We start from the raw sequence: 106621 nt of genomic DNA on the forward strand, positions 1-106621 counted from the left end.
GAAATATACCGAAAGAAAGTACTCTGTACTCGTTTCCAGTAAGAGGACTGAGCCACTCATGCTCCGTCTGCCACTCAGTCCTGTATTTGGACTGTATCTGACTTTTTACTGGCGGACTTGAGCTGGAGGTATTTTTAAAAACCGTCTCCGGAGTCTCTGTACCCAGGCCAGCGGTGCGCTGAGTGACAGGGCCAGACACTCGCCTGTCCTTCTGATTTAATACTCTTGTAAACTCTTTTGCTTTTATTATTTCTCATGTAATTTCAAGCATGTGAAAATGTAGTGTATGCATTAGAGTAGGGTGTGAATGAAAATACGGGACAAATCGCGTCCCATATTGATTCAGTAAGGGAAAGTGCATTTTATTTTTCAATACTCATATTTAAAAGTAAGGCTGGAGGAAAAACGAAGAGGAGGGAGGAAACAAATACCCCATTCCTCCTACCTGGTTTAACTAATTAAGGCTAATCAGCCGGATTCAGTTATGATAATTTAATTCAAGCTATCTCCTATGGCAATTTACTCAGCTGGACTTTAAACTTGCTTTGAGGAATGGAAAAAACACTTCTGTCAAATTATCCTGAAAGTTATCTGGCTAACTCGGTTAGCAGCTGCGAGGAACGGGTCTGGGTCGCGTTGATTTAGTAAATGGATAGCTAGTAATTTTGAGGTCATTAATCAGGAGAGGCAAATGTAAAGCAGCATGATATTCTTACAATTGGACAGGTTTCATCAATTGTATGATTTTTTTTTTACAATCAGACGGGTTTTACAACCCCAATTCCGAAAAAGTTGGGACAGTATGGAAAATGCAAAAAACAAACAAATAACAAAAAGAGTCATTTGAATATTCAATTCACCCTGTGCTATATTGAAAACACATTATTAACACATTATTTGATGTTTTACTTTGTGAATTTAATTTATTTTTGAAAATATACACTCATTTCAAATCTGATGACTGCAACACACTCCAAAAAAGTTGGGACAGTCAACTGTTTACCACTGTGTAACATCACCTTTTCTTTTAATAACACTTATTAAGCATTTGGGTACTGAAGACACCAGTTGGTTAAGTTTAGCAAGCGGAATTTTCCCCTATTCATCCATTATGCTTTTCTTCAGCTGCGCAACTGTATGGGGCCTTCGTTGCCTTATTTTGCGCTTCATAATGTGCCACACATTCTCAATCGGAGACAGGTCAGGACTGCAGGCAGGCCATGCTAGCACCCGCACTCTGCTTATGCAACCATGCGCTTGTAATCCAGGCAGAATGTGGTTTGGCGTTGTCCTGCTGGAAAATGCAGGGACGTCCCTGGAAAAGACGTCGTCTGGATGGCGGCATATGTTGCTCCAAAATGTGTACATATCTTTCTGCATTAATGGTGCCCTCACAGATGTGCAAGTTACCCATGCCATGGGCACTGACACACCCCCATACCATGACAGATGCTGGCTTTTGGACCTGATGCTGATAACAGCTTGGATGGTCCTTTTCCTCTTTGGCCCAGAGAACACGACGGCTGTTTTGTCCAAAAACTATTTGAAATGTTGACTCATCGGACCACAAAACAGGATTCCACTGTACTACTGTCCATCTCAGATGAGACCGAGCCCAGAGAAGTCGGCGGCGCTTCTGGACAGTGTTGATGTATGGCTTCTGCTTTGCATATTAAAGCCTTAACTTGCATCTATGGATGCAGCGGTGTATGGTTTTGACTGACGTAGGTTTACCAAAGTATTCCCGAGCCCATGTCAGGATATCCATTACAGACTCATGACGGTTTTTAAGAAAGTGACGTTTGAGGGACTGGAGATCACGCCCATTCAGAAGTGGTTTTCGACCTTGCCCTTTACGTACCTGGTTTACACGTACGAGAATAACACTAAAACCCTTCCATCACGGAATCCATGGCTGTCATGTGACAAAGTGTTCAGATTAAACCGGTAGCTGTGCCTTGCGACTTTAAGACTTTGTATTAGTGTTTTAAAGTTAGGATTACAAAATGATCTAAAGTATATAACGGTGCATAACAGACCCACAAGAAACCATAATGATAATAGGAAAAAAAGCTTTGTGCATTATTATTATTAACATAAAATACAACATTGCTAATAATGAAATGTCCATCAGTAACTTACTTTACATTGAAATCTTGCAGTTCTATAATGCAGTCATTTAAGCATATATAAGATTAATACTGTTTATATTTGGAATGGGCATGCTTTTTCATTTTTCTTCATTTGTACATCATTTACTCGAGTATTTGGGTGTGACCCTTTTCTTTTCTGGGCGTTTTTTTCTTGACCATATAACTGATGTCAAACGTGCCCGTGCATGATCACTTCATGAGTTAAACCCCTGCATGTCAACTCCCACTGTGATGCTCATCGCAGCAGCTACTGCCTAACAAAACAGAGCTGCTTGTGTTTTTGAAATGTAATGTACAACTACCAGCCTAAACTACATGTACAGTGAGGGAAAAAAGTATTTGATCCCCTGCTGATTTTGTACGTTTGCCCACTGACAAAGAAATGATCAGTCTATAATTTTAATGGTAGGTGTATTTTAACAGTGATAGACAGAATAACAACAAACAAATCCAGAAAAACGCATTTCAAAAAAGTTATAAATTGATTTGCATGTTAATGAGGGAAATAAGTATTTGACCCCTTCGACTTAGTACTTGGTGGCAAAACCCTTGTTGGCAATCACAGAGGTCAGACGTTTCTTGTAGTTGGCCACCAGGTTTGCACACATCTCAAGAGGGATTTTGTCCCACTCCTTTTTGCAGATCCTCTCCAAGTCATTAAGGTTTCGAGGCTGACGTTTGGCAACTCGAACCTTCAGCTCCCTCCACAGATTTTCTATGGGATTAAGGTCTGGAGACTGGCTAGGCCACTCCAGGACCTTAATGTGCTTCTTCTTGAGCCACTCCTTTGTTGCCTTGGCTGTGTGTTTTGAGTCATTGTCATGCTGGAATACCCATCCACGACCCATTTTCAATGCCCTGGCTGAGGGAAGGAGGTTCTCACCCAAGATTTGACGGGGCCATGTATCGTCCATCGTCCCTTTGATGCGGTGCAGATGTCCTGTCCCCTTAGCAGAAAAACACCCCCAAAGCATAATGTTTCCACCTCCATGTTTGATGGTGGGGATGGTGTTCTTAGGGTCATTCCTCCTCCTCCAAACAAGCTGAGTTGAGTTGATGCCAAAGAGCTCGATTTTGGTCTCATCTAACCACAACATTTTCACCCAGTCCTCCTCTGAAGCCTGTACATGTGCTTTCTTGAGCAGGGGGACCTTGCGGGCGCTGCAGGATTTCAGTCCTTCACGGCGTAGTGTGTTACCAATTGTTTTCTTGGTGACTATGGTCCCAGCTGCCTTGAGATCATTAACAAGATCCTCCCGTGTAGTTCTGGGCTGATTCCTCACCGTTCTCATGATCATTGAAACTCCACGAGGTGAGATCTTGCTTGGAACCCCAAACCGAGGGAGACTGACAGTTATTTTGTGTTTCTTCCATTTGCGAATAATCGGACCAACTGTTGTCACCTTCTCACCAAGCTGCTTGGCGATGGTCTTGTAGCCCATTCCAGCCTTGTGTAGGTCTACAATCTTGTCCCTGACATCCTTGGACAGCTCTTTGGTCTTGGCCATGGTGGAGAGTTTGGAATCTGATTGATTGATTGCTTCTGTGGACAGGTGTCTTTTATACAGGTAACGAGCTGAGATTAGGAGCACTCCCTTTAAGAGAGTTACAGCTCATTACCTGTATAAAAGACACCTGGGAGCCAGAAATCTTGCTGATTGATAGGGGATCAAATACTTTTTTCCCTCATTAACATGCAAATCAATTTATAACTTTTTTGAAATGCGTTTTTTGCTGATCATTTCTTTGTCATTGGGCAAACGTACAAAATCAGCAGGGGATCAAATGGGGATCAAATACTTTTTTCCCTCACTGTAAGTAGTACATGACTAGTAATAGTAGTATTAGATGCACGTTTAGAACTTAAGAAACCATTAAATTTTTGGAATTTTAGTTTTTTTCAGTTCTATTTCACATTTACAGCATTTAAATAAAATGTTAAATATTTCATTTTGTTTAATAAAAACTGTAGCAAATTGATTTTACAGTAATACTGGTAAATACAAAATGCCCTAAATACACTACATCCACATCCGCATTCTCATCCAACGGGTTTAATGCTTTAAAAACCGCATTCGACGGATGCGGATTTCTGTCAGCTCCATCACATCTCTACTCCGGACAGTAGATGGGTGTACTAGGGTCCCACTGTTTTCTGCCAATTCTGAGCCAATGGCACTGCTGGACATCGTCTGATTGTGAAGGGAAGTAAGCATGATAAGCAAGCCAACCACTGCGTCTACGGTCCTCAATGTTGCCCGTTTCTTTGTGCTTCTTCAAAAGAACTTGGACAGCACATCTGGAAACTCCTGTCTGCCTTGAAATTTCTGTGAGAGAGAGACCTTGCTGATACAGTATAAATACCTTGTGTCTTGTTGCTCTGCTCAGTCTTGCCATGGTTTATGACTTTTGACAGTAAACTGTCTTCAGCAACCTCACCTAGTTAGCAGAGTTTGGCTGTTCCTCACCCAGTTTTATTCCTCCTACACAGCTGTTTCGGTTTCAGTTAATGATTGTGTTTCAACCTACATATTGACTTGATGATCATTAGCACCTGTTTGGTATAGTTGTTTAATCTATGACTATAGACTATAATTCTTTAATATCAGACTATATGCCTACAAAATCCATGACTTTGTGGAAGTGTACCTAGAAGAATCGATGCTGTTTTGAAGGCAAAAGGTGGTCAAACCAAATAATAATATTATTATTTTTGTCATTTAGCTGATGCTCTTATCCAGGGCAACTTACATTTGTACCCATTTATACAGCTAGGCATTGTACTGGAGCAATCTAAATGAAGTACCTTGCTCAAGAGTACAACAGCATTGCCCCACAAAGGATTTGAGCCCACAACCTTCCAGTCATGAGTCCAGAGCCCTAATCACTACTCCACAGTGCTGCCTTTGATATTGAGTTGATGTAGAGTTCACTCACTTTGCATTCAGTTAATTGATAAATATAATCTATTAACATGTCTATTTTTGAAAACATTCTTACTTTACAGCATTTTTTCACACCTTAGACAAAATTAAATGTGAAATAATGCAATGTGAAAATTACTGCTACTGCAATAAATTCTGAACTTTATTTTAAAATACTATGGACTTTTTGTTTGCTATCGTTGTGGGAGTTCGTCACTAACGGCAGGAATATTGGAGAGGATACAGAGTTCAACACGAACAACAAGAGCTTTATTATGCACAGTCAATCTCAGGCTGGAACGACACTCCTTAAGCATACCACCCTCTCACATTCTCCACTCTGACACTCTACACGACTTCCACACAACTCCTGCGCACGGGAACCGGGCACCCCTATCTATGCCTTCTTGCCGCGTGACTGGCTCCTCCAATCACAGCGCCTCCCGTGTTACCGCGTGGGGCTAACCCTTAACCTTGGAACCAACCCTACTGTAGCAAGCACGCTCATCACATGAACACAACATGTAGCACGCACACTATAAACCACCCCACCCCCCAACACACACACATACATGAACATGCACTCCCCCCCCAGTCCCAGATCGCTACAATACTTAGCTAACACAACAACTTTAAAAACTGTTAAATAAACATTAATAAACAGTAGGCAATGTAAACAATACCTTCCTATTAGGAGACGTACAGAAAAACCATAATGACAGCAGCAATAATCATACCTGTCAACTCTCACGCATCTTGTGTCAGACTCTTGTATTTTACAAGCAAGTGTTATTTTCATAAGCTTTTATGTTAATTACAATTTCAAATTAACTATAAAGGTGATTTTTTTCTCAAAAGGAACACTTGCTTTACAGCTGTAGCCTGATTGACGAGTGTTTTTCTTTTTACATTTTTATGAAAATAATTTTCATACAATAATAGTTTGATAATGAGCTGCTGCGCAAATCACTTAACATCAGCATCCTTGTTTTCTGGTTATAGTGAAATACAAAAGGTATTAGACAATCTAGCTACCTAGTTTATACAATCCACTTAACTAAATGATTTACTTTTCCAAACCATACTCAACTAGACCAGGGGTTCCCAAACTGGTCTTGGAGGACCCCCTGTTTTGTTCTAACCAATATCTTAATTGCTTAATTGATTCCTTAATTGAACTAACAATGCAATATAAGGCTAAATTATATAATTAAAAGCTTGGTTGGAACAAAAGGGATGTAGCGTTGTCTGTACATTTATGCAATGTAATGTTTCAGTGTGTACTGAACTGGATGAAAGAAAGAATATTAATGACAATGGTGTGTGACCTTGGTATTGTGACAAATAAAACCCAGCTTTATTGCCGCTAAATAAGTTTGTTTTGTTTTGTGAACCTCCTCATCTTATGGAGCCTGAACGGCACAACATGAACATACCAGTTGTAGATTTGTGGTAGTTTAATTGCATTGCACATTTCGTACTTAAGAGTGTTTTAATTTACTGATTTACTTTGTATTTCCATGGAACACTTTTCTGTGAAGAACACATTTTCAGCCAAGGTACCTTTTAGCTTAGCCAATCACAGACAAGAAATAACAAACCCCAACCTCCAGTCAATCTTCATTACCGCTGCATAGAGAGACAATTATCAGTACAGGCTTTTAAATAAAATCAATATAGTCCTATACTTTATTTTTTTATTTTTAACTATCGAATGTTAGATTCACTTGTTGATAGTGGCCATCATTAGTGAATAGTCTAATGTTGACTATTCGGTCTCATCCCAAGCTTCATGGTGGTGGTCTGTGTGTAGAAATGTGCATTAATTAATATGAACTCTCCAGCTCATGGGGGTAAGGAAACCACACAGGCCTGAGGTTGGTGTGGGGAATATAGCTAAACGCACATGTGGAAATGTGCTGCTGCTCTGTGTTGACTGGATGCTTTGTGATGTTTGCAGACTCTGATGGGAATGGCATGGACTCCATGGGCAGTGGCTGCATGGTAGGAGAAGGAGAGATCAACCGCTACACCAACAAAGCCTCAGATGCAGACACCGGATCCCACCATCTTAGAGAATGAGGTTCCCAAGGTGAGAACGCCTGAAGGGAGGCCATTGAGTCTGAGGGAGGCTAGAAGGGAAACCTGAGCCCTTAAATTGACCTGAAAGTTTGACCAGGTGAACAGAGAGAATTGGGGTGCAGATTTATTGGAACTTTATGTTATTGTATTTTTCTTTTGACATAAAACATTTCCTAAGTAATTGAACATAAATGATGAATGTATTAGTCTTAATTAAAACCGGAGGTTGCCAGATCCTTCTTAAAGTAGGCAATGAGTGTGATGTGGTCTGTGTGGAGTCTTTCATGAGGAAGGCACTGTTCATTACATTTTTTAAGCAGTGTCTAGTTGGGCAGTTAATCAGGAGAGATGCATGAGCTTCCTGAAGCGATGCTTGGATGCAAAGATCTAGACTAACCTTTATTTCACTGATAACCTCAGGTCACTGGGGATTTGGGGGAAGTCCTAGTAGATGACTTGTCCACCCCCTTCAGGAGTTTGAACACCTGAATCACCTTTGAGAAGACTAAAGAGATTCAGTCCAGTTTTAGTCTGCTCAATTAAGAGATTTCTTAGACTCAAGGGACTACTGCAGTTCAGCTATAGCCAACCCTCTTTATAGGTCTCCCTAAATCAGCAAATACTTTAGATGCATGGTCATATAATTTAATCCAATATTTAGGAAATTGGCCATAATAAGAAACAGTAGACAATGTGACTCTCTGGGGTTAGGGGTCAGTCTGGAAGTGGATGATTGTTTTATAAATGCGCAGAGAATGGTAACTGGATGGAGAGAGCTGAAATAAATGCTATATATTTGACCACATGCAGCCACATGAAGATCCCATGGCACTGTCCGAAAGTCTATGAATGAACTGGGGTTAAATTTCATGTCAAGCTTTCTCAATCCACTGTAGCTACATCTGCCCCTCTAGTTACAATATTAAGTCTTCAGTAATTAAATATAGGGAGCTTGTAAAGTTAGCTGGACTGTTAATGCAACGTAATTGTAGAAATTGTGCACTGTGGTCCCCATACAACCTAGACTATATGGACCTTTATCAAAAACAACAAATTTAAACCAAACGGCTGTGACTGCTTTGCTTGTGTTGAAGGCCATGGTACACAGTTGCACGATTCAGTTTTCAAGAATACAATATGATGTGGGATGTCATGTTCCCTGTGGCCCCCTTGGAATATGTACCAAATTCCACAGTTTCAATCAGTGCATTTCAGTGAATATGCCAACTAACCCTGTAAGGACCCTTCTGTATATGGTGTGCATATGATATGATATACTTAGATTTCCAAAAAGCTTTTGATAAGGTTCCATACCAAAGACTGGTCCTCAAATTGGAAGCTGTAGGCATTCAGGGTAATGTAAGTAGATGGATTATGAACTGGTTGATGTATAGGAAACAAAGGGTGTCGATTAGAGGAGTTGCTTCTTACTGGAGTGAGGTTGTTAGTGGAGTTCCACAGGGATCGGTACTAGGGCCTTTGCTTTTTCTAATCTATATTAATGATCTGGACTCTGGGATAGTTAGCAAACTTGTCAAATTTGCAGATGATACTAAAATAGGTGGCTCAGCAGATACAATCTTGGCAGCACACGCTATTCAGAGGGACTTGGATAATATTCAGTTGTGGGCCGACACCTGGCAAATGATATTCAATGTGGACAAGTGCAAGGTAATACATGCAGGTAACAAAAATGTCCACTATAATTACACTATGGGAGGTACAGATCTAGATGAAGTAATGCATGAGAAAGATCTAGGAGTCTATGAGGACTCCTCACTTTCTCCATCCAAACAATGTGGGGAAGCAATAAAAAAGGCAAACAGAATGCTAGGGTATATTGTCAAAAGTGTAGAGTTTAAAACAAGGGAAGTTATGTTAAGACTGTACAATGCACTAGTTAGACCTCATCTGGAATACTGTGTGCAGTTCTGGGCACCACACTTCAAGAAGGATATTGATGCTCTAGAGGCAGTTCAGAGGAGAGCAACCAGACTTATTCCAGGTCTGAAGGGAAAGTCCTACTCGGAGAGACTGAGGGAACTGAACCTTTTCACCCTGGAACAGAGGAGACTACATGGGGACTTGACCCAAGTCTTCAAAATCATGAAAGGCATCGACCACATCAAACCAGAGGAGCTTTTCCAGATCAGCAGGGACACGCACCCGGGGACACAAATGGAAATTGGGCTTCAAGGCATTCAAAACAGAAAACAGGAGACACTTCTTCACACAGAGAGTAGTCACAATCTGGAATAAACTCCCCAGTGATGTGGTAGAAGCTGAAAGTTTGGGAACATTTAAAAGTAGACTGGATAGGATCCTTGGATCACTTAGATATTAATGGACACCAAACAAGCACGATGGGTCGAATGGCCTCCTCTCGTTTGTAAACTTTGTTTTTATGTTCTTATGTTCTTATCACTTTGTGACCAAAGGCCTATCCTACCCCTTTTTGGAAACCATGCTTTAATTATCCTTTGACATATTTTTTAAATGCAGTAATATTAACCACGTCCACACCCTCCCTTCATATTCATATGTCTTATGTTCTTCTTCTTAAAAGAAAAGACGTACATATTCTTACCCGGTTTTATGAAGAAATATAAGCCATCGCATACAGGGTGCACACTCTGTGAGATGGGGAATATCTTGTGAAATGATAACAGGTTGCGTGATAGTATAAAACTCTTTCAGAGTATTGATCCTATTACTGTTCGCAAATTCGGGTAGTAATGTAATGTTTAAAGGAGTGCGTTCGCGCACAGTATGGTAATTTACATCGGAGGCTTGGAAAGAGAAGTGATGTGTATTGCTTGTAATAGTGTTCATGAGGGAGGTTACTGTGAAGGACATATTGTATCCCTGGCAGATAATGGTATGATCTAGTGGGAGGGACGTCGACATTAAAACCCTACTGTCCAGGAGCAGTGAGAGTGTTACAGCAAGTGGATGGGCTCTGGGAGGGTCTGATTAAAACCCCAAATCTAAGCCAAAAAAAAAAAAAAATCTTGGCAGACACCCTTATCCAGGGCGACTTACAACATAAGTGCAAAACAAAGTGCAAAAATACAGTTAAGTACAAGGCATCAATCATTACAAATTCAAGTTAACTAAAACATAGCAATTCTAAATACATTTTACAAATTCCATTTTACAATGTACACAAGTACAGTAAGTGAGGTCCTACATCCTGGATGGTGAAAGCTAAGTGCTGTCAAGGGCTACAGGAAAGGGAACAAGGAGGAAAATAATCAACGCAAGAAGCATAATAAAACTGTGAAGTGCTATCTTGCAGGGATAAAATGACGTTCATAAAGGATTAATATTATTACTTGATTTCTTAGCAGATACCCTTATCCAATTATTACACAATGTAAAAAAAAAAAAAAAAAAGTAATATTCACCCATTTGTACAGCTGGGCATTTACTAGAGCAATGTAGGTAAAGTACCTTGCTCAAGGGTACAACAGCAGTGTCCCCACTGGGGATTGTACCCACAGCCCTGTCCTCCAGAGTCCAGAGCCCTAACCACTACTCCACACTGGTGCCCATAACTTATTAGAATAATGTTACTATAATAATCTCACTGTATTTTAGACCAAGCTGCATTTTCTTCTAATAGTCTGATAAATTCTCCCACGATTCTCCCAAGACATCGAGTTGCGGAAAGTTAAACACCTGGGTCTACTTATTATTCAACACATTGAAAAATATATATAACTCCTAGGGGTAAAGCTTTTTCTGTCAGACTAAATTCTTCAATGGTATATCGATATATACAATGGCTCTCAAAAGTATTCACCCCCTTGGACTTTTCCACATTTCATTGTGTTACAACATGAAATCAGAATGGATTTAATCAGGAGTTTTTGCCACTGATCAACATGGAAAATGTCCATAATGGCAAAGTGAAAAATATAATCTGCAAACTTTTCTAAATTAATTACAAATTCAAAACAGAAAATAAATTAATGCATAGGTAATCACCCCCTTCATTCAATATTTGGTACAGGCACCTTTGGCAGAAAGTACAGCCATGAGTACTTACGGATAGGTCTCTACCAGCTTTGCACATCTGGACAGAGCAATTTTTGCCCATTCTTCAAAAATGGCTTCTCCAGGGTCTTTCCTGGTGTCAAAGGAATGTCAGATTTTGAAAAGTTCTTATTCATTTGAGTCTTAATATATATATATATATATATATATATATATATATATATATATATTAAGACTCAAATGAATAAGAACTTTTCAAAATTTAAATACAATATTAAATACATTTGCTTACTTGTCGGGATCCAATTATTCAATATGATTTTATCATTTTCCATAAATTGGCGGGCAATTTTAATTGATCTCTAAATATAGATATCCACCTTTCATTTTGGAGACATGTTGCTCCTCTTGAAAATAAGAGTGCAGATTGCAGTCACTTTAGTTAGTTATTTGGAAAATGTACATTCTCAATAATAATAATAATAATAATAATAATAATAATAATAATAATAATAATAATAATAATAATAATAATAATAATATTTAGTTGTAGCAGTGGTAGTATGGAGTAGTGATTAGGGCTCTGGACTCTGGAGTGGAGAGTTTGGGTGGTCAATCCCAGGTGGAGGACACTGCTGTTGTACACTAGAGCAAGGTAATTTACCTAGATTTCTCTAGTACAAACAGCTGTATAAATGGGTAATAGTATGTAAAAAATTATACAATAAGTAAATGTAATCATGTACATTGTAAGATGCTCTGGATAAGGGTGTCTGCTAATGGTTCTTATTTAAAGAATACAGTGCAGAACTGAAATTTGAAAGGATATTTAAACACACATTCTAATCTAATTCACTGTGGCTTCTGTGCTAGAGGTCCTAAGTTCACATCCCATGTTTTCAGTAGTTTCAGGAGGAAAAATTGGTAATATCATCTGATACAAAAGGTGTATGATTACATTTACTCATTGTATACATGACCATACCAAATGCCAATGTTTGTGAAATGGTCAAATAATATTCAATTATTTGGAGATTCTGAACTAACTAAAAATCAGACCGGAACAATCTTGTAATCTTTCTAATATTCTGCTCAGAATTTCAAAGAGTGGAGATACAGAGAGGTGCATCTGATAAAGGCCTCCACTCAGAGTGTAAGATGTGTCTAAATTGAGCTGCTCGTCAGTCATGGTTTTGCTACTTGTGGGTATTTTTGCACACCAATGACTCCCTGTGGCTTCTCAGGGTCCAGCAGTTTTAGATTGTTAGTTTCCACTTTCATCAAGTCCCCTGTACTGAGCTTTGCAGTGCAAATAAACAGTGGTTGACTTGTATTTTGTAGGATGTGGGTTGCATCCCTCCTCGCGTTGTATTGGCGATGCATTCGGTAATGGGTGATTCTTAATGGGGAGAAAAAGGTGAAAAAATAACTGGAGTACATTTTCTTACTGTGCAGAGACTTGTTTAATATTCTGCATTCCTCCACAGCTTTTCGATGGTCACACTATGCAAAGTTCATATGTTTTTAGATAACATAAAAGACAAGAAAGAACTCTTCTACAGCACTGCAGATAGACAGTGAAAAAGCATCTGAATCACTAACATGTAAAGAAAACCACAGGGACCTTCTCACTTCTGCTTTTCTAAAACAAGTGCTGTGGTGGTTTGAATTCCAAAGGCAAATACATTTGAAGATGCACTGCTCATCTGTGATGAGCAAATGTTAAGAACAACTCATGTGTTGGCCTTTTACACATTATTGACTGAATTAGGCACAACAATTGATGTGTTCATTGTAACATAGCCACAGAGTTGTAATATTTATTTACACAATAAGTATTATCCCACACAGACTGGACAATGCAATACAAAATGTGTCAGCATTTGTACTATTTGGTGGGTTATTGTAGCTTCTAAATAAAATCAATTTATGTAGAACACATTTGTATTTGATTTTAATATTTAAAATATTTTTCAACATATAGTACAATTTGTTTGCAGTGGTTGTTTTGTACTACCACTACTGATATTGGCTGCTAATAATATACCTAGTCATGTATCTTTAAGAGGCGGGGCTATGCAGGATATTATACTACTCCTAGTGAAAAAAATACCCAATAGGATCCGTTTGGTCCTACTCTGTTGTTAGATCATATTGATTCCTGTTGGATTGAACAGACAAAATCATACTCTATTTTGTTTTATGTAGAATATATATTTACATATATCTCTTTTCGAGACGGGATCTTGATTTAAAAAATTGGTCGTTAATGAAATAAGTAAACACGTATAGTCTTGTCGCTTTAAAAGGCTGAGCTTTAATACGCTTGCTTCCTTTGGACGGTCTTCCCCTTCAGGTTTACCCCAAGCAGAGACGGTCCTCTGCTGCTGTTCCTTATCGGGTTGAGACCATCGGTCCTGTATTTGATCTATCTCTCTCGTCCTTAGCGCATTATTTATCACCCAAGACAAGATGGCTGAGATGGGGAAAGGAGTCACTGCTGGAAAACTAGCCAGTAACGTGCAGAAGAAATTGACCAGGGCACAGGAAAAGGTAAGGGTGTCTCTGTCGGGTGGATTGTTACATTATGTCGATCTTTTCTAGCAAATGTCACGTCGTCAAATCGATCGGATTCATGCTGTTCCCGGTCGCCGCATCCGGGCACGGGGGGTTGCAGCAGAGACATACCCATGACAGCTGGGACGGAGATAAAAATAGCTAATCCGACAAGAAATGCTACGTGAGCCATAGTCTGCTTAAATGTCTAATGTCTACACTGCGATTATTTATTTTAACTGTTTTTAACACCTACCGACAGGTTTGTTTACCACCACAGCCCCAATTCTCGCGGGAGCCGAATATGTCGCCCCCCGAAGATAAATCCGTTATATTCTGGAGCATCAGAATCCATTGTCTTATCAGGATGTCGTTGTTTAGACTACTTTTCCGTAGACCAGCATTTTTTGTGTAGAAACTGTAGTGTAACAGGAAACTTGATTCAGGCTTTTAAGATTTTATTTTCCCATGGGATTTGTTTTCACGTTCCTCATCAAAGGAAACCCCCCATTTATGATGATGATGTTTTGGTGTATATATGTAGCGTGGGGGTAACTACGCATATGCATTAATGTTAAATCAAGCTCCTTTGCTCATTTGCTTTATTGGGTTGCACTGACGGTATCCTTGTCTCCAAGCATTTGTATTACCTGTGTCACTTGCTTGCAAATGTAGCCCTTCCCATTTCCTGCATTTTCTCTTAAATGTATATGTTTTCTATATTTATACACTGATATTGAAATAAGACAGACAAGATTTCAGTCGAAAACACAAGAAAACGTCCTGCAGAGGTCAAGCCCGGTTTGTCCTTATGCAATGGCGTCAGCTAGGAACCATCATATGTCAGTCTGCGTTTATTCCCCCGTCACACGTTTACTGGGGGAAACCCTCCAGCAAATGAATCAATGCAAATAATACTAGACATCTTTGAGTTCAGTCACTTACTGCAAAGCCTAAACGTATTTGTTATTGTGATTTTAATTTCAAATTTTCATGATTTTGTTTTTCTTCAACATACAATTGATGAATCCCCTACAGCACAATAATGTGAAGCTACTGAATATCGATTTAATCATTTAAATGTGTTGTATGACTGATAGTAATACGGTTATGACACTCAACATTGTCAAATGCCACTTTTGTTACAAATCCACTGAACATTATGACAGTAGTGCACAGTACACTTATGTCATATTAATATATTGGGTACCAACAAATATTAAGTAAAAAATAATGTTATAGAATTTTAAAGTTGTATATACCCTATCCCACCTGTTTAATGCAATAAAATAAGTTCAATATTATTATATTGTTGCAATTCTCAATTGTAGATCGGTTTTAAAAACACAGACAGGAATACAAAAAAAAAAAAAACAGGGATCTTTGGAAAACAAGGGTACTATTAATTCAGCTTCTAGATCTTATGTGGCGCCAAATGTGAAAAACACACTTTTCTCACAGATTTAAATTAAATCCAGTTTTAGTAAATTAACATTTTTCACATATATATATATATATATATATATATATATATATATATATATATATATATATATATATATACACTCACCTAAAAGATCATTAGGAACACCTGTTCAATTTCTCATTAATGCAATTATCTAACCAACCAATCACATGGCAGTTGCTTCAATGCATTTAGGGGTGTGGTCCTGGTCAAGACAATCTCCTGAACTCCAAACTGAATGTCTGAATGGGAAAGAAAGGTGATTTAAGCAATTTTGAGCGGGGCATGGTTGTTGGTGCCAGACGGGCCGGTCTGAGTATTTCACAATCTGCTCAGTTACTGGGATTTTCACGCACAACCATTTCTAGGGTTTACAAAGAATGGTGTGAAAAGGGAAAAACATCCAGTATGCGACAGTCCTGTGGGCGAAAATGCCTTGTTGATGCTAGAGGTCAGAGGAGAATGGGCCGACTGATTCAAGCTGATAGAAGAGCAACTTTGACTGAAATAACCACTCGTTACAACTGAGGTATGCAGCAAAGCATTTGTGAAGCCACAACACGTACAACCTTGAGCCAGATGGGCTACAACAGCAGAAGACCCCACCGGGTACCACTCATCTCCACTACAAATAGGAAAAAGAGGCTACAATTTGCAGAAACTCACCAAAATTGGACAGTTGAAGACTGGAAAAATGTTGCCTGGTCTGATGAGTCTCGATTTCTGTTGAGACATTCAGATGGTAGAGTCAGAATTTGGCGTAAACAGAATGAGACCATGGATCCATCATGCCTTGTTACCACTGTGCAGGCTGGTGGTGGTGGTGTAATGGTGTGGGGGATGTTTTCTTGGAACACTTTAGGCCCCTTAGTGCCAATTGGGCATCGTTTAAATGCTACGGCCTACCTGAGCATTGTTTCTGACCATGTCCATCCCTTTATGACCACCATGTACCCATCCTCTGATGGCTACTTCCAGCAGGATAATGCACCATGTCACAAAGGTCGAATCATTTCAAATTGGTTTCTTGAACATGACAATGAGTTCACTGTACTAAACTGGCCCCCACAGTCACCAGATCTCAACCCAATAGAGCATCTTTGGGATGTGGTGGAACGGGAGCTTCGTGCCCTGGGTGTGCATCCCACAAATCTCCATCAACTGCAAGATGCTATCCTATCAATATGGGCCAACATTTCTAAAGAATGCTTTCAGCACCTTGTTGAATCAATGCCACGAAAAGGCGAAAGGGGGTCAAACACAGTATTAGTATGGTGTTCCTAATAATCCTTTAGGTGAGTGTATATATAATCAATAATTAAATAGGCCAAATGCTAAATCTAAAATAAAGAGTTTGACTCAATATTTAAGTAAATCCTAAATGTGGGCTTTGCAAACTAAGCATTTATCTTTCAAATAAATATTTAACTTAAATCTTTGACTAACAAAATACATGTTTAGCTTTTAAATAATTGCTAATGTTAAATCTAAATGTTAAACCTAAATATTAAATCTGGGGTTTGCAAAATGAATCTAACATGCAAATGAGTCCTGCCCATCTGATGTACCTAAATCTTCTCATAGCATTGTGGGCATGGTATTGGAGTAAACTCTATTTGAGTCGTATTGTCATGCAATGACCTGGTCATCAAGTTGTCTGATTGTTTTTGTGATACGGTCAGTAGACTTAGTGGTCACTAATCCACTCATTGGAGAACAAAGCAAAAGCAGCCCAGTAAAAACTGAATAAAAAATCCCAGGAGGTCCAGATGGGGCAGGATTTAATATTTTGGGAGTGGCCAGTGTAACAGTGAGCCCAGGATATGAAGTTGTAAACTCATAGATTTTTTTTCCCCTTTGGTACACTGACCCACAATCCCACTAGCTCTTTGAAGAGAACAAAAAATACATAGTCCTGGTCTTCACTGGTCAGCTGAACCAATGCACTGGGTTTGTGGAACAGTTCATGATTGTAACCAGATGTAATGTGGGATACTCGCGGAAGTGACTAAAAAACACTGTCAATTACGAAAGATTGTGAGATTCAGCCAATGCCTGTAATAATGTAACAATATAGCATTTGCCCCAAAGTTAATTTAATTACAGAAAAATAAAAATATTGGACTCACTGTAACAACACTTCATTCACTGCCATTTACAGAGATTTACAGAGACATTTCCCAACCCCAATGCTATGAGAAGATTCTACACCAGATGGGCGTGACTCATTTGCATTTTGGATAAATATTTTGCAAACCACAGATTTAACATTTAGATTTAGATTGAACAATTATTTCAGAGATTGAGAGATTCCAATATTGTTTTCAAAGCTAAATTTTTTATTTGCAAAGCCCAGATTGAAAAGTTATATATTTAGTCATATTATTATTTACTTTACTTTCAGAATGGAGATTTAGCATTTATGTATTGAAAAATAGAATATTTATAAATGTGGAAAAAAAGGCTTTATTATTTACTAAATCTGAAAAAACACAATATTTATCTGTGAAAAAAGCCACGCGAATAAAGGTGTGCATTTTTACATTTGGCGCCCCATACTTATGCTATCCTTAAATACACTTCAGCCTGAAAACTGAGGCACAGACTGAGGGGAGAGAGAAAGAGGCAATGACAAGGACTTGACTGCTAATCAGGGGTGGCAGACAAGGGTACACAGGACAGCAAGCACCCACATTAAAGTACATGGAACAGCTATTTGGAAACAACTCTGGACACTCCTCTGTCCACACAGTCTAGCTGAAATGTGGGAAACCACTACCAGAATTCTTTGTGTTCCTGGGGACTGCTGGTTGCACCAGCAGATGGCCCTAAACTGCCCCCTATCAGGAGTGAGCCATCCCAGCAGCTCCAAACAGCACTTCCCCCAGGCTGAATCTCACTCTCTGTGTTTCCTGTAAGAAATGACTGGTTCAAATTCTAGGGTCAGTTAGTAACTGAAATTGTGCGTTATTTCTCCATGGACATTGTTGCCAGTCTGGTATGCTTCGCTGGTGGAATTGAGAGAGAGAGAGAGAGCAAGTGATGACTCTCGTGGTGCTGTCCAGTGCTGAAACAGTGCTGCTGTATTGCCAGGCAACATGCATCTTCCGGGGTGAAGGGGTGCTGTCTTTTAAGCCTCCACTTAAAAGACAGAAAGAACGAGGAAGATGAAGTAGAGGAATTGCCCGATTGGAGGTCAGAGGTGTTCAGGGTGACCCAGCAGTGCAGTGCTGATTCTGCGGCCCTGCTGGAGTGAGGTGGTGGATTGTGCCATCTGGTCATGCAGGCCACAAGCCCAGGGAATTCTTGGTGCATCAGCGACATTGGTGGCAAACTACTGTCTACTCCAACAGATCGTTAGCTAATTTCAACCTTTAATTGCAGTCCATTAGCCCGTAACTATGTAAGTGCCACATAGTTGGGTCCAATCTGGTGGATGTGGAGCCCCTCGTTCCAGGCAACAGTCTGGGTCGCAAATGCAAGATCATAGAATTTGTATCCACTGAGTCCCAGCAGCCAACAAGTTTAATAACATAGTCCAGGGGTATGCTGTGCCTTTGCCAATCCATCCCACCATGGCAATGGTTTCAGAGGAAGCAACTGTAGGAATGAGAGAGGTGGTAACGGGTGTAGCGGAATGTTTTCCCTTTTTTAGGCCGTTCTGTTGGCATTTCCCAGTAGTTGGTTCCTGGGCCTGTGGCTCCGGGCCACAGCAGGCTTTAGCTAAGTCTCCCACATCGGTGGCAAATTCACCTTTTCACCCATTCCAACGCACAGTCCAGCTCGTGGCTCCTGCCTTCACTCTCCGCCTAATCCATCCTGTTGTAAGGGAAAGCTTCCCTTGGGCAAACTCCAGTCTGTATGGCAATTGCTAGGGCATTAGTCTTAGGTCTTAGGGCTTAGTCTCTCATCCTATTACCATCGCTAGTTCACCAGCTCTGCCTTCTTGCCTTCCACTGTTTCATCCAATAAGAAGTCCTGCTGCAGTACAGTTGATAAGTAGTAGCGATCAACCTCCGGGACATCTAGCAGGGCCTGGTCCGCTTTCATTGTTGCGCTAAAGTGAGTTGGCCAGCCATCTCATCCATTGTCTTGCAGTTGATCCGCACAAGCAGCAGGAATTGGGCTTTGTAGGTCTCCCAGGTGGCCTTGCCTTCCTAGCAGCCTATTTGGACTCGGATGGCAGGTTGTTTGTCACGTGGTGGAAGGAGCCAGACGGGCACTTCTCCCTCTCGTGGAAGCGTCGGTCTTACTCAGGGGAGAGACCCAGCATTCCTGGGAAAGAATTTAGTAGGCCACCCTAGCGGGGCTGCAGCTTCCATTCTCAGCGGCTTCCTGGTAGATTCCCTGCTGGAGGGCTCAGGGTCTCTGTGGGCAATAGCGAAGTAGCCCAGCTCTCTCCAGGATCTAGATGGAGCTTCCAGCTTTGCCCACTCCCCATGGGAGGGTTTCAGGCACGTTGTTCAGAGGCATCATGGTGCTGCTCCCCACTGGGTAGGAGGTAAAGGAGCTCTGTATTCACCCTGGATTGGCACTGTTTTGCAGAATTTACGTATTTTAGCCAGCATTGATGCATGCTCCCTGCTTCTGACACCAGTGTAGCAATTCTCAATTGGATGGAGGATTTAAAAGCATAAACAACTGGAATCTTTGGAAAGCTGGGGTGCTGTTTATTCAGCTATCCTTAAAAGCTCTTCAGCCTGAAAACTGTCGTGCAGATAAGAGGGGGGAGGTAGAGAGGCTGTAGCAGGCTCATTCAGGGAGGACAAGGGTACATACAGAGAGGAATGGGTACACAGGACAGCAAGCCCACACATTAAAATACATGAAACTATTTACACTGACCACTGGCCACTCCTCTGTCTACACAGTCCAGCTGAAATGTGGGAAGCCGCTCCCAGAATTCTTTGTGTTCCTGGGGACTGCTGATTACTGCCTATAGCACTGGACTGCACCAGCAGAAAACAGTACAATATTTAAAAAACAAAGAACAAACAAGCAAACAAATGATCTAAAATAATATCAACAAAACATGTAGCTACATTTTTTTTTTAAAGCCTCCAACTTTTATATTTTATGTATGAGAAGATGTTACTTCTCCCATTCTTCCCAAGTCTTTTAATAGGTAGTGTTTTTTGTGTCAAGTTGTTTCTTGACGGACACTAATCTATATTCAATGACCTACTAGGTAGCTGGTTTCTTCCACTTCCATAACGATGCAATTATTTCCGTAAGGTTTTACTTGTACTGAGTATGAAGATGTGAATTCCATTAATCTTTTATTTTAAACAATATTAAATTAGTATCCATAATTTTATGGTTTCAGAGGTGAACATTTAACTCAGGAATTCAGGAACTCATGTAAGGAGTTTCAGTAAAACTCCCAGTTGTTTACAAATACCAGTAATTGTTTGTCCACTTATCTGTCTACTGATGTTTACTCGGAATGAGGTCAAGCAAAAACTGACTTTGCTTTTAATTAAATGCCTGCTTATAAAACTATAATTAAACTGAAATCTTAATCCCATCCTTGACATAACTTAGTGATTTGGGGAATAAATCAGCTTCAAAAAAGTGATTAGATGTGTGTTCCAAGCACCTGCAACTATTTGTGTAAAAACAACAAGAACCATAAAAACCTTTTATGTTCCATGCCATAAATGCACTTACATGTAAGCTGTATTTGGTTCACGTTTTTCTACCCTGAAGCGGTAGTAAAATATTTAGAGTTGGTTTAAATATCGATCAATTTATGAAGAAAAGGTGGAACATCTAAAATCAGTTGTGGAGTTCCTCATACTTAGCCTAAATCATTATCTCTAGAATTTGGTGCAGTTCCAGTTGAACCAGTTGAAACAAAAGGAAGTATCAGTTTTAGACTTTTTTTTTAATGGTAATAAATGCAGATAGTTTCAAGTTCTTCTTTTGGAAAGTCTGAACACAGGGTTTCTCTCAGTTCTTCTTTTATATACAGGGTTTAGAAGTTGTGGAAAGAACTCCTTGACTATCCTTGACTGTACATACAAGTACAAACTACAAACTATAATTCTGTAGTCTTTATGTCAGTTGTCTCTAACTATGGTCCTGTAGAGTCACAGTTCACATGTTGTCATTGATAAAGCAGCTATTCAATTAAGTAGACTCTGGTCTTTGAAGGCTGAAGTGTATTATTAGTAGTATTAAGTAATTTAATACAGACACTTTTTAGCAGTTTACATAAAAATATATTTCTGTTTTGTAAAGCATAATTTAAATGGTTTAGACAATTATGTAAACTCTTATGGCAAACGATTAAATTATCAATACAGTTATTCCATCAGTATCAGTCAGATTTTATATGTATGTAGAAGGAAGACAAAATGATTATTGATCATAATCCATTTAAGTTTTTATAACCTGATAATATATGGGTGACTTGTAAAAACTGCTGGACAGGTGCTCTTTGAAAGCCAAGTGCAGACCTGCCAACCTGTATGCATTTTGCGTAGCAACAGTCTTGGCTGAATGTATATTCGTTACACGTGAAATAAAGCATCTCAATGTGTATGCATTATGAAACACTTAATCACTTGCAGTAAATGTGGCAACTGATAAAAAATGTTGGGGGTGGGGGGATGTCGGTAACGGTAACTATTGTTTTATTTCTTAGCAGATGCCATTATACAGGGCGACTTACAAAATATATGAACATTATAAAAGTGCAATACAAGAGAATTTCTCGTGTGTGTATCAGTACGTGAGCAGTGCCGTAGGGACAGTCACAGTAATGCAGAGAGTGAATTTCATGCACAGTCCTCCCCCGAAGTTACGTCCTAATTGGTTCCGAGACCGGCGACGTGAGTCGATACCACGTAAGTTGAGACATACACCGAGCCATAACATTATGACCACCTGCCTAATATTGTGTAGGTCCCAAAACAGCCCTGACCTGTTGAGGCGTGGACTCCACTAGACCTCTGAAGGTGTGCTGTGGTATCTGGCACCAAGACGTTAGCAGCAGATCCTTTAAGTCCTGTAAGTGCGAGGTGGGGCCTCCATGGATCGGACTTGTTTGTCCAGCACATCCCACAGATGCTTGATTGGATTGAGATCTGGGGAATTTAGAGGCCAAGTCAACACCTTGAACTCGTGATTCATCAGACCAGGCCACCTTCTTCCATTGCTCCGTGGTCCAGTTTTGATGCTCACGTGCCCATTGTAGGCACTTTCGGCAGTAGACAGGGGTCAGCATGGGCACCCTGACTGGTCTGCGGCTACGCAGCCCCATACGCCACGAACTGCGATGCACTGTGTGTTCTGACACCTTTCTATCAGAACCAGCATTAACTGTTTCAGCAATTTGAGCTTTAGTAGCTCGTCTGTTGGATTGGACCACACGGGCCTGCCTTTGCTCCCCACGTGCATCAGTGAGCCTTGGCCGCCCTTGACCCTGTAGCCGGTTCACCGCTTTTCCTTCCTTGGTCCACTTTTGATAGGTACTGACCACTGCAGACCGGGAACACCCCACAAGAGCTGCAGCTTTGTAGATGCTCTGACCCAGTTGTAAATTTGCCCCTTGTCAAAGTCGCTAAGATCCTTACGCTTGCCCATTTTTCCTGCTTCTAACACATCAACTTTGTGGACAAAATGTTCACTTGCTGCCTAATATATCCCACCCACTGACAGGTGCCATGATAACAAGATTATCAGTGTAATTCACTTCACCTATCAGTGGTCATAATGTTATGGCTGATCGGTGTATGTTGAAGCAGAAGCGTCTACTCAAAACCATCGTGACAATTTGAGTAAACCGCAAACAATTATATGAACTGTAAAGAAGTTATTAGAGAGCTAAGAGATGATTTCGTTACAAGCACATAAGAAATCAACAAGAGATGACTATAGTTTAACACAATTTGTCTCCACAGACAGTAAACACTTGTCTCTCCCTCAGAACAACAACACTGCGCAAGGTCCTAGGAGACCGAATATACTGTATACTGTATACAACGTATACATGGAGCATTAGAATACTGAACATAGAACATACCGTAATTACTTGTGGAAAAGGACTATTACAAATACTGAATTTAACAGCATCAACCGCAGAATTAAGCTCTGGGGCTGATTTATTGAATAATGGCAAAAATACCTGTCCCCCAGGGGGCAAAGCCCCCTTGGAACCCCCACAAATGCTTCCCCCGTGGACCCCCCTGGCCTAGGTTGTAGTGCCTTTGGCGCTCCTGTTCAGACTTTCAGATTTTTTTTTATCTTCACCCATTGTGATATCTGAGTGTTGGAAACAAAACTAACATATGTGATGCCTTCTTGCACCCATGCAACTTTAGCTAGATCTAATGCACTGTTATTTTAGGTTTTATTCATTGACTGTGCTGCTGTTCACTTTATTTTTTCATTAAATCTTGTCTTGTTGTTATGAGAGCTAAAGTAAACAGCAATGAGCTACATATACTTATGTTTTCAGGTAGCTACAGAGGCTCTGTTTTTATGTATTAATAATTTATTTGCATTTTATATTAAGAATAAGCCTATCAGGGAGCATTATCCCGATACCAGGACACCAGGTTAATGTAATAACAAAGTTATAAAGCATTTGTTATTCGAAGCATATGCATACTGTATTGTTTTCTGGTTGACAGGTATTAAGTGACTTTAGCTTACTCGCTGATGTGGTCAAACAAAATGTCCAGGGTTGGCAGGTCTGCAAGTGCTCTCCAGGGCCAGTCTTGGAGACCCCTGATTATGCATAGATCAGGCTTTGCCAACCATGGTCTTTGAAAGCCACAGTGTCTTTTCTGGTTTTATCCTCAATGCTAGATAATGAAATCATGTTTTTATGCTGCAGTGCAATTTGCCTAGATCTAATTTATATGGGAAGCTTGTATCTGGCTACTTATCTGATGTGATAGTGAGGAATCACTATCACTACTTATGCGAGGAATGAGAAATGAGTCCTCTACTCCATGTATTAAGGAGAGGCAATCAATTGCCAGGAAAAAATGCAAAGTCACAGTTTGTCCCAAACCAAAATGTCACACTACAAACTGAATTAGAGACTTGGTAGTGATGCCTCCGAGATGCAATGAGAAGTACTATTTTTTTTGCCCTATTAGAAAGATAAAGGTTGAAAACATCTTTCAGGATTGATAATTTTATGACATTTTTTTCTAGGGTTCAAATAAATCCAAAGGATGAACTGTACATTCATACTAGCACAATGCAGTTCTACTTTCACATGGAACTCAATGTTTTCCAGCTTGAGTTTGGATCATTAGTCACTGTGGCAACACGTTTATTAGCAAGGGGGAAAAAACTGAAGCAGTTAATTGTCAATGTGAGAATGGGAATGAAACCCAACAGCAAAAGGTTTCACTTCTATACTAACAAGCCAGCCAGTTGGCCAGATTTTGTTTTTATTTTTAATCAGATTTCAGTAAAGGACTTAAGTGAAACATAACGTACTATTCTAATGATAGGTCTCCAACCAATAATATTTGAATAACTCTGTGGAGAAATGATGTAAATATACCAGTGTTCACAAATAGTCTAACACAAGATTTAACCTAATAATTAAATATTTTGCCTGCATGCATGGCTCATTTGCATCTTAAACATCACCTTTCCCAGTTTTAATACGACTTTAGGTGGAAAGGGTTAGATAATGACAAAGGAAATCCAAAGCTTGTCCTAAATGTCACGAGTAAATTGAAACCACACATGGAAACCCAGGAATTATCACATTTTTTTAATCAGTACATACTTTGCAGTTACTGAAATTGATATACAGTATTTAGTATAACCTTAGGCAAGAACAGCTACAGGAGACGACAAAAGCATTTAGGTATTTAAGTTCCTATATAGTTATGGAGCTGAAGGTTTTGCGTTATCCTAGTTCCTACTACACCTCCAACTGTTCGAAAATTTTTAGTATTCCAATTGTTATGTATAAACACATGTAGCACGACTCATTGTTAAAAATTAACAACAACAAAAAACTATTATTATTAATTATAAAACCTTTTCTTACTTGTCAGGATCCTCAAATTACTTCATTTGATTAGATTGTTTTCCATACATGTGTATTCTGGAGGGACATGTACAAATATTTTTTATATATATATACATGCACCTGTCAGAAAATACTGAAAAAATGCAAAACACTTTATCAAATATTAACATAGACAAAATATGTATAACTTTTTACTCTGTTTTTGTAATTGGCTAATTAAAACAATGTGTTAATTTCTTATAGTTTAAACAAAATACTACATTTGCTAATTTAATAGTAATTTGTATTATTTAAGTTAATTTGTTTTCGATTTCAGTCACTGTGGGGAAAAAAGGAGTGAATATACATTTTAAATGGTTATGGATCATGATTAAGTCACTGTAGAGGCGCCATGATGATGATTATCATGATAGTACTAATATTAATAATAACGCTATGTAACACAATTTTTGTTCCTGGGTAGTAAGTGTTATTTCCTAATTGCTTATGCCTCAGAAGCATAGAAAATGTCTATTATTTCCCACAAACTTTGCTTTTGTGACCAGGACAGTGATATTTTGAAATGTAACTATTTCCAATGAGGAAACGGGCGACTTTGTGTCTTTTCATTCACATAGTCAGAAAAAACAACATATGAATCCAAATTAACATGTATTGATACTAAAGTAATTGAAAAATGACTTAGATGTGATTTAGAAGTGAGTAGTTTTTCGAGATTTACGATTATACTGTATTTAACCCATGGTTGGGTTAATTGGCCTATCTCAAAATTGCCCTGTGTGTGTGTTCTCCAGTGATGATGGACTGGTGTCTCATCCTGGGTGTATTCCTGCCTAGCGCCCTATGCCTGCCGGGATCGGCTCTGGTTTCCCTGTGAACCTCGCCAGAATAAGTGGTTTGAAAGATGGATGCTGGAATGTCCAAGTCCAAGAAATGGTTAAGTGAACACAACATTATCACAAATCTAAAGTAAATTTGTGTGTATGTTAGATGTACCCCCTGTCACAGTAGTATTCTGTGTTGTTGTTGATACATACCACATTTCTGCAGAGATATTTGAATTCCATTTATAGTTTTTCTGTTTTGTGAAAGCTGAGCACTTGACTGTCTCAAAAGGCGCTATGTAAAAGTATGGTTGCTGTTGTAGTAACAGTAGACCCTTCCCTGCATTTCTCTGGCCTTGTGCATGCCACTCCTGTCTAAGAATAGCTTATAGCCAGTTGACTGAGGCATGTTAATCTTCATCAGCATGAGTGTGGACTAGAGCCCCAGGCTTCAGGGATATTTTTGGGCCTGCTGGTCATCAAAGAGCAGTGGATTTTTTTTTGTTATTCTGTCTCTCACTGTTAAAATACACCTACCATGAAAATTATAGACTGATCATTTCTTTGTCAGTGGACAAACGTACAAAATCAGAAGGGGATCAAATACTTTTTTCCCTCACTGTAATTTATTCAGATATGTTGTGCAAATCTATCTCGTTTCACCAAAACTGATATTTTATTATTGATTTCAAGGTTGTTCACAAATAGGGATTGATGGTTTTTCAACCAGCAGACTTTTTTCAGTTTTTTTTTTGTTTTTCAACAGAAGAATCATCCTATCATCCCCTTTATTTTGTATAAAAAAATAATAATACAATAATCATTATGTCGTTACCTCTTAACAGTAATCTTACATCAAAACTCGAATGCATTATACAAACATGCAAATACAATCAATGGATTCCTGAAGAAACATGGGGCCAGATTATAACAAAACTTTGATCCACCCGATAATAGCAAACTACAAACCTGTACATCATAGCGGTTACATTTATGATTAGAAGAAAGTGGCATCTTACTAAAAATGAAACCGCAACTGAGTACGGTTTTGTTGTTTTGGATTAACGGGTGGGTCAAAGATTTGATTTAATCCGGCCCATGATATAATACAGTATATGGGCTACACACATCAAAATGGGATAGCAGGAGTGCATAGAAGAATGTGACCAGTTTTATAAAAAAACAAAAACAAAAAAACCCCAATGTATTAATTTACTTCTATGGCCGACAGTCAAGAACTCATCAATAACCTACTGAACCAACATACATTGCATCAAATCCTAATTTTGGAAGATTTTAATAATGGTTCTGTTCTGATGTTTCACTCTTATCTTTTAATAAAGGACAATGTTACCATTCCATACTCTGCACCATCAGAATGATAAATGAAGAGATTTGGATAGATAGACTGGGCTTTAAAAAGTCTTCAAAATCATCGACCACATCAAACCAGAGGAGCTTTTCCAGATCAGCAGGGACACACGCACCCGGGGACACAAATGGAAATTGGGCTTCAAGGCATTCAAAACAGAAAACAGGAGACGCTTCTTTATACAAAGAGTAGTCACAATCTGGAACAAACTCCCCAGCGATGTGGTAGAAACTGAAAGTTTGGGAATATTTAAAAATAGACTGGATAGGATCCTTGGATCACTTAGATATTAATGGTCACCAAACGAGCACGATGGGTCGAATGGCCTCCTCTCGTTTGTAAACTTTGTTTTTATGTTCTTATGTTCTTATCACTTTGTGACCAAAGGCCTATCCTACCCCTTTTTGGAAACCATGCTTTAATTATCCTTTGACATATTTTTTAAATGCAGTAATATTAACCACGTCCACACCCTCCCTTCATATTTGATTTGATTAGACTGTTTTCATTAGATTATTTAAAATACCACAACTCAAGTTGAAGTAACATAAGAAAGTTTACAAATTAGAGGATGCCATTCAAAAAATTGTGCTCGTTTGGTGTCTATTATTATCAAATTTCTTAGCAGACACCCTTATCCAGTATTACAATTGTTACAACATCACATTATTTTTACATTTGTACCCATTTTTACATTTGGGCATTTACTGGTGCAATCTAGGTAAGGTAACTAAACTATTCCAAATGACAAAACTGAGCCAGGAAATTACAGACCAATCAGTCTCACCTGCATTACTGGAAAAATGTTGGAAAAAATTATTAGACAGAAAATAGAGGAGCATAATGAAAACTATTTTCTTGGAGATGGTCAACATGGGTTTAGACGAGGCAGATCATGTCTTACTAATTTATTGGAGTTTTTTGAACATGCAACTGCAGCTGTGGATCAGGTGAAAGCATATAATATGATATACTTAGATTTTCTAAAAGCTTTTGATAAGGTTCCACACCAAAGACTGATCCTCAAATTGGAAGCTGTAGGCATTCAGGGTAATGTAAGTAGATGGATTATGAACTGGTTGATGTATAGGAAACAGAGGGTGTCGATTAGAGGAGTTGCTTCTAACTGGAGTGAGGTTGTTAATGGAGTTCCACAGGGATCAGTACTAGGTCCTTTTCTTTTTCTAGTCTATATGATCTGGTCTCTGGGATAGTTAGCAACCTTGTCAAATTTGCAGATGATACTAAAATAGGTGGCTCAGCAGATACAATCTCGGCAGCACAGGCTATTCAAAGGGACTTAAATAACTTTCAGTTGTGGTTCCACACCTGGCAGATGAAATTCAATGTGGACAAGTGCAAGGTAATATATGTGGGTAACAATGTCCACTATACTTACACTATGGGAGGAATAGAACTAGATGAAGTAACGCATGAGAAAGACCTAGGAGTCTACGTGGACTCCTCACTTTCTCCATCCAAACAATGTGGGGAAGCAATAAAAAGGGGAAACGGAATGTTAGGGTATATTGTCAAAAATGTAGGATTTAAAACAAGGGAAGTAATGTACAATGCGCTAGTTAGACCTCATCTGGAATGCTGTGTACAGTTCTGGGCTCCACACTTCAAGAAAGATATTGCTGCTCTAGAGGCAGTTCAGAGGAGAACAACCAGACTTATTCCAGGTTTGAAGGGAATGTCCTACTCGGAGAGACTGAGGGAACTGAACCATTTCACCCTGGAACAGAGGAGACTAGATGGGGACTTGATTCAAGTCTTCAAAATCTTGAAGGGCATCGACCACATCAAACCAGAGGAGCTTTTCCAGATCAGCAGGGACACGCAACCGGGGACACAAATGGGCTTCAAGGCATTCAAAACAGGAGACGCTTCTTTACACAGAGAGTAGTCACAATCTGGAACAAACTCCCCAGCGATGTGGTTGAAGCTGAAAATGTGGGAATATTGAAAAATAGACTGGATATGATCCTTGGACCCCGTTCACATATGAGATTTAGGCTGGCCCAGGGTGAGAACTAGTCCTGCTTTTTGACCCGGTCTAAATCTTTTGAGGCATCCAAAAGGCGACCTAAATGTGAATATGAATGCGCTGGGCCCTGGGCTGGGTGGAAAGCGTCAGTGTGTGACGCAACTCAAGCCACGCCCCAGAGACTCGGATGTCTGATTCAAACACCACTTCTCGCCAACACAGACTTAAATAGAGGCACCAAAAAAGACAAACAGTATTTTCTCTATATTGTTTGAATGTTATATTGATCTATAAAGTATAGGCTACGTAATGAGTTATAATTTAAACTACTCGGTCAATGAAAATAAGTGTGTTTAGCTGGTAAACTTGTTATTGTTGTAAATTGTAAATACTTGCTATTGTTTTTTCTTCTACTATGATTGAAGTCTGAAATTTAATAGTATGCAGTTTTCAGGTGTAAAATGCATTGTGAAATTGTAAATGGGACCGTGTAACTTTATTCACTTAACTGAATTTTGCATTAAAATGATATAAATTTAACAAAGTTAGGTTTCCATTCAAATCAGTGCATTTTAAAACGAGACCAGCCGTTTACTATGCAGTCTGAAATGCAATTATATTGAGCTGAGCAGTACAATTACAAATGTCGGCTTTGGAGGTAACTGGGACGATGCAGAAATTAAAGCACTGTTTACAATGTGGATGGAAGATAAACCGAAGGAAGTGTATGAGCACTGCTGCCTATGAGGATATAACTATAGAAACGATCACAGAAGGCTTCTTTCGATGGGTATCAATCACTCGCCCAACCAAGTTCAAAGGAAAATAAAAATGCAAAGATCAGACTTCAAACGCAGTGGAGTCCACAGAAAAGGTTGCACGTGTTTCTGAAGAACTCAGTAGAAATACTGAGCAGCAGCTTGGATTGCATGGGACACATTGACCTGCAGCAAACAACATCGAAGAGACAGACACTTTTGAAGTACTACTACTATAATATATTATATGTGCTGTATGTGTGTGTGTATGTAATAGACATTTTCAGATAATAAATTTCAATAGTCTATTGATAAGGATTACATACGATTTCTTGTGATTTAATGTAGATGTCCTACTAAATGTGCTTCGCTTTTGGGTGAATAGTATAACAGCACTTTTAGGCTTGCTGAACCGAAGATAGACATTTGAAAAGGGAAATGTATTAATTTGATTCCCCATTGAACCAGCATTTTTTAAAATTATATTAGAAAGCTTCGGCTGCAACGGGTTAAGATTACTTTCATCGAAAATATAGAACCGATCAATAGCCTATATATATCAATATTAATATCAATATTAATAAGTTGGGATTATAAATACATTGCATACACCTGTAAGCAGACCTAATGTCATGCGTAACTGGTTTGTTTGAGCAGATTTGTTTAATTCCCGGCATGCATTTAGTTTAGGCCTCCTTTTCAGTTACATATGTGAATGCTTCTTGGCCCTCCTAAAACCTCAACTGTGAACGGGGTCGGAAAAAAAGCCGGACTAAATTTGAGGCGGCCCAGGGCCGGCCTAATAAGTGTGAACGGGGTCTTGGAACACTTAGTTATTAATGGACACCAAATGAGCATGATGGGTTGAATGGCCTGCTCTCATTTATAAAATGTCTTTTGTTTCTTCTGTATTTTACAATTTGTGGGTAGAGCACAGTTTTTAGACAGGTCTAGGTCTTTATTTTTTAATTTGTTTATTAAACCTTTATTTAACCAGGAAACTCTCACTGAGATTAAAAATCTCTTTTCCAAGAGCGTCCTGGCCAAGATAGGCAGCAGCAAGTCATTATACAAAAATGACAAAATACAATATGATCAATACAAGTACTCTAATAATAAGAAAAACAAAAAAATCACAGTCATAATTTACAATCATAGAAACGGCAAATTAAAAACATTGACAAGTCAAGGAATCAGCCTCAAAATCACTCATCAGTGATTTAAAAATACCAAGAGGGACATGTTCTTCCAATTTAAATCTATTTTGTAAGGTGTTCCAAGCTGATGGAGCAGAGTACATGAAATCCCTTTTTCGAAAATCCGTTCTGACATTTGGGACAGTTAGCAAAATAAAGTCCTGTCAACGGAGACAGTACCCACCACATTTTTTAAGAATAAAAATGCATGAATTAGAAGGTAGCAAACCCAGAATGGTATTATAAATAAAAATATACCAGTGACTGAGTCTGTGGCTGACTAGGTAAGGCCAGCCAACCCCAGCATATAAAGTGCAATGGTGTGCAAGTGCTTTGAAGTTTAAAGTAAATCTCAATGCTCCATGGTAAAGGGTGTCAATTGATCTCAAACACTGAGCAGAAGCATGCACAAAAATACATATTTATGTATCTGCAGATATTTTATACCTGTATTTAAACCAGCATTTACAATATTAGCAAAACAATGGTTTTACTGTAATTTCGTAGTGATATTATTTTTAACTTTAGAAAAAAACAAAAAAAAAACATGATATATAATTTGTATTTTTTTCCAACAGTATTGAAGGAGCATATGTTAGTCCACCTAGTAAGAAACCTCTGTGTGTGTGTAGGGGTGGGTATAGCAAGTATGCCCCTAGGCTATGTGACAGGATTCATTCATTCAATAACCCAACATATGAATCAATATTCTTAACCCTTCACACCAACTCCCACTAAGTAGTGGTGTCGGGCCTCTAGCCTGGTTCTTCTGGAATTGACGGAGCTACAATATGTGGCCGACATGCCTGTGGGATAAGTGCTCATTTCTGTGGAAAACTTATGATGACTCATGTTTCCAGTGCAGCTGTTCTGCCTTCTCCTGATGAAGGAAGTAATGTACAGGAGTGTGTGTGTGTGGTGTCCATGGGCTACAGCAGGAGCAAAAGGCTTAGTCCTGTACGTATTTAGCACAAAAGGAGGATCAATGTGGCTCTGGGGAATAGTTTGACTTTGTTCCATATTTATCCCATCCCATTGCAATTTAAGCTCAATAAGTATTACATGTTGAACATCACAATGTACTGGACTCTGCAGGGCTATAGGAATTTAAAGGGCTTCTTTTCGTGGAAGGAAAATGCTTCCCTGCTTGAAAATGTAAAGGGTAGGGTTTAAGTACTGTTACATAGTACAAATGTGGCCTGACTTTGAATCTTTTTGACATAACTATGTATGCCAAGGAGAAATTAATTTAATATGTCCATAAATTGCACTCCCAGGAGTGGTTCTTTAAGGTTCACTTTAAACCTGCATTTAACCATCTATCTACATGTATTTGGTTATCTTGAGGTTTGTTAAATACCTTTTATATGTACTTTGAACTTTCAATGTTTATTTTCCTTACATTTTAATTGTTTGTCACACATATAATTATACACTGTCACACTCTGACCCTTCCTTCCACTTCCTTTTTCTTTTATTCCCTCTCTATGATCCACCCACTGCACCGCCTCTACCCATTAACCCCTACAGTGCGGTGGCACGCTACAATATTATATTATATATTATAAGTGGAAAATGTGCAATAAAGTAAAAAATAAACAATTTTATTTTTTTTATTTTTTTTTATTTAAAAAAATTTTCAGCAATGGAAAACAGAATCTGATCCAGATTGGGCACCCATTCTGCCCAGATTTACCCCTGCCAGCCCCCCTGTGGTGCAGCTGGACAAAACAAAGACTCACAGTGCTCTTGATCACAGGCAAACAATAACACACCTTTACCTATTGCCCCTCTGGACACAGAAAACCCCCAATATTTGGATAAAAATAACTGTAGAAATGCATACTGCATGTGGTGCAAAATGTCATTTTCTATTGCTTCTGGTGGTGTTAGGGATGTGAGGAGCCATGCTAGCAGCATGTAGAATTATGCATTTTCTAAAGCTAGTCAGGAATAGCTAATTTGCTCGTACAAAAGCCAACAGGGCAGCTCTGCACTATAGGGTGTTTATATACATTTTATTTTCACACTTTTTTAAGATCAAAATAGGGGTGTCAGTAAAAAAAAAAATGACACGTCAGTAAAAATAGTAAAAAATAGCCAGTCATGTCAGTAAAACCTCAAATGTATGGTTGGCAACTCTGGATGTAAACATATTTCTTTCTGGGCAGTAGTGCCTAAAGTGTCGGACATTCATCTGAATTGTGTTCTGTTTGTGGTATGTGACTTTAGAATGTGCAAAAAGAGACGGTAACAGAATGTGTTCTCACATGTTATACAGTACTGTGCAAAAGTTTTAGGCAGGTGTGAAAAAATGCTCTGAAGTAAGCATTCAAAAATAGGCATGGTAATAGATTATAGATCAATTAACTAAATGCAAAGTGAGTGAACAGAAGAAAAATCTACATCAAATCCATATTTGGTGTGACCACCCTTTGCCATCAAATGGGCAGTGGAAAATCCTCTTTAATAGGAACGATGTACCATTTCCTGTGTGCTGTACAAAGCACCAAATTACTGCTGACATTTTCCAGATACCCAGATCATCCCATGACTCGCACACCATAAGAACATAAGAAAGTTTACCAACGAGAGGAGGCGATTTGACCCATCGTGCTCGTTTGGTGTCCATTAATAACCCAGTGATCCAAGGATCCTATCCAGTCTATTTTTGAATGTTCACAATTTGTTAGCTTCAACCACATTGCTGGGGAGTTTGTTCCAGATCATAAGAACTCTCTATGTGAAGAAGTGTCTCATGTTTTCTGTCTTCAATGCCTTGAAGCTCAATTTCCATTTGTGTCCCCGGGTCTGCGTGTCCGTGCAGATCTGGAAAAGCTACTGTGGTTTGATGTGGTCGATGCCGTTCATGATTTGAAGTCCCCATGTAGTCTTCTCTGTTCCAGGGTGAAAAGGTTCAGTTCCCTCTGGTTGCTCTCCTCTGAACTGCCTCTAGAGCAGTGATATCTTTCTTGAAGTGTGGAGCCCAGAACTGTACACAATATTCCAGATGAGGTCTAACTAGTGCATTGTACAGTCTTAACATTACTTCCCTTGTTTTAAATTCTGCACTTTTGACAATATACCCTAGCATTTTGTTTGCTTTTTTATTGCTTTCCCTCATTGTTTGGATGGGTAAAGTGGTGTGATCAGTGTTGTGCAGACAATGGGAAACCTAAGATATAGACCAGTTTGTGCTGATGCCGGGACTTTGTGTTTAAAGCTGTCTTATTAGTCGTATTATTAGAACGAGTTTCTTTACAAATACATCGGCAGTCCCTGATTTAAAACAGTTCAATATTTATTAAGTTGTTAGATGCCCAGCAGCTATAAACAGGGGTTCATATCAACTGGAACTGACTTTTTATCTTGTTATTGAAGGTTGACTACATGGGAAGTGATTCTGTTAGCACATGATTGCTCTCTGCAGAAATAGTAAAAGCCAGTTTATCATGAATACTTCAAACAGGTACAGAGAATGGTTTCCAAACAGTGTTGTTCTAGGCCTCCATTTAGGATTGCTACATTTCCATTGTTTATTAAACCCATCGCAGTGTGGTGGAGCAGTGCTACTGTTTCCTCACAGCTTTTTATCTACTGATGTAGTGATAATATATTAATTATCCTTGCATTCTCTTTGTATGTAAACATGATACTGTGTCTCATCGTTAAAATGTAACAACTCGGTTTGTGTTTTTGTGTGGAAATGTGTCAAATGAATTGTACAAAAACTGTAAATAGCTGCACATCTGATGTGGTCAAAAGAGAAAACCCAACAATGAAGTACAGCTAGCACAAAAACTTAATGACAAAAGCGATTCACCTCCCTGCCAGCTTCACATGGATTTATACAGCAGCACAACCAGCAGTCCAATTTATGAGTGTGTTAGTGTATGTATGTGGGGTTGTGGTAGGAGTGGGGGTGTGAGTGTGGGGAGGAGAGGATTTAGTCCATAATAATAATATATTAAATCACTTACTCATAAATCTAGGTAGCAATTTATTGATTTCAGTTAGAATTGTTTGTAAAATAGTCCATCTTCTGTGCAACATCCATTTTACAAACAGTAATAGGACTAGGCTGCAGTACCTCCATTTCAAATAAAACCTCAATCTTTCAATGCATTAAATTATCATAGCACCATAGTACTTAGTCATCATCAGGTGGCATTCATATTTATTTGAACTTTCTTAAAAAAAAATTGAACAAAAGTTCTTTAGAAGCAAGGCTGCGTTCTGTTAATTTGGGGGTGCAGGAGGTGGCAGCCCCCCTTTGTTCTAGTTTTCTAATATTGTGAATGAATTGTAGACAGCTGACTCACAGGTGTTATACCCATCAGGTTCTTCTGACATTTCAGTGGGGTGCTGCTGTCCTTGCTACAGAGCACAAGGTGACATTTGAAAAGTGGGCACACAAGAGAAGATGAGTTAGAGCAGGCTGGCTGGCATGAATGTGTGGTGTCAATGTGCCAGGCCTGCATAGAAAGTGGATGCCCTTCCAAATACATGGAATTGGTTTATTTTATCATATTTCCTATGAGATTAGATCCCATATTTCTAAATATGAATAATCTTGCTAAACAGAGATGAATCCGTATTATTGGCTTTGTTAACCCTTTTCTGATCTGTAATGTTAAAGCTTTGGTTCATGAACTCGGATATAAGCCTTGCATTAGATGTTGAAAATAATAAACTTGTTCCATTATGTTCATCACATTGGGTAGTTATTCAAAAGTTATTCAAAATGAGTTGCAAACTAGGAACTTCCCCCTTGGTTTCCCATTAAAGCAATATCATTTAGATTTATTTTAGTAATCACTAAAGCCATAGCATTGTAGAGAGGTCTGATGCAGCCCCTGACCTCAGAAGCACCCATGCAGATACATACCACCCTGTGGGGAAACCCCAAATTAGAAACTGCAAAATTAGAACAAAAACTGCCTGAACTATAGTGCTTAACATGGACTCTGTTCTGATGACCCACTGAGGAACCCTGCGAACTTTTCTGTTGGCTTGAAAAATCCAGTTAGATGAATCCTAGCAGATAGGCTAAGTTTTATTTGGGGGGGTTGTAGTTTCTTTCAAATCCAGATCAGGTGTTTTTATTTTTAAATCCAGATAAAAAGTTGCTTTGAAACCATCTGAACATTGCTGGCCTTCATTGATCCATGTTCTTTAGTCAATTAGTATTTAGCACTTCTCCTACTACAACACTGGAAACAAACCCAGGCACATCCAGGACATATTTTTGCCTATTCAATAAATGTTTAAATTAAGGTTGAGACTGCTGCCTCTGTAGACATGGAGCCACAAAAGCATAACATGGAATTTTATATAGTGAATAAAGCAGGAAATGCTTTAATTTTTCATTTTCCCAATAATGGTTATAATACAAAAAATAAAATAATACACTTAATGAGCTACAGTCAAATGTTGTTTTATTTTCAAATAGGGTGAAGTGGTTAGTGCTGCTGTTCTCCCTGTGGGCATGTGGGTTTTTTCTGGGTGGCCTACAAAACCATGATTACATGTTAGCTGTAGGCTGTATGCAGTTTTGTTGTTCAGCCTTCTGATGTGTTTATGTTTGTAGAACTGATTCAAGTAACATAGTGGGATGTTTGTCAATTTGAGCATAGGTGGCCTAATAGAGCTATGTTGTTAATTGGGGTTGTTAAAAGTTGTGCAAAATGCATGGCCCAAACCATGATAAATGACATGTTTGCTCTGACAACTCTGAATTACTTAGACCCCGTTCACACTTGAGATTGGGCCGGCCTAAGTCATATGTGAACGGGGTCATAGATTTAAGCCGGCACTGGGCCGGGTCAAAACTAGTCCCGCTTTTTGACTTGGCCTAAAATTGAATGTGAACGCGCCGGGCACTGGGCTGGGTGGAAAGCGTCATTGTGTGACGCAACTCAAGCCCCGCCTCCAGAGACTGCGTGTCTGAGTCAGAGAGACGCAGAATAAACACAGACACCGAAACAGCTGCGCCGCTGCAGGACACAGTATTGTCTCTATATTGTTTGAATGTCATATTGCTCTATAGCCTTAAATGTACAGATATACTTCGTTAGCTCACATCTTTATATATATTATAAAAGTCTAGGCTAAGTAATGAGTTATAATGATGTAAACAGTTCAGACTACTCGGTCGATTAAAATAAGTGTGTAGCTGGTAATCTTGCTATTGTTTGTTCTTGTACTAAGTATGATTGAAGTCTGGAATTTAACAGCATGCATTTTACACGTGGAAATTGCATTGTGAAATTTTGAACGGGACCAAGTAACTTTATTAATTATCCGCATTTTGCAATAAAACGATATCAATTTAACCAAAGCAGGTTTCCATTCAAATCAGTGCATTTGAATACGAGACCAGCTATTTACTATGCAATCCGAAATGCGATTATATTGAGCTGAGCAGTACAATCACAAATGCAAACGGAACGATGCAGAAATTAAAGAGCTGTTTATAATGTGGATGGAAGATAAAGTTAAAACAGAAACCACAGGAAGTGCAGCGCTGCTGTCTGAGCATAAAACTATAGACGCATCACAGAGGCTGCTTTCCATGCATAAGATTGTATACTAATGCATACGATTTCTTGTGATTTAATGCAGATGTCCTGATAAAGGTGCTTTGCTTTCGGGTGAATTGTATAACAGCACTTTTAAACTTGCAGAACCGAAGATAGACATTTGAAAAGGGAAATGTATGAATTAGATTCCCCATTGAAACCTGCACATTTTTAATTATTTCTGAAAGCTTCGGCTGCAAAAGGGTTAAGATTACTTTAAAATAAAATATAGAACCAAACAATAGCCAATCGATGTTAATAAGTTGTGATCATAAATACATCACATACACCTGTAAGCAGACCTAATGTCCTGCGTCACTGGTTTGTTTGAGCAGATTTGTTTATTCCCGGCATGCATTTCGTTTAGGCCGCCATTCCGCCCGCATATGATAACGCACTTAGTCCTCCTAAAACCGCAAGTGAGAATGGGGTGTCTGAAAAAAGCCGGCCTAAATTTGAGGGGGCCCAGGGCCGGCCTAATAAGTGTGAACGGGGTCCTACTATATTCCATCAGTATTTGTTGCACCCGCCCTGGTGTGTGACTATGATGTTGTAGGAGTGACGGAAACATGGCTTACAGAAAATGATGGGGATGGATACGAGTCTTGCAGGGTTTTTCCTGGCTCAGAATGGGCCTTTGGGGGGTGACTACACATGATCGTAAGCATGATTGTTCCACATACAGTAAAGGCAATGAGTTACCTTATGAGAGAAATCTATGCATTTTCTTGTTATTTCTGACCATTTGATAAACAAAAATGTCTATCATGCTTGAATAAATGAAACCCCATTAACAAAACTGGTTAAAAATAATAATTTTATTACAACATTGGAAGGGGGGGTGGGGAGTGGGTTTGAGGGAGAGGAGTGTGGGGTTGGGAGAGGGGAGGCAGTCAGTTGCAGAGGTCACATCCTGCTTCAGAGCATTTCACCCTCCTCTTTTTAAATGAAAGGATCTGACAAGGCCATTGTAGTATATTAGACTACCAACAACCAGAATAACTATATACAAGTAAAAAAGAATACTAAACAGGGAAACAGAATTTCAAACATCTGGCTTTTAAGTATTGTCACTTTATAAGTTTAGGCATTACATAGACGCATGCTATTCTTTACAAGAGCTCCTGTCAATGTTGATGCAGTAACTCATCCCAGCCAGCACACTGCCATGGCGTTTTATTCTAGCACTAGTGTCAGTGGCTGTCATAGTGCTGTAAACAGACTCGGCATCTATGATTTGTTTCTGAAGGGTAAGGTGTTTTATTTTTTGTGTCAGATTCCATTTTTCTTTTTTGTATTTGGTTTTCTTGCTGTATGTCTTTCTGCTCTGTCTTTGAATCGCTTCTATGCTGCCTTCCCTAAGTGTGCTCTGTGAGCTCTCACACAAACACAGCGCAGCGTAGCGCAGTGTTGCCTGCTCGGATATGGGCGTGTCTGGTATCATTGGAAAGCTACAGCCCTGCCCTGTATGAATGACAGATCCTCTGGCCAATGAGTGACAGGATGTGGGAAACCGGTCATGGGATGCGGCCCGCCTCTCCCCTCTGGGCCGTCACCAAATACAACATACGCGTTTCTTAAAGGGGAGGTTGCTCAAACTGCTTATATGGAAAAGGCGTAACTAGGGCTGCGTCCCAAATCGCACACTCCCCTCGTTCCCTTTACTTGCGGGGCGGAAGTACTACGGTGGCAATCTTAAGGGGTGTCCCAAACCCTGAGGGAACGAGTGAAGGAGCTTAATCGAGCCGTTAGTGCCCTTCAGTGCTCCCTTCGACTAAGTGTACAAAAAAAAAAACTTTTCCGGAGTGTTTTAGCGATGTAGTCTAAAAGAGAACTCTGTGTGTTAAAGGCGGAGACAAGTCAACTGGGAAAATATAGCAGCGGGGGTGCATATAAATGAAATGTTAACTAGACAGTTGTAGAAATTGTTAAATTATGTATCCAGGAAATAATACATAGATAGATAGATAAAATTAAAATGATTATATAATCATGATTTAAATATACGATTAGAAAGTTCAGCCAAAAAATGTTTCGGTAACAATCATTTAATTCATTACTGAAGTAGTATACTATAAAACTAGGAGGTGATATTAACCAACAGTGTATTTCAAAATTATTATTATTATTATTATTATTATTATTAAATACAGAGACAGATGACAAGAAAAGACTTCGTAGGTACTTTTTCGGTCAAAGGCAAAGACGCTGAATGCTGACGCTGAAGTGTGTCACATTGAGCGCGTTTAGCTTCACCCTACACCCTGCATCCTCCTCACTCACTTGCACACTCTGTGAAGTCAGGACAACATCACGCAAAGTGTACAGTTGCCGAAGGGTGTAGGGAGCAAGTGTGCGATTTGGGAAATGTTCTATCCTCATTCGAAAGCTAGAGACCTGTGGTTTTCGAGAGAGGCAACGTAAAGCACCTATGGGAGACAGGATTAGAGTAATATGACCGAACACTCGTACTGCCCCCGGGAAGTTTTGCAAAGGGCGGACCTTAAACACATTCTGAGAGGATTTGAAATGCTATTTTTTTTTAATTCTTACCATTTTGGTGCTGGTGATTTGCCTTTGGTGCTCACTAAAACCTCTTTGGGGGGCGCCAAAAATTCCTCTATGTAGGAAAAACCCTGCAAGTTGAAAGGATACGCACAGTGTAGGAGAGACAGGCATAATCGAAGAGGTGGTGGGGTAGCATTATATATCAAAAATGATATTGAGGCTAAAGAACTCAAATTAGATCCTAGTAACGAAACAGAATCTTTGTGGGTTAAACTTTTGAACAAAAGATCTGGAGGATTAGTGGTAGGAGTGTGTTACAGACCACCCAACTCAGATATTCAGCAAGATGTTGTATTGTACAGTGTAATCAGGACTGCATAAGGATGTGGCTGTTATAATAGGGGATTTCAATTTCCCAAACATAGACTGGGAAAGCCCAGTTGGGACTACAGAAGCAGAAATAGAAATGGTTGAGACGGTGAATGACTGCTTTTTGACTCAATTTGTCATGGAACCAACCAGAGAGAGTGCATGCATTGATCTGATCTTTTCAAATGACCAAGATAGAGTCAGAGGGACACTAGTTAGAGAACCAATGGTAAACTGATCACAATATGATTAGCTTTGAGGCATTCTTTTTTAAAAAAAAGGACCAAGTCTAAAACATTGGTCTACAATTTTAGAAAAGCAAACCTTGAAGGTATGAGGTGGCACATAGAAGAGTTAGACTGGAGCACACTAGATAGAGATTCAGTTGAAAATGGATGGTTATAATTTAAGAATATACTACTAGAGGCTCATGAGAAACTTTGTACCAAAACGTAGCAAATCTATTGACCCATTTTGACCAATGTTTTTTGGTCCTCGAAGTATGCAAAAAAAATGAAGAGAAAGAAAAAGAGAAACTACAAAGAGATCTTATAAAGGGATCAGAAAAAGGAAAGAGGGAAATAGAAATAAATATAGGTCTTGGAGCTAAAACTAATGTAAAGAGCTTTTTTCAATACTACAACAGCAAGAGGTCAATAAAGGAGGAAGTGAAACAGCTAAAGGGTAGAAATGGAAGTATCTTGGAAAAAGAACAAGATGTGGCAAATGTTCTAAATTAGTATTTTACAGAGGTTTTTACAAAAGAAAAACAGATAACATGCCACAGGTTAACAATCAGTCCAGTCAAACCCTAAGAGAGATTAGGGTAAATGAGGAGGACGTACTAAAGGAACTAGCAGAATTAAAATCAAACAAATCACCTGGGCCAGATTATATATTTCCAACAGTATTTAAAGAAATTAGGGAAATTATTTATTCTTGGAGATAGTCACCATGTGTTTAGACGAGGCAGATCATGTCTTATTAATTATTAGAATTTGTTGAACATGCAACTGCAGCTGTAGATCATGTGAAAGTATATGAAATGATATACTTAGATTTTCAAAAAGACTGATCCTCAAACTGGAAGCTGTAGGCATTCTGGGTAAGGTAAGTAGATGGATTATGAACTTGTTCATGTATTGGAAACGGAGGGTGTTGATAAGAGGAGTTGCATCTAACTGGAGTGAGGTTGTTAGTGGAGTTCCACAGGGATCAGTATTGGGGCCTGTGCTTTTTCTAATCTATATTAATGATCTGGATTCTGTGATAGTTAGCAAACTTGTCAAATTTGCAGATGATAAAATAAGTGGCTCAACAGATACAATCTCAGCAACACAGGTTATTCAAAGGAACTTGGATAATATTGAGTTGTGGGCCTACACCTGGCAGATGAAATTCAATGTGGACAAGTGCAAGGTATGATATGCAGGTAACAAAAATATCCACTATAATTACACTATGGGAGGAATATAACTAGATAAAGTAATGCATGAGAAAGATCTAGGAGTATATGTGGACTCCTCACTTTCTCCATCCAGACAGTGTGGGTAAGCAATAAGAAAGGCAAACAGAATGTTAGGGTATATTGTCAAAAGTGTGCACTAGTTATAGACCTCACCTGGAATGCTTGTGTACAGTTCTGGGCTCCACATTTCAAGAAAGATATAGCTGCTCTAGAGGCAGTTCAGAGGAGAGCAACAAACTCTGGAACAAACTCCCCAGCGATGTGGTTAAAGCTGAAAATTTAAAAATAGACTGGTTAGAATCCTTAGATCACTTAGTTATTATGAACACCAAACGAGCACGATGGGTCGAATGGCTTACTCTCATTTGTAAACTTTCTTATGTTCTTATGTTCTTAATTAAAATTGGGGTAAGAACCAGGAAGACTGCCACACCCCCTGTTTTAATATGCCACAGCTCTTAGGCTTCTATAGAAATGGTTTTGCATGCTGACCCTGGGCACTGATCTGTGAATTGCAATAGCCCACAAATGTCCATCACCATGAATGATCAACTTGTCTGCTGTGACTTGTATGTGCATCAGGTTACTGAACTCCAGTGCTTTTATGATCACCAATGTGAGTTGATGCCATACAAGTCATACCCTGTTCACAGTTGTCAAAGCAATGACATTCCTCAATACAGATGAGAAGTAAGTGAGTAGGTACTATTAGAATTGCAATGTGGAAGTATTGCATCAAAGTTTTTGTCTATGTTGCCATGTGTTGAGGATATGAGATGTGGGTCTAATTAAGCATTGGTCACGGTGGTTTATACTACCAGTACTTTATGTATCTGAAGCAGGAAATGCAATTGTGATGTGCATGCAATTTTGAAGTCTAATAAACCCCTGATATAAAGTGATGTCTGTCTGAAACTCATAATTTTTATCTTTGAGACCTTGTTTTTCTAAAACATCATGGCCTAAGTGTGAACAGTACTGCTACATCCATACAAATACCATGCTTTTTGTCGTTGTTTGGTTTGTTTGTTTAGTGCTAAGCATTGCCTGGGTATGACGGGCTTTGTCGGGCAGGGTTTCCTCAGCTTATTTTCAGCTGTGCCCTTGCAGTGAGCAGGCTTGGTGGTGCGTATTTTGGTGGACATGTATGTGTGTCTGTATGAAGGTGTTAGCTCCCTACATTTGGCCTATTATTATGCACAAGAGATATATTGGTGATTTCATATTACTTGGAGTATAAAAGGAAAGAAAATTGGAAATGTGAGATACAAATATGTGACATTTTATACAATAGGAAAATAGTTAATATTTTAAATGATTCATTGCATTTGCTGTCTGGCTGTTGGTTGTTTAATGGTCCATGAAACACCATTCAAACATCCTCTTGAATGCTTCAAGTGACTTGCCCAGGTTCATTTGGGCAGTGCAATGAACTCTTTGTGTAAATTAGTACCTCCTGAATGTTGTTTTCCAATCTGTGGAAATGTTAAAAATGGACAATCCCAATTCTCAAGTTTGTCAAAACCTGGCCAGAATTTCTATACATTCTTCTGTGCTTTTAATCTACAAAGATTCAGTTTTTTTCATGCTTGCCTGTATTTTACCTCTTACCTTTTTCTATAGTATCTGTGTTTTCAACTTGATGACCAGGACAGAATTCTCAGGAAATGCAACATTTGAGGCTACAGTACAGTAAAAACTAAAATCACTTTCTATGTTTTCTGTTTGTTCATGTTTTCATATTTGTATTACAGGTACTGCAGAAACTGGGAAAGGCTGACGAGACAAAGGATGAACTCTTTGAAGAGAGTGTGGTGAATTTCAACAAGCAGCTGGTATGATTCTTCCTCCTGCTTCAGTATACCATTTGTATTAACACTATAAGTCCCTAGGCCAACCACGTATGTGTTTATTTCCTGTAATGGAAGCTTGTGTGTAAGACTGATACACTATGAATACTATATATAGGCCTCTTCCAGGGTTTAAACCTGTACTCTCAGGAGCTCAGATAAATGCTGGCAGTTATCAACACCTCTACAGTACCTGAAGGAATTGCTTCAGTACCAGGTAAAGGTTATTTTGGACAGGCTATGCTATGTAATGCTACTGTCTAGTTGTCTTTTATATCAAGTTTACAAGTGTCCTTGCCCTGGACATTCAATTTAGCAGTCTGCGGAGGAAGTGTGGGGAGTCTATTACGAAATAATTGCCTGCAAATTCTGTCTGTCTAAGTAAGTAACCATTTCCACTTGCACAACTTATCTTCAGATTTCGGCTGATCACCTACATTGGTGAACTCCTCTCCAGGTCTTTTCAAGAGAATGGCACTGTAGGTTTAATAAACTAAATCCTGTGTAATGTTGCCACTTCTGAAATTCAGTGCCTGCAATCTTTCTCTTTCTTGTTAATATTCTGAAACTTCCCTGCTTGGCTCAGAGAATCAAGATGGGGGCAGTTAATTCCCCCTTCTTCTGGTTTCAGTTACCCCTGCAGCTGTTAGATTGTGTTAATAATAGAGCTGTCCATGAGACCACACGCTCTACAGTTTACAGCAACTCTAACTCTCAGGGCACCCCACATTGTAGCACACCTGTTGTCTAGACAATCCCACCAGCAGAGTATACACTAGGTGCAATAAGTAACTGAGTGACTCAGAGTGAGAACACTCAAAGCACACCAAGCCTAACCACCCAGCGTTAACCCTAGATTTCTATAGATGCAAGCAAGTGAAAATCTGTCACTTCTGGGAGAATAGTGTGCAGGTGTGTTCTCTGTGTCTCCTCGGTCAATGCAAGAGTAACTGGCATCTGTCCCCCTGGGCAACCCCCACAAATGACTGGTTCCAACAATTATGCTTGTCAGACTCAGCAGTACAGCTTGTTAAACAGGCTATTACTATTGATTTTAGCACCCTGAGTAATTGCCTAGCTTGCCTGATGGTAGCACCCTGAGTGCATCTCATGTCTTTTCAAAGTATTATACTAAATCAGTAGACAGAATATCTACTTATGTAGCCTGGATATGTGTTTAAATACAGTTTGGATTATATCTAATTTCTCCTGATAGATTAGCCCATCCCTAGATAAACAAATTAGAAAGAAAGGAGAACCATAATTATGCAATGTTGACTGGGTCCTCTGTGTACGCTGAGACATGTTTACACGCAGTGTTATTTGTGAACAATTAAAAATAAAGGAAACGAGGAAAACAGGAAACACAGTAGGCAGTATAATGAAACTTACACTGAAATGAAACTTACAGCAAAATGAAACAAAACAGAATTTGTAAAAAGATATGATGCCAATTTGATACAGCATAGCAGTTGTTATAAAGCTTTATTTGTAAATAAACTTGTTTAGTCATTTTAAATTCTATTCAAATAATTTAAAATCTTCAGATGATAAAAATACAGTACTGTGCAAAAGTTTTAGGCAGGTGTGAACAAATGTTGTAAGTAAGAATGCTTTCAAAAATAGATTATATTTATCAATTAACAAAATGCAAAGTGAGTGAACAGAATAAAAATCTACATCAAATCAATATTTGGTGTGACCACCCTTTGCCTTCAAAACAGCATGAGTTCTTCTAGGTACACTTTTTTTGAAGGAACTCGGCAGGTAGGTTGGCCCAAACATCTTGGAGAACTAATCACAGTTCTTCTGTGGATTTAGGCAGCCTCAGTTGCTTCTCTCTCCATGTAATCCCAGACAGACTCGATGATGTTGAGATCAGGGCTCTGTGGGGGCCATACCATCACTTCCAGTTCTCCTTGTTCTTCTTTACACCGAAGATAGTTCTTCATGACTTTCACTGTATATTTGGGGTCGTTGTCATGCTGCAGAATAAATTTGTGGCCAATCAGATGCCTCCCTGATGGATGGAAAAGTATCTACCTGTACTTCTCAGCATTGAGGAGACAATTAATTCTGACAAAATCCGGACTCCATTTGCAGAAATGCAGCCCCAAACTTGCAAGGAACCTCCACCATGCTTCACTGTTGCCTGCAGACACTCATTTGTTTACTACTTTCCAGCCCTTCAGAGTCAATATTTCAAATTTTGCCTAATCAGTTCAGAGCACCTGCTGCCATTTTTCTGCACCCCAGTTCCTGTGTTTTCATGCATAGTTGAGTCGTTTGGCCTTGTTGCTATGTCGGAGGTATGGCTTTTTGACCACAAGTCTGACCAGACTTCTCCAGACAGTAGATGGGTGTACGAGGGTCCCACTGTTTTTTTGCCAATTCTGAGCTGATGGCACTGCTGGACATCTTCTGATTGCAAAGGGAAGTAAGCATGATGGGTCTTTCATCTGCTGCAGTAAGTTTAATTGGCTGACCACTGTCTACGGTCCTCAACGTTGCCCTTTTCTTTGTGCTTCTTCAAAAGAGCTTGGACAGCACATCTGGAAACCCCTGTCTACCTTGAAATTTCTGCCTGGGAGAGACCTTGCTGATGCAGTATAACTACCTTGTGTCTTATTGCTGTGCTCAGTCTTGCCATGGGGTATGACTTTTGACAGTAAACTGTCTCCAGCAACCTCACCTTGTTAGTTGAGTTTGGCTGTTCCTCACCCAGTTTTATTCCTCCTACACAGCTGTTTCTGTTTCAGTTAATGATTGTGTTTAAACCTACATATTGAATTGATGATCATTAGCACCTGTTTGGTATAACTGTTTAATCATACACCTGACTATATGCCTACAAAATTCCTGACTTTGTGCAAGTGTACCTAGAAGAATTGATGCTGTTTTGAAGGCAAAGGGTGGTCACACCAAATATGGATTTGATGTAGATTTTTCTTCTGTTCACTCACTTAATTAATTGATACATATAATCTATTAACATTTCTATTTTTGAAAGCATTTATTTTACAGCATTTTTTCACACGTGCCTATAACTTTTGCACAGTACTGAATATGTATAGAAAATACCCATACCATCTATATCTGTATTCATACCATCTATATCTGTATATCTGTCAATTTCTTACTTAAGGGATGAGAAGGAAATTTAAAAAATGACTTTGTCAGTTCTGCCAGATGGCTTGAATAATTTATTGCAGATAGTTCCTTTGCTCCTGGCAAACCCCTGGCAAATAAAGTGCTATGACTCTCTGAATAGCTTGGGAGCAGAACAACTGAGCAAACCATGAAATTGATTATTTTACTGAACCACTCTGACAATTTTTGCTTTACACTTTTATATTTTTTGTTGTTGTTTGTGTCAAGTTTGTATTCAGACAAACCAATACCATTTCAAACCATAACCATACATAACCACCTTAAATTAATCATGACGGTACAGTATCTGTCATGACTTATTTACCAACATGTAAACACAACAAAGTCTGAAACAGTTTTACTTATCACATTATGATTTATACCCTTGAGTATTATATTATGGTGCCATGGGTGAACTGTGAAACTCTTATATTGAAAACCATAAAGTTATTGTAAAAATATAAATCCCACCATTTAAATTTAATTTGAACATAGGCCTTTATTGTAAAGCAATTTTCCTTAAATTAAATTGCTTTAATAAAATGCATCCGTATTTAAAAGCACTTTTTGCTTTTCCATCTGTATTCTGAGGACACCTTGTTGAGGGAAACCCACAGTTAACCACCCTCCTGAAGAGATCTTTTCAATGAAATTAAAACTTAAATGTGTAGAAAGTCCTCTGGTCATGTTATAGAACATTCTCTACAGCCTAGGTCAAGTGGCCCTCCAATCCCAGTTACTGTATACTATTGGAGGAGGTGCACAACTGACTGTGTGCCACTGGGCAAGGGTGGCTCTAGGCTCGCTGGGGACTCCTCTGGTCATCACACTGCAGCAGCTAGCTGTGGCTTCTTGTCCATCTGCAGGTTCAGATTAGCAATTCAATTAGGAGTGCTGAGTGTTGGGAGGGAGTCCCAGCTGCACCAGTTTTATATGATTGGACTGTGGGCCATTCTGTGCTTGCTGTGTTAAACTTTGACAGAATACCATTCGCTTGCAAGTGCAAAACGGGAAAGATTATTGCAGATTCTACATTTATCAATAATATAAAATAACATAAATGAAAAGTGAGGAGAAATGATACCAGCAGGTTATGTCAACAGTGATGTCAATGTGGCGAGGGGTATTTTGTATATTCTCTTTGAGCTGGACATAATTAATGTATTACATTTTGACATTAAATGCAAAATACATTCATTCTTTCTGTGTAGCTACCTTGTATATGTGTCTGAGGTTTGCATTTTGTTCTCTTGTGACAGACTGAAGGAACAAAGCTCCAGAAGGATCTGCGAGCCTATTTATCATCTGTAAAAGGTACAGTGATAGTTACACTGTAATTAAGGAACTGCTATGAAACTGTACACCAAGTATTTTGTAAAGGAAAGCTCCTAAGATGTTTATTTTCTTTCTTGATTTTACTAATTTTCTTTTGTGATGGTGTTCAAAAATTGATATTTACAGTTTATTTTAATTGGTCTTTTGATAATTATGATTTGGGTTTTCCATTTTAATCACTAGGCAATTAATGATTAGGGAAATAATGTTTTTCCTTTTTGCCATGTACTTTTAAAGAAAGCATAGCATTTCATAGAAAATGTTTCTCTTAAGCTAAACATTGTTTCTAAACTGTTGAAAGCTAGAGGCTTTTAAGAAAATATACTTTGATGATTATTATAAGTTATTATATTATAAGTTGAACCATTGTTTCTGTCTGCACTAGAGGTCACAAAGGCACTTCCTATTATGCTGTTGTTACTTATAGGAAGTGCAAAATAGTTTTTATAGTCTCCAAAATTACAGGTGCATGAATACATTTATGTATAATTTAAATTGCCCTCTAGAATGCACCTTTTGGGAAAACAATACAATTGTTCATTCATTTTAGGATCCTGACAAGAATGCAAAGCTATTGAAAATCATACTTTATTGAACTTTTTGATATTGCTCCATGTCTCTTCCTTAGCTATGCATGAAGCCTCCAAGAAGCTGTCAGAATGCCTCCAAGACGTATATGAGCCTGAGTGGTATGGGAAAGATGAAGTTGACTCCATTGCAGAGGTAAAGCTTGTGCATTTGCTGAAAACTGTAGGAGAAACCGAAGGCTTTGCCCTCTTCAAAAATGTGCACAAAATCTTAACCACTCTAGAATATTCTGAATACCCAGTTATTTGGAACGCCTCGCCCTCTCAGTCCCCTAACTAGTTAGGAGTTGAGAGATGGCAGCAATCAGAAGACGGCGTCAGTGCAGCTTCCGTGAAAGGAAAGATGTGTTACAGCGGTGTGATGATGAGTTATTTTGGTGATATGGATTGGACAGAAATGTAATATTCTTGCTCCTGAACAAGTCAGAAATGCAGTTTCTTCCACAACTGACAGAAATGCGCCATTGTCAGCAGAGATACAGGTGGTGACAATGTTGCGGTGTCTGGCCACAGGGAAAATGCAACAATGTATCAGTGATGTTTTGGGACCATCATAATAGCCTTCAATAAGTAGAATTTCCCATCAGACCATAATGGCATTAACAGCAGTCAAGATCGTTTGTTGATTTCCCCACTACTGGGTGACAAATACCCCCAAAACAAGCTGCATTCATAGTCAATGATTATGCCTATATAATAAATGCTAGCCTAATCAATTCATAATCAGTGCTAGCCTATATCCATCAAGGGTTTTGCATTACACTGATTTATATATCTGACTATTTAAAAAAATAATCTGTAAAATATAAGCTGAAAAATGAATGAAAAATGATCCACTCATACAAGGCATATTCATAATAAACTGTATGCACGGTGACAAATGCATGTTAACATTAATTTGTAATTTATTCAATACATAAAAAGTATCTGAAATAGCAGATCAGTGTAAAAACCTTTGTGAATGTACCCCACTGTTTCCAGCTGTAGATAATTGGCTATGTATAATGGAAGGATAAATAGTGTTCAATTTAAGATTTTAATGTATATTTTATGATTTTGATTATCAATGTGAAATGAATCTAGCATTTTAATTCCATGTAGCATCTTAACGTCCTTGCAATGAAGGAATGAGGGGGAAACTCTTACTATTTTGTGATAGAGAGCCAAAATGATGACAATTATGTCACTGTCCAAATATTTATGGACCTAACTATGTATGAGAATTGTAAATGGGTAATATTTTTGGCTATGTCAGCGTTTGGATTAGTTTGATTAGCATTTTTGTGTGCTGGGATTAGGTTTAACTTGGGTTGGGTAGGTAAAGGATTAGGTTAGTATTGGACAGGTTTTGATTTTGGAGATGTTTGTGTTATGGTAAAGTGAGGAAGGTTTTTATCCCTCTTCGTTGTAATGGTTGAGCTGGCATCAGGCTTAAGATACCCCACCTCATTATTAGCTCTAACAGTAGCCAGGACCTTGACCCTAGCCGACACCAAAATCTGGAGCTACACCTAATCTGTAAACTCAACCTATTTACCCAGGAGACAGGCAACCCCTTACACTAATGGAAGTCAAATGTTATTGGGAATTCTAATCCTTAATGTAAGATGAACCCTGCTCTGAACCCCAGACTTAATTCTAGATCACAAATTGGAAATCTCATCTAGTTATCACTAAATAAGGCTAATAAAATGGTCAGAGAGGACAAGCAGAAATGTATTTTACATTTCAAACACATATGTATAAAACTACAGAGAATGTAATTCTCAGCAGATACTTACATTCTTCTTCTGATTGACTGTCCAGAAGACTATTCTTTTAATTCCGGGAGAATCCAGCAATCAGTGCACTCTGGATTTTTTTCTTATCCCATTGAAGACAATATCTATTGACATAGTTTAGAATATAAATTATGAAAGCAGTAGCAAAGACTTTCAGGAATCCTCAGAAACCATTTGTGTTCTGTGCGTGGTTAACATACAAAATCTATTTCAATTACTCTGCAGTTGCTGAAATGTGCCATCTGTAAAATGCTTAAATGATTGTCAGTTGTCCACTGTGGCAAAAACACATTTTAACACCAACAGTTCCGCTTCCCAATGTGTGTGTAACATAACAGCACTCAGCTGTACATTTAAAAAATGTTTTACTGCCAGCTAGAATTACCAATAAAAATGTATTGTTAACCTTACTGATTAAATAGATTGATTTAATTTAATTTAAACCTTTTGTTTCCTACCTAAAAAATCTACTTATGAGAGTTGCAATTGCATAATCTGAAGCCTCTCACTCCAGCCTGACTTTGATTGTTTTTGTAGGACACTGATCTCTTATGGACAGATTTCCATCAGAAACTCGTGGACCATGCGCTCATCTCCATGGATACCTATCTCGGACAGTTCCCAGACATCAAGGTAGGTAGGACTGGCAATCCATAGAAATGCCGCTTTCCTGTGAATCTTTAAAAAGATTCATTTTAAGAACTGTGGTGTAGATTTGTCTGATCCACCCTTTGTAGTTTGTGCCGAGATCTCAGATTAAGTGGATCTTTGCGATTTTTAAAAAGGGGCAAAATTAGAACTTGGTTGCAAAGTAATTTACAAGAACCTAATACAGATGACTTAATAAACTCGTTTCAAAAGATTTATATAAAAGGTAGCATGTAGACATTTCCTTCACATAAATATAAATTAAGTTACATAAATCATGCTGTAACAATTATATGGCAGCCAACTTCTTGTTTTGCACCTTTGGAAAATCACGTTGTCACTGTTAAAAGTATTTTGGTTCTTTGAGATATATGTTAGTTGAATCGGCTTCTAATTTTAATGCTTGGTGCTTTGTTGAAGTAGATGATATAGTAATTTTTTAAAATAAAATGTATGTTAAAATTGTTGAATTTTCATCCTCATATATATACATAAGCTGATCCACAGTTCTTATGCGCAGTCCCCTTTATTAACCAAGTTGCTTGGTTTATAATTACTTTTGAGTTAGTAGGTGTGTATAGGCTTCGTAATGCATCAGATTTTTCTGTTTCTTCCTATTATTTTTGTGACTTTTAAAACTTTAAAGCAGGGGTGTCAAACTCAATTTTACCACGGGCCATATGATCATTTCACGTTTCATTCGAGGGCCACATAAATATTTGCTTGTGCCTATTTATAGAATCTAAATTTAAATTAATTTGTTAGAATTATACTTAATCTTTAACACTTACGATTATTCAAAACACACATCTGACCTAATTGCTGGTCTGAGGGGGTTCATTTGTTGAGTAGACCTGACACCTTTTTCATGAGACTAGCTTGTCAATGTCCAGCGCTTGTGCTTAAGCGATCTTCAGTATGGAGTGTAGATGCCTGTCATTCAGTCATGATCTTTAGGGGGATTTGTTGAACTTCATCAGTGAAACAGCTGTGAAACAGGTATGTGCATCCCAATATTGAGAGGACTTGTGTAGCGTGCAGGCAGGTCTGTGGTAACGGCACTGGTAATAAGGGCTAAAACTCTGCAGCGCCAACAGAACTGAACTTCGCTTTAAGTGTGTCATTGCATTGCAATTCGATCAATCCAATCTGGCTGTCCTCTGGAGCATTGTTCACATGAACACCAAAAGGCTTGGAGAAAAGCTGAAAACTGAATTGCTGTTTGTTAAAATCCGAGAAGCGGTGCTCAATTTCTTTACACAACAAGTTCAGTTTTGCTGTGAATCCAGCGCTGGGAATAGTGACATTTGTGAGAGAGTTAGAGATGGCTTGGCAAGTCGGGAAATGGAAAAGGTTTCCTTGCTGCATTTGCTTCTCACATAAATGTAATTTAAACTGAAATGCTTTCACACTGACAAGGAGCCAGTGCCAGTTCGGAGCTGGTGCCTAATCTGGAACCGTTTCACAAAGTGTTGCCAACTAGTTTAAATGGAAAGTAGCTAAAGCCTGCTTGAAAAGTCGCTAAATGTCACTAGATGACGTCATACACTAATTGGCATATTTGTGACGTCATCGCGTCTAATTTTCATTTGCATAGTGTCCGCCCTTTACATGTGTTTGCTTCTCTGTGCTTACCGTACATACTGTAATACCCTATTAATTCCCTATATTTATCAATCACTCAGAGAGAAAGTTAGAAGCGACAGAAACTTTATCTTTTCTCTCACACAGCGCTCAGCCATAACAAACCACTATGTGCATATTTACAAAAAAACGATGGGCATATTTTCAAAATATTTTAATATTAATATTTGTGATTGTATTGTGTGTGTATATAAATGTAGTAAAATGTAAAGTTTGTTATGTGTTTGAATAAAGTACAATGTACAGAGTTGTCTAAGTACGTGTCTGAATTCAGAGTTCAGAAACGGGAATGAACAACCGTCTAAAAATCCCTTGTGATTAAGTGCATGAATAAATAAAATAAATGTTGAAATTAAACTCTTTAAATTTAAAAAAAAAAGGGGAGCAAACAATACAGATTCGTGATTGGTCCTTGACAACACTGTTTGCACATGCGCAGCTGATTCACGTCTATGTGCTTGTGATTGTGCTGCTCTGCATCCTCGCCTGCTCCCCTCCCTCCCTGTCAGTCTCACTGAACAGAGTAGATGCAGAGAGAGGTGTGCCTCCGAGTCCGTGCAGGACAGCAAGACCATGTGCTCGCGGGGCAGTACTGGCGACTTCCTTCTACGGAAGGTAGCTAAGGTTTGTCCAAAAAGTTGCTAGATTTGTCGCTAGGTGCTTTTTTGAATAAAAGTTGCTAAAGAGGTCTGAAAAGTCTCTAAATCTAGTGACAAAGTTGCTAAGTTGGCAACACTGGTTCCGCGCTTTTCCACCGCAAAAAAACTGGTTCCCGGCCGGTATGGAACCGCCTTTTCGGGCACCAAAAACCTGCTGGTCTGGAACCAAGGAACCCGTGATGTCAGGGGCCGGGGACGGGGTAAAGTCATCTCCACAAAGTTATTTGCTGGAGTTCAGCCGCCATTTTAAAAATTCCAGCATGTGATTAAAAATTAGCGAAACCAGCAGAAAACAGCGGTTTGTCAAGGAGAGAGACACTTTAGTAACAATATGGTCTCACCAGGTCAGCTAACTAGTTAGTTGTCAAATGGCAGCAATGAGAGACGACTGAGTGCACCTTCCGTGACAGGAAAGACATGTTACAGCGTTAATGCGACGATATAGATTGGACAGAAATGTTGTTTGTGAATTAACTTATCATTAACTGGTCTTTACGGGCAGTTTCTTCCGCCACTGGCAGAAATGCGGTGTTATGCCGAATCCAGTGCCCCTACGAATCATGTGTCCCTGGTTGGTTTGTGCACGATTAATAATTTATTACACAAAACATACATATTTTACAGTAAGAGAAGATCAAATACACAGTAAAAGCTGTTATAGTGATGCGCTTTGCGAGCGATCACACCAGGAGACTGCTGAAAATGTATTATTATTATTATTATTATTATGGATTTCTTAGCAGACGCCCTTATCCAGGGCAACTTTCAAAACAAGAGCATTGTTACGGTGTCTGGCAGTAGGGACAATGCAACAATGATTTGGGACCATCATCACAGACTTCATCAATAAGCACAATTTCCCATCAAACCATTAACATCACCTGAGATCGTACGACAGTTTATTGATGTGCCCACGACTGCGCCGCAAATACCCCCAAAACAACCGCATTCATAATCAATAGGCTAGCCTATAGTCATTGTTTTTTAAACAAGAATAAAAGTAAAAATACACCACAAAATGAATGAAACTACCACTCATACAAAATATATTCATAATGAACTGTATGCGCGGTGACAAATGCATGTTAACTCTGTCTTGTATTTTATTCAATATGGTAAAAGTGTCTCAAATAGCGAATCGGTGTAAATCCCTTAATGCATAAATAAAAATAAAAGGCTGAGTTATCTTTGCATATTCGTATAGTATTTTCGTTTCTGCTGTCTACATGTGATCTTGCTTTTTTTTTTTTTTTTTTTTACAATGTATCTGTGCTGTGTGTAGAAGCTGAATGAGTTTAATTTTGGTGGTTAAATAGGGCTTCAAAGACGGTAGTAAAGCTTGCAAATTAAGGACGCAGTCTGCCATGGTGGTGATTATTGTTGCAGATTGTTTCAAGTACTCCATGCTTGGGAACATCCACATCCAGTGACATCAGCGTTCGGTTACCAAACCGATGGAAATGCAGGTCGTAAAAAGTTCTGCTGGTTCTCAGGCCGAGCACAAGCTCTGGCAACAGCACCGGCACCATAAGAACATAAGAAAGTTTACAAACGAGAAGAGGCCATTTGACCCATTGTGCTCGCTTGGTGTCCATTAATAACTGAGTGATCCAAGGATCCTATCCAGTCTATTTTTAAATGTTCCCAAATTTTCAGCTTCAACCACATCGCTGGGGAGTTTGTTCCAGATTGTGACAACTCTGTGTGAAGAAGTGTCTCCTGTTTTCTGTCTTGAATGCCTTGAAGCCCAATTTCCATTCGTGCGTGTGACCCTGCTGATCTGTAAAAGCTCCTCTAGTATGAGGTGGTCGATGCCCTTCATGATTTTGAAGACTTGGATCAAGTCCCCATGTAGTCTCCTCTGTTCCAGGGTGAAAAGTTTCAGTTCCCTCAGTCTCTCCGAGTAGGACATTCCCTTCAGACCTGGAATAAGTCTGGTTGCTCTCCTCTGAACTGCCTCTAGAGCATCAATATCTTTCTTGAAGTGTGGCGCTTAGAACTGTACACAGTATTCCAGATGACTAGCTAACTAACTAGCGCATTGTACAGTCTTAACATTACTTCCCTTCCCATTCTACATTTTTGACAATATACCCTAACATCCTGTTTGCCTTTTTTAATGCTTCCCCACATTGTTTGGTTGGAGAAAGTGAGGAGTCTACATAGACTCCTAGGTCTTTCTCATGCGCTACTTCATCTAGTTCTATCCCTCCCATAGTGTATTATAGTGGACATTTTTGTTACCTGCATGCAGAGGTGGAAAGAGTACTGACAAATCCTACTCAAGTAGAAGTACTGTTACTTTGATGAAATTTTACTCAAGTAAAAGTAAAAAGTAAGTCATTTAAGAAGTACTCAGAGTACAAATTACATAGTTACTTTTAGCAAAGCATTGTCACATGATCTCTGAGCAAACGCTAACACACACACATATATATATTGTAAGGCTGTAAGGGGAATGATCTTGGATGGGAGGTACTATAGGTGGAAATGGCATAATCTACTGGCAGGTACTGCATCCCTACATGGAGAAGATCCCAGCCCCACAGCAGGTGCAGGTGATTGGAGTCCACCACACCTGGTGCTCGTTAACCTAACTCAACTTCCTACATAAGGGGATGGGTTTCCTTTGTTTGACAGGGAGTACAACAGGGAGGAAAGGAGGGAAGTTGGAAATAAGGAACCTGAACCTGAACCTGAACCTGAACCTGAACCTGAACCTGAACCTGAACCTGAACCTGAACCTGAACGGGCCAAAGACCAAGAGCCTTCCTTCTTCCTATTTGTTTTGTTTCCTAACCCAGTAAGCCTTTCAGAGGTCCGGAGCTAGTTAAGGCCGACGCCCAGCAAGAGGTTAGCCAGACCTGAGCACGGAGTATAGGTTTCTTTTTTTTTTTTTTTTTTTTCCTTTTTTTTTTTTATTCTTTACAAGACCCCGTCTCGCAAACCAACTGCCGTTAATAAAATAACGTAACGCTCCGTTTTTCAACCCATCTGTGGCTTCCTGGATTGTCTGTCTCCCTGTGCACTAACCTTGACCCCGTTTCAACTCATCCCAACCCCCAGCCTTGTGTATGTGTGTATGTGTATGTATATGTATGTGTGTGTGTGTGTGTGTATATATATATATTGTTCTTTTAAAATAATCTCAGATAAAAAATGTAAGTGGAATGACATGGAATGACAGCTGCTTTCTATGGAATGACAGGCCTGGGATACTGAAAACATAGCACAAATACGATTGACTGCCTATTAATCTATATTGCATTAGTTTACATACAGTTGTCCATTTACACAGATAATTTCAGATAAAGTTGAACTTGCAGTGTACATCAATGTAGATGACGCAAATATACACACCAATCAGCCATAACATTATGACCACATGCCTAATATTGTGTAGGTCCCAAAACAGCCCTGACCCGTCGAGGCATGGACTCCACTAGACCTCTGAAGGTGTGCTGTGGTATCTGGCTGCTATCAAGATGTTAGCAGCAGATCCTTTAGATAATTTGACGCTGGTCCACCCCACCGAGATCAAAGTGCGATTGCACACACCCCTCCAGGATTGGAATGCGATTATTATTTTCTTGATTTATTTATGTTTTTTAAAATAAATGGTGAAGAGCTAGGGATTTGTATGTCTTTTAGGTTTAGTGCACCGTTGAATAAACATAAATTTCCCCACATGTCTCTGTGGTACTTAAACTACGCCTGAGAGCCCCATTGTTAGTGGAGTTCCACAGGGATCAGTACTAGGGCCTTTGCTCTTTCTAATCTATATTAATGATCTGGACTCTGGGATAGTTAGCAAACTTGTCAGATTTGCAGATGATGCTAAAATAGTTGGCTCAGCGGATGCAATCTCGGCAGCAGAGGCTATTCAAAGGGACTTAGATAATATTCAGTTTGTGGGCCGACACCTGGCAGATGAAATTCAATGGGCACAAATGCAAGGTATTACATGCAGGTAATAGAAATGTCCACTATAATTACACTATGGGAGGAATAGAACTAGATGAAGTAATGCATGAGAAAGATCTAGGAGTCTATGTGTGTGACGTCCTCTAGTACCAAAGGAATGGATCCAAGTGCAGGCTTTTAGAGTTGAAGCAGATAATCCAATAAGGGCAAAACGAGAGAGCATAAACAGGGACAGTCCAGGTCAAACGATCAAGGGAACAGGCTAGTAGGGAGATCCGAAAGGGGTAAACGAGAGAAGGAAGCAAGAGGTCAAAAATACACAGGAAGGCAATCAAGAAACAAGGCTTAGAAATGATCCAGGAGAGAATGCAAGACTTTGCGATGAATCTAGGAAACAGAGGGGTTTAAGTACTGTGAAGGAGAGAGGGATTGAACAAGGTGAATGAAGGATTGACCAATGATAGGAGAGGAGGACAGAACAGGTGCACCTGGTAGGGAAAAATGTGGAAAGACTGGTTTGACTGGATAAAGGAAAGGAGAAGCACTAAACTAGTATTCGGGAGAGGGAGACCTCTGGTGAACTAAGGTAGAAACAGGGGAGACCGTGACAATGTGGACTCCTCACTTTCTCCATCCAAACAATGTGGGGAAGCAATAAAAAAGGCAAACAGGATGTTAGGGTGTATTGTCAAAAGTGTAGAATTTAAAACAAGGGCAGTAATGTTAAGACTGTACAATGCACTAGTTAGACCTCATCTGGAATACTGTGTACAGTTCTGAGCTCCACACTTCAAGAAAGATTTTGCTGCTCTAGAGGCAGTTCAGAGAAGAGCAACCAGACTTATTCCAGGTTTGAAGGGAATGTCCTACTTAGAGACACTGAGGGAACTGAGCCTTTTCACCCTGGAACAGAGGAGACTACGTGGGGACTTGATTCAAGTCTTCAAAATCATGAAGGGCATCGACCACATCAAACCAGAGGAGCTTTTCCAGATCAGCAGGGACACACGCACCCGGGGACACAAATGGAAATTGGGCTTCAAGGCATTCAGAACGGAAAACAGGAGACACTTCTTCACACAGAGAGTTGTCACAATCTGGGACAAACTCCCTAGCAATGTGGTTGAAGCTAAAAATTTGGGAACATTTAAAAATAGACTGGATAGGATCCTTGGATCACTTATTATTAATGGACACCAACCAAGCACGATGGGTCGAATGGCCTCCTCTCGTTTGTAAACTTTCTTATGTTCTATTAATGCTGGGCCTATCCACACTGTCACAATATATATTTATATATGAATAGACCTATCCATACATATACAGTGCATCCGGAAAGTATTCACAGCACTTCACTTTTTCCACATTTTATCATGTTACAGCCTTATTCCAAAATGGATGAAATTCATTATTTTCCTCAAAATTCTACAAAAAATACCCCATAATGACAACGTGAAAGAAGTTTGAAATCTTTGCAATTTTTTTAAAAATAAAAAACAAAAAAAAGCACATGTACATCAGTATTCACAGCCTTTTCTCAGTACTTTGTTGAAGCACCTTTGGCACCAATTACAGCCTCAAATATTTTTGAGTATGATGCTACAGGCTTGGCACACCTATTTTTGGGCAGTTTCTCCCATTCTTCTTTGCAGGACCTCACAAGCTCCATAAGGTTGGATGGGGAGCGTCGGTGCACAGCCATTTTCAGATCTCTCCAGAGATGTTCAATCGGGTTCAAGTATGGGCTCTGGCTGGGCCACTCAAGGACATTCACAGAGTTGTCCTGTAGCCACTCCTTTGTTATCTTGGCTGTGTGCTTGGGGTCGTTGTCCTGTTGGAAGATTAACCTTCGCCCCAGTCTGAAGTCCAGATCGCTCTGGAGCAGGTTTTCATCAAGGATGTCTCTGTACATTGCTGCATTCATCTTTCCCTCGATCCTGACTAGTCTCCCAATTCCTGCCTCTGATAAACACACAGCATGATACTGCCACCACCATACTTCACTGTAGGGATGGTATTGGCCAGGTGATGAGCGGTGCCTGGTTTCCTCCAGACATGAGTTCAATCTTTGTTTCATCAGACCAGAGAATTTTGTTTCTCATGGTCTGAGGCACCTTCAGGTGCCTTTAGGCAAACTCCAGGTGGGCTGTCATGTGCCTTTTACTGAGGAGTGGCTTCCATCTGGCCACTCTACCATACAGGCCTGATTGGTGGAGTGCTGCAGAGATGGTTGTTCTTCTGGAAGGTTCTCCTCTCTCCACAGAGACACGCTGGAGCTCTGTCAGAGTGACCATCGGGTTCTTGGTCACCTCCCTGACTAAGGCCCTTGTCCCCCGATCGCTCAGTTTGGCCAGGCAGCCAGCTCTAGGAAGAGTCCTGGTGGTTCCAAACTTCTTCCATTTACGGATGATGTAGGCCACTGTGCTCATTGGGACCTTCAATGCTGCAGAAATTGTTCTGTACCCTTCCCCAGATCTGTGCCTCGATACAATCCTGTCTCGGAGGTCTACAGACAATTCCTTGGACTTCATGGCTTGGGTTTGTGCTCTGACATGCACTGTTAACTGGACCTTATATAGACAGGTGTGTGCCTTTCCAAATCATGTCCAATCAACTGAATTTACCACAGGTGGACTCCAATCAAGTTGTAGAAACATCTCAAGGATGATCAGTGGACAGGATGTACCTGAGCTCAATTTTGAGTGTCATGGCAAAGGCTGTGAATACTTATGTACATGTGCTTTTTTTGTTTTTTATTTTTAATACATTTGCAAAGATTTCATACAAAATTCTTTCACGTTGTCATTATGGGGTATTGTTTGTAGAATTTTGAGGAAAATAATTAATTTAATCAATTTTGGAATAAGGCTGTAACATAACAAAATGTGGAAAAAGTGAAGCACTGTGAATACTTTCCGGATGCACTGTATATATTGAGAAGCATTGTTTTTCCACTGCGATACCCGCTAAATGACATCACACTGGACGTCCAGAGTTGTATGCATGATGCTTAAAGATAGTCGGTTTTTCAGATGACAGCAGTGGAGGATCATGAGAGTGTGGTTGTTCTCGAAATTGTGTTTATACTAAATGGAAGTGAAAACCAACTGGCCTGGCTACCAAAATGTAATAGTGAAGCTGCAAATATATAAATTAATACATATTCATAGACAAAGTGCGAAAAATACAATATATGGAAGTTCATAATGATTTAATTGAATTTCTATTTGTTACTGTATCATATAGTCATTGAACCCTGATAATTTTGAGTATTCCAGCATGCACTGAAACAGTCAAATGATATAATAATTATGTATAAATATATCAACCAATATATAACATTGTGTAATGTTGTAAAATAAAATGCAGCTTGAATCTCATTAAAACACTATTTTCACAATAATAATATTTTCCGTCATTCATGGCCTCCCAAAGTCATGGCCTGGATCGGGGATGGGTCGGCAAAATTGCCAGTTGGTAATTGACTATATGTTTGACCAATCAGTTAATTATCCCCTGGGTCTGTACCACACCCTTTTTAAGGAGCCACAGCTCCCAACAGGAAACACAGAGTGTGGAGTAACAAGATACGGAGAGACACTGACTTGGGGAGGAGTGTTGAGTGTTTAGACCAGTTTTCACATTTTGTTGCTTTAAAGCTTGCAGTTATGACACCTACTCCACATATCTAAAGCATAAGAAATTTAAAATTAATGATTGCATAAGTAGTGAAACCTTTTTAGTTAGGTGTGTCAAACCACAATTAATTCTGGTGCATCAAATTACATTGACAAAACACAAAATTTGTTGAATGACCATCTGTGATTATCTGATAACAGTGGTTGTCATGACTTCAGAATAAAGACACATCTCTATGGGGTTCCTTGGTATAAATAATAAATAATTAATTGCAAGCAAAAACTCAACTTTGAGAACCAAGGAGCTTTAAAAGTATGTTCGGGATGAAGTCATTAAGAACACAGATCAGTAAAAGGATACAAAATTCTGAAGTCTCAGCATATCCTTGTGAGCAGACTCAGGGGGTGGGAGTCTAATTCAGTTATGATATTTCATTTTTCTATTTTTTAATATATTTCTTCACATTATTTCCCAGTGTGGAGTATGCTTTTGTAGAAGTGATTTTTTTTTTTCATTTAAATGCACAAAACTCTAAGGCACTTACACAGCACAATGCGAGTTCAGGGGAGTTCTGAGTGTGTGTGAGTGTATGTGTGTGTATGTGTGTATATAACAGGTCAGAACACATCCTGTGTCTTTTTTCACATTCTAAAGCCACATAACCACAAATGGAACAATACAATTCAGAAGAATATCTGAAAGAAATAGGTTTACACAGTCATAACTATTCAGATTAAAAGTATGTTTACAGGACTTTGTAAGATTTCATTATTTGTATGTATGTATGTATGTATGTATGTATTTATTTATTTATTTATGTATTTATTAGCAGACCTCTTTTATCCAGGGCCACTTACAAAGTATAAGCAATACAAAGTGCAGTAATTAAAATAAACAATACGAGTACTAGTAATGCAAAGCAAGAAGTATGACAAAATGTTGTACGAGTGCAATCTTACAGGAGAATAAACGACTAAATTACAAGTTCATCTCTTTAAAGAAAAACACATTTCCATTCTATTGCAAATCATCATTATTGTTAGTTGTTAATTATACTTTTGAAACAAAGCAACTTAGTGAATTAACCACAAACATATTCTGAGTCCTTTGTTTTTTTTTAAAGTAGGTCAGTCACTTTGGGAACTCTTTATTAAAAGCAGACTATGGCTCCTGTATTGTCACAGTGATGTTTAAGTGTAGAACTCAAAAGCATGACATTTAAAATGTGCACTCCACTTCCTTTTCAAAAACAAATCTTGAAATATTGTAATCTTCATTAATAATACTTACTATAAACTTGAAACCAAGCACTGTTTTAGGACTGGCAACTGGCGGCTTATGTTATAACACTTATATATTATTATAACAACATGTGGCCATGGATTTTCATTACTTTTCCCTCCTTTGTAGCTTACTTTTTTGACTGTAAAATATTTGCTTTGCTGTTACTTTCCTGTTTTCTTTATATCTCTGTATTTTGCTTGGAAGATGAGCTTTAGTTGTCTCTTTCCTATCTGTTTCCCTAACAGACCCGTATTGCTAAGCGAGGTCGGAAGTTAGTAGACTTCGACAGCGCCAGACACCATTTTGCAGCCCTGCAGCACGCAAAGAAGAAGGATGATGTGAAGATTGCCAAGGTAAGTGTCTGAGGCTGTGTTCCCTCTCCCTGATTGAGGCAGATTGGATTGGATAAGAATTAACATTTGGTTCCCTTGTGGTAGAATATGAAGTAGTGGTTTGGGCTGTAGCACGCAGTGAGTTGTGGGTTCAAATCCTAGGATAGACACTGCTGCATGCAGACTGCTCCAATGAAAACTATATAAATAATATGAGTTGCATTGGATAAATACATTATGAATATTAAGTGGTTGTGACCTCATTTTATTCACAGTGTGGGCCACAGACACAGGTATTTACCTATCACTTTGAACTAGGGCTGTCAGTCAATTAAAATATTTGATCGGTTAATCAATGGGCATTAGTTGATTAATCGGTAGATTAATCAGCCACTTATTAACATAAGTGTAACTGTCTTTAATTGCTTGTGCCACACAGTAATACTTTAATAAATACTAGGCATTGATATTACAGTATAACAACGCTGAATGTGAATGGTAAAAATAATAGAAATGAAATATATATATAAAAATCATTATAATCATAAACACTAAATTATTATAATCATCAAACTAAATTGTAATCGCTACAACAAACGGATGCTTTGCTCACAAATTAAACTACTCCCACTGCCCTTGTAAGAAAAGCATTGCTTGCACACGAAACAGACAACCTTTACTTGTCTTCAGTGTTTCCTTCCAAAACCAATTTGAATCCAAAGCTAGACTGTAGTTTTCCCATTAGCAGCTTGTAACCCTCCAGTCTGTGTGCGGATATAGTACTGTAGCTCTCGTGATATCTTGCGTGATTCACCTTTATAGAAGCGCAGGGCTGGTCAGTTTGAATGATTTCATTTGAATTACTCTGTGTTCCTAAATACACTGTGCATTCCCATTCTTGACTTTTCCTAAATGTATGTATTCAAAATGTCTACTGCGATTTAGCTACATAAACTCAAACCAAGTTCAATTCACAATCTCTACCTCACCTACAGTCTACAGTCCTTCATGTGCTTCAAAAACAAACACATTGTATAGCGTTACAAGTGTCTTCTTACAACTGTAGTCAGATTGAGTGCACACAGTGATTACACCACAAATAAACACTGTTTCATCTATGTGTTTTGACTGTGTACATGTTTAGATAAAAAAGCGCTTTGATGTTATTTATACCAATCATTTTAATGTTCATATTTGCATTTAAATACTACTCAGTGTGTGATATTTTTATTAGTAAATAAGTGATAAACAGAGACCATGTTTTTTTTTTTCCGCTTATGTGTTGTTCTTACCAATGTTTTAAATACACTGTGTTTTAACATATGGAGTTTCTTACACTCTATTCACTTATGGCTTTTTGGGTTGTGCCAGCAGTTTGATTTCTGAAATGCAGATTGTACACAAATAAATGTTCATCTCACTTATTAATTAAAGTTTCTGTAGACAACATGAAGTATTGCTGTGTCCATGGCTGCAGGAAAAACAGTGAAGATGGCATTTTTATTTTCTCCTTTCCAACAACACATGGAATTAATCCGCAGTGGAGATTATTTATTATTTCTGCAATTTAAAAATCCCACACTTCAAAGAAGGTGGAGGGGGAATCAGTAATCTGAAGTGATAAATTTGATCACACTGCATTCCAAGATTAACATCACTTGAATGAAGTCACTCACCAATGCTGTTTTGTATGAATAAGCTAATGTACAGTAATTGATTAGCTAAATTGTAATGGTAAACTTTCTTATTCCAGTACAATCTGCAAGTAATTTGTTTGGTCTTTTATAATAACAAGGATCATTAACAAATACATAAAATTGTATGACCATAATGATCATAATTATTGTTTGTAGATATGATTGCTTATTAAGCTTATGAATTTCAACATTATTGTAATAACTAACTTAAAAAAAAAAACTCTACTGAACAAGGTGTATGTGGACACACCCACGTAAAATATAATCCTGAAAACAAGAGAAACAGGAAAGCAATCCCTTATCTAAAAATGCAATACCCATTTTATTAAATGCTGCAGAAACATTTTTGGAGACCCTGATCAGCACCTAAAGAGCTCTCTATACTGTTGTGAAACCCAGATTTATACTTTTTTTACAAGGAAAAACAAAACAACATTATGGTTTTTAGCATTACTCTGATTGGGTATTATTAGAGAGAACCACTTGAGGCTCCAAAAATGTATTTACTGTATATATAGTGCCTTGCAAAAGTATTCAGACCCCTGACCAATTCTCTCATATTACTGAGTTACAATTGGTACCTGGCCTATATGGGAATGTGTCAAGAAAGAAGCCAGTACTCAAAAAGTACCATCTGAAAGCATGTCTGGAGTTTGCCAGAAAGCATGAGATTGACCCAGCTGCAATGTGGAAATGTTTTTGTGGTCAGATGAGACCTAGACAGAGCTTTCTGGCCAGAACTCAAAGCGATATGTCCATGATTCAAGAAACACCATCCCTAGAGTGAAGTATGGTGGTGGCAGCATCATGCTGTGGAGCATCATGCATGCTTCAATTAAATCAGTTAAGGAAGAATGGTTGGAGCAAAATACAGGGATATACTGCAAGAGAACCTGCTCCAGTCCACTAAAAAACGAAAGCTTGGGAGGAAATTCACCTTTCAGCAGGACAGTGATCCCAAGCATAAGGCCAAGCAACATTGGAGTGACCCAAGAACAAAAAGGTGAATGTCCTAAAGTGGCCCAGTCAAAGCTCTGATCTCAATCCCATTGAAAATCTGTGGCACTATTTGAAAATTGCTGTACACATACATTGTCCAACAAACCTGAACAACCTGGAACAAATCTGCCGTGAAGAATGGGCCAAAATCACGCTAACACTGTGTGCAAAGCTGGTACACACCTACCCCAAAAGACTTGCAGTGGAAGGTATCTCTACCAAATATCAATGTGTGGGGGTTGAATACTTATGCAAACAACATATTTCAGTTTTTATTTTTATTTTGCAAATATTTCCCAACATAAAACCTACATTTTAGGAATTGTGCATATTGTGCATTAACTAATTTCCCCTTGCAACTTTTTAAGAAAAGTCTCCTACTCACAGTTTGCGATTCAATTTCAGGCCTCAAAATCAAGTCTTGATCTCCTTCCACCAACTTCTACCATTATTTTCAGTAATTAGCATTACTTAATATTAATTGCTGTGACTAAATAAAATAAATAAATAAATAATATTTCACCCCGTTAGATCGTCCATACTTAAAGAATATACGTTCAATTTGCAATATATTGTAATGTAGGCCTACATTAAGAAAGTGTATATAACATATACAAGCATCACACTGTGATAATTGAGAGCACTATATGTTACATGTAATAACACGTGCAATCCAAATGTAATGAATACTTTCCAGTCAAATAATTCACAGATGTAAATGTAGACATGTAGATGGAATATATGTACATCTATACTAAAACATTTAAGGATGAAAAGAAAGGCTATATAAATTTCAAAAATACTGTTAAATATAGGTAATATATTTAAACCCTATATTGTGAGTAATAATATACATGTATAAAAAAATACATAGCATAAACAATAACCAACTGCAGTGTCCAGATAAAATGGACATCGCTTGTTTGACATGTGCTGCATGATGTTTTAAAGGGCCTTACAGAGAAATATCTGTGTCTAACAAAACCACACAATCAACTTGGATGCCCAAAAGCTTGCAATTTTTACCACCTCTGGCCATGGCTGATTTCAATTAACCCCTTCAATGGGATATGTTTGTTTTGTTTGTGAGGCACAATGCTGAAGGCTTGTTCTGCTCTGTCTGTACTGTACAATATTTACTACACTGTACTTTTCTTCCTCTTGTCACTGTCTCTCTCTGTTTCTCTGTCATGTCTCCTTGTCTCCATCAGGTTAAGTCTCAGTTCTAGCTCTGCTCAACAGTCATGGACCAAAAAGCACATTCTAAAGATCTGCCTTTTAATATGTTTAGAGTTCATATTTATACATTTGTCTGACACCTTTATCTGAGGTGAGACACAGCAGAATGCATATATATATATAATTTCACATAACAGGCATATAAATCTATAATTTCAAGAAGCTGTTGGTAAGAACAGGCTTGGTTAAAAAAATAAAACAAATCTGCATTCATTACACACCGTAAAGAACTCATTGATCAAATTATAGCTTTTTAAAATTCTAGTGTACCTCAAGGTATGCATTATAGCATTCCAGCCAACCATTTCCTTGCTAAAGGTCATAATTTCTGTCTATGAGTGAATTCAGAATCACAGTTAAATAAGCAGCTTGTACCATGTCCTCCACCACTACTTGAAAAGTGGCAGACATCTGACTCATTCTCCTTTTTAATTTGCAAGTGTAATTGTGCTTAAGCCCCCCCTACTGAAGGTATCATAAGACATGACCTGGTTACCTTGTTCATGGTATATGCCAGATATGCCAGACTTGCAGAGTCAAAAGAACAGTGCAGATTTTGGAGGTACGTGTGGGGTCACTGTCTATATCCTCCCCAGATCCCCAGTGGTCATAGGGCCGAGCTGAGTTGATTAACAGTTGGTAACTGCAAACTGGCAGGGTGTGAAAGAAGAAAATTATATACAAATGAGGCATAAGAAGGTAAGCTAAGGTTCAGCCCTGGAGCCAGGCTCAAAATGTAACTGTAGTTGAAGTAGGCCTAGACCAAATCAAACCTTACTTGTGATTCACAAATTCCTACTTCGTATGGAATCCTGTTTTTATTTATATAAATATATAAAATGTTGTTATATATGTGTGTGGCTATAGGAAGTGCTCACCCCCCTTGGACTTTTTCTCATTTTGTTGTGTTGCAGCCTTCCTCTTCAAAGTGTTGAGTAGGCTGTGTAAATCAAAGCGAATCCCATTTAAATGCATCAAAACTTCAGGCTGTAATACAAAAAAATGTGAAAACCTCCAAGGGGGGGTGAATATTTCCACTGTACAAAATAGATATAAATGACAACAGGATTGAGATTTAACTATAATATAAAGTTATATTTAATAGTAAGTAACCTCTGAAAATTAAATAAAATGCGATTGGATAAAAGTTTGTAATTGCAATTTGCAGGTAGGTCAAACTTTCGGTTTAGATCACAAAGCCTCACAAAGCACCGAGACACACACTTTGATATTAGGGATGTAATTGAGACTCAGCCAAGGGAATTAATCTGGATTTCGCAACCTCAGAGAGTTTTCCTGTCTGTCTAACTATCTTGTCTATCTGACTGTCTGTATGCTTGTGTGGTAATTCTGTCCACGCGTCTTGTTTTCTTTCTTGTTTTACATCACCAGCCAGTCTCACTGCTTGAAAAGGCTGCCCCCCATTGGGCCCAGGGGAAACTGCAAGCGCATCTTGTTGCTCAAACTAATCTACTGAGAAACCAGGTGACTGTTAACACACCTTTTCATTAAAGTTGCATGCTGCTAACACTGTGAAAATACTAATAGATCTTATTCATAGCATGGGGGCTCTCTTTCACACCACTTAAAAAATATAGTAGCTGGTAAGAATCCAAAGGACCTGTTCCTCTTATTTATTTGTTTGTTTATTAATTGCTTATTAAGAATTTTGTTTACAGTCTGACTTCAAATTATTGGACAAGAATAAATTGTTCAAATTGTACACCACAAATGCTATAAAATATTTAAATTGCATATATAAAATCAATTTTAGAATAACATTCCCAATTTAAAAGAAGAAAATGAACTGGTGTGGATTATGACATATCCTTATGAAAGTTGACCGTGGTAATCTGCTGCAGATGTTTCTACTTAAAAGAGGTTTAACTGTGGTTTTACAGTGGGTTCCTACAGGTTCAGCATAATGGTGTTTAACAGTATACAGGAAGTCTCTGCCTTATAAGAAAGATTTCTTACGATATATTATCGTATAAGGTCAGTCCACATTGACAGCAGGTTAAACTCTCAGGAAACCACTATAGAACTATGGTGCAATTACATAAGGGTAGGGGTGTCCTAATGTCAATAATAATAATAAAAATAATAAATACATCTTTATCTTCATCATTTCAAACTTCATCTAGACACCCAAAGCGCTTTACATGTTATGGGGTCCCACCTCATATTCTTGGAAATTCTAGCTCTGTGATATCCTCCCCCTTTTACTATTGGACCTTCTTTGTTGACCAACAAGAGACTAACCTTGTAAATGATTTTAATGCAGCTATAATAGTAAGATCCCTAGCCCAGAAGCTTGGGAGGGAGGGGAGGGCACAGCTGATTAATTGCTTCAAAAATCCCATCTGCAATATTCACCTCTTATATTCTTTGAGTCTTTTGTTTAAGTTAGGCACTTTGAATTTCCTGCAGGCCATCCATCTCAGTGTTACAGTAAACAATACAATTAAGTAATTACAGATGATCTCCCCGCTGAAACCCATCTCAGTTTTTAAAAGTGAGCTTTTAAAAGGCTGTGTAGGACAGATAATAATACAGCTCAGATTACACCATGGTGTTCAACAGCAGCTTAATTCATCAAGGTGAATTTATAGTTAATCAGCAGGCTTTTGTCCATTGGGAATGTTGGCTGACACCTTCGGCTGTGTTTGATGGCAACTCTGTCCCTCTATACAGCACCAGATGTTGAAGATATTAAGAGGCTCCTGTAGAATTTTTTCTTCCTTTTTTACTTCTTGAACTATTAAGATGTTAAATTAAAAATCTTTTTGCATCCAGGGCTTCCCCAACACTCTGTCCCCTCTGAAACCCTTGCCACAATGCATTTGCACTGTTCCTTATTTTTGTGGTATCTTGCCTATGTCTACAATTAGCAAATGTTAAGTATTTAACCTGTAAACAGAAGTATTTACAAGTTGCCACAGAGAGACACAGGAAAGTACAGGTGAGAGGCAGCCATGTTGTTGTTTGACTAGTTTCAGCATTGCTCATTTTGTTTTAAGTTTACCTTAATTGAAGTTAGCATTGTCTGTAGTTTGCCTAAATTGAAGTCAATTCAGTTCAGCTGCTGAGTTGGTGAAAGTAAACAGGTTGTAGAAGGGAGATTTAGTCAAGGACTAGCAGGAATTCTATTGCAGGAATAGTAGTTGACTAGGCAACAGGATTCCAAGAGAGAAGAGAGAAAAAAATAAATAAATAATTAGAAGCATGTGGCCACTACAGTGTCAGGTTTGCAGAATGATTGCCTTGCTGGATGAACTCATCCAAGAAGGTTTCATTTGTGAACGTTGTTGGCAGGTTGAAATCCTAGAGATCAAGGTTCGTGATCTTCAGGCTCAGCTTGTTGATCTGCGCTGTATTAGGGATATAGAAGAATTGGTCAATCAGCCCATGAGAGAGATGGTGTGCATGCCAAAACCTAGGAGAGTTGAGACCTCAGAGCAGGACAGTGTAGAGAACTGCTGGGTTATAGTAGGTCGTAACCGCAGAACAGGGCATGCACAACCCCTAGAGACACCCCAAGAGCTAGAATTGCCCAACAGGTTCCAACTGCTGTACACCGAGGTGGACAATGACAGCTCAGAGGGTGATGGGGGGGGCAGTTGAGCACCAGTGCAACATGGTGCCCACTGTCCCGCAGAAAAGAGAGGTAGTTATAGTAGGAGACTCACACAGTGTGTTCTAGTGATAAGGAGACCTGCATGATATCTTGCCTGCCTGGTGCTCAGGTTGCAGATCTCCCTAAACTAGTAGACGGGCTACTGGCCACTGGGGGGAATCCACTGTTCATGGTCCACATTGGAACAAATGACATAGGAAAAGGTAGGACAGAGGTTCTGCAAGACAAATTTAAATAGTTAGGAACAAAACTAAAGAGCAGAACCTCCATGGTAGTTTTCTCTGAAATACTTCCGGTACCATGTGCCAGGCCAGGGAGACAGGCTGAGATTAGAAAGTTTAACATGGTTGAAATCTTGGTGTAGGGAAGAGGGGTTTAGGTTTATGGAGTATTGGTCTTTCTTCTGGGATAGATGGGACCTATTCAAGACAGGCAAAATCGAAGAGGGGATGGGGTAGCATTATATGTGAAAAATGACATTGAGGCAGAGGAAAAATTAGATCCCAGTAACGGAACAGAATCTTTGTGGGTGAAACTTTTGAACAAGAGATCTGGAGGATTAGTGGTAGGAGTCTGTTACAGACCACCCAACTCAGATATTCAGCAAGATGTTGCATTGTACAGTGTAATTAGGACTGCATGTAGCAGGGATGTGGTTGTTATCATGGGGGACTTCAATTTCCCAAACATAGACTGGGAAAGCCCAGTTGTAGCTACAGAAGCAGAAATAGAAATGGTTGAGATGGTAAGTGACTGCTTTGTAACGCAATTTGTCAGGGAACCAACCAGGGAGAGAGCATGCATTGACTTGATCTTTTCAAATGACCAAGATAGAGTCAGAGGGACACTAGTTAGAGAACCAATGGCAAATTGTGATCACAATATGGTTAGCTTTGAGTCATTCTTTCATAAAACATGGTCCAAGTCTAAAACAATGGTCTACAATTTTAGAAAAGCAAACCTTGAAGGTATGAGGCAGCATTTAGAAGAGGTAGACTGGAGCACACTAGATACAGATTCAGTTGAAAATGGATGGTTATGTTTTAAGAATATACTACTTGAGGCTACCAAAACTTAGCAAATTTAGGACCAAAAAACTTTGGCCAAAATGGTTTAATAGAGGTATGCAAAAAAATATAAAGAGAAAGAAAAAGTTGTATAGCACATACAGAAGGGATGGAGATTAAACAAAATACAAGGAATATGTTGAGATGCAAAGAGATCATAAGAAAGGAATCAGGAAAGCAAAGAGGGAAATAGAAGGAAACAGCCCTTGGAGCTAAAACTAATGCAATGAGCTTTTTTCAATACCACAACAGCAAAAGGTCAATAAAGGAGGAAGTGAAACAGATAAAGGGCAAAAATGGAAGTATCTTGGAAAACAATCAAGATGTGGCAAATGTTCTAAATGAGTATTTTGAGGTTTTTACAAGAGAAAAAACAGATATCATGCAACAGGTTAGCAATCAGTCTAGTAAAATCCTAAGAGAGATCAGGATAAATGAAAGGGGCTAGCAGAATTAAAAACAAACAAATCACCTGGGCCAGATGGTATATTTCCAACAGTTGCTTAAAGAAATGAGGGAAATTATTTATAGGCTGCTAACGCAAATATTCCAAATGACACTTAGAACAGGGGATGTACCAACTGACTGGAAGACAGCAAATGTCATACCAATCCACAAGAAAGGGGACAAAACTGAGCCAGGAAATTATAGACCAATCAGTCTCACCTGCATCACCTGTAACATGTTGGAAAAAATGATCAAACAGAAAATAGAGGAGCATCTTAATGAAAACCATATTCTTGGAAATAGTCAACATGGGTTTAGACGAGGCAGATCATGTCTTACTAATTTATTTAACTGGAGTTTTTTGAACATGCAACTGCAGCTGTAGATCACATGAAAGCATATGGTATGATATACTTCGATTTTCAGAAAGTTTTGAAAAGGTCCCACACCAATGACTAATCCTCAAATTGGAGGCTGTAGGGTAATGTAAGTAGATGGATTATGAACTGGTTGATGTATAGGAAACCGAGGGTGTCGATTAGAGGAGTTGCTTCTAACTGGAGTGAGGTTGTTAGTGGAGTTCCACAGGGGTCAGTACTAGGGCCTTTGCTTTTTCTAATCTATATTAATGATCTGGACTCTGGGATAGTTAGCAAACTTGTCAAATTTGCAGATGATACTAAAATAGGTGGCTCAGCAGATACAATCTTGGCAGCACAGGCTATTCAAAGGGATTTAGATAACATTCAGTTGTGGGCCAACACCTGGCAGATGAAATTCAATGTTGACAAGTGCAAGGTAATTCATGCAGGTAACACAAATGTCCAGTATAACTACACTATGGGAAGAATAGAACTAGATGAAGTATCACATGAGAAAGACCTCACTTTCTCCATCCAAACAATGTGGGGAAGCAATAAAAAAGGCAAACGGGATGTTAGGGTATATTGTCAAAAGTGTAGAATGTAAAACAATGGAAGTAATGTTAAGACTGTACAATGCGCTAGTTAGGCCTCATCTGGAATACTGTGTACAGTTCTGGGCTCAACACTTCAAGAAAGATATCGCTGCTCTAGAGGCAGTTCAGAGGAGAGCAACCAGACTTATTCCAGGTCTGAAGGGAATGTCCTACTCGGAGAGACTGAGGGAACTGAACCTTTTCACCCTGGAACAGAGGAGACTACGTGGGGTTCCAGGTCTTCAAAATCATGAAGGGCATTGTCCACATCAAACTAGAGGAGCTTTTCCAGATCAGCAGGGACGCACGTACCCAGGGACACAAATGGAAATTGGGCTTCAAGGCATTCAAAACAGAAAACAGGAGACACTTCTTCACACAGAGAGTAGTCACAATCTGGAACAAGCTCCCCAGCAATGTGGCAGATGCTGAAAGTTTGGGAACATTTAAAAATAGACTGAATAGGATCCTTGGATCACTCAGTTATTAATGGACACCAAACGAGCACGATGGGTCGAATGGCCTCCTCTCGTTTGTAGACTTTCTCATGTTCTTATGTTCTTATGTTAAATTATGTTTAAAAAAAAATAAAGCGGGTACAACAAAGTAGATGTTTCTCCTGATAAGGATCCTTTGAATGTTTATTTATATCATTCATTATTACAGAGGTTAACAAATACATAAGAAAGCAGTGCAGAAGAAGTATCCCATTCCACTAGGGTTTGAAATAAAAAAATATGATAATAAAAGGAGGGCCACGAGAGGGGAAATGAGAAGAAGATGGAAAGAGAGAAAGCATGAAAAATATAAAGGAGGAATATGCACTGACCCTTGACTGGGACAGCAATTGTTCGAATTTGATATCAGTGATTCAGTGTGCTTGTAGCCTTCAGTGTTCTTGTAGTGTTGGTGATGTCATGCCACAGGAATTTGACAAAGGAGGGTTTAATATGAACTTCTTCAGTACAGGGGAATAAACCTTTGGACCATTACTTTAACAGATAACTTAAAACAATAATTGAAGTGAAATTAAATGGTTTCCAAGGCAAGGTAAGAGTAGTTTTCACAGATAACTACTGTTGGCCTCTTGAATAAGTAGTTCAAGGGGCTCAGAGAAGTACCATTTATTTTACCTCTTGCCAACTTTTTTTCCATCTGTACATTGCTTGTCTGCCACCTATTGGAAATATATGTATTATGTGACATCTTTTCAGCAGTACTGGGAGATTTATAAGTTTACTTACCAGTTCCTTTTTTCCAAATATATAAAACGATTACTATACTTTTTGTGTTTAAGAACATACATATGAACGTAAGAAAGTTTACAAATGAGAGGAGGCTATTCGACCCATTGTGCTCGTTTGGTATCCATTAATAACTAAGTGATCCAAAGATACTGTCCAGTCTATTTCTAAATATTTTAAATGTTTATTCATAAAATCTTTTGAAAAATCAGCAGCCAATTCCATTGGTATTATTCTTTGTGACTTGGCGATAGCACTTTTGTCAGTCCATCTATATTAATACAATATGGTCTACAACTATGAACATGTTGTGCTCACAATGCTCACAATTAATGTATCTTTGTGCTATGCCCAGGCAGAAGAGGATCTGGGGAAAGCCCAGAAGGTGTTTGAGGAGATCAATTTGGATCTCCAGGAAGAGTTACCGTCTTTGTGGAATAGGTGAGTCAGAGTAAGGGTGTGTATCTGTGTGTGGGGAATTATTTTGCAGGGAATTTCAATCCCAGTCCTTGTAAAACTCTATTGACTATGTGTGCTAATGTAAGCCATTTGAAACAATTTAAGGCTATTAAAAATTACCAAAAAACAAGTTACTTTATTGAAATAAACTTTATTAACTACACCCAGCACAATTTTTCCTAATCCTGTTTTTTTCTGTAACAGATTTTAAATTGAGAGGATTTTACTGTTATCCTAGGTTTTTTGTGTGCTTTGTTTGCTTAGAAATAAATGATTTGAAATATCTGTGCACATGAAATAGTTAGCTTAACGCATTGAAGTTACGGAAAAGCTCCTAGATTTAATTCACAATACTTAAGATTTTTAAAGCAACTTTGCACTGAAGTTTACTACAAATTACCTGCTTGCAAGCACTAGTTTTTTACTTTCCTTTTTGACCTGGCTGTGATCTGTGTTGTCTGATAATTTATGATCTTTCTGCTCTTGTGTTTTCTAGTCGTGTTGGCTTCTATGTTAACACATTCCAGAGCGTGGCCGGTTTGGAAGAGAAATTCCACAGAGAGATGGGCAAAGTGAGTGAGCGATACCTTTTAGTTGTATTCTTGGTCTTACGTGGCAAAATGGGATTTGTAGAAAGTATTATTTCCTTGATATTTAGAACCTACATAGAGTGTTTCTGTAAAAGTATGTCTCATTTGCTGCTTATTTGAAAGGTTTAATAGATTATTTATCAACATTACTTGGGTATCTGCAAACACACACACACAAAAACTATTTCCTTCAAGAATCACATCTATTCTGCATACTGGAAAACATTACATTTTACACAGTTACAAATGTTTTTGGTAAATCCAGTTATTTGGAATAAACACCTGAATACCATTCAGCCCTTAACCCTTTGCAGTCCAGTTATTTTGCAGCTGTCAGTCTGCTCAGGTCCAATTTAATTTTGTAAAGAATATAACATTTCAGATAATGTGTTGCTCAAGTTTAAATAACTTCACTTTTATTATTCCAAAGGACACCCTAAAATAGTGCAAACGTTTAGAAAAAAAAAAAGCCTGTTATTAGTCATTTTTGACTATTATTCCAGGTGCAAATGAATAAAAAAAGTGCAAAACGGTTTTAAAAATAATGTTTCTGTCAATAAATAACTTCACAACTTTAGAAAAGCTACAAATCTTTTTACAGCACTTTGTATTCCTCTAACAAAGGTAACCAGCAAAAAACAACGTAAAATGTTTTACATCAATATTTACAACTATTTACATGTGGTGAGGTTTGAAAACAAAAAAGAAAGATAAATATTTACAATGCACAAAAATAAGCAATAACAATCACCTGAAAGCTATATATAATGTGCAATTGTGTTGCAATGCTCAATGGTCTATCTGTGTTTTTGCATTCATCTGGGTGTAAGACAGGCTTTCTGCTGCAGGTTTTGCATAAGAATATTGTCTAATTTCTGCCTCCATCTATATAATTATTTACTTTACTGTCTGGTTATTTTAACATCTGTGACAGCTGTTTTCTGACTCCGTGATGCTGATGCTGGTGTTTAGTCTGCAGTGAGAGCCTGCATCTCTCTCTCTATCACTTCCTGACTACAGACTCTCGCAGGGGGGGCTTAGCCCATAAATTTCTTGTGTTTTCCATCTTATCACAATATTACAAAGGCTGCTGAAGGCTGTGCTCTGCTTTTTCCGGAAGAGAATAGTCTTTTTCTATGAAATAGACGCATTTAAAGAGACACAGGGCCGTGACCTCATTTTTACAATGTCGGATCCAGTCTGATATAGGACCGCAAAGTATCAAATATTCCTTAATACAACAAGTGCCCTGCTTCATGGGTCAGATTTTCCCAAATCAGTGTCTTCTTACCTTTCTGGGGTGCAGAAACTAGACCTTAAGTACCTCAAATGTCTTTAATTTTGAGACAGAAAAAAACTGTGATAGTGATACATGGGGGGTGATGATTTGAAGTGCGTTTCCTATCTTTACTTTTGCATTTTGTGTAGAAACATACACAAAATGTATTTGTAACTGCAGAAGCAATGTTTTTCAGTCTATCCAGAGCTATGGACTGCATAGCTCTGTGAGCTTGAAAATTCTGATCATTTTTGAAAAATGATTCCAATATTGTTATTGTTCTTATTATTTAATGAATTGAATATTCCAAAATTAAATTTACAGAAAATACCAACTAAAAATCACCACCCACTACTGCATCTGCACAAGTGCCCTTGCTTTTTCTGGAAAAGATTTGGGGAACTCTGTGGCCTTTTCAGACAATCTGTTTTTTTTTTTCTTCTTGTTCAGCTGAATCATAACCTGAATGATGTGATGACCAAATTGGAAGAACAGAATTTGACAAATCCTCCAAGGTAGGTAGTCTGGATGTGTCACTATAGTACTGTGGTGTGCCTTGAATTAAATTGGTTCATCCAGTGAAAGCCTTCAACGTGATTGCAAGATGCAGCCTATAGCCTGGATATATAGCTGTATTTATGTATATACAGACGGGTGACAAATTTAAAGGAAAAACCAACATAAAGTGTCTCAGTCAGGTGTTGGACTACCACCAGAACAGCTTCAATGCACCTTGGCATAGAGTCTCTGGAACTCTACTGGAGGAATGGAACACCATTCTTCCAAAAGATATCCCAGCATTTGGTGTTTTGATGATGGTGGTGGAGAGCGCTGTCAAACACGTCAGTTCAAAATCTCCCATAGGTGTTCAATTGGGTTGATTTCTGGTGACTGCGAAGGCCATAGCATATGATTCACAAAATGTTCATATTCATCAAACCATTCAGTGACCCTTTGTGCCCTGTGGATGGGGGTATTGTCATCCTGGAAGAGACCACTCCCATCAGGATAGAAATGTTTCACCATAGGATAAAGGTGATCACTGCAAATCATTACAAAGTTATTCTGAGTGACCCTTCCCTCTGAAGGCTGATTTATACTTCTGCATCTGTGTCTCTGCGTACATGTGTGGGCGTTGTACAGGCTGACGTATGTTTCTGCGTCTGCGTCTCTGCATACATGCGCGGGTCGCACAGCTGTCTGCCAACATACTTGCACGTAAGGTTGACGTGTCCATAGGGGGCAGTGTCGCATTTACACATCGCAATCTACAGAAAACGAAACCTTATTTCTATGGTGCGCCTACGATTGTATGGATGTAAATGAACACATACTGTTAATGACATGTTATTTTATTATTATTACAGAAACTACACACACACACACACACACACACACATACACACATACAAATTGCATCCTGTATGTGCAGATCTAATTTGTCTTGCTATAGTTGGCTAGAGACTTAACACTAGAACATACATACACACATCTCTGCCAATGTGAATTTCTCCTGCATATCCGTTCTTATGTTGAATTAAATGCATATATGGCGTTTCAGCTGTTAAACTCCTCAAAATTAATGAGCTATAAATACGTTCTTCTCCAACCGCCAGACCCGCAGTTCATGTGGTAGGCTATAGCCCACTGAATAATATAATATAATAAATTTAGCCGACAATATGTGGTTTGTAAACAAATTAGTAATTGTGAAAGATTTATAATCATGTTGATTGGTTAAACACGGTATTTTCTACACATCATATATTATTATCATGATTTATTGTATTAGATTTGCACCTCATATAGCGCTCGTCTGATCGGCTCAGCAAGTTTATAAATTTCTGTTGGAATTAAATCTTGTTCATGGGCTGGATTAAATCAAAACTTTGACCCACCTGCTAATAGAAAAGTACAGAACTGTACTCAGTTGCGGCATCATTTTTAGTAAGATGACACTTTCTTCTAATCAGAAAAGTAACTGCTATGATGTACAGGTTTGTAGTTTGCTATTAGTGGGTGGGTAAAAGTTCTGATTTAATCTGGTCCCATGTTGCAAACCCGGGTCTCTGGATCAATGCCTTGATCAGTCACCTGTTTGATCATGAATGCTAATTGTTCATTCCGTCTACGGAAAGCAAAGTACATTTTACCTTTCGTCCAATATTGCCAAGCACGAAATACGTGGGCATTTCGTGGGATAAAATGTGAATTATGTTCACAAAATGTGAATTATATTAACACAATGTGCAGTTTGAGGGACAAAATACTCATTAAGTGGACACATGTGTTTCTTGGATGAGGAGATACAATTTAAATACTTTCGTATGTCACCACATCGTTTCTCTGATCTGCTGCAGCGCATACAGACGGACATCGTACACCACCCGCCCCAGCACTGAGCGATCGGCCAAGGCTCTCAGAATCTCCTGCTCAACCAATCAGCGCAGGCCTGATGCGTAGGACACACAGACGCAGAGACGCACTGTTGAGATTTCAGAGGAGTGTGCATCGGCTCCTCTGCGAACCTCTGCAGGCTGCGCTTACCCAGAAACCCCTGCTCTGCTTCGCTATGCAGAGACACATATGTGTACCTACGCAGAAGTATAAATCGGCCTTAAGGGGACAAGTGGACCCAAACCATGCCAGGAAAATGCCCCCCACAGCATAACAGATCCTCCGGACCCCCTCTTGGTGTACACCACACATGCACTCACCACACTGTTCGAGAATATGGTGAAGGATGACTGAACATATCGCTTTTTTCCACATCTCTGTAGACCAGTGTCTATGGTGCCCCACTAATGACCCCTCTTTCAATGTCACTTAGATCCTTTCCTCTTGCCATCTTGATCCATCCAAATTCGAGGTCAACTGAGCCTCCTCAGCATTTTTATACATGCCACAGAGCATGATAGGATGTTAATTGCTTAATTTTATCATGCAGTACACCTCTTTGCAGGCATCTGCATTTGTTATGTTCCTCCACTCATTTATTCTGGTATTTCCTTTAATTTGTCACCCGTCTGTATATTGTGTGGTATTATTACAAGTATTCTCAGTTGAATGTCATTGGTGATCATGTATTAAATGACTGAACCTCCCTACAGAAAACAAAGTAAACTGAGTCTGAAGACAACACAATCAGTACAAAGGTAAAAACAGGAACAAGCCAGCTAACCATTTATTATTTGTGAGTTGAAGTGGTATATATTTTTGTTTGGTTTAACCAAAACTGCATGTAAGTAAGCAGTTGTTTGAATTTGCTTGGATGTTTTTTGTTGTCTCGATTACAAATAAAAGCATTTTGACAAGTACTACTGCAAGATCAACAATGACACATGGAACACCAGTCACAAGTGAAAGTAGTGGTTTTAGGATTGAATAGGAGACACTTAAACCCCATTCACACTGTAACAATTGCCGGCAAACAAAAATACAAATAAGCCACAAAATGACTGAAAAATGATTCGCTCACATGCAGCATCTTCAGATCAAATTGTACACTCTGATGTTACCTATAAATTGCATTATATTCCATTTAGAAAAAAAAGAAATACCTTTGTAACGCCCTTATATATAGCCAAATATCCAACTGTTGTAAGATTAACAATAAGTAAATTAACAAATACATATAAATGCACATGTTATCTTAACTTGTACTGAACAGTCGAAACTACACGCTATTGTGTGAAATGTGGGACTTGTTTTCTTTTTGAAAAATAATCAAGACCTCCCAGTGTCACATTCAAGTTTTCCAAGCGAACCAAGTCCACCTCTATCGGTGGTTTCAGTTTGTTTTGGTTCGGTTCATTTGCCAATCAAAATTTGTTGTTCACACTTTTCTCCAAATGAACTGAACCGCACTGAATACAAAACAAACCTCTAGTGCGAACGAGCCTTTAGACTGCATTACAGTGACACTGACTGTAGTTTGTTTCAAGATATTTATATTGATTTTAAACTTTAAAAAATGAAAAATAAAATAAGTTGTTTTGCGCAATCAATCAATTGCAGATCTGCAAACCCAGACTTTTGGTAGATATTGATATAGCTACACACAATGTAATGCCATGTTTTTTTTCTAATTTATTTTAGTTGATTTAACTTTGCTGCAATATATGTCAAGACCCACACAATGCCTCTTGTTACGTGACCATGAAACCCCAGTGTATTTTGCAGAAAGAATTATGTTAATGCTGCTTTTGTTCTGTCTTTGAAAAACACAACAGTAGTCTATTGTGGGCAATGCCAGCCAAGCAAACTAACACATAAGACTGTTAACTCTTTGGACCCCAATGGATATTGAGTAATCTAGGGATTTGACCTGTCCCTATGTATATTTGCCAATTTCCCATCAGCCTTCAACCCAGCTTGACTCAACAGCTCCTCACTGGTCTGGGAGAATCCAGCACTTTTGTTCAGACATACAGGGCAAAGGTGTATAAGGCCAATGTATTGATCAGTCACTCACTTTCTCATTGTCTTTCTCAGTGATAGTTACAAAGACCAATGCAATCTGAAGGATGACTCTGCTCCCACCAGCCCCGAAACCAAGGCCACAAACCACACTGCTGCTGCTGCTTCTCTTGGGAACATGTCAGCACCCACTATTCCTAAGTCACCATCTAAGGTAATGTCTTTTCACCAAAGGAGTAGCCATGACTTTCTCATCAGTCATGTTCTCATGTTTTGTTCTTCGTAGTCACCCTTATAGAAGGATATTTTTCAGTTTTCTCCCTTTTCAGCTAGCAATAATAGTTATAGCTTTTCCTGCAATGCCTTATACAATGGATACTCCAAGGAAGAACTGGGGAAGCCTTGTGCCAGCTTTAAGGTTAGGCTAAGAGCTGACTACAACCTGTACCCTTTCAGAAATGTTTGTGTCATATTCATGTTTTATACATTTATGTTCTATCATTTAATTTCAAGGCTTTACCTTAGTTTTATACACTGTTTTTTATTTTTCCTGCTCTATTTAAATATAGAGTTTGGGCCAGGACCAGAATGAAACTTTGGCCTCACCCACCAACTGCAAAATAGATTTATTTTCTTGATGACTGCTTTATGTTTGACATAGAATTCTCCTTCCTACCTAATGCAAACCAAATACTGTGTTTTGAATTTGCAATTTGTGGGTAGGTAGAAATTATTTATTTCTGGGCAAATGTGTGTCTGTGTGTGTATGCCCACAGGGTGCCCACATATTTATATTAAAATATTTTGTTATATATTGGTTATATACTGCATTAAACATCCACTTAATATCTATAATATACATATTTGTGTTGCATGTATGGCTATGTATATCATACATAAAACTACATGTTTTTTCAGTTTTAAAGGAAAGGTGATACTTTGTATTTTGGTGTTTCTCCAAATGACCATTTAAAATAAAGGAACTACACCAATCATAATCTGCTACAATGGGTCTAGAGCCAGTGTTCTTTTGATTGATTATTTGATTGATTATATACTTATTCAGTAGATCTAGTACGTGTAGTTTATTTTCTTGTTTTTTAGGAAAAACAAAAACTGTTTAAATTTCGAAAGGGGCCAGATGAGAAATTGGACAGGAAGTAATTTGTAAAGGTGATTTGTGCAACAGAATCACTTAATGTATTTATTTGAACTGCTGTACTGTGATAAATATTATATAAACCCTTTGAAAGGAGTTTCTGAAGTGACCCAAATAAGATGATACATTGCAACCCTTTTGAAATTTGTGCAGAGAATGCCAAAATATTTGTGATGTGAATTTAGCATTATGATATAAATTAGTTTACTGCATTTTGTTTTGTGGGACTGTGACTTATATGTAGCACAAACGTTCTTTTCCAGAAATGGATCTTGAATATTGTATTGCCCCAAAGCCATTAAGGGGTTGACAAACTTTACAGTCTGTAAAACAGGCATATGTAAATAGGCATATTTTGCAGCCTCTTCCTCCAGTAATGCATTCTTGTGTTTTCAATAGTTTCTTGCTGTTTTTGAAGAGATTTCCTACATTACTCTTTTTTTTAAATGTCACATAAAGATTCAATCTGAGCTTGAAACAATGCTTAAGTAACAAATTCAAGCAAGACATGCTCTGCAGTGTATGAATCATCTCTACACCATTTTATTCCTACACTTTCAGCTGTGTACTGTGTACAGATTTTTGCTACTTGCAACTGATTCATATAATATGAAACTGTAAACTAATAATTTCAAAGCTATTTGGCTACTGTAGATCACTATCATGGAGCCTGTGTAATTTTTTTTCTTCTAAAAAGCTGAATAGAGTTCCTGAGTGCAGGTTTGGATTACTAATGGGATGGGATGTGTCTGTGCTTTTGGTGAAAAGTTTTATTTTTGTTCTCACTAACATCTCGATGGTTTCTGTGTTTTGTTTTGTTTTTGTTTGTTCTTACTGCTGGCCGCTCCTGTGTGTGTGTGCGCTTGTGGGATCTGCAGCTGAAACCAGGGCCGCCAGTTCCTCCTCCTCCTAAAGTCACTCCCTCCAAAGACCTCAAACAGGAAAATATCATCAGCTTCTTTGATGACAGTTTTGTTCCTGAGATAAGCGTTACAACCCCCTCACAGGTCAGGACACCAAATCAATCCCTTAGCCATTTCACATGACCATTTCCTACCAGCAGTAGTTAGTTATATTAAAGTTATATTAAAATCACTTTAATTTAGATTTAAACAACGTGATCATCTTATGGGAATTAATTTGTATTTTCTCTAAAAAGTCACGGACACCATGAACTAAGCAAAAATGGTGCTTTAAAGCAAGGTTTTCCGTACAAAACTCTGAGCCTAAAAATGACTACTGACCAGTATTTTGTAGTCTAGTCAATATTTGCAATAAATTGCTTATTTTCTCATTAGCATTACGCATATGTGCAGTTTGGTTTATTATGTTCTGGACCTCGTCTGCAGCATTCTTGCAGCAGGCTTTTAGCTGTTCACTCTGTCAAACACAGATGTTTGTTTCCACAATTGCATACTGTGAGTACTTTATTCTCCTCACGTTTCCTTATGCTGTCCTTGAGGCTGGTCAATCACATGCACGTAGTATCAGGGTGCCTTGAAATGAATTGCAACTTCCAGCATTCATTTTTTTGTGACAAAATAAGTAAAAGCCAACATGACCAGTTTTTGTCCAAACAGAACTTTTTGTCAAATCATTCAAACTTGAGTCTCAGAAAGTGATAACAAATTAAAATAAATGGCATCTTATCTTAATACTAATAAGGAAGTAGTAATTAGTGCTGTCAGAGTGATTATTTATACAATACCGGTCAACTTTAAGGTCTTCCACAACAGTCAAGGCCACAAGGGAGAAAACTAGCCTCCTCAAATTTCATTTGATTTAACAAGGTCATGCTTAATAAGGTTGCATTAAGTTATTAATTTAAGCATGACCAGGACTGAACTCTTCCTCCAAGTCCCGTTCTTTCCTCTCTATCCTCTAAAAACCTGCTTCTTTCCCTCTCGCTGGCAGTTTGAGGCCCCTGGGCCTATGCAGGATGAAGCCAGCCTGCTTGATTTGGATTTTGATCCACTCAAACCAGCGGTCACCCCAGGGGGCACAGCCACCTCCCCTGCCTCGCAGGTGGGACTCTTTACAATGCTTTAAAAGGGGCTCTTTGTATGATAAAACATAATGCACAGGAGTGGATTGCATTACAGGGTAACTACCACAGCTTGTGAGATCAAAAAACTTCAGAAAGGCACGTGCTGTAAGTTAATGACATGGCATTTAAGATCTCACCCTTACTGCATGTACTGTGTGAAGTAACTGGGATTGATGAGGCACCAATAACAAAAGTCTTACATGCCTTCAGTACTAGTCAAGTCTTTTTTTTTTTTTTTGTCTTCGTTTATAACACAACAGGGGCAAAATGATGCTGCATGTTAATTTAGTCCTGAAGTATTTTAATTCTAGAGACTTTAGTTAATATCCACCATAGTTCACAGCAGTTTAGCATTTTTAACTTAGGTGACCCCTTAGGTCACCGTTAAATACCATACTATAAAAATTAAAAATACTTTGGAATAAGAGGGCAAAGGCAAACATGCAAGGGAATCCAGCACATTTCCTTCATGGGCAGAGTTTGTGTTCACAGACAGGGCAATGTCAACCTTATGTCATTGAAGTTCCTCAAGCTGGTCCTATTTCTTGCTGATTGGGAACATTTCACTTTCACACTTTCACACATCAAAAGCACAAAATGTTACAATAATACCTGAGTCTTTTAGTAACAAAGCCAGTTTAGAGTGTACATGAGAAAAAATAGAACATCTGAAAAACATACTTGCATCACTTAAAGATATGTATTTAATAGTATTCCAAAGTAAACATCCTTGATGAGTTTAATACAGTGGAAGATGAGTTTAATGTGAAGTATTCACCCCCCTTGGACTTTCTCACATTTTGTTGTTACAACCTAAAATTGTGATGCATTTAAATGGGATTTTTCCACCTATGAATTATACAACCTACTCCACAATGAACAACAGTTCATGAAAAATAAACACATTGCAATGAGTATTGGTTAGAGAAGTATTCGCCCCCCTGAGTCAATACAAGGACCACCTTTGGCAGCTATTACAGATGAGTCTTTTGGGGTTAACCATCTGACAGGTTTGCACATCTGGATTGACCCAGGTTCATGGCTGAGTCTTCAGATTCACAACCTGACAAAGGATATATACACTCACCTAAAGGATTATTAGGAACACCTGTTCAATTTCTCATTAATGCAATTATCTAACCAAGCAATCACATGGCAGTTGCTTCAATGCATTTAGGGGTGTGGTCCTGGTCAAGACAATCTCCTGAACTCCAAACTGAATGTCTGAATGGGAAAGAAAGGTGATTTAAGCAATTTTGAGCGTGGCATGGTTGTTGGTGCCAGACGGGCCGGTCTGAGTATTTCACAATCTGCTCAGTTACTGGGATTTTCACACACAACCATTTCTAGGGTTTACAAAGAATGGTGTGAAAAGGGAAAAACATCCAGTATGCGGCAGTCTTGTGGGCGAAAATGCCTTGTTGATGCTAGAGGTCAGAGGAGAATGGGCCGACTGATTCAAGCTGATAGAAGAGCAACTTTGACTGAAATAACCACTCGTTACAACCGAGGTATGCAGCAAAGCATTTGTGAAGCCACAACACGTACAACCTTGAGGCGGATGGGCTACAACAGCAGAAGACCCCACCGGGTACCACTCATCTCCACTACAAATAGGAAAAAGAGGCTACAATTTGCACAAGCTCACCAAAATTGGACAGTTGAAGACTGGAAAAATGTTGCCTGGTCTGATGAGTCTCCATTTCTGTTGAGACATTCAGATGGTAGAGTCAGAATTTGGCGTAAACAGAATGAGAACATGGATCCATCATGCCTTGTTACCACTGTGCAGGCTGGTGGTGGTGGTGTAATGGTGTGGGGGATGTTTTCTTGGCACACTTTAGGCCCCTTAGTGCCAATTGGGCATTGTTTAAATGCCACGGCCTACCTGAGCATTGTTTCTGACCATGTCCATCCCTTTATGACCACCATGTACCCATCCTCTGATGGCTACTTTCAGCAGGATAATGCACCATGTCACAAAGGTTGAATCATTTCAAATTGGTTTCTTGAACATGACAATGAGTTCACTGTACTAAACTGGCCCCCACAGTCACCAGATCTCAACCCAATAGAGCATCTTTGGGATGTGGTGGAACGGGAGCTTCGTGCCCTGGATGTGCATCCCACAAATCTCCAACAACTGCAAGATGCTATCCTATCGATATGGGCCAACATTTCTAAAGAATGCTTTCAGCACCTTGTTGAATCAATGCCACATAGAATTAAGGCAGTTCTGAAGGCGAAAGGGGGTCAAACACAGCATTAGTATGGTGTTCCTAATAATCCTTTAGGTGAGTGTATATATATGACACATATAAGAATATTATGTTAGGGTAAATAAAGTGCATTGTAATTCTTTATAAACTGTATTACATGCTCAGTTGCTCTTTTCTATAAATGCTTTGTAAATAATTCAGTATTACCAACACAGTCATTGTGTGTTTTAAATTTGGCTAATTCTGTTCTCTTAACTAAAGTATTACCACAAAGCTAGTCTGAAAGGAATAAATAGAAGTGTGAAGGGTGTTTCAATGCAGCTAAAACAGGTTGACAGGATGTGAACCACAGAGGGAAGTAATATTTACAGGCATATGTACATTTGACAGCTCTGGTGATCCAGGAGGAGTGTAACAATGATTTTCATATCCCAGCTACCTTCCCTGAAATATATAAAGACAAATCAGTTTAAAAGCAGCATAAAACACATTTAATTTGAAACCAAATGTATTGAATATGATTGTGCATGTGTATAGAATACACAGAAAGTAAATTGTAAATTGCAAATTTGCCTAATTAATGGAGATACATGACTTAATAGAAAGCTAGGGAGGTTAGATTATTATTTAACTGTATAATTATATATGGTATATGGTAGACAAACGGATGTTATTTTTCTCTGTTACGTTGGGTGAACGTGATAATATAGCAACATACAACTTCATGCTTTTTTGCATCACATTTTGAGTGTCCTGTAATTTACCTGTTACCCTCTTGTTCTTGTCAACATGCTTAAGGCCTTACCTTGGGATTTATGGGAGGTAAGCGTAAAACTGGTTCAAATATTTGTCCTCCTATTACCATTGCATGCACCTGACCATTTCCTTCCTGTTTTGAGTTGGATCTCCTTCCCCTGAAAATCATATTCAACTCTCACATCCAACGAACTGCGTGTCACCTTGCTTTGACAGCTGCATTAAGGCCTAAGCGTCTGGCTGGACATCTGCATTTCACTTAGTTTTAAACTCTTTATGTATGTATTGTAATTATTTACTTGCAATGCTCCACTTTGGCCGACTGGCAGCTTCCATCTATCCACTGCTCATTCGAAGCTGTGCTATGTATAGCGTTCTGGGATGCATGTATATCTCCAACAACAGCTCCTTTTCTGGCAATATGGAAGTAGCTAGATGTCATTGTTTTTACTTGGAATTAATTTCTTCCATTCTAAGGTTCTATTCCTTTTAACCCTTTCTGTCATTTTTTAAATAATATAACACACAAGAAACAAATTATATTATAAATAGATAGGTATCTGATATGAAACAAATTATACTTCGGTATTCCCAATTTGGCAAGTGGGCAACATTTAAAATAATAATGCATTATGTAACTTGCATGTTTAATACTTGTTGTTATTAAGAATCTGAAGGGAATGCCTTTGCCTGTACTTTCAGGCCAAAAGTGGGATTACAATGCAAAAATAGATTTGTATATATCAGTTCATCGTAGAGAAAATCATATCAGACCACAGCTGCCGTATAGCTACTTTAAAACCTTTTTGAAATCATGTTGCCAAAAACCAATGGAGGGAAAGAAAATATGAAGCAATTGTTTGGGGAAATGTGCATAGCTCAAAGACATGCATTCCTTAAATTGAGTTCACCAAAGTTATTTATATTTTTTGTAGTATTTTGCTTTATTGTACTTCATAATGTGAGATGTAAGTTATGAAACAGATCTATCAAATGAGACTGAAGTTCTAGAAGAGGACAACCCCCAATCTTACATCACTGTTACATCCTCATATATACACAATCATAAATACCATGCCACAAGCTTCCTTTCCTGTGTATCAGCAGCTCACGTCACAAAGCACTGCAACCACACCGCCCCTTCCATACAATGTTAAGACCAGCTCCCTCTCCTCAATCTCTGCCTTTGCAGCAACTGCTTTGTTCCATCAACCATGCGTGTGTGTCGGAGGGGTTGTCTGAACCAATGAATCTATGTATGTAGCATTTGCTTGCTTTTCTGTTAAACGTCAATATGACAGATGGGTAATCTTCAAATGGGTCTGTGATAGGGAAGTTGAAGACTTTATGGCCAACTGTGGCATGGAAGCACTACCAGAATTACGGTGCTATGAGCTCAGGAGGAATTTTTTTCTGTCCTATAATATTGTTATTATTATATTTTATTTTATTCAGGAAATACAGGGGTTGTGCCTCAAGGGCTGGGGTGTCTGCATACATTTAGTGTCAATGTCTCTGTGTCTTGCTGGTTTTTGTATTGTTAAATTAAAAAAAAAAAAAAAAAAAAAACTAATGGATTTGATATGTTTTAACTTATTATTTTTCCTCAATATTAATTATTCCTGTAAATTGAACAGTTGAAATATATGTAGGTTCAGTATTTTTCATTTTTGAAGATCAACCTTGGTATATAGATTTCTATATATATTTATTTTTATTTTAGTTTTTTTTACCTTTTTACAAATTGAAAAATTAATGCAGCATTTATATATTTAAATCCTTTCTGTATAGAATTGGGAGACTTTAGTATTATTCTTAAAATTTCCCACTTCTAAGATTTTGTTGCCATTTAGAAAATTCCCGTGGAGTTTAGCAGTAAGAGAGAACCTTTATCTGTCCTATTCTGGTACACTAGCTGGTTTAAAAAAACAAAAACAGGTTGTATTAGTAGATGAAGAAGACTACTACGAAGAAGAAAAATACAGATTTTCTTAATGCTAATTTTTGCATAACTCCTTCTCCTTCCCCACCCTGAACACCTGATGTGTGCTCCCCTTTCTCTACTTCTCTTTTTTGCCCTTCCACCTTGGTCACTGAACTCACCCTCAACCCAATACCAAATCCCCAACCTCCACTCTTTCCCCATCCTTGGTCCCAAGCCTGAGCAGACCCCATCACCCGCCCCTCCCGATCAGGGATGCTCAGATGCTGGGGAGGAGCGCTGGGATGAGGGGGCTGCAGAGCCCCAATGTGACGAAGTTAAAGATGAGGCCCAATGGGATGAGAGTGCCACTGAGCCCCTGTGGGATGACACTTCTTCCCAAGCACAGTGGGGTGACCAAGCTACCCAGCCCCAGTGGGATGACAATTCTTCCCAGGCACAGTGGGGTGACCAAGCTAACCAGCCCCAGTGGGATGACAATTCTTCCCAGGCACAGTGGGGTGACCAAGCTAACCAGCCCCAGTGGGATGACAATTCTTCCCAGGCACAGTGGGGTGACCAAGCTACTCAGCCCCAGTGGGATGATGCTGCGGCCCAGCAGCAGTGGGACAATAGCGCCGCCATAGACGTTACCACTGCTGCTGATTCTGCTGCTGACAGTGAGCTTCAGAACGTAAGTGCCAAGCAGCTGGTAGATAGTCCGACAGTCGTAGCTCAGGTATCGTTTTTTCCAAGTGCTAATTTGTAAATTGCTGCAGACCCTCAGAAATAGTTCCCTTGTTGTGTGTGGATGGAGATGGGAATGCTATCCCAACTCATATTTACATATTTTAGTTCACTCCCTGCTGGTGTTTGGTGGCATTTTACTGCAACATCACTCTTAGATGTTTTAATAACATTGCAACACAAGAGATTAGAAAAAAGATTATACACACACACATCTGAATACCTTAGAAGGTGGTGGGTATCGAAAAAAGATCATATCACATAAAAAGAAAAGAATACCCGCACACTCACTTATAGCTCCAAAAATGATATGAAACATGTTTGCAAACCGTCTGGTTATATACTTAATCAATTTATCAAATACACACAGGTGATTAAAAACACTAATTATTCAGTCTCATTAATGAGAGTTAATAGACATGATCTTGCCACAATTCCAACAAAATACCTGCTAGCATCATCTCTTATAATAATATTAAGTTGATAAATACCATAAAACACAGGTTTAAATAATTAGGTCATGACACGAGAAAACACATGAATAAATACACATGCAATTTAATATCAAATAAAAACCTGTTAAACATAAACAGAAAAGGTTTTAAGTCAAATTCTTCATTAAGTCCTTTTGGAGACACCGTATTTAAGTAATAGATCCAAAATGTCTCTAGACGTAACAGCAATCGATTGATGTCTTAAGACTGCATTTTAACGATGCAATAGGATGTTTTTTCTGTAAAAAATGAAGTGCCACCGGATTAAATAAATCTTGTCTACATGCACTACTTCTGTGTTCACTGATCCTAGTCTTAAGACACCTTTTTGTTTCTTTACAGAAAAAACATCCTATTGCATCATTAAAATATATAGGGACATGAGACATCAAGAAGAGGGGGGGACATCAATCGATTGCTGTTACGTCGAGAGACATTTTGGATCTATTACTTAAATACGATGTCTCCAAAAGGACTTAATGAAGAATTTGACTTAAAACCTTTTCTGTAATGGTGAGGGGAAAATATATGTGTAAATGTATATGGTTCTTATTAGGAATATGATAAATCTTTAAAACAATTCAGAAAATAACCCTTGCTTATGTTTAACAGGTTTTTATTTGATATTAAATTGCATGTGTATTTATTCATGTGTTTTCTCGTGTCATGACCTAATTATTTAAACCTGTGTTTTATGGTATTTATCAACTTAATATTATTATAAGAGATGATGCTAGCAGGTATTTTGTTGGAATTGTGGCAAGATCATGTCTATTAACTCTCATTAATGAGACTGAATAATTAGTGTTTTTAATCACCTGTGTGTATTTGATAAATTGATTAAGTATATAACCAGACGGTTTGCAAACATGTTTCATATCCTGATGAAGATCTCTGATAGATTGAAACGTTGTTAAAAAACCTGAGAAGCATGGGCTAAATAAATACTTTTCATGATTTTTTGGAACTATAAGTGAGTGTGCGGGTATTCTTTTCTTTTTATGTAACACGAGAGATTAAAAACTTCATAAGACCATCCAATTAATTTTGCTCATGTAGAATTTCCTCCAGCCTTTTCTGAGAGTCACACTTCAACTACATGGCTGGGTAGATTGTCCCAGACCCCCATCACTTCTTGCCCCCAATTTTCCTTTTTGAATTTACCTAAAGTGAACTTTCCCTTCTGACTACTTAGTCATCCTTTCTTCATTACTGAGCTTCTTCCTTGGGGTTAACCATTCAGTTTCTTGAAAACTCAAATTCCTTTTTCATCATTTCTGTATTTTATCAATACTCAGAGAATGCCCTTGAATTTCAGGGAAATGTACTCTTTGTACAGGGTGTGATTACTGAGAAATCAGTGATGACATGAATACTGGTCTGAATCTGATCATGGAACACATATCTATAAGGAAGAAACATTTTATGAGGCATCTACAACAAGAAATAAATTAAGATCTAATCAGATTCAGGCTGTGGATTATTTAAACAATGTTAATTTCATACACTATAACAACATGTAAAGGAACCTTGCATGTTCCCCTTTAAATAATAGGGAAATCGTTATGTGGAATTATCTGCTGTTTTAAGAACAACAAAAATATTGAAAATGAGCAGATCATTTGGCCTAGCTATATTTTGAAGACCATGTGGAGCCAAACTGAACTTCTGTTTAAGTCTGTTTCGGTTTCTTGACTGCAAGAGTGTGACACACAGAGAAACCTTTTATAATACAATGTTTCCAATTAAACCACCAACTTTAGTATTTTTATTTGCGTACGATTTTCTCAGTGGAGGACAGGTAACTTATTGCACAGAAATACATTTTGGCAGATTGGACAAACCGCTTTGACAAACTGATGCTGGAAAACATTGAACTAAGCTAAAACTTGATGCTTGTGTGTTCATCCTTGTTGCACTTCAGCAATTTAAGGCAAATCTCTGCCCTATACTTCCTGTGTCCTCTTAGCAATTGATTAAGTTACAGAATACTGCAAGGGTACTCTCTTTTGTGTTTGCCTCCTAGTTTTTCTCATAGAATAGTTTGTTTTTGATCTGTTTGACATTCTACAAAAATATGAGCTTGTTAGCCTGTTATGGAGAAAGACAGTCACTTGACTCATTTGATTGTTTTGGTAAGAGTAGCAACATGAGCAGTGCTTTACAGAAAATAAAAGGATTTCTAAGGTGTAATTAATAGTTATATATATATATATATATATATATATATATATATATATATATATATACACACACTCACCTAAAGGATTATTAGGAACACCTGTTCAATTTCTCATTAATGCAATTATCTAACCAAGCAATCACATGGCAGTTTCTTCAATGCATTTAGGGGTGTGGTCCTGGTCAAGACAATCTCCTGAACTCCAAACTGAATGTCTGAATGGGAAAGAAAGGTGATTTAAGCAATTTTGAGCGTGGCATGGTTGTTGGTGCCAGACGGGCCGGTCTGAGTATTTCACAATCTGCTCAGTTACTGGGATTTTCACGCACAACCATTTCTAGGGTTTACAAAGAATGGTGTGAAAAGGGAAAAACATCCAGTATGTGGCAGTCCTGTGGGCGAAAATGCCTTGTTGATGCTAGAGGTCAGAGGAGAATGGGCCGACTGATTCAAGCTGATAGAAGAGCAACTTTGACTGAAATAACCACTCGTTACAATCGAGGTATGCAGCAAAGCATTTGTGAAGCCACAACACGTACAACCTTGAGGCGGATGGGCTACAACAGCAGAAGACCCCACCGGGTACCACTCATCTCCACTACAAATAGGAAAAAGAGGCTACAATTTGCACAAGCTCACCAAAATTGGACAGTTGAACACTGGAAAAATGTTGCCTGGTCTGATGAGTCTCGATTTCTGTTGAGACATTCAGATGGTAGAGTCAGAATTTGGCGTAAACAGAATGAGAACATGGATCCATCATGCCTTGTTACCACTGTGCAGGCTGGTGGTGGTGGTGTAATGGTGTGGGGGATGTTTTTTTGGCACACTTTAGGCCCCTTAGTGCCAATTGGGCATCGTTTAAATGCCACGGCCTACCTGAGCATTGTTTCTGACCATGTCCATCCCTTTATGACCACCATGTACCCATCCTCTGATGGCTACTTCCAGCAGGATAATGCACCATGTCACAAAGGTCGAATCATTTCAAATTGGTTTCTTGAACATGACAATGAGTTCACTGTACTAAACTGGCCCCCACAGTCACCAGATCTCAACCCAATAGAGCATCTTTGGGATGTGGTGGAACGGGAGCTTCGTGCCCTGGATGTGCATCCCACAAATCTCCATCAACTGCAAGATGCTATCCTATCAATATGGGCCAACATTTCTAAAGAATGCTTTCAGCACCTTGTTGAATCAATGCCACGTAGAATTAAGGCAGTTCTGAAGGCAAAAGGGGGTCAAACACAGTATTAGTATGGTGTTCCTAATAATCCTTTAGGTGAGTGTATATATATATATATATATATATATATATATCTTAAATTAATTTAGCTCCTTCAGTCCCAAGGGGCCCCAAAGTTTGAGTCATTCATAAGAAGATAAGAAAGTTGACAAACGAGAGGAGGCCATTCAACCCATCGTGCTCATTTGGTGTCCATTAATCACTAAGTGATCCAAGGATCCTATCCAGTCTATTTTTGAATGTTCCCAAATTGTCGGCTTTGTTCCAGATTGTGACGACTCTGTGTGTGAAGAAGTTTCTCCTGTTTCATCACTGAGGTGACCACCAAGGTGTTACATTGCAGCCATTTTGTACCACTAGCTCACTACACTGCAAATGAGGTGGAGACGCAAGGAGTTACTTATTAAACTATCAATTAAACTACTAGGGATGTTTAAGTAGGCTACATTGGGAAAGCCTGATCTGGAATTTAGCCAGTTTGAAATGCAACGTGGGATCTTTCATCAGCGCAGGGATTTGGGACCTCGGTCTTCGATCGAACGTGTATCCTGTTTTATCTGTTTTTTGTAGTATTTCATTGTAGTATTATGATTACTGTTTTTGATTTGTTACAGTATTGTCAAGTGCTTTTCATATTAATATGTCCAGACCCTTGTGTTTTACTGTATCCAAAAGAACAGTTGGTCTTTTACCTTTGGGGAAATAACAGGTCACTCGATGACCCGGAACTAGTGACTAACAAGTCGGTATTTGGAGTAGACTGTTATCTTTCAAGTTGGAAGCACTGCCCAAGGGGGAGGGGTTTCTGCGCACTGCCATAGGAACCTGATCGAAACGTCACTCTATGAAAGTTGCCATTGGCCCCTGCACTTGTCACTCAGAACAGAACCCTTCCCACATCCTGTTCTATAAAAACGTGACGTCAGTGCAGGTTCGTCCTCTTTTGCAACTTCGCCCCAGACCGAGAACGTGAGCGCTCTCTGTCTTGTTTGTGCATTATACCATATTATTATTGTTTACAATAATTATTATTGCTGTTCGGTTGGCTGACTTCACGGCTGTGCTGTCACCACCATTTACTTGTTGTGTCTATTTGTACTATTAGTTATTATTGATAGCAAATCCGACTCTGTTCCGTCCGAGCTCTGGGGCTCCAGTGCGCTTTCGGGTCAGTTTCAGCTACAAATATCAGGGCTGCAGGGATGGAGACAGCCGCGCCCCCTGCGCTTGCATCTCCTCTTGCTCCCGCTGCTGCGCTGGCTGCTGCACCTGCCACGGCAGCTGTGTCCCCCATAGAAGCCACACCCCTCCTGCCTGCAGTGCCCGCCACTACAGCCGCGCCCGGGCTTCTGGCCGCGCAGGCAGCGCAGGCAGCGCAAGCAGCGCAAGTAGCGCAAGCAGCACAACAGGTGCCGCCCCCCCACACCATAACGCTCCGCTGCCGACTCACGCCGGTGGAGACTGAGGGGAGTCTGTCTGCCCCATCTCAGGAGGAGGGTAGCAGACGGGCAACCTGGGAGGAGGACTGCCTGTCTCTGGGTCCTCACAAGGACCCCGAGCTCGAGGTGGAGCTCATGGAGGAGGAGCTGGTCACTCCCACCCCTCCTCCTTTGTTGAGCGTGGACGCCCCTCCTGCTCCCACGTGACAGGACAGGGAGTTCTGGGCAGTCATCCAGAGGGCTGTGGAGTCTGTCCAGCTCCCCTGGCCCTCTGATCCTGCCCCGCTGCACTCCAAGTTCGAGAGGGGTCAGCGCACGCAGCGGCCCACACGGGCCCTCCCGCTGCTGCCCGCATCACCCACCCTGCCCCCTATCTCGAAGATAGTGGCAGCGGCGGATCAGTTGGTCACGGTGATGCAAGGGCGACAGGGCGATCCCTGGCAGCTATTGTGGTGGCGCGTCGCCAGCTTTGGCTGTCCCAGGCATGGCAGGTCCCTGAGGCAGACAGGACTTGTCTCATGGACGCCCCTATCTCACCGGGCTTTACTTTTGACCCCTCTGTGGAGGAGATGCTCTCACGCATCCTCCAGGAGAGGGAGCAGTCCCTGTAGCTGGCCCGAGTGTACCCAGTGGCACCTCAGGTCCAGTAACGCAGGCCATCTGTGGCAGCTAGCCGGAGGGGAGGCCCCCCGACTGCGGCTCCCAGGCCACAGGCCAGACCACAGCCCAGGTCACAGACCCGCCCACCTGCCGATCTCCGCCAGCGTCTCACTGGCAGGCAGGTGCCCCCCCAGGCTCCCCGCCCTGGCCCCCGACGGCCCATGGCAGCTTGTGGTAGGAGGGGACCCGGCCCGACCCCACCTCCTCCACCACCCGAGCCCCGCCCCTGAGGTGTTCCAGCAGCCTCTGGCCCACCCTTACACTCCCCAGCAACTCTCAAATTGGCGACTCCACACCCAAGACTCTTATAAAATGATATCAGTTGGCTACTCCCTGCAATTTCAGACACGTCCACCCCCCTTCCAGGGCATGGTGTGGATGCAAGTGAGGGACCCGTTGCAGTGTGCAGCGCTTCGTGTCGAAATCGCCGCTCTCCTGGAGATGCTCAACCTGCGCACCATGTCCCTGGCCATCAAGCCCAGCGACTGGGTTACCACGGTGGATCTGAAAGATGCTTAGCATTGCACAGGCGCACAGGAAGTTTCTCCGCTTCGCCTTCGAGGGCCGAGCGTTCGACTTTGCTGTTCTCCCCTTCAGCCTGTCGCTAGCCCCACGCTCTTTTTCCAAGTGCATGGACATTGTGTTAGCCCCCTTGCGTTGCCAGGGGGGCCACGTCCTCAATTATCTAGATGACTGGCTGGTTTGTTCTCACTCGAGGGAGCAGGTTCGGATACACACGAACCTGATTTTAGGCCGCCTCTCCGACTTGCCTTCGGGTCAATTGAGAGAAGAGCCGCCTGATGACAATTCAGCAGGCACAGTTCCTCGGACTGCACCTTGATTCCGTTGCCATGCTCGCCATGCTGGCGCCAGAGAGAGTTGCCTCAAGACACACGTGTCTCTCCTTCTTTCGATTGAGAGCTCGTGTCAGGGTGTCCCTTTGCCAGAGGCTGAAGGGCCTCCTAACGGCTGCATCACAGACCCTCCCCCTCAGCCTCCTCCAGTTGAGGCCGCTGCAGTGGTGGTTCAGGTCTCTCAGGATGCACCCTCGCTGCGATCAAGCACGCCAAGTCTCAGTCACTCCGGCGTGCTGGAAGGCGCTCAGTTGTTGGCGGAGCCTCCACAATTTGGCCATCGGTGTGTCCCTGGGGTTTACCACCGAGCAGTTATGACGACAGATGCCTCTAAGCAAGGTTGGGGAGCAGTCTGTGACGGATGTGGAGTCCGAGGCAGGTGGACGGAGCCCACACGGGCCCTCCATATCAACATCCTGGAGTTACAAGCAGTACTCCTTGGACTGTTTCATTTCCTGCCAGTCCTGCGCGACAGACATGTCAACATATCAACAGGCAAGGAGGTCTCCGATCCATAAGAACAGTTCACCTCCCAGGCCTGTCCAACACGGCGGCGGACCTCCTCTCTCAGGGAGGCCCCCCGTTCTCGGAATGGTGCCTCCACACGCTTGTGGTACAACAACTGTGGAGCCGGTTCGGCAGGGCGGACGTGGATCTCTTTGCCTTAGCAGAGTCCACACACTGCCCAATATGGTTCTCTGTCCAAGACCGCTCATGAACCCTAGGGATTGACGCGCTAGCTCACACGTGGCCGTGCTGTCTCCTTTACGTGTTCCCACTGTTCCCCCTTCTCCCGGTGGTCCTGGAGAAGGTCAGGAGAGAACGAGTGACAGTTCTGCTGATAGCCCCATGGTGGCCTCGCAGATTCTGGTTCACAGACCTGATTGCCCTCCTCCACGGAGAGCCTTGGCAGCTCTCAGTGAGAGCGGACTTGTTGTCCCAGGTGCAGGGCACGCTTTGGCACCCCAATCCAGGCCTCCTCCAGCTCTGGGCCTGGCCCCTGAGCGGGAGCAGTTGATTGCCTGAGATTGCGGTTGATTGCGCTTCAGAGCAAGAGAGTCGGCTTCACCTGCTTTGCCCTGTGCAGGCCCTCAGGTGCTAATTGGACCGCACTAAGGACATTTGGCGCTCAGACCAACTGTTTGTGTCCTATGGAGCGCAGACACAGGGCCAGGCGCTTTCAAAGCAGCGCCTCTCGCATTGGATTGTGTCGCGCGGGAGTCCTGGCTCCCAGCAAAAGAGGACGAACCTGCTCTGACATCATGTTGTGGGAAGGGACCTGTTCAGAGTGACGAGTGCAGGGACCAATGGCAGCTTTGATAGAGTGACGTTTCGATCAGGTTCCTACGGCAGTGCGCAGAAACCCCTCCACCTTAGGCAGTGCTTCCTTTTTCAGATAACCGGGGTTGCATATGCAACCTATCGTTTTTGTTGGTGGTAGGTCCATCTTAGGTAATGAGAATTGAACCTGAATAGTATGTCTCTTTTTTCCATAGGCTGAAAAGGGAGATGCCAGTGTTGAAAACCCAGGCACAGATTCCACTACTACTACTACTACTACTACTACTACTACTACTACTACTACTGCTGCTGCTGCTGTAAGTATGGTTGCCACCTATTCTGTTTTTGCCTGAATCGTTCATTTTTGGAGGCAAATGACCCAGGAAATTTGTAAGCATTTCTGGGACATTCATTGTCCTGTTTTTTTCTCAGATCCACTTCTGCATCCCTCAAAACAATTTAAATGTCTTTCTACCTTCTTTTGGTATTGTGACACATTCTGCTATCACTGATCAATTCAGATCCCCTAAAATTAGTATAAGCATGCCTTATTTACATACAATTATAAGTTATTGGTTTGTATTGGCTTGTTTCACAGCAGCAACAGCAAATGAGCAGGACAGAACAAGGCCTTTTAATGTACTTTGGATGTTTGAGTAGACAGTAGAGTTTCAAGAATGTATTCATTTAGATGCAGATGCAAATCTAAAATTGGTAATGGTGTTTCATGCAATGGAGGTCAATTTTACCTACAACACAAAATATGTATTAATTCCAACAACCAGCATTTCATTTATGTACTTATTTTTTAAACTTTGAAAATGATCCATATGATATAAAGGCTGGTTGTGTAAATGAATTAAAATTTACTTGGAATAGAATTCAGTGTTGCCAGAATTTGATTTACTCTTTTTCATGTGAAGGTTTTATACTTCCTAGTGTTTTAAAGCATGCGATATCTTTACCAGGATAATCTGGGTAAATCCCACATTAAAAAATGCTTGACTTTAAAGGGGAACTTGCGCGGTTCCTAAAATGTGTCTTTGTGTTGCTAATAATGAATTTGATTATATCGTATGAGCATCTTTTAACACTTTTAAAGAATAAATCTCTCCAAATACTGTCAAATACCAGCACGTGTGTGATTTCAGGATGTGTTTTCTCATAACTTTCTTGATAGTGGAATCACAGCAGAAAAACTACAGAAGCACCAGAACTTGAATCATTACATTCAATGGTGCTTTAGCAATAACATTCTACCCATTAGTAGTAGTAGTATTAATAATAATAATAATAATAATAATAATAATAATAATAATAATAATAGTGATTTTTCCTGAAATCTTGAAATAGCGCAAGTGTTAAAAGTGTTAAAGTAGTTTTTTTTAAGTGTTAAAAGTTGAACAAACAAATACAATTGTCAATTTTTGTAAAATCTTCTGTTTTGAAATTGTTGTTTGTTTTTACACAGAATTCTCTTCCTGCTGTGGTGGCAGAGACTTTGCCAGGAACAACCAATGGAGCTCCCACCAATCATAGCGTGTCATCAGAGGGGGCAGAAATGCCTCCTGGATTTCTGTTTAAGGTGAGTGAGATATCATAAATGGAATAAATAACTAAGAACTCACCAAAGTCTGCAGATTTTACTCGCATAGAACCAGCTATCATTCAGTGTATTAACATGGGACTGATCTATCTTATTTATTCAAAATATAGTTCATAGGGACGCATCTGATACAAGTCTCTTACCAGTGTGCAGGATGTGCCCTATAGGCTTTATTGAGCTGGTGCCTCATTGAACTAATTGAAAATCAAGAAATAAGCAAAGGGCATTGTGTCTGACTGTTGAAAACTAACATGAAATCTACTGGACTAAAGCCTTTAAGTTGTTGAATCGGATGTATTTTATTCTCACAGGTTCAAGCTATGCATGATTACACAACCAATGATGCAGATGAACTGGAGTTGAAAGCCCGGGATGTGGTGTTAGTGATTGTCTTTGAGAATCAAGAGGAGCAGGTGAGACGTTATACTGTTGGAATTGTTTAAGGCCTTTTTATTTCAGTGCAGAAATACTGGAGCACTAAGGGGACATTAAAATCCTCCATTAATCACAGAGAATAGGAGAAATGAACTGAGTGGCACCACTCAATATACACTCCCGGTCAAAAGTTTGGAAACCCATGCGGACACGGGGAGAACATGCAAACTCCACACAGACAGGCACCCCAAGCCGAGACTCGAACCCGGGACCCCTGGAGCTGTGAGGCAGCTAACCACCGTGCCACCCTCCAGATTGTTTTTTTTTTATCTCCAATTGTTTATTTGTTCTATGCTTTAATTTTAGATTACATTCAGAAATTAAACTGCGTAAATTTCAATAAAAACTGTGAAAAAAGGAGGGTTCTAAAACATTTGACCGGAAGTGTATATTTCTAGATACACTAAACCTTAATGTGCCCCAAAGAAAAATCTACAGAGCTTCCAAGCTTCCACATCTGGTAAAGGCATGTCCTATAGCCTGGATCCAGCTCTTCTCCAATCCCGGCTACCCTATTGGTGGTTTATGGCCAGGCATCACCAGGGCTGGGTGAGTAGATGTCAGCTGGGTGACCCTGAGTTCTGACTCTTGTCAAACTGTCAAACGATTTGAGGAAAAAAACTAAAACAATAAAAAAAAAAAACGCTGCAGCATATCCTCCAGGGATTCCAATTTTGGTGGTGTTGTGCTTCTTATTCTGTTTTTTTCTTCTTGTTGTGCCCTTAAATGATTATGGCGTCCTGCATTCTCCACCCGATGTGGCAGTGTGGGGGGAAGGTCCAGCACTGCTGGGGCTCTCAGGTGTGGTAAAGGAACACAATGGCAGGAATGTGGGAGAATAAGTGTGTTTTACTTTACAGTGCTCAAACCAAAAAGAACCTAGCCCGTCTCAATCTCAAATTAAACACAGTTGAATGGGTCCCTACTGTACACATATAACTAATAATAAAGATATGAACAAGACAATATAGCAACCAACCAGTACATAATCCTTTGTCGTAGTTGTAGGGCAAAGCCAAAGTCCCGTTATCCAAATCTGTCTCCAGTGCTCTTCTCTTGTTCTCAATACTCTCACACACACTCCTTACTAACTCCCTGGCTCTCTTCTTTGCCTTTCCACAACAGGAAGCTGTTGCTTCTGTGTTTTAGGGGGGAGTCAGTCAGGTGTTCCCCTGGTAATTTCCCTCCCCCAGGATCCGGGGAGGTATAGAGCAGTTCTGGGTGGGTCCACAACATGCCACACAGCATGGTATCACAATACATGCATGCATGCATACATACATACATACATACATACATACATACATACATACATGTGTTTGATGCATGCTGTATTACATATTGTTGTTATTTGTGTAGTTCCTACTTGCACTTACATTTACATTGTGCATTCATGTAGCCTTTACATTTCAGCTTTCCTGCCCACTTTAGAAAAAACATTTACTAGTCCATTTTGCTTGACAAATAACTTTTGTTTTTGCTGGTGCAATAGGGGTTCTAAAACATAAGAACATAAGAACACATTTACTTACTCGTGTCCATTAATAACTAAGTGATCCAAGGATCCTAGTCAGTCTGTTTTTGAATGTTCCCAAATTGTCGCTTCAACCACATCGCTGGGGAGTTCCATATTGTGACGCCTCTCTGTGTGCAGAAGTGTCTCCTGTTTTCTGTCTTGAATGCGTTGAAGCCCAATTTCCATTTGTGTCCCTGGGTCTGTGTGTCCCTGCAGATCTGGAAAAGCTCGTCTGGTTTGATGTGGTCAATGCCTTTCATAATTTTGAAAACTTGAATCAAGTCGCTTGATTTTTGTCTAGCCCTATGGGCTTGATGTTTCACAGAAAAGTCGTATCAGTAAAACAAAATCTGTTGCAATTAAAATGTATTTAAAAATATAACTTGATCTTTAGCTGCATAGTTGTTTTACAGACATTTGACAAGAAAAAAACTAATCCATCGGGCCTGAAATGCATTTAAAATTAATAATCTTCTTACAAATAGAACAAAAGGTAAGCTAATGCATTATGTTTGGTGTGTTCAGGATGAAGGTTGGCTGTTGGGAGTGAAGGAGGTGGATTGGCTTCAGAACAAAGACCTAAGCACCAAAGGAGTGTTCCCTGAGAACTTCACCCAAAGGCTTTGAGGCCTACAGCATGGACCCAGCGGCAATAGACCAGTTTCTTCATTTGGGCTTTTTGAGCTTAAAGAAGTTGAGCTACAAAAAAACAACAGAAAATACCAACAACATACATTTACTGGTGAAGTTATTTTTCAGCTGTTGACCCTCCTTGTTGACAAGTTCATTGTCATTTTACTAAATGGTTTGCTTTGCATTTCTTTGTGCTGCCCTAGACACATTTTCCACCTTGCAATTGCCCCTTTGATTAAGAACAGAACATGCTACAGTTGACTTCTGTCCCTTCCCCATCAGTATTTTGATCTTTCAATTTGGATACCGCATATATGTTTGGTCTTTGCTAAATGTGCTCTAGAGGCAAGTCCAACTTCTAAGAAAAAAAAAAAAAAAACTGAAAACTCATCCCTAATTACAAAAGTGTTTTAATAACTGGAATTTCACTATTTACAGCTATGATATTGTGTGCAGGGTCCGCTTACAACATGTATTAGGGAGCTAGACAATGTGTTGTTTTAAGTATGTGTACAAAATAACTAAACAAATTATCTCAGGGTCATATTTTGCCGCCAGGTTGCCAATGTTACTTCCATTGTTTTCTGGAATTAGGATTAGCTCTGACTTGTATGCCTAGTTTTGTTCTTAAAATATCATCACGTTCTTCCACCAGTTGTGCATTCCATGGAGAAAAATAACAAATCCCCCCCCAACTTCGGAGTATTAGTCTTGTGTTGAAAATGAACCCCGGGTTCATCTGTCTAGTGTGAATCAGCTTTAATCACTGAATTCCCTACTTTGTGAGTTATCCACACTTAGGGCCGGATTAAATCAAAACTTTGACCCTCCCTCTAATAGGCAGCACTGTGGACTCATGACTGGGAGTTTGTGGGTTCAAATCCTGGGTGGGGTAGTGCTGTTGTACCCTTGAGCAAGGTACTTCACTTAGATTGCTCCAGTAAAATGCCTAGCTGTATAAATGGGTACAAATGTAAGTTGCCTTGGATAAGAGTGTCAGCTAAATGACAAAAATAATAATAATAGCAAACTACAAACCTGTTTTGTACATCATAGCTGTTACATTTATGATTAGAAGAAAGTGGCATCTTACTAAAAATGCAGCAGCAACTGAATATAGTTCTGTAGTTTTCTATTAGCAGGTGGGTCAAAGTTTTGATTTAATCCGGCCCTTAGTTAAGAGCACGGTTAAGTATTGTTGACCAGAAGCAGATGCTAAAGAGCAGTATTAAGGTGCCCACCCAAGAGCATTTTCCAGAAAGACTGGTCAGTGCTTTAGGACTTAGAAAGGGAGAACCATTCTGAACCACCATTCCACACTATTTGTGATGGTACTCAGGAGAATTGAAATTCTCATCCTGATTTTTTGATTGGAATGTAAATCCTTAAACTGAAAATTTCTCAGGGTCACCTTGGGAAACTGTCTCTTCAGAACTCTCAGAAGTAGTTCAAGCCTTCTTCGTTTTAACTTTTTAACTATACTGACCTAGTATAATTTTTACTGATGTCATTTTAGGTGGTTCTGTCAGACGTAGGTGTGGGAGGTGTTATCTTTTTTGCAGGCAAATTAATAAACCAATAACATATTTTTAAAGACAGCAAGCCAATAAAATGAAAATAGTTAATGGACTGCTACAGTGCTCCTACATTTTAAGGAGATTTGAGTAGCCAGCACCACTACAGACCAAGTTGTAAGTAGATGAATAATGAGAGGTCTTTTTAGGGAATACAATATTTAAACTGCCTGTTCACTTCAGGATTAAGGCTGGCTGGGAACAATGTTTTATTTCACCACTGCCTATGTAAGTACAGTGAGGGAAAAAAGTATTTGATCCCCTGCTGATTTTGTACGTTTGCCCACTGACAAAGAAATGATCAGTCTATAATTGTAATGGTAGGTGTATTTTAACAGTGAGAGACAGAATAACAACAAAAAAATCCAGAAAAACGCATTTCAAAAAAGTTATAAATTGATTTGCATGTTAATGAGGGAAATAAGTATTTGATCCCCTATCAATCAGCAAGATTTCTGGCTCCCAAAAGCTCTCTTAAAGGGAGAGCTCCTAATCTCAGCTCGTTACCTGTATAAAAGACACCTGTCCACAGAAGCAATCAATCGATCAGATTCCAAACTCTCCACCATGGCCAAGAGCAAAGAGCTGTCCAAGGATGTCAGGGACAAGACTGTAGACCTACACAAGGCTGGAATGGGCTACAAGACCATCGCCAAGCAGCTTGGTGAGAAGGTGACAACAGTTGGTGCGATTATTCGCAAATGGAAGAAACACAAAATAACTGTCAGTCTCCCTCGGTCTGGGGCTCCATGCAAGGTCTCACCTCGTGGAGTTGCAATGATCATGAGAACAGTGAGGAATCAGCCCAGAACTACACGGGAGGATCTTGTTAATGATCTCAAGGCAGCTGGGACCATAGTCACCAAGAAAACAATTGGTAACACACTACGCCATGAAGGACTGAAATCCTGCAGTACCCGCAAGGTCCCCCGGCTCAAGACAGCACATGTACAGGCCCGTCTGAAGTTTGCCAATGAACATCTGAATTATTCAGAGGAGAACTGGGTGAAAGTGTTGTGGTCAGATGAGACCAAAATCGAGCTCTTTGGCTTCAACTCAACTCGCCGTGTTTGGAGGAGGGGGAATGCTGCCTATGACCCCAAGAACACCATACCCACCGTCAAACATGGAGGTGTAAACATTATGCTTTGGGGGTGTTTTTCTGCTTAGGCAACAGGACAACTGCACCGCATCAAAGGGACGATGAACGGGGCCATGTACCTTCAAATCTTGGGTGAGAACCTCCTTCCCTCAGCCAGGGCATTGAAAATGGGTCGTGGATGGGTATTCCAGCATGACAATGACCCAAAACACACAGCCAAGGCAACAAAGGAGTGGCTCAAGAAGAAGCACATTAAGGTCCTGGAGTGGCCTAGCCAGTCTCCAGACCTTAATCACATAGAAAATCTGTGGAGGGAGCTGAAGGTTTGAGTTGCCAAACGTCAGCCTCGAAACCTTAATGACTTGGAGAGGATCTGCAAAGAGGAGTGGGACAAAATCCCTCCTGAGATGTGTGCAACCTGGTGGCCAACTACAAGAAACTTCTGACCTCTGTGATTGCCAACAAGGGTTTTGCCACCAAGTACTAAGTCGAAGGGGTCAAATACTTATTTCACTCATTAACATGCAAATCAATGTATAACTTTTTTGAAATGCGTTTTTCTGGATTTTTTTGTTGTTATTCTGTCTCTCACTGTTAAAATACACCTACCATTACAATTATAGACTGATCATTTCTTTGTCAGTGGGCAAACGTACAAAATCAGCAGGGGATCAAATACTTTTTTCCCTCACTGTAAATTCAGACATTTGTAAAGGATAGACTTCAGATTGGGTTCTTTAAAGCTGCACATTTTATAGGAAACATTTTTATAGAAAATCATCTACAATTCTGCATATGAACATATGCATTGCTTCTAATAATGCAGTTTAATGTTAAGTTATTAAGGTCAAGAGCTAAACTTAGTTACAGTCTACCAGGTGGTAGCAGGTATGAGGTAGAGAGTTTTAATTTAAATTTCATTTTTAATACTGACATACCCAGTACTGAAGAAATTGATTTTCTTTTGCTGTGATATCTAATGGAATGACAATGAACTCACAGTAGATTCTTGTGAAAGTGCATTTTGTGTGAACATGTGATGCTTGCCACTGGGGAAAGAAAGAAACCAACGAAATAATATATTTGGAAGCACTTCCTCATTTTGTGTTTTTTCCATGGTTTCACAAGTAACCTCTGACCCTCTGAAAAATAATGCAGTATCTGTATTGACATGCGGCGTTAAATGATACACAAATTATGTTATTACTCTTAAAAGAGAATAAGAAAAATAAGTATTGCATGAAATTATGTTGTGATAGTTAGTAGCAGAATGATTACAAAAGCTTTGTATAACAAAAGGGAAATGGCAATAAACTGGTCTCATTCTTCCAGCCTGTGTGTTCGTTACATTTTAGGTTTCCAACACTAGACCCAAAGGGAAACAAAGGCAAAAGGGGGAGAAAGGCTTTTCTCAACCAAATAAATCTATGGTGATAAACCTTTTGCTCCAAATGGATAAAATCACTAGTTTTTCCAAATATTGGCATTGTTATGTTGGTCAATCTTTATATTAAGGTGTCATTTATACATGATTGGAAATTGCTTATAAAACAGTTAGGAACTATTAATAATTACATTTCTAAATTACCAATAAACCTTTAAAATATATGGTTTATCATTTATAA

At 39.3% G+C, this 106621-nt stretch overlaps 1 protein-coding gene across 6 annotated transcripts; it reads left to right on the plus strand.

The window, feature by feature from the left end:
- The first annotated feature begins 13288 nt into the window (after positions 1-13288).
- LOC136712004 (myc box-dependent-interacting protein 1) lies at positions 13289-102706 on the plus strand. 6 transcript variants are annotated; one of them, XM_066688662.1, is made up of 20 exons: positions 13289-13711; positions 44009-44089; positions 48514-48568; positions 49218-49312; positions 51495-51590; positions 63001-63108; positions 68415-68507; positions 74731-74816; positions 75331-75406; positions 77154-77218; positions 79814-79858; positions 81198-81336; positions 83160-83288; positions 84196-84306; positions 87346-87369; positions 89463-89918; positions 98346-98447; positions 99602-99715; positions 100048-100149; positions 102213-102706. In XM_066688662.1, exons 1-20 carry the CDS (start codon positions 13631-13633, stop codon positions 102312-102314), a joined length of 2160 nt encoding a protein of 719 aa, XP_066544759.1. In that variant the 5' UTR covers positions 13289-13630; the 3' UTR covers positions 102315-102706. The 6 variants fall into 6 exon arrangements, with proteins under 6 accessions (XP_066544759.1, XP_066544763.1, XP_066544760.1 ...); XM_066688666.1 differs by lacking the exon at positions 89463-89918; XM_066688663.1 differs by lacking the exon at positions 79814-79858.
- The last annotated feature ends 3915 nt before the right edge of the window (positions 102707-106621 follow it).

This window comes from Amia ocellicauda, chromosome 16 (genome assembly GCF_036373705.1).
Source record: "Amia ocellicauda isolate fAmiCal2 chromosome 16, fAmiCal2.hap1, whole genome shotgun sequence".
NCBI classification, from domain to species: Eukaryota; Metazoa; Chordata; class Actinopteri; order Amiiformes; family Amiidae; genus Amia; species Amia ocellicauda.

Bases quoted from the DNA above. Each gene is read 5' to 3' on its own strand.
- LOC136712004 (XM_066688662.1), top strand. From the start codon at position 13,631: ATGGCTGAGATGGGGAAAGGAGTCACTGCTGGAAAACTAGCCAGTAAC. The intron at 44,090-48,513 runs GTATGATTCTTC...CTCTTGTGACAG, and splicing joins TGAATTTCAACAAGCAGCTG to ACTGAAGGAACAAAGCTCCA. The intron at 84,307-87,345 runs GTGGGACTCTTT...AACATGCTTAAG, and splicing joins CCACCTCCCCTGCCTCGCAG to GCCTTACCTTGGGATTTATG.